We start from the raw sequence: 144,179 nt of genomic DNA, 5'->3' as shown, positions 1-144,179 counted from the left end.
AGAGGAGAGGAGAGACCACTATTAACCCAGTCAAACTGCTGGGCCTGGAGAGAGGAGAGACCACTATTAACCCAGTCAAACTGCTGAGCCTGGAGAGAGGAGAGACCACTATTAACCCAGTCAAACTGCTGAGCCTGGAGAGAGGAGAGGAGAGACCACTATTAACCCAGTCAAACTACTGAGCCTGGAGAGAGGAGAGACAAAGGTACAGTACCTGTGAACAGGTGAGTGTGTATTAAAGGTACAGTACCTGTGAACAGGTGAGTGTGTATTAAAGGTACAGTACCTGTGAACAGGTGAGTGTGTATTAAAGGTACAGTACCTGTGAACAGGTGAGTGTGTATTAAAGGTACAGTACCTGTGAACAGGTGAGTGTGTATTAAAGGTACAGTACCTGTGAACAGGTGAGTGTGTATTAAAGGTACAGTACCTGTGAACAGGTGAGTGTGTATTAAAGGTACAGTACCTGTGAACAGGTGAGTGTGTATTAAAGGTACAGTACCTGTGAACAGGTGAGTGTGTATTAAAGGTACAGTACCTGTGAACAGGTGAGTGTGTATTAAAGGTCAGTACCTGTGAACAGGTGAGTGTGTATTAAAGTACAGTACCTGAACAGGTGAGTGTGTATTAAAGGTACAGTACCTGTGAACAGGTGAGTCCTCATTTAAAGGGCCACAGCCAGGCCTGATAGAGACAGGGACAGAGTGTATTAAAGGTCAAGTACCTGTGAACAGGTGAGTGTGTATTAAAGGTACAGTAGGCTGATAGAGACAGGGAGTGTGTATTAAATGCAGTACCTGTGAACAGGTGAGTGTGTATTAAAGGTACAGTACCTGTGAACAGGGAGTGTGTATTAAAGGTACAGTCCTGTGAACAGGTGAGTGTGTATTAAAGGTACAGTACCTGTGAACAGGTGAGTGTGTATTAAAGGTACAGTACCTGCAGAACAGGTGAGAGCAGGATTAAAGGTACAGTACCTGTCAACAGGTGAGTGTGCAGCAGGTACAGTACACACACAGGTGAGTGTGTATTAAAGGTACAGTACCTGTGAACAGGTGAGTGTGGAGCAAAGGTACAGTACCTGTGAACAGGTGAGTGGAGCAAAGGTACAGTACCTGTGAACAGGTGAGAGTGTAGAAACCACACAGTAGCTGTGAACAGGTGAGTGTGTATTAAAGGTACAGTACCTGTGAACAGGTGAGTGTGTATTAAACCCAGGTGCAGTACCTGGAACAGGTGAGTGTGTATTAAAGGTACAGTACCTGTGAACAGGTGAGTGTGTATTAAAGGTACAGTACCTGTGAACAGGTGAGTGTGTATTAAAGGTGCAGTACCTGTGAACAGGTGAGTGTGTATTAAAGGTACAGTACCTGTGAACAGGTGAGTGTGTATTAAAGGTACAGTACCTGTGAACAGGTGAGTGTGTATTAAGGTACAGTACCTGTGAACAGGTGAGTGTGTATTAAAGGTACAGTACCTGTGAACAGGTGAGTGGAGCAAAGGTACAGTACCTGTGAACAGGTGAGTGACAAAGGTACAGTACCTGTGAACAGGTGAGTGTGTATTAAAGGTACAGTACCTGTGAACAGGTGAGTGTGTATTAAAGGTACAGTACCTGTGAACAGGTGAGTGTGTATTAAAGGTACAGTACCTGTGAACAGGTGAGTGTGTATTAAAGGTGCAGTACCTGTGAACAGGTGAGTGTGTATTAAAGGTACAGTACCTGTGAACAGGTGAGTGTGTATTAAAGGTACAGTACCTGTGAACAGGTGAAGACCATGTGAGGGTTCTTCTCCATCAGTCTGATCACAGTCACCCAGCTCCTGGCACACTTCCTGATGGTCTCCTCATAGGGCCACAGCCAGGCTAGATAGAGACAGGGACAGAGCAGGATATGAATCAATCAATCACATCCTGATGGTCTCCTCATAGGGCCACAGCCAGGCTAGATAGAGACAGGGACAGAGCAGGATATGAATCAATCAATCACATCCTGATGTGGAGCAGCAGAACACCACACACAGTGGAGCAGCAGAACACCACACACAGTGGAGCAGCAGAGGTGGACACACAGACAGTGGAGCAGCAGTAGACACAGTGGAGCAGCAGGACACCACACACAGTGGAGCAGCAGAACACCACACACAGTGGAGCAGCAGAACACCACACACAGTGGAGCAGCAGAACACCACACACAGTGGAGCAGCAGAACACCACACACAGTGGAGCAGCAGAACACCACACACAGTGGAGCAGCAGAACACCACACACAGTGGAGCAGCAGAACACCACACACAGTGGAGCAGCAGAACACCACACACAGTGGAGCAGCAGGACACCACACACAGTGGACCAGCAGCAGTAGACAGTGGAGCAGCGGTAGACAGTGGAGCAGCAGTAGACAGTGGAGCAGCAGTAAACAGTGAAGCAGCAGTAGACAGTGGAGCAGCAGTAGACAGTGGAGCAGCAGTAGACAGTGGAGCAGCAGTAGACAGTGGAGCAGCAGTAGACAGTGGAGCAGCGGTAGACAGTGGAGCAGCAGTAGACAGTGGAGCAGCAGTAGACAGTGGAGCAGCAGTAGACAGTGGAGCAGCAGTAGACAGTGGAGCAGCGTAGACAGTGGAGCAGCAGAAGACAGTGGAGCAGCAGTAGACAGTGGAGCAGCAGTAGACAGTGGAGCAGCACCTAGACAGTGGAGCAGCATAGACAGTGGAGCAGCAGTAGACAGTGGAGCAGCAGTAGACAGTGGAGCAGCAACTGGACACCAGTGGAGCAGCAGAAGACAGCAGCAGTAGACAGTGGAGCAGCAGTAGACAGTGGAGCAGCGGTAGACAGTGGAGCAGCAGCAGCGGTAGACAGTGGAGCAGCGGTAGACAGTGGAGCAGCGGTAGACAGTGGAGCAGCAGTAGACAGTGGAGCAGCAGTAGACAGTGGAGCAGCAGTAGACAGTGGAGCAGCAGTACACCACACACAGTGGAGCAGCAGAAGACAGTGGAGCAGCAGTAGACCACACACAGTGGAGCAGCAGTAGACAGTGGAGCAGCAGTAGACAGTGGAGCAGCAGAAGACAGTGGAGCAGCAGTAGACAGTGGAGCAGCGGTAGACAGTGGAGCAGCGGTAGACAGTGGAGCAGCAGTAGACAGTGGAGCAGCAGTAGACAGTGGAGCAGCAGTAGACAGTGGAGCAGCAGTAGACAGTGGAGCAGCAGTAAACAGTGGAGCAGCAGTAAACAGTGAACCAGCAGTAGACAGTGGAGCAGCGGTAGACAGTGAACCAGCAGTAGACAGTGGAGCAGCAGTAGACAGTGAACAGCAGTAAACAGTGGAGCAGCAGTAAACAGTGGAGCAGCAGTGACAGTGGAGCAGCAGTAGACAGTGGAGCAGCAGTAGACAGTGGAGCAGCAGTAGACAGTGGAGCAGCGGTAGACAGTGGAGCAGCGGTAGACAGTGGAGCAGCAGTAAACAGTGGAGCAGCAGTAGACAGTGGAGCAGCAGTAGACAGTGGAGCAGCAGTAGACAGTGGAGCAGCGGTAGACAGTGGAGCAGCAGTAGACAGTGGAGCAGCAGTAGACAGTGGAGCAGCAGTAGACAGTGGAGCAGCAGTAGACAGTGGAGCAGCAGTAGACAGCGGAGCATCATTACAGGAGAACTCAATACATGGACATAGACTAAACAAAATCAGTCATCTTGAAAGAGAGAGATGTTTACCTGAGTCAATGTGGCAGTGTCCCATAGCGTGGACAGTGTGCTGGCTCTCTCCATTCCTCTGGCTGAAGAACTTCTGAGCCAGACTCCGGGCCGCAGGAAATGAGCTGGGATTGGTCGGCTCACACAGGTTCACCATCTCATTGGCTGTGAACAGAGCCTGGTACCCACGCTGTTCCCCCTCACCCAGCAACTGAGAGGAGGCAGAAGAGAGAAGATCAACAGGCCAATGAGAAAGCAGGAACAGAACAGCAGACTGACTGAAGTTGACAGTTACACTTCATTCACAGTTAAATGTCACAATTCCATCTGCAGGTTCGGGTTTGGAGTCAATTCCATTTAGTTAGTTTACTACTCCTGGAATTGACCCCACCCTGCTCCAGACATGACCTCTTGACCTTGTACTCCTGGAATTGACCCCACCCTGCTCCAGACATGACCTCTTGACCTACTACTCCTGGAATTGACCCCACCCTGCTCCAGATATGACCTCTTGACCTACTACTCCTGGAATTGACCCCAGCCTACTCCAGACAGGACCTCTTGACCTACTTCACAACCCATTAGGTAGTACCTTGACATTATAGAATACTGATATCTCAACATACCTTGACCATGTCTACCAGCATCTCCAAATCAGTCAGCAGCTCCCTGACGTCCGACTTAAACACCACAAGCTCAGCCTTCTGGACAGAGTACTTCCTGTCTGGGTCAGGTGCTGCAATCATGGATCCCTGTCCCGCTCCGAAAAGACTGTTACACGCCAGCTCAACATACAGGGAGATGCTAAAAGAGACAGAAGACAGACTACAGTTTACAACACAGAACTAGAACACACTGAGGCGATCCTGACTCGCTGCAAACAGACCGTTACGCGCCAACTCAATGTAGAGCAGCGCTGTCCCCGATTAAACAAACTTAGTCAACCGAGAGCCTCCTGTCCTTTCAACCAATCGATTGAAATGTTTAAACTTATATTTTTCCATATCTTGACACATCCTATGTGTTTTAATCAAATCAAATACATTCACTGAGCTATATTTTATATTTAAGAGTCTTAAAAGTAGCCACCGTTTGCTGAACACAAAAGGATTTCCATGGCAGAAAAATCCCTGAAGAGCGTCTGTTAAATGACTAAAATGTCAAATGTAAATTGAATTCACCCCAAACAGGATGTAGAACCCACTAACCTGTGTGGATCATCATCCTCCAGTCAGTCAGGATGTAGAACCCACTAACCTGTGTGGATCATCATCCTCCAGACAGTCAGGATGGAGAACCCACTAACCTGTCATCATCCTCCAGACAGTCAGGATGTAGAACCCACTAACCTGTGTGGATCATCATCCTCCAGACAGTCAGGATGTAGAATCCACTAACCTGTGTGGCTCATCATCCTTCAGACACTCAGTCAAGATGTAGCTGGTCTTCTCCCCTTCTTTGGTCAACCCCTATCAATCAAATAACAACATGAAGATCAACCCCTGTCAATCAAATAACAAGATGAAGGTCAACCCCTGTCAATCAAATAACAACATCAAGGTCAACCCCTGTCAATCAAATAACAACATCAAGGTCAACCCCTGTCAATCAAATAACAACATCAAGGTCAACCCCTGTCAATCAAATAACAACATCAAGGTCAACCCCTGTCAATCAAATAACAACATCAAGGTCAACCCCTGAGAATGATGTGTTTGAACAACATCAAGGTCAACCCCTGAGAATGATGTGTTTGAACAACATCAAGGTCAACCCCTGAGAATGATGTGTTTGAACAACATCAAGGTCAACCCCTGAGAATGATGTGTTTGAACAACATCAAGGTCAACCCCTGAGAATGATGTGTTTGAACAACATCAAGGTCAACCCCTGAGAATGATGTGTTTGAACAACATCAAGGTCAACCCCTGAGAATGATGTGTTTGAACAACATGCAGTGAGGCTTGATTAGCGTACATAACATAGTTGACATATAACTAAAACAGATTGTTATTGTGACTTTGCCCCAAGGCAAGCTGAGAGAGCCCGGAGGATGAGACTAGTCTGTTGAGGTACTGTAGTGGTATGGTGGATGAGGTACTGTAGTGGTATGGTGGATGAGGTACTGTAGTGGTATGGTGGTTGAGGTATGGTGGATGAGGTACTGGTGGTGAGGTATGGTGGATGAGGTACTGTAGTGGTATGGTGGATGAGGTACTGTAGTGGTATGGTGGTTGAGGTACTGTGGAGTGGTGGTTGATGTGTGGATGAGGTATGGTGGATGAGGTACTGAGTGGTATGGTGGACTGTAGTGTATGGTGGATGAGATGAGGTACTGTAGTGGTATACTGGTACTGTAGTGTTAGGTTGAGGTATGGTGGATGAGGTGAGTGGTATGGTGGATGAGGTACTGTAGTGGTATGGTGGATGAGGTACTGTAGTGTTATGGTGGTTGAGGTATGGTGGATGAGGTACTGTAGTGGTATGGTGGATGAGGTACTGTAGTGTTATGGTGGTTGAGGTATGGTGGATGAGGTACTGTAGTGGTATGGTGGATGAGGTACTGTAGTGTTATGGTGGTTGAGGTATGGTGGATGAGGTACTGTAGTGGTATGGTGGATGAGGTACTGTAGTGGTATGGTGGATGAGGTACTGTAGTGGTATGGTGGATGAGGTACTGTAGTGTTATGGTGGTTGAGGTATGGTGGATGAGGTACTGTAGTGGTATGGTGGTTGAGGTACTGTAGTGGTATGGTGGATGAGGTACTGCAGTGTTATGGTGATTGAGGTACTGTAGTGTTATGGTGGTTGAGGTATGGTGGATGAGGTACTGTAGTGTTATGGTGGTTGGGGTATGGTGGATGAGGTACTGTAGTGTTATGGTGGTTGAGGTACTGTAGTGTTATGGTGGTTGAGGTATGGTGGATGAGGTACTGTAGTGTTATGGTGGATGAGGTACTGTAGTGGTATGGTGGATGAGGTACTGTAGTGTTATGGTGGATGAGGTACTGTGGTGTTATGGTGGATGAGAGTACTGTAGTGTTATGGTGGTTGAGGTATGGTGGATGAGGTACTGTAGTGGTATGGTGGTTGAGGTACTGTAGTGGTATGTTGGATGAGGTACTGTAGTGTTATGGTGGTTGAGGTACTGTAGTGTTATGGTGGTTGAGGTATGGTGGATGAGGTACTGTAGTGGTATGGTGGTTGAGGTACTGTAGTGGTATGGTGGATGAGGTACTGTAGTGTTATGGTGGTTGAGGTATGTTATGGTGGTTGAGTATGGTGGATGAGGTACTGTAGTGGTATGGTGGTTGAGGTACTGTAGTGGTATGGTGGTTGAGGTACTGGATGAGTGGTATGGTGGTTGAGGTACTGTAGTGGTATGGTGGATGAGGTACTGTAGTGTTATGTATGGTGGATGAGGTACTGTAGTGTTATGGTGGTTGAGGTATGGTGGATGAGGTACTGTAGTGTTATGGTGGTTGTAGGTATGGTGGATGAGGTACTGGATGAGTGTTATGGTGGTTGAGGTATGGTGGATGGATGTAGTGTTACTGGTTGAGTGTTATGGTGGTTGAGGTGTGGTGGATGAGGTACTGTAGTGTTATGGTGGTTGAGGTATGGTGGATGAGGTACTGTAGTGTTATGGTGGTTGAGGTATGGTGGATGAGATACTGTAGTGTTATGGTGGTTGAGGTATGGTGGATGAGGTACTGTAGTGTTATGGTGGATGAGGTACTGTAGTGTTATGGTGGTTGAGGTATGGTGGATGAGGTACTGTAGTGTTATGGTGGTTGAGGTGCTGTAGTGTTATGGTGGTTGAGGTATGGTGGATGAGGTACTTTCGTGTTATGGTGGTTGAGGTATGGTGGATGAGGTACTGTAGTGGTATGGTGGTTGAGGTGTGGTGGATGAGGTACTGTAGTGGTATGGTGGATGGGGTACTGTAGTGGTATGGTGGATGAGGTACTGTAGAGTTATGGTGGTTGAGGTGTGGTGGATGAGGTACTGTAGTGGTATGGTGGATGAGGTACTGTAGTGGTATGGTGGATGAGGTAAGGCTCATGTGGGTGTATATAATGTTGAACCTGTACAGGTTGCTCATCCCTCCAGACCATGGCCTCTCCATCACTCTCCCAGCTCAGATGGACCTGCTTCCCTCTCCAGGAGTCTGGTATCCTCAGAGATACTTTAAACCAGCATGTCCACCATCTGTAATAAAACATTACTCATACTAGTTTGTTGGTTCACTGGTTTGTTCGTTCTTTTGCACACTCATTCACCAACTCACTCCACTAATTCCCTCACTCAGTTACTCACTCAGTTACTCACTCAGTTACTCACTCAGTTACTCACTCAGTTACTCACTCAGTTACTCGTTCATTCATGGTATTTAACCAAACATGATGTTCGAAGAGAGCTACTAAATATTCCAGTCCTTACGTAGGTCCAAAGGTATCACCAACTTGATACGGCTCAAAGTTCTGTTTGACAGCCTCTAGGAAAGGGATCCGTTGCTGTGACAGAGACGAGGAGATGGACTCCAGGGGACAGGCGTCTCCATATAGTCTGGAAACAAGTCATGTTGTAAGAAACGTGTTTTTATATGACTCAGATCGCCACATAAAGTGCTGTCAGTGTCTCATAACCAGATCCAGAAGGGAGATTCATTACCCAGAAAACAATAGCTATTACAAGGAGCAGAGCAGTTTCTCTCTACACCCGCGGAGAATTCAAACATTTTGCACAATAAATAGAACTTCCATCTGCCCAACAAAACATTGCTACTTAGCTGGGCATATTGAGTGGGTAATGGGCATGCATTTTATTGCACTTGACCGCTAGCTAAGAAATACCATTTACCTTCCCCTAAGGTTGCAGTCGGTGAAATAAATCTCAGATATGAATTTCTCAGCTCGTTCCAGAAGAGTCCGTCGGTTCTTCAGTACCGGTTGATGATACATCACTTAATAATATCTCTGGTCAATGTTCGGAGAATCAATGAATTATCCACTGTTTCGTGAAGTTTAGAGAAACAACAAGGAAGGGACCATGTGTACCCGGAAGTACAATAGAAATACTATTGTCTTTGCGTTGATCAGCCGCTAGATGTCGCTGTTGTTAACATGTCACTAACGTTCTAAGGCCGTATGATTAGCCCTCCACTACCATACTATTTAGGGGGTAAGTAATCTTACTGCATAGTGCACTAATAATTGTATGATATGAGTATAATATGAGAAAGAATATCAAATGTCAACATTTATTTAAACCAAAGGGTTTGAAAAACCATACATATAGTTATGTTATTCATGTACAATGAGACAACTAGCACAGAGAGACTGAGTACACCATTCCCATTACCTTTATGGTCCTTCCAAAACCGGAAGTGCCTATGTAGATGGTACATGTTATAATCTGTAGATGGTACATGTTATAATCTGTAGTTGGTACATGTTATAATCTGTAGTTGGTACATGTTCTCATCACTGACTGGTACATCACTCATCACTGTCAAACGCTCCCTGAAACACTTCAGCGAGCAGGCCTTTCTAATCAACCTGTATCCTGGAAGGATATTGATCTCATCCCGTCAGTAGAGGATGCCTGGATATTTTTTTAAATGCCTTCCTAACCATCTTAAATAAACATGCCCCATTCAAGAAATTTAGAACCAGGAACAGATATAGCCCTTGGTTCTCCCCAGACCTGACTGCCCTTAACCAACACAAAAACATCCTATGGCGTTCTGCATTAGCATCGAACAGCCCCCGTGATATGCAGCTGTTCAGGGAAGCTAGAAACCATTATACACAGGCAGTTAGAAAAGCCAAGGCTAGCTTTTTCAAGCAGAAATTTGCTTCCTGCAACACTAACTCAAAAAAGTTCTGGGACACTGTAAAGTCCATGGAGAATAAGAACACCTCCTCCCAGCTGCCCACTGCACTGAAGATAGGAAACACTGTCACCACTGATAAATCCACCATAATTGAGAATTTCAATAAGCATTTTTCTACGGCTGGCCATGCTTTCCACCTGGCTACTCCTACCCCGGTCAACAGCACTGCACCCCCCACAGCAACTCGCCCAAGCCTTCCCTATTTCTCCTTCTCCCAAATCCGTTCAGCTGATGTTCTGAAAGAGCTGCAAAATCTGGACCCCTACAAATCAGCCGGGCTAGACAATCTGGACCCTTTCTTTCTAAAATTATCTGCCGAAATTGTAGCCACCCCTATTACTAGCCTGTTCAACCTCTCTTTTGTGTCGTCTGAGATTCCCAAAGATTGGAAAGCAGCTGCGGTCATCCCCCTCTTCAAAGGGGGGACACTCTTGACCCAAACTGCTACAGACCTATATCTATCCTACCATGCCTTTCTAAGGTCTTCGAAAGCCAAGTCAACAAACAGATTACCGACCATTTCGAATCTCACCATACCTTCTCTGCTATGCAATCTGGTTTCAGAGCTGGTCATGGGTGCACCTCAGCCACGCTCAAAGTCCTAAACGATATCTTAACCGCCATCGATAAGAAACATTACTGTGCAGCCCGATTCATTGATCTGGCCAAGGCATTGGACTCTGTCAATCACCACATCCTGGTGATTCTACACCTGCATTGCTTGCTGTTTGGGGTTTTAGGCTGGGTTTCTGTACAGCACTTTGAGATATCAGCTGATGTACGAAGGGCTATATAAATACATTTGATTTGATTTGATCCTCATCGGCAGACTCGACAGCCTTGGTTTCTCAAATGATTGCCTCGCCTGGTTCACCAACTACTTCTCTGATAGAGTTCAGTGTGTCAAATCGGAGGGTCTGCTGTCCGGACCTCTGGCAGTCTCTATGGGGGTGCCACAGGGTTCAATTCTTGGACCGACTCTCTTCTCTGTATACATCAATGATGTCGCTCTTGCTGCTGGTGAGTCTCTGATCCACCTCTACGCAGACGACACCATTCTGTATACTTCTGGCCCTTCTTTGGACACTGTGTTAACAACCCTCCAGGCAAGCTTCAATGCCATACAACTCTCCTTCCGTGGCCTCCAATTGCTCTTAAATACAAGTAAAACTAAATGCATGCTCTTCAACCGATCGCTACCTGCACCTGCACCTGTCCAACATCACTACTCTGGACGGCTCTGACTTAGAATAAGTGGACAACTACAAATACTTAGGTGTCTGGTTAGACTGTAAACTCTCCTTCCAGACCCATATCAAACATCTCCAATCCAAAGTGAAATCTAGAATTGGCTTCCTATTTCGCAACAAAGCATCCTTCACTCATGCTGCCAAACATACCCTTGTAAAACTGACCATCCTACCGATCCTCGACTTTGGCGATGTCATTTACAAAATAGCCTCCAATACCCTACTCAACAAATTGGATGCAGTCTATCACAGTGCAATCCGTTTTGTCACCAAAGCCCCATATACTACCCACCATTGTGACCTGTACGCTCTCGTTGGCTGGCCCTCGCTTCATACTCGTCGCCAAACCCACTGGCTCCATGTCATCTACAAGACCCTGCTAGGTAAAGTCCCCCCTTATCTCAGCTCGCTGGTCACCATAGCATCTCCCACCTGTAGCACACGCTCCAGCAGGTATATCTCTCTAGTCACCCCCAAAACCAATTCTTTCTTTGGCCGCCTTTCCTTCCAGTTCTCTGCTGCCAATGACTGGAACAAACTACAAAGATCTCTGAAACTGGAAACACTTATCTCCCTCACTAGCTTTAAGCACCAAATGTCAGAGCATCTCACAGATTACTGCACCTGTACATAGCCCACCTATAATTTAGCCCGAACAACTACCTCTTTCCCTACTGTATTTTATTTATTTATTTATTTTGCTCCTTTGCACCCCATTATTTTGATTTCTACTTTGCATATTCTTCCATTGCAAATCTACCATTCCAGTGTTTTACTTGCTATATTGTATTTACTTTGCCACCATGGCCTTTTTTTGCCTTTACCTCCCTTATCTCACCTCGTTTACTCACATCGTATATAGACTTGTTTATACTGTATTATTGACTGTATGTTTGTTTTACTCCATGTGTAACTCTGTGTCGTTGTATGTGTCGAACTGCTTTGCTTTATCTTGGCCAGGTCGCAATTGTAAATGAGAACTTGTTCTCAACTTGCCTACCTGGTTAAATAAAGGTGAAAAAAAATCAAAAATGTTATAATCTGTAGTTGGTACATGTTATAATCTGTAGTTGGTACATGTTAGAATCTGTAGTTGGTACATGTTAGAATCTGTAGTTGGTGCATGTTATAATCTGTAGTTGGTACATGTTATAATCTGTAGTTGGTACATGTTATAATCTGTAGTTGGTACATGTTATACTCTGTAGTTGGTACATGTTATAATCTGTAGTTGGTACATGTTAGAATCTGTAGTTGGTACATACCCAATACATTATCCCTGCATATTGGCTATACTCAGTAGGTTGTAGACCCAATACATTATCACTGCATATTGGCTATACTCAGTAGGTTATAGGCCCAATACATTATCACTGCATATTGGCTACACTCAGTAGGTTGTAGACCCAATACATTACATTATTACTGCATATTGGCTACACTCAGTAGGTTATAGACCCATTACATTATCCCTGCATTTTGGCTACGCTCAGTAGGCTATAGACCCAATACATTATACCTTGGCTACGCTCAGTAGGCTATAGGCCCAATACATTATCACTGCATATTGGCTACGCTCAGTAGGCTATAGGCCCAATACATTATCACTGCATATTGGCTATGCTCAGTAGGCTATAGGCCCAATACATTATACCTTGGCTATGCTCAGTGGGCTAGAGGCCCAATACATTATACCTTGGCTATGCTCAGTAGGCTAGAGGCCCAATACATTATCACTGCATATTGGCTACGCTCAGTAGGCTATAGGCCCAATACATTATCACTGCATATTGGCTATGCTCAGTAGGCGATAGACCCAATACATTATACCTTGGCTACGCTCAGTAGGCTATAGGCCCAATACATTATACCTTGGCTATGCTCAGTAGGCTATAGACCCAATACATTATACCTTGGCTATGCTCAGTAGGCTATAGGCCCAATACATTATACCTTGGCTATGCTCAGTAGGCTATAGGCCCAATACATTATACCTTGGCTATACTCAGTAGGCTATAGACCCAATACATTATACCTTGGCTATGCTCAGTAGGCTATAGGCCCAATACATTATCACTGCATATTCGCTATGCTCAGTAGGCTATAGGCCCAATACATTATACCTTGGCTATACTCAGTAGGCTATAGGCCCAATACATTATCACTGCATATTGGCTATGCTCAGTAGGCTATAGGCCCAATACATTATACCTTGGCTACGCTCAGTAGGCTATAGGCCCATTACATTATCCCTGCATATTGGCTACGCTCAGTAGGCTATAGACCCAATACATTATCACTGCATATTGGCTACGCTCAGTAGGCTATAGACCTAATACATTATCACTGCATATTGGCTACACTCAGTAGGTTATAGGGCCAATACATTATCACTGCATATTGGCTATACTCAGTAGGCTATAGGCCCAATACATTATCACTGCATATTGGCTACGCTCAGTAGGCTACAGACCCAATACATTATACCTTGGCTATGCTTGAATTGCCCTGCCAATGTTATTCTTCTCAGACCATTTCTAAATTATATTTAAAGACATTGGGTATATAAAGTAGAGGTGGGCTATGTACAGGTAATCTCACTAGCTTTAAGCACCAGCTGTCAGAGCAGCTCACAGATTACTGCACCTGTACATAGCCCACCTATAATTTAGCCCAAACAACTACCTCTCCCCCTACTATTTATTTATTTTGCTCCTTTGCACCCCATTATTTTTATTTCTACTTTGCACATTCTTCCACTGCAAATCTACCATTCCAGTGTTTGTCACACTATTATTTGCGTTGTTTGTTTCTATGTTTTGTTTGGTCAGGGTGTGATATGAGTGGGCATTCTATGTTGCATGTCTAGTTAGTCTGTTTCTATGTGTTTTGGCCTGATATGGTTCTCAATCAGTGGCAGGTGTTTGTCGTTGTCTCTGATTGGGAACCATATTTAGGTAGCATGTTTTGTAATGTGGTTGGTGGGTTATTCTCTATGTGATGTTGCATGTTAGCACTCAGTTTCTATAGCGGTCACGTTAGTTTGTTTAGTGTACTTCTTGGTTTTTTTCCGTCTATACTTAAAAGTATGTATTCACACCACGCTGTGCTTTGGTCTCCGCAATACGAAGATCGTGACAGTGTTTTACTTGGTATATTGTTATTTACTTTGCCACCATGGCCTTTTTTGCCTTTACCTCCCTTCTCACCTCATTTGCTCACATTGTATATAGACTTGTTTATACTGTATTATTGACTGTATGTTTGTTTTACTCCATGTGTAACTCTGTTGTTTGTGTCGAACTGCTTTGCTTTATCTTGGCCAGGTCACAATTGTAAATGAGAACTTGTTTTCAACTAGCCTACCTGGTTAAATAAAGGTGAAATAAAAATTATGATCACACTAGTAATAGATATTTTGTTGTATTACTTGTGAAGCAGCTAAGTGAGCATAATCATATATATTTACTGGACCAATGGCCTGCGTCTGATGGTCAGTCTGAGGGATGGTGCAGCGGTAAGGCTGCCTCTCACCCTCCCTCCGCCCTCCTTCCCTCCACTGAGAAAAGGGGACACAGTCTTCTAGCTGATGGTCAGTCTGAGGGGAGGGATGGTGCAGTGGTAAGGCTGCCTCTCACCCTCCCTCCCTCCGCCCTCCTTCCCTCTACTGAGAAAAGGGGACACAGTCTTCTAGCTGAGGGGAGGGATGTTGCAGTGGTAAGGCTGCCTCTCACCCTCCCTCCGCCCTCCTTCCCTCCACTGAGAAAAGGGGACACAGTCTTCTAGCTGATGGCGAAACTCAAGTCACACTGCATTACTTCTGCCTCATGTACCAACTCATGTTACTCATATGACCAGAGAAAGTGAAATATTCCTGTGCGTTGGAGGCATCTTTCTACGGCATGAGGAAATTGTGATCTGAACTGTCTGATTGGCCAGCAGTAGGCCTATAGGTGCACTTGATTTTCTCTCTGGGCCTGCGGTGTAGGCGGAGTTTAACGTTCAGACAAATGAAATGGTTCAAATGGAAAACCTCAGGGCTGCTGAATCAAGTGCACATTTTGCTAACAGCACGAAACAACTTTTTTTGTAAGTAACAAAAGGATTTATTGTTTATTTTTTTACAGAAATGTTTGGTGATCGACTGGGAATGCCTTGGAGATTGACCAGTTGATTGCGATTGATGACCACAGATGTAAAGTGTTGGGCCCATTTTTCATGAGCTGAAATAAATGATCCCGGAATTGTTCCATACGCACCGAAAGGTTATTTCTCTATAATCTTGTACACAAATTTGATTATATCCCCATTAGTGAGCATTTCTCCTTTTCCAAGACAATCGATCTACCTGACAGTTGTGGCATATCAACAAGCTGATTAAGCATGATCATTTCACAGGTGCACCTTGTGCTGGGGACAATAAAAGCCCACTCTAAAATGTGCAGTTTTGCAACACTACATAATGCCACAGATGTCTCAAGGTTTGAGGGAGCGTGTAATTAGCATGCTGACTGCAAGAATGTCAACCAGAGCTGTTGCCAGATAATTTAATGTTAATTTCTCTACCATAGGCCGCCTCCAACGTTGTTTTAGAGAATTTGGCAGTACATTCAACTGGCCTCACAATCGTAGACCACTTGTATTTCGTCACGTGGGCAAGTGGTTAGATGTCAACGTTGTGAACAGAGTGCCCCATGATGGCGATGGGGTTATGGTATGGGGAGGCATTTTTATTTAATTTATTATTTCACCCTTATTTAACCAGGTAGGCCAGTTGAGAACAAGTTCTCATTTACAACTGCGACCTGGCCAAGATAAAGCAAAGCAGTCCGACACAAACAACAACACAGAGTTACACATGGAATAAACAAACGTATAGTCAATAACACAGTAGAAAAGTCTATATACAATGTAGTAAGATTAGGGAGGTAAGGCAATAAATAGCAATACATAGGCCATAGTGGCAAAATAATTAGAATTTAGCAATAAACACTGGAGTGAAAGATGTGTAGAAGATGAATGTGCAAGTAGAGATACTGGGGTGCAAAGGAGCAAAAAAATATATCACAATATGGGGATGAGGTAGTTAGGTGGGCCATTTACTGATGGGCTATGTACAGGTGCAATGATCGGTAAGCTGCTCTGACAGCTGATGCTTAAAGTTAGTGAGGGAGATATAAGTGTCACGCCCTGACCATAGTTCCTTTTTTTATGTCTCTATTTTGGTTTGGTCGGGGCGTGAGTTGGGGTAGGCATTCTATGTTGTTTTTCTATGTTTTCTTTTCTATGTGTTTGGCCTGGTATGGTTCCCAATCAGAGGCAGCTGTCTATAGTTGTCTCTGATTGAGAACCATACTTAGGTAGCCTTTTCCCACCTGGTGTTTGTGGGTAGTTGTTTCCTGTTTTGTGTTTTCACCTTTCAGGACTGTTTTGATTTTCATTTCTTACATTCACTTTGTTATTTTCGTGTTCTGTTATAATAAATAATCATGGACACATACCACGCTGCATTTTGGTCCGATCCTTCCTACTCCTCATCCGATGAAGACGAAGATCGTTACAATAAGTCTCCAGCTTCAGTGATTTATTATTATTATTTTTTGCAATTTGTTCCAGTCATTGGCAGCAAAGATCTGGAAGGAAAGGCGGCCAAAGGAGGAGTTGGCTTTGGGGGTGACCAGTGAGCTATACCTACTGGAGTGCGTGCTACAGGTTGGTGTTATCGTAACCAGTGAGCTGAGATAAGTTTGGTGACGAATATGAAGAGCGGGCCAGCCAACAAGAGCATACAAGGCGCAGTGGTGGGTAGTATATGGGGCTTTGGTGACAAAACGAATGGCACTGTGATACACTAGATCCAATTTGCTGAGTAGAGAGTTGGAGGCTATTTTGTAAATTACATCGCCGAAGTCAAGGATCGGTAGGATGGTCAGTTTTACAAGGGTATGTTTGGCAGCATGAGTGAAGGATGCTTTGTTGCGAAATATGAAGACGATTTAATTTTGGATTGGAGATGCTTAATGTGAGTCTGGAAGGAGAGTTTACAGTCTAACCAGACACCTAGGTATTTGTAGTTGTCCACATATTCTAAGTCAGAACCGTCCAGAGTAGTGATGTTGGACTGGCGGGTAGGTGCAGGTAGCGATCGGTTGAAGAGCATGCATTTAGTTTTGCTTGTATTTAATAGCAGTTGGAGGCCACAGAAGGAGAGTTGTATGGCATTGAAGATCGTCTGGAGGTTAGTTAGCACAGTGTCCAAAGAAGAGCTAGAAGTATACAGAATGGTGTCGTCTGCGTAAGAGGTGGATCAGAGAATCACCCGCAGCAAGAGCGACACCATAAGCTACGAACACAATTGCATTTTATCGATGGCAATTTGAATGCACAGAGATACCGTGATGAGATCCTGAGGGCCATTGTCGGGCCATTCATCCAACACCATGTTTCAGCATGATAATGCACGGCCCCATGTCCTGGAAGCTGAAAATGTCCCAGTTCTTCCATGGCCTGAATACTCACCAGACATTTCACCCATTGAGCACGTTTGGGATGCTCTGGATCAACGTGTACGACAGCTTGTTCCAGTTAGGGCCAATATCCAGCCACTTCACACAGCCATTGAAGAGGAGTGGGACAACATTCCACAGGCCACAATCGGCAACCTGAATAACTCTATGTGAAGGAGGTGTGTTGTGCTGCATGAGGCAAATGGTGGTCACACCAGATACTGACTGGTTTTCTGATCCACATCCCTACCTAGGTATCTGTGACCAACAGATGCATATCTGTATTCCCAGTCCTCTGAAATCCATAGATTAGTGCCTAATACATTTATTTAAATGGACTGAATTCCTTCTCTGAACTGGAACTCGGTAAAACCTTTTTGAAGTTGTTGCGTTAAAAGTTTTGTTCAGTATAGTTTTAATAATCAGATTCTTTTTAAAAATAATCACTCAAATGTTAACAAAAATATAACGCAAAGTAACAAGGACCCAATATGGTCCCGCTTGAAATGACATGCATCTCATTAAGGCTTCAGAAAGCCTTCATAAACACTAAATCAATGTGTCACAAAGCATCTATAACTGTATGTCCTGCTCTATAAAGGCTTCATAAATGTGGCATAACTGTGGGACATAACCATTCATGTCAAATGTGACATAACCCATTAGGTCAAATATGACATAACCCTGTGCTTTATAAAGGGTGGCATAAGCAACGTTTAATGAAGGCCTTGTAAATTATATTAAATTGAGGGTTCACAAAGCATTCGTAACCCTGTCATGCATCTAGGTAGAGCATTTCAACACCAGGATAGTGGGTTCAATTCCCGGGACCACACATACGTACCAATGTATTCACGCGTGACTGTAGGTCGCTTTGGCTCCAAGTGTCTGCAAAATAGCATATATTATATTACTTTAAAGCATTTCTAGCATGGTCCAGCTTCAATCCCTCCTGGGTGCAGAGTCAATATTGGACCTGACCTCAACTTTACCCAAAATGCTGTGCTGCAGGATGACACTCCAAAGTTGGAAGGCCTTTTAGGTTCAGGTTTCTGATTTTCCCAAATGTTTTGTGGTTCCACCCGTTTTTCACACTTAAAGACCTGACTGGGTTCAGCACCATGGATAGTTATATTGTTCTGTTAAAGACCTGACTGGGCCCAGCACCATGGATAGTTATATTGTTCTGTTAAAGACCTGACTGGGCCCAGCACCATGGATAGTTATATTGTTCTGTTAAAGACCTGACTGGGTTCAGCACCATGGATAGTTATATTGTTCTGTTAAAGACCTGACTGGGCCCAGTATCATGGATAGTTATATTGTTCTGTTAAAGACCTGACTGGGCCCAGTACCATGGATAGTTATATTGTTCTGTTAAAGACCTGACTGGGTTCAGCACCATGGATAGTTATATTGTTCTGTTAAAGACCTGACTGGGTTCAGCACCATGGATAGTTATATTGTTCTGTTAAAGACCTGACTGGGCCCAGCACCATGGATAGTTATATTGTTATGTTAAAGACCTGACTGGGCCCAGTACCATGGATAGTTATATTGTTCTGTTAAAGACCTGACTGGGCCCAGTACCATGGATAGTTATATTGTTCTGTTAAAGACCTGACTGGGCCCAGCACCATGGATAGTTATATTGTTCTGTTAAAGACCTGACTGGGCCCAGTACCATGGATAGTTATATTGTTCTGTTAAAGACCTGACTGGGCCCAGTACCATGAGGTATGGATCGTTTTTGTTGTGTTTGTGGAGGAACATGTAACTTGGTTCGAGACCAATTAAATACTTTAATTTCTGGTACAGTACCTGGACAGGATACTTCAGTGGTACAGAAGACTACAGTGGTACAGTAGACAACAGAAGACATAAGTGGTACAGAAGACTACAGTAGACTATAGTGGTACAGAACACTACAGTAGACTATAGTGGTACAGTAGACAACAGAAGACTACAGTAGACAACAGAAGACTACAGTAGACAACAGAAGACTACAGTGGTACAGAAGACTACAGTGGTACAGTAGACTACAGTAGACTACAGTGGTACAGAAGACTACAGTTGTACAGTAGACTACAGTAGACTACAGTAGACTACAGTGGTACAGTAGACTATAGTAGACAACAGAACACTAGTGGTACAGTAGACTACAGTAGACTACAGTGGTACAGTAGATTACAGTGGTACAGTAGACAACAGAACACTACAGTGGTACAGTAGACAACAGAACACTACAGTGGTACAGTAGACTACAGTGGTACATTAGACTACAGTGGTACAGTAGACTACAGTAGACTACAGTGGACTACAGTAGACTACAGTAGACTACAGTGGTACAGTAGACTACAGAACACTACAGTGGTACAGTAGACAACAGAACACTACAGTGGTACAGTAGACTACAGTGGTACAGTAGACTACAGTAGACTACAGTGGTACAGTAGACTACAGTGGACTACAGTGGTACAGTAGATTACAGTGGACTACAGTGGTACAGTAGATTACAGTGGACTACAGTGGTACAGTAGATTACAGTGGACTACAGTGGTACAGTAGATTACAATGGAACATTAGACTGGTGTCTCAGTGTATAGCATCCTACAGTGATGTATAGCATCCTACAGTGATGTATAGCATCCTACAGTGATGTATAGCATCCTACAGTGATGTATAGCATCCTACAGTGATGTATAGCATCCTACAGTGATGTATAGCATCCTACAATGGTGTCTCAGTGATGTATAGCATCCTACAGTGATGTATAGCATCCTACAGTGATGTATAGCATCCTACAGTGGTGTCCCAGTGTATAGCATCCTACGGTGGTGTCTCAGTGATGCATTGCATCCTACAGTGGTGTCTCAGTGATGTATAGCATCCTACAGTGGTGTCTCAGTGTATAGCATCCTACAGTGGTGTCTCAGTGATGTATTGCATCCTACAGTGATGTATAGCATCCTACAGTGGTGTCCCAGTGTATAGCATCCTACAGTGGTGTCTCAGTGATGTATTGCATCCTACAGTGGTGTCTCAGTGATGTATAGCATCCTACAGTGGTGTCTCAGTGTATAGCATCCTACAGTGGTGTCTCAGTGATGTATTGCATCCTACAGTGGTGTCTCAGTGACGTATAGCATCCTACAGTGGTGTCTCAGTGACGTATAGCATCCTACAGTGGTGTCTCAGTGTATAGCATCCTACAGTGGTGTCTCAGTGATGTATAGCATCCTACAGTGGTGTCTCAGTGATGTATAGCATCCTACAGTGGTGTCTCAGTGTATAGCATCCTACAGTGGTGTCCCAGTGATGTATAGCATCCTACAATGGTGTCCCAGTGATGTATAGCATCCTACAATGGTGTCTCAGTGTAGAGCATCCTACAATGGTGTCTCAGTGATGTATAGCATCCTACAATGGTGTCCCAGTGATGTATAGCATCCTACAGTGGTGTCTCAGTGTATAGCATCCTACAGTGGTGTCTCAGTGATGTATAGCATCCTACAGTGGTGTCTCAGTGATGTATAGCATCCTACAGTGGTGTCTCAGTGATGTATAGCATCCTACAGTGGTGTCCCAGTGATGTATAGCATCCTACAATGGTGTCTCAGTGTATAGCATCCTACAGTGGTGTCTCAGTGTATAGCATCCTACAGTGATGTATAGCATCCTACAGTGATGTATAGCATCCTACAGTGATGTATAGCATCCTACAGTGATGTATAGCATCCTACAGTGATGTATAGCATCCTACAGTGATGTATAGCATCCTACAGTGGTGTCTCAGTGTATAGCATCCTACATGGATGTATAGCATCCTACAGTGATGTATAGCATCCTACAGTGGTGTCTCAGTGTATAGCATCCTACAGTGGTGTCTCAGTGTATAGCATCCTACAGTGATGTATAGCATCCTACAGTGATGTATAGCATCCTACAGTGATGTATAGCATCCTACAGTGGTGTCTCAGTGTGTATAGCATCCTACAGTGGTGTCTCAGTGTATAGCATCCTACAGTGGTGTCTCAGTGATTTATAGCATCCTACAGTGATGTATAGCATCCTACAGTGGTGTCTCAGTGATGTATAGCATCCTACAGTGGTGTCTCAGTGATGTATAGCATCCTACAGTGGTGTCTCAGTGTGAATAGCATCCTACATGGTGTCTGCATCCTACAGTGGTGTCCAGTGATGTATAGCATCCTACAGTGGTGTCTCAGTGATGTATAGCATCCTACAGTGGTGTCTCAGTGATGTATAGCATCCTACAGTGGTGTCTCAGTGATGTATAGCATCCTACAGTGGTGTCTCAGTGTATAGCATCCTACAGTGGTGTATAGCATCCTACAGTGGTGTCTCAGTGTATAGCATCCTACAGTGGTGTCTCAGTGATGTATAGCATCCTACAGTGGTGTCTCAGTGTATAGCATCCTACAGTGGTGTCTCAGTGGTGTATAGCATCCTACAGTGGTGTCCCAGTGTATATCATCCTACAGTGGTGTCTCAGTGTATAGCATCCTACAGTGGTGTCCCAGTGTATATCATCCTACAGTGGTGTCCCAGTGTATATCATCCTACAGTGGTGTATAGCATCCTACAGTGGTGTATAGCATCCTACAGTGGTGTCTCAGTGTATAGCATCCTACAGTGGTGTCTCAGTGATGTATAGCATCCTACAGTGGTGTCTCAGTGTATAGCATCCTACAGTGGTGTCTCAGTGGTGTATAGCATCCTACAGTGGTGTCTCAGTGTGTAGCATCCTACAGTGGTGTCCCAGTGATGTATAGCATCCTACAGTGGTGTCTCAGTGATGTATAGCATCCTACAGTGGTGTCTCAGTGATTTATTGCATCCTACTGTGGTGTCTCAGTGATTTATTGCATCCTACCGTGGTGTATCAGTGATGTCACAATGAGGTCACAGTAAGGGGAGGTTTCATGACCTGAGAAATGCCGACCATCAGTCCATCTCACCATCCTACAGAATTCGTATAATTACATTTGTATTTAACCTTTATTTAACTAGGAAAGCCAGTTAAGAACTAACTCGACAATGACGGCCTAGGAACAGTGGATTAACTGCCTTGTTCAGGGGCAGAACGACAGATTTCTACCTTGTCATTTTGGGGATTCGATCTAGCAACCTTTCGGTTGCTGGCCCAACGCTCTACAATCTAGGCTACCTGCCGCAGTGTTGCTATGCTACAGTAGACTACAGTGGATTACAGCGGTACAGTAGATTACAGTGGTACAGTAGGCTTCAGTGGTACAGTAGACTACAGTAGATTATTGTAGATTACAGTTGACTACAGTAGGCTTCAGTGGTACAGTATATTGCAGTAACACAGACTACAGTAGACTAAAGTGGTGCAGTAGGCTTCAGTGCTACAGTAGACTACAGTAGATTACAGTGGTACAGTAGACTACAGTAGATTACAGTAACACAGACTACAGTGGTGCAGTAGACTACAGTAGACTACAGTGGTAAAGTAGACTACAGTGGTACAGAAGACTACAGTAGATTATTGTAGATTACAGTGCTACAGTAGACTACAGTGGTACAGAAGACTACAGTAGATTATTGTAGATTACAGTGCTACAGTAGACTACAGTAACACAGACTACAGTAGATTAGTGGTACATTAGACTACAGTGCTACAGTGGTACATTAGATTACAGTGGTACAGTAGACTACAGTAGATTACAGTGGTACAGTAGATTACAGTGGTACAGTAGATTACAGTGGTACAGTAGACTACAGTAGATTACAGTGGTACAGTAGATTACAGTGATACAGCAGACTACAGTGGACTACAGTAGATTACAGTGGTACAGTAGACTAGTGGTACAGTAGATTAGTGGTACAGTAGACTACAGTAGATTAGTGGTACAGCAGACTACAGTAGATTACAGTAGACTACAGTGGTACAGTAGACTACAGTGGTACAGTAGACTACAGTAGATTACAGTGATACAGTAGACTAGTGGTACAGTAGATTACAGTGGTACAGTAGACTACAGTAGATTAGTGGTACAGCAGACTACAGTAGATTACAGTGATACAGTAGACTAGTGGTACAGTAGATTACAGTGGTACAGTAGACTACAGTAGATTAGTGGTACAGCAGACTACAGTAGATTACAGTGGTACAGGAGACTATAGTGGTACAGTAGATTGCAGTAGACTAGTGGTACAGTAGATTACAGTGGTACGGTAGACTACAGTAGACTACAGTGGTACGGTAGACTACAGTGGTACGGTAGACTAAAGTGGTACAGTAGACTACAGTAGACTACAGTGGTCCAGTAGACTACAGTGGTACAGTAGACTACAGTGCTACAGTGGACAAGGTACAGTCTGTCTGACAGAAGGTCCCTGTAAGGCTGGGGAGGGAGGGTGTTGACCAGAGTCTCATGACCAAGCGAGTCTCATGACCAAGGTCAGCCCACATACAGCATCGTGCTGGGGAACAAAGGCCTTTCTCAATCTGGACAGTATTATATAGTTCTCAGTATGGACAGTATTATATAGTTCTCAGTCTGGACAGTATTACATAGTTCTCAGTCTGGACAGTGTTATATAGGTCTCAGTCTGGACAGTGTTATATAGGTCTCAGTCTGGACAGTGTTATATAGTTCTCAGTCTGGACAGTGTTATATAGTTCTCAGTCTGGACAGTGTTATATAGTTCTCAGTCTGGACAGTGTTATATAGTTCTCAGTCTGGACAGTGTTATATAGTTCTCAGTCTGGACATAGTTCTCAGGCTGGACAGTGTTATATAGTTCTCAGGCTGGACAGTGTTATATAGTTCTCAGGCTGGACAGTGTTATATAGGTCTCAGTCTGGACAGTGTTACATAGTTCTCAGTCTGGACAGTGTTACATAGTTCTCAGTCTGGACAGTGTTACATAGTTCTCAGTCTGGACAGTGTTTTAAAGTTCTCAGTCTGGACAGTGTTTTATAGTTCTCAGTCTGGACAGTTTTATAGTTCTCTGTCTGGACAGTATTATATAGTTCTCAGTCTGGACAGTGTTTTATAGTTCTCTGTCTGGACAGTGTTATATAGTTCTCTGTCTGGACAGTGTTATATAGTTCTCAGTCTGGACAGTGTTTTATAGTTCTCAGTCTGGACAGTGTTATATAGTTCTCTGTCTGGACAGTGTTATATAGTTCTCAGTCTGGACAGTGTTTTATAGTTCTCAGTCTGGACAGTGTTACATAGTTCTCTGTCTGGACAGTGTTTTATAGTTCTCTGTCTGGACAGTGTTTTATAGTTCTCAGTCTGGACAGTGTTACATAGTTCCCAGTCTGGACAGTGTTATATAGTACTCAGTCTGGACAGTGTTATATAGTATTCAGTCTGGACAGTGTTATATAGTACTCAGTCTGTACATAGTTCTCAGTCTGGACAGTGTTTTATAGTACTCAGTCTGGACAGTGTTATATAGTATTCAGTCTGGACAGTGTTATATCAGTATTCAGTCTGGACAGTGTTATATAGTACTCAGTCTGTACATAGTTCTCAGTCTGGACAGTGTTACATAGTTCTCAGTCTGGACAGTGTTATATAGTTCTCAGGCTGGACAGTATTATATAGTTCTCAGGCTGGACAGTGTTATATAGTTCTCAGGCTGGACAGTGTTATATAGTTCTCAGGCTGGACAGTGTTATATAGTTCTCAGGCTGGACAGTGTTATATAGTTCTCAGGCTGGACAGTGTTATATAGTTCTCAGGCTGGACAGTGTTTTATAGTTCTCAGTCTGGACAGTGTTTTATAGTTCTCAGGCTGGACAGTGTTTTATAGTTCTCAGGCTGGACAGTGTTATATAGTTCTCAGTCTGGACAGTGTTTTATAGTTCTCAGTCTGGACAGTGTTTTATAGTTCTCAGGCTGGACAGTGTTATATAGTTCTCAGGCTGGACAGTGTTATATAGTTCTCAGTCTGGACAGTGTTTTATAGTTCTCAGTCTGGACAGTGTTATATAGTTCTCAGTCTGGACAGTGTTTTATAGTTCTCTGTCTGGACAGTGTTATATAGTTCTCAGTCTGGACAGTGTTATATAGTTCTCTGTCTGGACAGTGTTATATAGTTCTCTGTCTGGACAGTGTTATATAGTTCTCAGTCTGGACAGTGTTATATAGTTCTCAGTCTGGACAGTGTTATATAGTTCTCAGGCTGGACAGTGTTACATAGTTCTCAGTCTGGACAGTGTTATATAGTTCTCAGTCTGTACATAGTTCTCAGTCTGGACAGTGTTATATAGTTCTCAGTCTGGACATAGTTCTCAGTCTGGACATAGTTCTCAGTCTGGACATAGTTCTCAGTCTGGACAGTGTTATATAGTTCTCAGTCTGGACAGTGTTATATAGTTCTCAGTCTGGACATAGTTCTCAGTCTGGACAGTATTATATAGTTCTCAGTGTGGACATAGTTCTCAGTCTGGACAGTGTTATATAGTTCTCAGTCTGGACATAGTTCTCAGGCTGGACAGTGTTATATAGTTCTCAGGCTGGACAGTATTACATAGTTCTCAGTATGGACAGTGTTATATAGTTCTCAGGCTGGACATAGTTCTCAGTCTGGACAGTATTATATAGTTCTCAGTCTGGACATAGTTCTCAGGCTGGACAGTGTTATATAGTTCTCAGGCTGGACAGTGTTATATAGTTCTCAGGCTGGACAGTGTTATATAGTTCTCAGGCTGGACATAGTTCTCAGTCTGGACAGTATTATATAGTTCTCAGGCTGGACATAGTTCTCAGTCTGGACAGTGTTATATAGTTCTCAGTCTGGACATAGTTCTCAGTTTGGACATAGTTCTCAGTCTGGACAGTGTTATATAGTTCTCAGTCTGGACAGTGTTATATAGTTCTCAGGCTGGACAGTGTTATATAGTTCTCAGGCTGGACAGTGTTATATAGTTCTCAGGCTGGACAGTGTTATATAGTTCTCAGTCTGGACAGTATTATATAGTTCTCAGTCTGGACAGTATTATATAGTTCTCAGTCTGGACAGTATTATATAGTTCTCAGTATGGACAGTATTATATAGTTCTCAGTATGGACAGTATTATATAGTTCTCAGTCTGGACAGTATTATATAGTTCTCAGTCTGGACAGTATTATATAGTTCTCAGTATGGACAGTGTTATATAGTTCTCAGGCTGGACAGTGTTATATAGTTCTCAGGCTGGACAGTGTTATATAGTTCTCAGGCTGGACAGTGTTATATAGTTCTCAGGCTGGACATAGTTCTCAGTCTGGACAGTATTATATAGTTCTCAGTCTGGACAGTATTATATAGTTCTCAGTCTGGACAGTATTATATAGTTCTCAGTCTGGACAGTGTTATATAGTTCTCAGTCTGGACAGTATTATATAGTTCTCAGTCTGGACATAGTTCTCAGGCTGGACATAGTTCTCAGTCTGGACAGTATTATATAGTTCTCAGTCTGGACATAGTTCTCAGTCTGGACAGTGTTATATAGTTCTCAGTCTGGACAGTGTTATATAGTTCTCAGTCTGGACATAGTTCTCAGGCTGGACAGTGTTATATAGTTCTCAGTCTGGACAGTGTTATATAGTTCTCAGTCTGGACAGTGTTATATAGTTCTCAGTCTGGACAGTATTATATAGTACTCAGTCTGGACATAGTTCTCAGGCTGGACATAGTTCTCAGTCTGGACAGTATTATATAGTTCTCAGTCTGGACATAGTTCTCAGTCTGGACAGTGTTATATAGTTCTCAGGCTGGACATAGTTCTCAGTCTGGACAGTGTTATATAGTTCTCAGGCTGGACATAGTTCTCAGGCTGGACAGTGTTATATAGTTCTCAGGCTGGACATAGTTCTCAGGCTGGACAGTGTTATATAGTTCTCAGTCTGGACATAGTTCTCAGTCTGGACAGTATTATATAGTTCTCAGTCTGGACATAGTTCTCAGGCTGGACAGTGTTATATAGTTCTCAGTCTGGACAGTGTTATATAGTTCTCAGGCTGGACAGTGTTATATAGTTCTCAGTCTGGACAGTGTTATATAGTTCTCAGTCTGGACATAGTTCTCAGGCTGGACAGTGTTATATAGTTCTCAGTCTGGACATAGTTCTCAGTCTGGACAGTGTTATATAGTTCTCAGGCTGGACAGTGTTATATAGTTCTCAGTCTGGACATAGTTCTCAGTCGGGACAGTGTTATATAGTTCTCAGGCTGGACAGTGTTATATAGTTCTCAGGCTGGACATAGTTCTCAGTCTGGACAGTATTATATAGTTCTCAGTGTGGACATAGTTCTCAGGCTGGACAGTATTATATAGTTCTCAGGCTGGACAGTATTATATAGTTCTCAGTCTGGACAGTGTTATATAGTTCTCAGTCTGGACAGTATTATATAGTACTCAGTCTGGACATAGTTCTCAGGCTGGACATAGTTCTCAGTCTGGACAGTATTATATAGTTCTCAGTCTGGACATAGTTCTCAGTCTGGACAGTGTTATATAGTTCTCAGGCTGGACAGTGTTATATAGTTCTCAGGCTGGACATAGTTCTCAGGCTGGACAGTATTATATAGTTCTCAGTCTGGACAGTGTATATAGTTCTCAGTCTGGACAGTATTATATAGTTCTCAGTCTGGACATAGTTCTCAGGCTGGACATAGTTCTCAGTCTGGACAGTATTATATAGTTCTCAGTCTGGACATAGTTCTCAGTCGGGACAGTGTTATATAGTTCTCAGGCTGGACAGTGTTATATAGTTCTCAGGCTGGACATAGTTCTCAGGCTGGACAGTGTTATATAGTTCTCAGGCTGGACATAGTTCTCAGTCTGGACAGTATTATATAGTTCTCAGTGTGGACATAGTTCTCAGTCTGGACAGTATTATATAGTTCTCAGTCTGGACATAGTTCTCAGGCTGGACAGTGTTATATAGTTCTCAGTCTGGACAGTGTTATATAGTTCTCAGGCTGGACAGTGTTATATAGTTCTCAGGCTGGACAGTGTTATATAGTTCTCAGTCTGGACAGTATTATATAGTTCTCAGTCTGGACATAGTTCTCAGTCTGGACAGTATTATATAGTTCTCAGTCTGGACATAGTTCTCAGGCTGGACAGTGTTATATAGTTCTCAGGCTGGACAGTGTTATATAGTTCTCAGGCTGGACAGTGTTATATAGTTCTCAGGCTGGACAGTGTTATATAGTTCTCAGGCTGGACATAGTTCTCAGGCTGGACATAGTTCTCAGGCTGGACAGTGTTATATAGTTCTCAGGCTGGACAGTGTTATATAGTTCTCAGGCTGGACAGTGTTATATAGTTCTCAGGCTGGACAGTGTTATATAGTTCTCAGGCTGGACAGTGTTTTATAGTTCTCAGGCTGGACAGTGTTTTATAGTTCTCAGTCTGGACAGTGTTATATAGTTCTCAGTCTGGACAGTGTTATATAGTTCTCAGGCTGGACAGTGTTATATAGTTCTCAGGCTGGACAGTGTTACATAGTTCTCAGTCTGGACAGTATTACATTGTTCTCAGTCTGGACAGTATTATATAGTTCTCAGTCTGTACATAGTTCTCAGTCTGGACAGTGTTATATAGTTCTCAGTCTGGACAGTGTTATATAGTTCTCAGTCTGGACATAGTTCTCAGTCTGGACAGTGTTATATAGTTCTCAGTCTGGACAGTGTTATATAGTTCTCAGTCTGGACATAGTTCTCAGGCTGGACAGTGTTATATAGTTCTCAGGCTGGACAGTATTACATAGTTCTCAGTATGGACAGTGTTATATAGTTCTCAGGCTGGACATAGTTCTCAGTCTGGACAGTGTTATATAGTTCTCAGGCTGGACATAGTTCTCAGTCTGGACATAGTTCTCAGGCTGGACATAGTTCTCAGGCTGGACATAGTTCTCAGTCTGGACAGTATTATATAGTTCTCAGGCTGGACATAGTTCTCAGTCTGGACAGTGTTATATAGTTCTCAGTCTGGACATAGTTCTCAGTTTGGACATAGTTCTCAGTCTGGACAGTGTTATATAGTTCTCAGGCTGGACAGTGTTATATAGTTCTCAGTCTGGACAGTGTTATATAGTTCTCAGTCTGGACAGTATTATATAGTTCTCAGTCTGGACAGTATTATATAGTTCTCAGTCTGGACAGTATTATATAGTTCTCAGTATGGACAGTATTATATAGTTCTCAGTATGGACAGTGTTATATAGTTCTCAGTCTGGACAGTATAATATAGTTCTCAGTCTGGACAGTATTATATAGTTCTCAGTATGGACAGTGTTATATAGTTCTCAGGCTGGACAGTGTTATATAGTTCTCAGGCTGGACAGTGTTATATAGTTCTCAGGCTGGACAGTGTTATATAGTTCTCAGGCTGGACATAGTTCTCAGTCTGGACAGTATTATATAGTTCTCAGTCTGGACAGTATTATATAGTTCTCAGTCTGGACAGTATTATATAGTTCTCAGTCTGGATATAGTCCTCAGGCTGGACATAGTTCTCAGTCTGGACAGTATTATATAGTTCTCAGTCTGGACATAGTTCTCAGGCTGGACAGTGTTATATAGTTCTCAGTCTGGACAGTGTTATATAGTTCTCAGTCTGGACAGTATTATATAGTTCTCAGGCTGGACAGTATTATATAGTTCTCAGTCTGGACAGTGTTATATAGTTCTCAGTCTGGACAGTGTTATATAGTTCTCAGTCTGGACATAGTTCTCAGGCTGGACATAGTTCTATAGTTCTCAGTCTGGACAGTATTATATAGTTCTCAGTCTGGACATAGTTCTCAGGCTGGACAGTGTTATATAGTTCTCAGGCTGGACATAGTTCTCAGTCTGGACAGTGTTATATAGTTCTCAGGCTGGACATAGTTCTCAGGCTGGACAGTGTTATATAGTTCTCAGGCTGGACATAGTTCTCAGTCTGGACAGTGTTATATAGTTCTCAGGCTGGACATAGTTCTCAGTCTGGACAGTGTTATATAGTTCTCAGTCTGGACATAGTTCTCAGGCTGGACAGTGTTATATAGTTCTCAGTCTGGACAGTGTTATATAGTTCTCAGGCTGGACAGTGTTATATAGTTCTCAGGCTGGACAGTGTTATATAGTTCTCAGGCTGGACAGTGTTATATAGTTCTCAGGCTGGACATAGTTCTCAGGCTGGACATAGTTCTCAGTCTGGACAGTATTATATAGTTCTCAGGCTGGACAGTATTACATAGTTCTCAGTCTGGACAGTGTTATATAGTTCTCAGGCTGGACAGTGTTATATAGTTCTCAGTCTGGACAGTGTTATATAGTTCTCAGTCTGGACAGTGTTATATAGTTCTCAGTCTGGACAGTGTTATATAGTTCTCAGTCTGGACAGTGTTACATAGTTCTCAGGCTGGACAGTATTATATAGTTCTCAGGCTGGACAGTGTTATATAGTTCTCAGGCTGGACAGTGTTACATAGTTCTCAGTCTGGACAGTATTATATAGTTCTCAGTCTGGACAGTATTATATAGTTCTCAGGCTGGACAGTGTTATATAGTTCTCAGGCTGGACAGTGTTATATAGTTCTCAGGCTGGACAGTGTTATATAGTTCTCAGGCTGGACAGTGTTATATAGTTCTCAGGCTGGACAGTGTTATATAGTTCTCAGGCTGGACAGTGTTATATAGTTCTCAGGCTGGACAGTGTTATATAGTTCTCAGGCTGGACAGTGTTATATAGTTCTCAGGCTGGACAGTGTTATATAGTTCTCAGGCTGGACAGTGTTATATAGTTCTCAGTCTGGACAGTGTTATATAGTTCTCAGGCTGGACAGTGTTATATAGTTCTCAGGCTGGACAGTATTATATAGTTCTCAGGCTGGACAGTGTTATATAGTTCTCAGGCTGGACAGTGTTACATAGTTCTCAGTCTGGACAGTGTTATATAGTTCTCAGTCTGGACAGTATTATATAGTTCTCAGGCTGGACAGTATTATATAGTTCTCAGGCTGGACAGTGTTATATAGTTCTCAGGCTGGACATAGTTCTCAGGCTGGACATAGTTCTCAGGGTGGACATAGTTCTCAGGCTGGACATAGTTCTCAGGCTGGACATAGTTCTCAGGCTGGACATAGTTCTCAGGCTGGACATAGTTCTCAGGCTGGACATAGTTCTCAGGCTGGACATAGTTCTCAGGCTGGACATAGTTCTCAGTCTGGACAGTATTATATAGTTCTCAGTCTGGACATAGTTCTCAGTGGACAGTGTTATATAGTTCTCAGGCTGGACATAGTTCTCAGTCTGGACAGTATTATATAGTTCTCAGTGTGGACATAGTTCTCAGTCTGGACAGTGTTATATAGTTCTCAGTCTGGACAGTTCTCAGTTGGACATAGTTCTCAGTCTGGACAGTGTTATATAGTTCTCAGTCTGGACATAGTTCTCAGTCTGGACATAGTTCTCAGGCTGGATATAGTTCTCAGGCTGGACATAGTTCTCAGGCTGGACATAGTTCTCAGTCGGGACAGTGTTATATAGTTCTCAGGCTGGACAGTGTTATATAGTTCTCAGGCTGGACATAGTTCTCAGTCTGGACAGTGTTATATAGTTCTCAGGCTGGACAGTGTTATATAGTTCTCAGTCTGGACATAGTTCTCAGTCGGGACAGTGTTATATAGTTCTCAGGCTGGACAGTGTTACATAGTTCTCAGGCTGGACAGTATTACATAGTTCTCAGGCTGGACATAGTTCTCAGGCTGGACAGTGTTACATAGTTCTCAGGCTGGACAGTATTACATAGTTCTCAGTCTGGACAGTGTTATATAGTTCTCAGGCTGGACATAGTTCTCAGTCTGGACAGTGTTACATAGTTCTCAGGCTGGACAGTATTATATAGTTCTCAGGCTGGACATAGTTCTCAGTCTGGACAGTGTTATATAGTTCTCAGTCTGGACATAGTTCTCAGTTTGGACATAGTTCTCAGTCTGGACAGTATTATATAGTTCTCAGTCTGGACAGTATTATATAGTTCTCAGGCTGGACAGTGTTATATAGTTCTCAGTCTGGACAGTGTTATATAGTTCTCAGTCTGGACAGTGTTATATAGTTCTCAGTCTGGACAGTATAATATAGTTCTCAGTCTGGACAGTATTATATAGTTCTCAGTATGGACAGTATTATATAGTTCTCAGTATGGACAGTATTATATAGTTCTCAGTCTGGACAGTATTATATAGTTCTCAGTCTGGACAGTATTATATAGTTCTCAGTATGGACAGTGTTATATAGTTCTCAGGCTGGACAGTGTTATATAGTTCTCAGGCTGGACAGTGTTATATAGTTCTCAGGCTGGACAGTGTTATATAGTTCTCAGGCTGGACATAGTTCTCAGTCTGGACAGTATTATATAGTTCTCAGTCTGGACAGTATTATATAGTTCTCAGGCTGGACAGTATTATATAGTTCTCAGTCTGGACAGTGTTATATAGTTCTCAGTCTGGACAGTATTATATAGTTCTCAGTCTGGACATAGTTCTCAGGCTGGACATAGTTCTCAGTCTGGACAGTATTATATAGTTCTCAGTCTGGACATAGTTCTCAGGCTGGACAGTGTTATATAGTTCTCAGTCTGGACAGTGTTATATAGTTCTCAGTCTGGACAGTATTATATAGTTCTCAGGCTGGACAGTAGTTCTCAGTCTGGACAGTGTTATATAGTTCTCAGTCTGGACAGTGTTATATAGTTCTCAGTCTGGACAGTATTATATAGTTCTCAGTCTGGACATAGTTCTCAGGCTGGACATAGTTCTCAGTCTGGACAGTATTATATAGTTCTCAGTCTGGACATAGTTCTCAGGCTGGACAGTGTTATATAGTTCTCAGGCTGGACATAGTTCTCAGTCTGGACAGTGTTATATAGTTCTCAGGCTGGACATAGTTCTCAGGCTGGACAGTGTTATATAGTTCTCAGGCTGGACATAGTTCTCAGGCTGGACAGTGTTATATAGTTCTCAGTCTGGACATAGTTCTCAGTCTGGACAGTATTATATAGTTCTCAGTCTGGACATAGTTCTCAGTCTGGACAGTGTTATATAGTTCTCAGTCTGGACAGTGTTATATAGTTCTCAGTCTGGACATAGTTCTCAGGCTGGACAGTGTTATATAGTTCTCAGTCTGGACATAGTTCTCAGGCTGGACAGTGTTATATAGTTCTCAGTCTGGACAGTGTTATATAGTTCTCAGGCTGGACATAGTTCTCAGTCTGGACAGTATTATATAGTTCTCAGGCTGGACAGTGTTATATAGTTCTCAGGCTGGACAGTGTTATATAGTTCTCAGTCTGGACAGTGTTATATAGTTCTCAGGCTGGACATAGTTCTCAGTCTGGACAGTATTATATAGTTCTCAGTCTGGACAGTATTATATAGTTCTCAGGCTGGACAGTGTTATATAGTTCTCAGGCTGGACAGTATTATATAGTTCTCAGTCTGGACAGTGTTATATAGTTCTCAGTCTGGACAGTATTATATAGTTCTCAGTCTGGACATAGTTCTCAGGCTGGACATAGTTCTCAGTCTGGACAGTATTATATAGTTCTCAGTCTGGACATAGTTCTCAGGCTGGACAGTGTTATATAGTTCTCAGGCTGGACAGTGTTATATAGTTCTCAGGCTGGACAGTGTTATATAGTTCTCAGTCTGGACAGTATTATATAGTTCTCACATAGTTCTCAGGCTGGACATAGTTCTCAGTCTGGACAGTAGTTCTCAGTCTGGATATAGTTCTCAGGCTGGACAGTGTTATATAGTTCTCAGTCTGGACATAGTTCTCAGTCGGGACAGTGTTATATAGTTCTCAGGCTGGACAGTGTTATATAGTTCTCAGGCTGGACATAGTTCTCAGTCTGGACAGTATTATATAGTTCTCAGTGTGGACATAGTTCTCAGTCTGGACAGTATTATATAGTTCTCAGTGTGGACATAGTTCTCAGTCTGGACAGTGTTATATAGTTCTCAGTCTGGACATAGTTCTCAGTCTGGACATAGTTCTCAGGCTGGACATAGTTCTCAGTCTGGACAGTATTATATAGTTCTCAGTCTGGACATAGTTCTCAGTCTGGACAGTATTATATAGTTCTCAGTCTGGACATAGTTCTCAGTCGGGACAGTGTTATATAGTTCTCAGGCTGGACAGTGTTATATAGTTCTCAGGCTGGACATAGTTCTCAGGCTGGACAGTGTTATATAGTTCTCAGGCTGGACAGTGTTATATAGTTCTCAGGCTGGACAGTGTTATATAGTTCTCAGGCTGGACAGTGTTATATAGTTCTCAGGCTGGACATAGTTCTCAGGCTGGACAGTGTTATATAGTTCTCAGGCTGGACAGTGTTATATAGTTCTCAGGCTGGACAGTGTTTTATAGTTCTCAGGCTGGACAGTGTTTTATAGTTCCCAGTCTGGACAGTGTTATATAGTTCTCAGTCTGGACAGTGTTATATAGTTCTCAGGCTGGACAGTGTTATATAGTTCTCAGGCTGGACAGTGTTACATAGTTCTCAGTCTGGACAGTATTACATTGTTCTCAGTCTGGACAGTATTATATAGTTCTCAGTCTGTACATAGTTCTCAGTCTGGACAGTGTTATATAGTTCTCAGTCTGGACAGTGTTATATAGTTCTCAGTCTGGACAGTATTATATAGTTCTCAGTCTGGACAGTGTTATATAGTTCTCAGTCTGGACATAGTTCTCAGTCTGGACAGTGTTATATAGTTCTCAGTCTGGACATAGTTCTCAGGCTGGACAGTGTTATATAGTTCTCAGGCTGGACAGTATTACATAGTTCTCAGTATGGACAGTGTTATATAGTTCTCAGGCTGGACATAGTTCTCAGTCTGGACAGTATTATATAGTTCTCAGGCTGGACATAGTTCTCAGTCTGGACAGTGTTATATAGTTCTCAGGCTGGACAGTATTACATAGTTCTCAGGCTGGACAGTATTACATAGTTCTCAGGCTGGACATAGTTCTCAGTCTGGACAGTATTATATAGTTCTCAGGCTGGACATAGTTCTCAGTCTGGACAGTGTTATATAGTTCTCAGTCTGGACATAGTTCTCAGTTTGGACATAGTTCTCAGTCTGGACAGTATTATATAGTTCTCAGTCTGGACAGTATTATATAGTTCTCAGGCTGGACAGTGTTATATAGTTCTCAGTCTGGACAGTATTATATAGTTCTCAGTCTGGACAGTATTATATAGTTCTCAGTCTGGACAGTATTATATAGTTCTCAGTATGGACAGTATTATATAGTTCTCAGTATGGACAGTATTATATAGTTCTCAGTCTGGACAGTATAATATAGTTCTCAGTCTGGACAGTATTATATAGTTCTCAGTATGGACAGTGTTATATAGTTCTCAGGCTGGACAGTGTTATATAGTTCTCAGGCTGGACAGTGTTATATAGTTCTCAGGCTGGACAGTGTTATATAGTTCTCAGGCTGGACATAGTTCTCAGTCTGGACAGTATTATATAGTTCTCAGTCTGGACAGTATTATATAGTTCTCAGTCTGGACAGTATTATATAGTTCTCAGTCTGGATATAGTCCTCAGGCTGGACATAGTTCTCAGTCTGGACAGTATTATATAGTTCTCAGTCTGGACATAGTTCTCAGGCTGGACAGTGTTATATAGTTCTCAGTCTGGACAGTGTTATATAGTTCTCAGTCTGGACAGTATTATATAGTTCTCAGGCTGGACAGTATTATATAGTTCTCAGTCTGGACAGTGTTATATAGTTCTCAGTCTGGACAGTATTATATAGTTCTCAGTCTGGACATAGTTCTCAGGCTGGACATAGTTCTCAGTCTGGACAGTATTATATAGTTCTCAGTCTGGACATAGTTCTCAGGCTGGACAGTGTTATATAGTTCTCAGTCTGGACATAGTTCTCAGTCTGGACAGTGTTATATAGTTCTCAGGCTGGACATAGTTCTCAGGCTGGACAGTGTTATATAGTTCTCAGGCTGGACATAGTTCTCAGTCTGGACAGTGTTATATAGTTCTCAGGCTGGACATAGTTCTCAGTCTGGACAGTGTTATATAGTTCTCAGTCTGGACATAGTTCTCAGTCTGGACAGTGTTATATAGTTCTCAGTCTGGACAGTGTTATATAGTTCTCAGGCTGGACAGTGTTATATAGTTCTCAGGCTGGACAGTGTTATATAGTTCTCAGGCTGGACAGTGTTATATAGTTCTCAGGCTGGACAGTGTTATATAGTTCTCAGGCTGGACAGTGTTATATAGTTCTCAGGCTGGACAGTGTTATATAGTTCTCAGTCTGGACAGTGTTATATAGTTCTCAGGCTGGACAGTGTTATATAGTTCTCAGGCTGGACAGTGTTATATAGTTCTCAGTCTGGACAGTGTTATATAGTTCTCAGTCTGGACAGTGTTATATAGTTCTCAGTCTGGACAGTGTTATATAGTTCTCAGGCTGGACAGTGTTATATAGTTCTCAGGCTGGACAGTATTATATAGTTCTCAGGCTGGACAGTGTTATATAGTTCTCAGGCTGGACAGTGTTACATAGTTCTCAGTCTGGACAGTATTATATAGTTCTCAGTCTGGACAGTATTATATAGTTCTCAGGCTGGACAGTGTTATATAGTTCTCAGGCTGGACAGTGTTATATAGTTCTCAGGCTGGACAGTGTTATATAGTTCTCAGGCTGGACAGTGTTATATAGTTCTCAGGCTGGACAGTGTTATATAGTTCTCAGGCTGGACAGTGTTATATAGTTCTCAGGCTGGACAGTGTTATATAGTTCTCAGGCTGGACAGTGTTATATAGTTCTCAGGCTGGACAGTGTTATATAGTTCTCAGTCTGGACAGTGTTATATAGTTCTCAGGCTGGACAGTATTATATAGTTCTCAGGCTGGACAGTATTATATAGTTCTCAGGCTGGACAGTGTTATATAGTTCTCAGGCTGGACAGTGTTATATAGTTCTCAGTCTGGACAGTGTTACATAGTTCTCAGTCTGGACAGTGTTATATAGTTCTCAGTCTGGACAGTATTATATAGTTCTCAGGCTGGACAGTATTATATAGTTCTCAGGCTGGACAGTGTTATATAGTTCTCAGGCTGGACATAGTTCTCAGGCTGGACATAGTTCTCAGGGTGGACATAGTTCTCAGGCTGGACATAGTTCTCAGTCTGGACATAGTTCTCAGGCTGGACATAGTTCTCAGGCTGGACATAGTTCTCAGGCTGGACATAGTTCTCAGGCTGGACATAGTTCTCAGTCTGGACAGTATTATATAGTTCTCAGTCTGGACATAGTTCTCAGGCTGGACAGTGTTATATAGTTCTCAGGCTGGACATAGTTCTCAGTCTGGACAGTGTTATATAGTTCTCAGGCTGGACATAGTTCTCAGTCTGGACAGTATTATATAGTTCTCAGTGTGGACATAGTTCTCAGTCTGGACAGTGTTATATAGTTCTCAGTCTGGACATAGTTCTCAGTCTGGACATAGTTCTCAGTCTGGACAGTGTTATATAGTTCTCAGTCTGGACATAGTTCTCAGTCTGGACATAGTTCTCAGGCTGGACATAGTTCTCAGTCTGGACAGTATTATATAGTTCTCAGGCTGGACATAGTTCTCAGTATGGACAGTGTTACATAGTTCTCAGTCTGGACAGTGTTATATAGTTCTCAGTCTGGACAGTATTATATAGTTCTCAGTCTGGACAGTATTATATAGTTCTCAGGCTGGACAGTATTACATAGTTCTCAGGCTGGACAGTATTACATAGTTCTCAGGCTGGACAGTATTACATAGTTCTCAGGCTGGACAGTGTTATATAGTTCTCAGGCTGGACAGTGTTACATAGTTCTCAGGCTGGACAGTATTACATAGTTCTCAGGCTGGACAGTATTACATAGTTCTCAGGCTGGACAGTGTTACATAGTTCTCAGGCTGGACAGTGTTACATAGTTCTCAGTCTGGACAGTGTTATATAGTTCTCAGGCTGGACATAGTTCTCAGTCTGGACAGTGTTACATAGTTCTCAGGCTGGACAGTATTATATAGTTCTCAGGATGGACAGTGTTATATAGTTCTCAGGCTGGACAGTATTATATAGTTCTCAGGATGGACAGTGTTATATAGTTCTCAGGCTGGACAGTATTATATAGTTCTCAGGATGGACAGTATTATATAGTTCTCAGTCTGGACAGTGTTATATAGTTCTCAGGCTGGACAGTATTACATAGTTCTCAGTCTGGACAGTGTTATATAGTTCTCAGGCTGGACAGTGTTATATAGTTCTCAGGCTGGACAGTGTTATATAGTTCTCAGTCTGGACAGTGTTATATAGTTCTCAGTCTGGACAGTGTTATATAGTTCTCAGTCTGGACAGTGTTATATAGTTCTCAGTCTGGACAGTGTTACATAGTTCTCAGGCTGGACAGTATTATATAGTTCTCAGGATGGACAGGGACACTGTTATACCGTCTTCAGCCTGGAAACTATTTTTCACAGGGACGGGAAGTGACTGTTACTGTGCTGTTCTGTCTATCTGTCTGTCTGTCTGGAGCTGCTCAGCCTCTTATTAAGAGCTCTATGGCCCAGCTGTAAGTACAGGGTGGCTATGATGTGACCATAATGTGGTGATGCCCTTCTCTCTCCAGACCAGCAGACTTCCCTACAGTAGGCCACCCGGACATCAGTGGCCATCAGCCCGATCCTAACCCCTAGTAGTGCTCAGCCCTGCGCCCGCTCTTTATCCCCCTATTGTTTGAACTGTGGTTTTTCCTTCCACAACGTTTGGAGTGGATGGCTGGGAAGGTCGGTCAAAGAGAACAGATCTGGTCTGGAGCGGATGGTCCGAGAGAACACAATTATAACGTTCTTAGCCTGGACACCATCATTAAGAGGGATGGAGAGGGAAAGGACTGTGACCAGAGAAACACCCAAACTGGTTAGAGGGACAGCCAAAGGGGACAAAACAGATGTCATGGTCACTGGTCAGATCTGACCTGAGAATCTGGCCATCACGGCTCTCAGCTCCAGCCCTTGCCCTCTCAGCCTGTCCCCTTGCCTTCTCAGCCTGTCCCCTTGCCTTCTAGCAGCACTGCTGCTGGGCATGCTGAATCATAGAGATGCATGACGTTACTGTTTAATATTAGGGGACAGTGGGGTAGGTTGAGACACTTTTTATTCAGTGTCACTCCATCAAGGGTAAGGATATGGAGTACAGGGTAAGGATATGGAGTACAGGGTAAGGATATGGTGCGCAGGGTAAGGATATGGTGCGCAGGGTAAGGATATGGTGCGCAGGGTAAGGATATGGTGCGCAGGGTAAGGATATGGTGCGCAGGGTAAGGATATGGTGCGCAGGGTAAGGATATGGTGCGCAGGGTAAGGATATGGAGCAGTTGAGCTGATGGACAGGGTAAGGATATGGAGCGCAGGGTAAGGATATGGAGCGCAGGGTAAGGATATGGAGTACGTTGAGCTGATGGACAGGGTAAGGATATGGAGCGCAGGGTAAGGATATGGAGCGCAGGGTAAGGATATGGAGTACGTTGAGCTGGTGGACAGGGTAAGGATATGGAGAACAGGGTAAGGATATGGAGCACAGGGTAAGGATATGGAGCGTTGGGCTGGTGGACAGGGTAAGGATATGGTGAACAGGGTAAGGATATGGAGTACGTTGAGCTGGTGGACAGGGTAAGGATATGGAGCGCAGGGTAAGGATATGGAGCGCAGGGTAAGGATATGGTGCGCAGGGTAAGGATATGGAGTACGTTGAGCTGGTGGACAGGGTAAGGATATGGAGTACGTTGAGCTGGTGGACAGGGTAAGTATATGGAGTGCAGGGTAAGTATATGGAGCGCAGGGTAAGTATATGGAGCGCAGGGTAAGTATATGGAGCGCAGGGTAAGTATATGGAGCGCAGGGTAAGGATATGGAGCGCAGGGTAAGGATATGGAGCGCAGGGTAAGGAGTACGTTGAGCTGGTGGACAGGGTAAGGATTTGGAGTACAGGGTAAGGATTTGGAGTACAGGGTAAGGATTTGGAGTACAAGGTAAGGATAGGGAGTACAGGGTAAGGATATGGAGTACGTTGAGCCACAGGTCAGTGTAAGTTAAGCCACCTACATATTTCTGTACTGAATAAAATATTACCACTCTCTTTTTAAAACCATGTCTATCTTTATTTTGCAAACACAATCCCCAATTGCTTTTTGTCTTTTAATTATTATAAGCAGCTATTAACACAGGCTTAACAAACACTTTTTAAAACCTTTTTAACTTAGGCCAGGCCCTGTTGTTACCTCATATCCCAGAGATAATGCCTTTCAATTTGCTCAACTTGCCATTGGCTCAACTGTTGGCTCAACATACCCCATGGCCATTGGCTGAAATGTTTGACTATATTAGCCCACATTTAGATTATATTAGCCCACACAGCTACAAGGATAAACGTTCATGCTAGGATTAGGACCTCATAGTGAAGCTTATGGAGACCCTAACTGGTTTAGGACCTCCTAGTGAAGCTTATGGAGACCCTAACTGGTTTAGGACCTCATAGTGAAGCTTAAGGAGACCCTAACTGGTTTAGGACCTCATATTGAAGCTTAAGGAGACCCTAACTGGTTTAGGACCTCATATTGAAGCTTAAGGAGACCCTAACTGGTTTAGGACCTCATAGTGAAGCTTAAGGAGACCCTAACTGGTTTAGGACCTCATATTGAAGCTTAAGGAGACCCTAACTGGTTTAGGACCTCATAGTGAAGCTTATGGAGTCCCTAACTGGTGTGTAGAACCATCTTAAAAGTGTCTACTTTGGTTTAGATACAAGCATCATGAAACCTCTAACAAGCATTTCGCTACACCTGCAATAACATCTGCTAAATATGTGTATGTGACCAATACAATTAGATTTGAACACAATCAAATCATTTGACTTGGGGAAAATATATACTATATATATATATATATATACAATAGTATGTGGACACTTCAAATGAGTGGATTCGGCTATTTCAGCCACACCCTTTGCTGACAGGTGTATACAATCGAGCACACCACCATGCAATCTCCATAGACAAACATTGGTAGTAGAATGACTTTACTGAAGAGCTCAGTGACTTTCAACATGGCATTGTCATAGGAATGCCACCTTTCCAACAAGTCAGTCTGTCCTGCTAGAGCTGCCCAGTTCAACTGTAAGTGCTGTTATTGTGAAGTGGAAACGTTCTAGGAGCAACAACGGCTCAGCCATGAAGTGGTAAACCACACAAGCTCATAGAACGGGACTGCCGAGTACTGAAGCGCAGAGCGTGTAAAAATACAACACTCACTATCTAAGTTCCAAACTGCCTCTGTATGCAACGTCAGCACATTAACTGTTTGTTGGGAGTTTCGAGAAATGGGTTTCCATTTCCGAGCAATGGCACACAAGCCTAAGATCATGATGCGCAATGCCAAGCATCGGCTGGAGTGGTGTAAAGCTCGCCGCCATTGGACTCTGGAGCAGTGGAAACACGTTCTCTGACAGTCTGACAGATGAATCTGGGTTTGGCAGATGCCAGGAGACCACTGCCTGCCCCAATGCATAGTGCCAACTGTAAAGTTTGGTGGAGGATAAATAATGGTCTGGGACTGTTTTTCATGGTTCAGGCCCCTTAGTTCCGGTGAAGGGGAATCTTAACGCTAAAGCATACAATGACATTCTAGATGATTCAGTGCTTCCAACTTTGTGGCAACAGTTTGGGGAAGGCCCTTTCCTGTTTCAGCATGACAATTCCCCCGTGCACAAAGTGCACTGTCCATACAGAAATGGTTTGTCGAGATAGATATGGGAGAACTTGACTGGACTGAATAGATCTCTGATCTCAACCCTATCGAACACCTTTGGTATGAATTGGAACGCCGACTGTGAGCCAGGCCTTATCGCCCAACATCAGAGCATGACCTCAAGTTCCTGCCTTTCTAGGGAGTTTTTCCTAGCCACCGTGCTTCTAAATCTGCATTGCTTGCTGTTTGGGGTTTTAGGCTGGGTTTCTGTACAGCACTTTGAGATATCGGTTGATGTAAAAGGGGCTTAATAAATACATTTGATTGAAATTTGTTCATTTAAATTTTATTGAAAGGAGGGACCAACTCCAATTTAATGCCCGTGATTTTGGAATGAGATGTTCGACGAGCAGTTGTCCACATATGTTTGGTCCTGTAGTGTTTTTTGGGGACCTAACTTGCTTACCACTTTTTCCATGTGGTTTCTTCCTTCCCGGACTCCATGAAATTATGACATCTTCCTAAATATTCAAATAATACATTTTGTGTATGATATCCTAGAAACGAGGGTTGCTCATCTCCCCCTTTTGGCCCAACCTCCCCCCTTTGGCTCAACCTTCCCCCTTTGGCTCAACTCCCCCCTTTGGCTCAACTTACCCCACTCTCCCCTGTTGTTTTATTGGAAGCACTGGCTGCCTAGAAGCTTCACATGGCATTGTTACTCTGTGAGAGAATCTCAGAGCCATGGTCTGGTTAGTTGACCTTAGAATCTCAGCTCTCAGCTCAACACCCTGGCCTCCACAGCTAGCCTAGCTTGGCCTCTGTCTGCTGAGAACCTCTAGCCCTAGAACTAGACCGCTTCACATGGCACTGTCACTGTCTCAGAATCTCGACACGCTATGTGTCGGGCGGGTGAACTATGACGGGGACTGTACCCTCAGCTGTACCCTCTCTGCCTGCCCCGGTGTAATAAAACACCCCATGCCTTCCTGTCCCCTTCTTCACTCGGAACTCAAAGGATTCTCAAGTTCCAAAGTTCTGTCAGCCTTGGTCTGTCAACAACAAATGAAAAAGGGAGTTTAACTGGCAGAGAAATACTGAAGGCGGATGTCCAAAGCGTGAGAGCTGCTGCATGCACCCTTCTTGACATTCCAAATGACACCCTATCCCCTATGGGCCCTGGTCAAAATAAGTGCACTATAAAGGGAACAGGGTGCTATTTGAGACACAAACTCCTTCATCCTCTGATCTAAATATACCCATCATGCAATGTGCTTATAATGTTCCCTTTCATACAACCAGTAATATATTCTATGTCAGAGGGTCAAAACCAGGAAGTGAATGATTTACACTGTAAATTCTGAGTCGTGTAGTGTAGTCAGCCTTGGTGGGATGAGAAGGTGAACTGAGGGTTCATTTTCATTTTCTGTGCTGGTTCCTCAGGTTTCTTCACATGTTGAGGACAGGAGGTCTGTACGATATGAGGACGCGGTCTGTACGATGTGGGGACGGTCTGTACGATGTGGGGACGGTCTGTACGATGTGAGGACGGTCTGTATGATGTGAGGACGGTCTGTACGATGTGAAGACGGCCTGTACGATGTGGGGATGGTCTGTACGATGTGGTATCATCAGCTATACTCTGGACACTTTCTGACCCTCTTTCTCTCCATAGTTGAACACAGCAGCTTCCTTCCTCTTGTCCTGGTCCGATCCAGATCTGAAGACAAATGGCAAAATGTTATAATGTACACCTGCTATTTATAGTTATGCTGTTCTGGCAAATGTTCTAATGTACAAACACCATTTACTGGCAAAACAAAGACATCTGGGACAGAGCTAGGTGCTCTGTGATGATCAGCCAGCCTTTCTCTGCTTTCCCACTGACTTCACATGGTGTGGGTGGTGGCGTGGGTAGTGTTTGAAGTGGCTTGGGTAGTGGTGTGGGTAGTGTTGTGGGTAGTAGTGTGGGTAGTGGTTTGGGTGGCGTGGGTAGTGGTGTGGGTAGTGGCGTGGGTAGTGAGTTGGGTAGTGTTTGTGAAGTGGTGTGGGTGGTGGTGTTGGTAGTGTTTGAAGTGGCTTGGGTAGTGGTGTGGGTAGTGGCGTGGTTAGTGGCTTGGGTAGTCAGTGTCCTAAAGGTGACCTGTATGATAACACTGACCTGACTGTGCTTCAACAGTTCCTCAGTAAACACAGCATTGGGTAGTGTGGGTGGTGGTGTGGGTAGTGGCGTGGGTAGTCGGTGTCCTAAAGGTGACCTGTATGATAACACTGACCTGACTGTGCTTCAACAGTTCCTCAGTAAACACAGCATTGGGTAGTGTGGGTGTATTGGCGTGGGTAGTGGCGTGGGTAGTGGCTTGGGTAGTGGTGTGGGTAGTGGCGTGGGTAGTCAGTGTCCTAAAGGTGACCTGTATGATAACACTGACCTGACTGTGCTTCAACAGTTCCTCAGTAAACACAGCATTGCTACAGGTCAAACTAGACTAATCCAAACCCCAGGATGAATGCTATCTGTTCAGGAGTAATTATTGCTCCCAGTTTACAGCAGCATAACTGAGCACCACAAACTAAAGCCCCAGTTTACAGCAGCATAACTGAGCACCACAAACTAAAGCTCCCAGTTTACAGCAGCATAACTGAGCACCACAAACTAAAGCTCCCATCTTACAGCAGCATAACTGAGCACCACAAATAAAGCTCCCAGCTTACAGCAGCATAACTGAGCACCACAAACTAAAGCTCCCAGCTTACAGCAGCATAACTGAGCACCACAAACTAAAGCTCCCAGTTTACAGCAGCATAACTGAGCACCACAAACTAAAGCTCCCAGTTTACAGCAGCATAACTGAGCACCACAAACTAAAGCTCCCAGTCTTACAGCAGCATAACTGAGCACCACAAACTAAAGCTAACCCATCTTACAGCAGCATAACTGAGCACCACAAACTAAAGCTCCCAGTTTACAGCAGCATAACTGAGCACCACAAACTAAAGCTCCCATCTTACAGCAGCATAACTGAGCACCACAAACTAAAGCTCCCAGTTTACAGCAGCATAACTGAGCACCACAAACTAAAGCTCCCATCTTACAGCAGCATAACTGAGCACCACAAACTAAAGCTCCCACCTTACAGCAGCATAACTGAGCACCACAAACTAAAGCTCCCATCTTACAGCAGCATAACTGAGCACCACAAACTAAAGCTCCCATCTTACAGCAGCATAACTGAGCACCACAAACTAAAGCTCCCAGTTTACAGCAGCATAACAAACTAAGGAGTCCATGTCTACATCCCCTTCGTGCTTCAAAAGTCAGGACACTATATTTACTGTATAAGTGATTCTGGTTTTGTTAAAAATATATTATTTTTTAATTCAATTCAATAGAATTGTATCAATCCCAGAGGGGTATTTAGAGATGCATCTGTGTGTGGTGATAACAATTCAAATATTATCTAGTTTAACAAAACTGCCCCAATACAATTGTATCCAATAATCTAGTCCACTAAAGAACAGAAGATGCCCGGGTTACATAACCATCCTAAAATGAGTCACAGAACTCTAGTGTGCTGGAAGCAGAGAGCCCTTCTAGTTTGGACTTTTGGTGGGGTTGTCCGTTGCTGTGAATCTCAGTGAGATGGACTTTTGTACAGCTGGGCCTTAGAGGGAACCCGAAACACACCACCAGGGAAGTTTCAAAAGCTGACAAGGGTTTGCGTAGACTAGGGGTGTCTAACCCCATTGCGTAGACTAGGGGTGTCTAACCCCATTGCGTAGACTAGGGGTGTCTAACCCCATTGCGTAGACTAGGGGTGTCTAACCCCATTGCGTAGACTAGGGGTGTCTAACCCCATTGCGTAGACTAGGGGTGTCTAACCCCATTGAGTAGACTAGGGGTGTCTAACCCCATTGAGTAGACTAGTGGTGTCTAACCCCATTGAGTAGACTAGGGGTGTCTAACCCCATTGTGTATGATGGGGGTGTCTAACCCCATTGAGTAGACTAGGGGTGTCTAACCCCATTGTGTAGACTAGGGGTGTCTAACCCCATTGAGTAGACTAGTGGTGTCTAACCCCATTGTGTAGACTAGGGGTGTCTAACCCCATTGTGTATGATGGGGGTGTCTAACCCCATTGTGTATGATAGACCCCATAGGGTGTCTAACCCCATTGTGTATGATGGGGTGTCTAACCCCATTGTGTAGACTAGGGTGTATGATGGGGGTGTCTAACCCCATTGTGTAGACTAGGGGTGTCTAACCCCATTGTGTATGATGGGGGTGTCTAACCCCATTGCGTAGACTGATGGGTGTCTAACCCCATTGCGTAGACTAGGGGTGTCTAACCCCATTGCGTAGACTAGGGGTGTCTAACCCCATTGCGTAGACTAGGGGTGTCTAACCCCATTGTGTAGACTAGGGGTGTCTAACCCCATTGAGTAGACTAGGGGTGTCTAACCCCATTGAGTAGACTAGTGGTGTCTAACCCCATTGTGTAGACTAGGGGTGTCTAACCCCATTGTGTATGATGGGGGTGTCTAACCCCATTGTGTATGATGGGCGTGTCTAACCCCATTGCGTAGACTAGGGGTGTCTAACCCCATTGCGTAGACTAGGGGTGTCTAACCCCATTGTGTAGACTAGGGGTGTCTAACCCCATTGCGTAGACTAGTGGTGTCTAACCCCATTGCGTAGACTAGGGGTGTCTAACCCCATTGCGTAGACTAGTGGTGTCTAACCCCATTGTGTAGACTAGGGGTGTCTAACCCCATTGTGTATGATGGGGGTGTCTAACCCCATTGTGTAGACTAGGGGTGTCTAACCCCATTGCGTAGACTAGGGGTGTCTAACCCCATTGAGTAGACTAGGGGTGTCTAACCCCATTGCGTATGATGGGCGTGTCTAACCCCATTGCGTAGACTAGGGGTGTCTAACCCCATTGCGTAGACTAGGGGTGTCTAACCCCATTGAGTAGACTAGTGGTGTCTAACCCCATTGTGTATGATGGGGGTGTCTAACCCCATTGCGTAGACTAGGGGTGTCTAACCCCATTGCGTAGACTAGGGGTGTCTAACCCCATTGTGTAGACTAGGGGTGTCTAACCCCATTGCGTAGACTAGGGGTGTCTAACCCCATTGCGTAGACTAGGGGTGTCTAACCCCATTGCGTAGACTAGTGGTGTCTAACCCCATTGCGTAGACTAGTGGTGTCTAACCCCATTGCGTAGACTAGGGTGTCTAACCCCATTGCGTAGACTAGGGGTGTCTAACCCCATTGTGTATGATGGGGGTGTCTAACCCCATTGTGTAGACTAGTGGTGTCTAACCCCATTGCGTAGACTAGTGGTGTCTAACCCCATTGAGTAGACTAGGGGTGTCTAACCCCATTGCGTAGACTAGTGGTGTCTAACCCCATTGTGTATGATGGGGGTGTCTAACCCCATTGTGTAGACTAGTGGTGTCTAACCCCATTGTGTATGATGGGGGTGTCTAACCCCATTGTGTAGACTAGGGGTGTCTAACCCCATTGCGTAGACTAGGGGTGTCTAACCCCATTGTGTAGACTAGTGGTGTCTAACCCCATTGTGTATGATGGCGTGTCTAACCCCATTGCGTAGACTAGGGGTGTCTAACCCCATTGAGTAGACTAGGGGTGTCTAACCCCATTGCGTATGATGGGCGTGTCTAACCCCATTGTGTAGACTAGGGGTGTCTAACCCCATTGCGTATGATGGGCGTGTCTAACCCCATTGCGTAGACTAGGGGTGTCTAACCCCATTGAGTAGACTAGTGGTGTCTAACCCCATTGAGTAGACTAGTGGTGTCTAACCCCATTGAGTAGACCAGTGGTGTCTAACCCCATTGTGTAGACTAGGGGTGTCTAACCCCATTGAGTAAACTAGGGGTGTCTAACCCCATTGGGTAGACTAGGGGTGTCTAACCCCATTGTGTATGATGATGGGGGTGTCTAACCCCATTGTAGACTAGAACCCCATTGTGTAGACTAGGGGTGTCTAACCCCATTGTGTAGACTAGGGGTGTCTAACCCCATTGTGTAGACTAGGGGTGTCTAACCCCATTGTGTAGACTAGGGTGTCTAACCCCATTGTGTAGACTAGGGGTGTCTAACCCATTGAGTAGACTAGGGGTGTCTAACCCCATTGAGTAGACTAGGGTGTCTAACCCCATTGTGTCTAACCCCATTGAGTAGACTAGGGGTGTCTAACCCCATTGAGTAGACTAGACTGGGTGTCTAACCCCATTGTGTAGACTAGGGGGGTGTCTAACCCCATTGTGTATGATGGGCGTGTCTAACCCCATTGTGTATGATGGGCGTGTCTAACCCCATTGTGTATGATGGGCGTGTCTAACCCCATTGCGTAGACTAGGGTCTAACCCCATTGTCTAACCCCCATTGAGTAGACTAGGGGTGTCTAACCCCATTGCGTATGATGGGCGTGTCTAACCCCATTGTGTAGACTAACCCCATTGGGTGGTGTCTAACCCCATTGCGTGAACTAGTGGTGTCGTATGATGGGCGTGTCTAACCCCATTGTGTAGACTAGGGGTGTCTAACCTCATTGCGTATGATGGGCGTGTCTAACCCCATTGCGTAGACTAGGGGTGTCTAACCCCATTGAGTAGACTAGGGTGTCTAACCCCATTGCGTAGACTAGGGGTGTCTAACCCCATTGCGTAGACTGGGGGTGTCTAACCCCATTGTGTAGACTGGGGTGCTAACCCCATTGTGTAGACTGGGGGTGTCTAACCCCATTGTGTAGACTAGGGTGTCTAACCCCATTGTGTAGACTAGTGGTGTCTAACCCCATTGTGTATGATGGGGGTGTCTAACCCCATTGAGTAGACTAGTGGTGTCTAACCCCATTGTGTAGACTAGGGGTGTGTAACCCCATTGCGTATGATGGGGGTGTCTAACCCCATTGAGTAGACTAGGGGTGTCTAAATTCAGCCACTGAGGACACAGCATTCGATATTGTATTATTAATAAATATTACTTCCTGACCACATACCTGGTTCTAAATCATGGTGATACAGTGAGTTACAGCAGCAACAGGACCAGCCGTGTTCCTCAACTCACCTTTTCCTTTAATGACTAATTAGTAACATACATAATTAGCCTACACTTTACATGTGTATTTGAGTCATTTAGTAAGATGCTCTTATCCAAAGCGACTTAGTGTATTTTAATCTTATAGTGATGCTCTGGAAATGTTGTATAATGACAGTTTAGAAAGTGGTGCTCAGGATCCATCCAACAGTGTACGAAGCCATCCAATAGTGTACGAAGCCATCCAATAGTGTACGAAGCCATCCAATAGTGTACTAAGCCATCCAATAGTGTACTAAGCCATCCAATAGTGTACTAAGCCATCCAATAGTGTACTAAGCCATCCAATAGTGTACTAAGCCATCCAATAGTGTACTAAGCCATCCAATAGTGTACTAAGCTCATCCAATAGTGTACTAAGCCATCCAATAGTGTACTAAGCCATCCAATAGTGTACTAAGCCATCCAATAGTGTACTACCTCATCCAATAGTGTACTAAGCCATCCAATAGTGTACTAAGCCATCCAATAGTGTACTAAGCCATCCATTAGTGTACTAAGCCATCCATTAGTGTACTCAGCCATCCAATAGTGTACTCAGCCATCCAATAGTGTACTAAGCCATCCAATAGTGTACTAAGCCATCCAATAGTGTACTAAGCCATCCATTTTGTTTGATACGTTATGAACACAATTCGTCTAATATGTTACAAATTTGTTGTGCTTAAGATCCCAGACTGCCTCTTTAAAATAGTAGGTGAGACAACCACATCTCACAGTTATAGTAATAAGAGTTGTCCTCTTCAATAGAGGTTATCAGTAAAGTCAGTAGGAAATGTGTAAAACAATTTAAATGTTATGTCTACTTCCTCAACTCACTTTTGACATCTTAACAGACAGCAGAGTAGAGACAGGATGGCAACCAGCCCCAGTCCTGACGCCATCAGGATGGACAGCAGCACACCTACAGGGAGAAAACACCAGCACCACAGCATACACACAACGTGGCCAGTTAGACCATTACATTGGAGAGAGGGTGCTTGACAACCCACCAGTTAGCTAATGTCACATCCTGACCATAGAAAGCCTGTATTTTCTATGGTAGAGTAGGTCAGGGCGTGACTAAGGGGGTTAGTCTAGTTTATATTTTCTATGTGGGGTTCTAGGTTTAATTTTCTATGTTGGTGATTTGTATGATTCCCAATTAGAGGCAGCTGGTTATCGTTGTCTCTAATTGGGGATCATCCTTAAGTAGCATTTTTTTCACATCTCAGTAGTCACGGTTTGTTCGTTTATTGTTTTGTTAAGTTTAGTTTCACTACTAATTAAGTGTGTGGAACTCATATCGCGCTGCGTCTTGGTCCGACCATTATTACGAACATTGCGACAGCTAAACAGAAGCATGGCATGGTTACTTGTATGTTTTGTTTACTCCATGTGTAACTCTGTGTTGTTGTTTGTGTCAAACTGCTTTGCTTTATCTTGGCCAGGTCGCAGTTGTAAATGAGAACTTGTTCTCAACTAGCCTACCTGGTTAAATAAAGGTGAAATAAAAAAATAATTAGCTTATGCCAAAATAATGACATCTCTAAGTACAGAGCTTTCATCACATAAAACACGGTGTTGTTTAACGTAGCCTAGTTCCAGATCTGTTTGTGCTGTTTTGTCAACTCCTCATTGTCACGCCAAACAGATCTGGAACCAGGCTATGTCTTAATGACATAGTGGCTTGGCCTGAGCGACGTGCCTGAGAGACGGGTCAGAGAGACGTGCATCTCATGCATCATCTATGTGTTAGTTACTCATTAGTTAGAATGAGAATGTCAGACGTCAGCATGAGAAAACACACAATAGAGAGAAACATACACACTCACTCATGCAGACACACACACAAATAACATACCGAGGCTCATCCAAGCAAGGTCATCTTCTAGGTAATGGTGGAGAAAGGAAAGAGAAGAACAGAAATAACCTTTAGATCCAGAAGAGCAGTATGAAAGCAGACAGAAATAACCTTTAGACCCAGAAGAGCAGTATGAAAACAGACAGAAATAACCTTTAGACCCAGAAGAGCAGTATGAAAACAGACAGAAAGAACCTGTCTATATAAGGTCCACAGTTGACAGTGCATGTTAGAGCAAAAACCAAGCCATGAGGTCAAAGGAATTGTTCGTAGAGCTCCAAGACAGGATTGTGTTGAGGCACGAATCTGGGGAGGGTTACCAAAAAATACCTGCAGCATTGAAGGTCCCCAAGAACACCGTGGTCTCCATCATTCTTAAATGGAAGAAGTTTAGAACCACTAAGACTCTTCTTAGAGCTGGCCGCCCGGCAAAACAGAGCAAATGGGAGAGAAGGGCATTGGTCAGGGAGGTCACTCTGACTGAGCTCCAGAGTTCCACTGTGGAGATAGGAGAAACTTCTTGAAGGACAACCATCTCTTCAGCACTCCACCAATCAGGCCAAAGGCACCTAAACAACTCTCAGTCCATGAGAAACAAGATTCTTTGGTCTGATGAAACCAAGATTTAGCTCCTTGGCCTGTCTGAATGCCAAGCATCATGTCTGGAGGAAACCTGGCACCATCCCTACGGTGAAGCATGGTGGTGGCAGCATCACACCATGGGGGATGTTTCTCAGCGGCAAGGACTAGGAGACTGACTAGTCAGGATTGAGGGAAAGATCCTTGATGAAAACTTGTTCCAGAGCGCTCAGGACCTCAGACTGGGGCGAAGGTTCACCTTCCAACATTACAATGACCCTAAGCACACAGCCAAGACAATGCAGGAGTGTCTTCAGGATAAGTCTCTGAATGTCCTTGAGTGGCCCAGACAGACCCAGGACTTGAAATTGATCAAATATCTCTGGAGAGACCTGAAAGTAGCTGTGCAGCGACACTCCCCATTCATCCTGACAGAGCTTGAGAGGATCTGCAGAGAAGAATGGGAGAAACTCCCCAAATACAGACGTGCCAAGCTTGTAGCGTCATACCCAAGAAGTCTCAGACATAATCATGGAGATGGATGGATATAAATTCCTAGACACAATGAAACGACAGCACATACAGTGCCTTGCGAAAGTATTCAGCCCCCTTGAACTTTGCGACCTTTTGCCACATTTCAGGCTTCAAACATAAATATATAAAACTGTATTTTTTTGTGAAGAATCAACAACAAGTGGGACACAATCATGAAGTGGAACGACATTTATTTGATATTTCAAACTTTTTTAACAAATCAAAAACTGAAAAATTGGGCATGCAAAATTATTCAGCCCCTTTACTTTCAGTGCAGCAAACTCTCTCCAGAAGTTCAATGAGGATCTCTGAATGATCCAATGTTGACCTAAATGACTAATGACGATAAATACAATCAACCTGTGTGTAATCAAGTCTCCGTATAAATGCACCTGCACTGTGATAGTCTCAGAGGTCCGTTAAAAGCGCAGAGAGCATTATGAAGATCAAGGAACACACCAGGCAGGTCCGAGATACTGTTGTGAAGAAGTTTAAAGCCGGATTTGGATACAAAAAGATTTCCCAAGCTTTAAACATCCCAAGGAGCACTGTGCAAGCGATAATATTGAAATGGAAGGAGTATCAGACCACTGCAAATCTACCAAGACCTGGCCGTCCCTCTAAACTTTCAGCTCATACAAGGAGAAGACTGATCAGAGATGCAGCCAAGATGCCCATGATCACTCTGGATGAACTGCAGAGATCTACAGCTGAGGTGGGAGACTCTGTCCATAGGAAAACAATCAGTCGTATATTGCACAAATCTGGCCTTTATGGAAGAGTGGCAAGAAGAAAGCCATTTCTTAAAGATATCCATAAAAAGTGTTGTTTAAAGTTTGCCACAAGCCACCTGGGAGACACACCAAACATGTGGAAGAAGGTGCTCTGGTCAGATGAAACCAAAATTGAACTTTTTGGCAACAATGCAAAACGTTATGTTTGGCGTAAAAGCAACACAGCCCATCACCCTGAACACACCATCCCCACTATCAAACATGGTGGTGGCAGCATCATGGTTTGGGCCTGCTTTTCTTCAGCAGGGACAGGGAAGATGGTTAAAATTGATGGGAAGATGGATGGAGCCAAATACAGGACCATTCTGGAAGAAATCCTGATGGAGTCTGCAAAAGACCTGAGCCTGGGACGGAGATTTGTCTTCCAACAAGACAATGATCCAAAACATAAAGCAAAATCTACAATGGAATGGTTCAAAAATAAACATATCCAGGTGTTAGAATGGCCAAGTCAAAGTCCAGACCTGAATCCAATCGAGAATCTGTGGAAAGAACTGAAAACTGCTGTTCACAAATGCTCTCCATCCAACCTCACTGAGCTCGAGCTGTTTTGCAAGGAGGAATGGGAAAAAATGTGCAAAACTGATAGAGACATACCCCAAGCGACTTACAGCTGTAATCACAGCAAAAGGTGGCGCTACAAAGTATTAACTTAAGGGGGCTGAATAATTTTGCATGCCCAATTTTTCAGTTTTTGATTTGTTAAAAAAGTTTGAAATATCCAATAAATGTCGTACCACTTCATGATTGTGTCCCACTTGTTGTTGATTCTTCACAAAAAAATACAGTTTTATATCTTTATGTTTGAAGCCTGAAATGTGGCAAAAGGTCGCAAAGTTCAAGGGGGCCGAATACTTTCGCAAGGCACTGTACATTATCCCAACATGGTGTCAGCTTGTCACATGACCACAGCATATGTAATGGGCTTCTTTTGTGTTTTTTCTGTATCTCCAACAGAGATGACACATTTCTGTCAGCATTACATACATTCTGGCAGGACTGTAGTAAATCGTATGGATTATTTTGAATTGCAGTAGTTTATGTTTAAAGTTGTAGGAGCAGGTATGAACATTTCTACATATCTGTGGTTCTCCTCAATTTCTTCTTTTATATTTGTTTCCCCTTTTTCCTTATTGGTTCTGAACTATCGAGTTGAGTTTCAAATTAACCCTTGATATAATTTAGCAATCATTTATTTGGTGTTGCAGCTACTTTCAGTATGTTTTCAGTGCTAGATGCTTTAGATTCATCCAGATTCTGTTGAAGCGATTTAATAAGATTTCTTAGAATGTAAAGAAATGGGTATTGGATAACAGTCGTGAGCCATCACAATGTGTGTGCTGAACATTCATGATGCCACGTTGGAACCAGGACTTAAAGGTGATGTCATTAAACACTGGAGGTAATGCGGGGTTGTTCTAAGTAGGGGTGCCACGTTGGAACCAGGACTTAAAGGTGATGTCATTAAACACTGGAGGTAATTTGGTGTTGTTCTAAGTAGGGGTGCCACATTAGGTAGTCCAAGACCTCCAGCTTTATAGGGGAAGTGTGAAACAGTCAGCTTTATAGAGGAAGTGTGAAACAGTCAGCTTTATAGGGGAAGTGTAAAACAGTCAGCTTTATAGGGGAAGTGTGAAACAGTCAGCTTTATAGGGGAAATGTGAAACAGTCAGCTTTATAGGGGAAGTGTGAAACAGTCAGCTTTATAGGGAAGTGTGAAACAGTCAGCTTTATAGGGGAAGTGTGAAACAGTCAGCTTTATAGGGGAAATGTGAAACAGTCAGCTTTATAGGGGAAATGTGAAACAGTCAGCTTTATAGGGAAATGAAACAGTCAGCTTTATAGGGGAAATGTGAAACAGTCAGCTTTATAGGGGAAGTGTGAAACAGTCAGCTTTATAGGGGAAATGTGAAACAGTCAGCTTTATAGGGAAGTGTGAAACAGTCAGCTTTATAGGGGAAATGTGAAACAGTCAGCTTTATAGGGGAAATGTGAAACAGTCAGCTTTATAGGGGAAATGTGAAACAGTCAGCTTTATAGGGGAAGTGTGAAACAGTCAGCTTTATAGGGGAAGTGTGAAACAGTCAGCTTTATAGGGGAAGTGTGAAACAGTCAGCTTTATAGGGGAAGTGTGAAACAGTCAATTTGACTCTTTCCATTCCAAAAAAAGTTAGAGGCCATTTATTTGATAAAAAAGTTGAATGGAATTGAAACGGTCTTGTTATACAGTAAATACACCAACCTTGGTAATATATTCATTTTGATCATGTTGACCCTACCTAACATTGAAATAGGGAGAGTTCTCGTCTCTGAACATCGGGTTAATTCCTATCTATTAAAGGAGTTGATTTTATAGGCCGTCTCCAAATTGCATGGTATCAATATAGCCAGGTATTTCATATGTTTGTCTTTGTCCATTTCCACTGAAATCTGCTTTCCAAGCTTGAAAATTCCTAATTCTCCTAATTTACTGTGAATCCTGATATAGCACCATATGTGTCTAACAGTTACAAAATAAATGACAGAGAACGTTTTGGTTCCGATAAATGATTATTGATGCTAAGGGTTCTGAATACAATACCACATGTTGTTCTCCACCAATTTCTATTCCCCAGATTGAGCCACGAGTTCTGATTATTGATGCTAGGGGTTCTAAAGCAAATAAATAACTGGACAGAGGGCATCCATGTCTAGTCCCTCTTGTTAACTGAAATAGATCAGAGATTTGTTAATTTGGTTTTATAGCCACTTTGGGGGGATTTATACAATAGCTCAATCCAGGAAATAAATACAAGACCAAAACCAACCCTTTTTAAGACAGCCATCAAATATGCCTATTCCACCCTATGGAATTAAAAAATATATATCTAATGATACTGCCACTTTTGGAACGTTCCAGTTCCTGGTATGATGGATTATACAGTGCCTTGCGAAAGTATTTTGCACGCCCAATTTTTCAGTTTTTGGTTTGTTAAAAAAGTTTGAAATATCCAATAAATGTCGTTCCACTTCATGATTGTGTCCCACTTGTTGTTGATTCTTCATAAAAAAATACAGTTTTATATCTTTATGTTTGAAGCCTGAAATGTGGCAAAAGGTCGCAAAGTTCAAGGGGGCCGAATACTTTCGCAAGGCACTGTATCTTTAAAAAATTGGCGTAGATTGTCTGAAGACATCCTGTTCCATATAAAACCCTGTTTGATCTGAGTGGATCAACTTTTGTATTACTGTTCCTATGTGAAACGCCGAATACCTTAGCAATGATTTTGTAATCCACATTCAACAGTGATACTGGGAGGAAGGATCCTTGTCTTTCTTTTGAAGTAGAGTCGATTGTAGCCAAACATAGTGACTGGGGAAGTACATTTTTCTCTATAGCTGCTGTGAGTATAAGTAACATGGGCTTTAATCATATAGGACGAAACTGTCAATAACAGGTTCCCAAACTGTGGATCGCGCGATGCCGTTGGGGGTATGCCAGATAAAAATGTGATTCACATTTAAAAACATATATCTATATATTTTTATTTTGCATTTTTTGTTTACAAAAATATTTCTTCACATTTACAAACAGTCCATTTATATTTTCCAGCGGGGATATATATCTGGGTGAGTTTTTTTCCCTCGCCTGAGTAGCCTCGTTTCACTGCCAAAAATACAATGAAACCATCTAGTGTTCAGTGAAATAACAACACAATGCCAAATACAGGAAGCCTAGTCAAATAATTAACATCCAATCACATTAACCATTACTCTCTCGCGGGAATTCCACTCACAGCCAAACGTAGCTGCTGTTCATGTTGGTATCTGTACTGATGGGGGAAAAAGCCATGACAGGGAGACATAGTGGAGTGGTAACGTGTGTGCAAGCAGTTGCTCCCGATGCCAGTTGGGTACACTGCAACAACCATCGAGAGGCTCTTGCTGCCAAGGGAATGCCTGACAGCTTGAAAGACATTTTGAACACTACAGTGAAAATGGTTAACTTTGTTAAAGCAAGGCCCTTGAACTCTCATGTATTTTCTGCACTATGCACTGATATGGGCAGCGACCATGTAATGCTTTTACAAGGGGCAAAGTATTGACACGTTTTTTTAAATTGAGAGACGAGCTTAAAGTTTTCTTTGCTGAACATCATTTTCACTTGTCTGACCGCTTGCATGACGACGAGTTTCTCACAGGACTGGCCTATCTGGGCAATCACCTGAATGATCTGAATCTAGGATTACAGGGACTCTCCGCAACTATATTCAATGTGCGGGACAAAATTGAGGCTATGATTAAGAAGTTGGAGCTCTTCTCTGTCTGCATTAACAAGGACAACACATGTCTTTCCATCATTGTATGATTTTTTGTGTGCAAATCAACTCAAGCTAAGACAATGTCCAATGTGATATAGTGAAGCACCTGAGTTGGGTGCACAATTACGCAGGTACTTACCCAAAACGGATGACACAAACTTTATTCGTAATCCCTTTCCCGCCCTGCCTCCAGTACACTTGCCGATATCTGAACAAGAGAACCTCATCAAAATTGCAACAAGTGGTTCTGTGAAAATTGTATTTAATCAGAAGCCACTGCCAGATTTCTGGATTGGGCTGCGCTCAGAGTATCCTGCCTTGGTAAATCGCACTGTTAAGACACTGATGCCCTTTGCAACCATGTACCTACTGTATGTGAGAGTGGATTCTCGGGCCCTCACTAGCATAAAAACTAAATACAGTCACAGACTGTGTGTGGAAAATGATTTAACCTGTCTGGGAACGGGGTTCCGCTAAAATTCTCGTTAATCCAGCCACTGTCTGATTTCAGAAAGGCTTTACAGCGAAAGCACCACAAACGCTTGTGAGGTCACCACAAAGTCACAGAAAAACAGAGCCATTTTTCCAGCCAAAGAGAGGAGTCACAAAAAGCAGAAATATAGATAAAATAAATCACTAACCTTTGATGATCTTCATCAGATGACACTCATAGGACTTCAAGTTACACAATACATGTATGTTTTGTTCGATAAAGTGCATATTTATATCCAAAAATCTTATTTTACAATGTTATGTTCAGTAGTTCCAAAACATGCAGTGATTTTGCAGAGAGACCCATCAATTTACAGAAATACTCATAATAAACATTGATAATGGATACAACTATTATACATGGAACTTTAGATAAAATTCTCCTTAATGCAACCGCTGTGTCAGATTTTTTTAAAACTTTACGGAAAAAGCATACCATGCAATAATCTGAGTACGGCGCTCAGAGCCCAAACCAGCCAAAGAGATATCTGCCATGTTGTTGAGTCAACACAAGTCAGAAATAGCATTGTAAATATTCACTTACCTTTGATGATCTTTATCAGAATGCACTCCCAGGAATCCCAGTTCCACAATAAATGTTTGATTTGTTCGATAAAGTTCATAATTTATGTCCATATACCTCCTTTTGTTAGGGCGTTTGGTGAACAAAAGTCAAAAAAGTTATATAACTGGTCGTAGAAACATCAAACGAAGTATAGAATCAATCTTTAGGATGTTTTTAACATAAATCTTCAATAATGTTCCAACCGGAGAATTCCTTTGTCTTCAGAAATGCAATGGAACGTGTGCTAACTCTCACGTGAACGAGTGTCACGAGCGCAGGGCACTCTGCCAGACACCTGGCTCAATCCCCTCTCATTCCACCCCCCTTCACAGTAGAAGCCTGAAACAACGTTCTAAAGACTATTGACATCTAGTGGAAGCCTTAGGAAGTGCAAGATGATCAATATCCCACTGTATCTTCAATAGGGGCTGAGTTGAAAATCGACCAACCTCAGATTTCTCACTTCCTGATTGGATTTTTTCTCAGGTTTTTGCCTGCCATATGAGCTCTGTTATACTCACAGACATCATTCAAACAGTTTTAGAAACGTCAGAGTGTTTTCTATCCGATACTACTAATAATATGCATATATTAGCATCTGGGACTGAGTAGCAGGCAGGTTACGCTGGGCACGCTTTTCATCCAAAATTTATTTGCAAATTATGGTGGAAAATAAGTATTTGGTCACCCACAAACAAGCAAGATTTCTGGCTCTCACAGACCTGTAACTTCTTCTTTAAGAGGCTCCTCTGTCCTCCACTCGTTACCTGTATTAATGTCACCTGTTTGAACTTGTTATCAGTATAAAAGACACCTGTCCACAACCTCAAACAGTCACACTCCAAACTCCACTATGGCCAAGACGAAAGAGCTGTCAAAGGACATCAGAAACAAAATTGTAGACCTGCACCAGGCTGGGAAGACTGAATCTGCAATAGGTAAGCAGCTTGGTTTGAAGAAATCAACTGTGGGAGCAATTATTAGGAAATGGAAGACATACAAGACCACTGATAATCTCCCTCGATCTGGGGCTCCACGCAAGATCTAACCCTGTGGGGTCAAAATGATCACAAGAACGGTGAGCAAAAATCCCAGAACCACACGGGGGGACCTAGTGAATGACCTGCAGAGAGCTGGGACCAAAGTAACAAAGCCTACCATCAGTAACACACTACGCCGCCAGGGACTCAAATCCTGCAGTGCCAGACATGTCCCCCTGCTTAAGCAAGTCCAGGCCCGTCTGAAGTTTGCTAGAGAGCATTTGGATGATACAGAAGAAGATTGGGAGAATGTCATATTGTCAGATCAAACCAAAATATAACTTTTTGGTAAAAACTCAACTCGTTGTGTTTGGAGGACGAATGCTGAGTTGCATCCAAAGAACATCATACCTACTGTGAAGCATTGGGGTGGAAGCTTCATGCTTTGGGGCTGTTTTTTGCAAAGGGACCAGGACGACTGATCCGTGTAAAGGAAAGAATGAATGGGGCCATGTATGAGAGATTTTGAGTGAAAACCTCCCATCAGCAAGGGCATTGAAGATGAAACGTGGCTGGGTCTTTTAGCATGACAATGATCCAAAACACACTGCCTGGGCAATGAAGGAGTGGCTTCGTAAGAAGCATTTTAAGGTCCTGCCTGGAGTGGCCTAGCCAGTCTCCAGATCTCAACCTCAAAGAAAATCTTTGGAGGGAGTTGAAAGTCCGTGTTTCCCAGCAACAGCCCCAAAACATCACTGCTCTAGAGGAGATCTGCATGGAGGAATGGGCCAAAATACCAGCAACAGTGTGTGAAAACCTTGTGAAGACTTACAGAAAACGTTTGACCTCTGTCATTGCCAACAAAGGGTATATAACAAAGTATTGAGAGAAACTTTTGTTATTTACCAAATACTTATTTTCCACCATCTATTGCAAATAAATTCATTAAATCCAACAATGTGATTTTCTGGATTTTTTTTCTAATTTTGTCTGTCATAGTTGAAGTGTACCTATGATGAAAATTACAGGCCTCGTCTTTTTAAGTGGGAGAACTTGCACAATTGGTGGCTGACTAAATACTTTTTTGCCCCACTGTATGTGCATCCTTTCAAGCACACCCTTTTCATTAACCTGTGGTGAGTTATTCACAATTTTCGATGAACAAATAAGGATTTATATGTAAGATGGATAAATAAAAAGCTAAATTATTGATTATTATTATTATTTGTGCCCTGGTCCTATAAGAGCTCTTTGTCACTTCCCACGAGCCGGGTTGTGACAAAAACTCACTCATTCTAATGTTTAATAAATCTACTGTATAGTGTGTGTGGCAGGCTTACAATGACGGCGAAAAACAACATTTGAGAGTGTGCTGACCCTGGTGCTAGAGGGGGGTACGCTGACCCTGGTGCTAGAGGGGGGGGCACGCTGACCCTGGTGCTAGAGGGGGGTACGCTGACCCTGGTGCTAGAGGGGGGGGTACGCTGACCCTGGTGCTAGAGGGGGGGTGCTAGGGGGGGGTATGCTGACCCTGGTGCTAGAGGGGGGTATGCTGACCCTGGTGCTAGAGGGGGGGTATGCTGACCCTGGTGCTAGAGGGGGATATGCTGACCCTGGTACTAGAGGGGGGGTATGCTGACCCTGGTACTAGAGGGGGGATATGCTGACCCTGGTACTAGAGGGGGGGTATGCTGACCCTGGTACTAGAGGGGGGTATGCTGACCCTGGTGCTAGAGGGGGGTATGCTGACCCTGGTGCTAGAGGGGGTATGCTGACCCTGGTGCTAGAGGGGGTAGACCCTGGGGCTAGAGGGGGGGTATGCTGACCCTGGTGCTAGAGGGGGGTATGCTGACCCTGGTGCTAGAGGGGGGTATGCTGACCCTGGTGCTAGTGCTGAGGGGGGGGATATGCTGACCCTGGTGCTAGAGGGGGATATGCTGACCCTGGTACTAGAGGGGGTATGCTGACCCTGGTACTAGAGGGGGATATGCTGACCCTGGTACTAGAGGGGGATATGCTGACCCTGGTACTAGAGGGGGATATGCTGACCCTGGTACTAGAGGGGGGGGTACGCTGACCCTGGTGCTAGAGGGGGATATGCTGACCCTGGTGCTGGAGGGGGGGGCCCGCTGACCCTGGTGCTAGAGGGGGGGGGGGATATGCTGATATGCTGACCCTGGTGCTAGAGGGGGGATATGCTGACCCTGGTGCTAGAGGGGGGGGGGTACGCTGACCCTGGTGCTAGAGGGGGGGGCGCTGACCCTGGTGCTAGAGGGGGTACGCTGACCCTGGTGCTAGAGGGGGGCTGACCCTGGTGCTATGCTGACCCTGGTGCTAGAGGGGGGGTATGCTGACCCTGGTGCTAGAGGGGGGGGTATGCTGACCCTGGTGCTAGAGGGGGGTATATGCTGACCCTGGTGCTAGAGGGGGGTACGCTGACCCTGGTACTAGAGGGGGTACGCTGAACCTGGTGCTAGAGGGGGAATGCCGCTGGAGGTTGAATGTTTGAAGGGGTACGGGACTCTAACACTGGTCTAGAACATTCCACTGGGAATTCATCATTACCAGGACATTTCCCAATTTGCAGATTATTGATGGCCTCCAACAATTAATTAAGTAAATTGTCTATATCCTCCTTTAAACTTTTTTTCTCTCTGGTTTATACAGTTTGTGATACATTTCAGAAGGATCCACCATTATGTCACCATCTGGGGGTTTAATAGTGTGGATGGTACGTTCCTCTTTCTTAAGCATTGCTTTCTAAGCATTTTCCCTGCTCTTTCACCCTGCTCTTTCACCCTGCTCTTTCACCCTGCTCTTTCACCCTGCTCAACATATTCTTGTTTGGATTTCAATGCAGCAATCTCTGCTGGGTCAGGTTGTCCGTCAGGGTGTCAACATTTCAATCTCTGCTGGGTCAGGTTGTCCGTCAGGGAGTCAACATTTCAATCTCTGCTGGGTCAGGTTGTCCGTCAGGGAGTCAACATTTCAATCTCTGCTGGGTCAGGTTGTCCGTCAGGGAGTCAACATTTCAATCTCTGCTGGGTCAGGTTGTCCGTCAGGGAGTCAACATTTCAATCTCTGCTGGGTCAGGTTGTCCGTCAGGGAGTCAACATTTCAATCTCTGCTGGGTCAGGTTGTCCATCAGGGTGTCAACATTTAAATCTCTGCTGGGTCAGGTTGTCCGTCAGGGAGTCAACATTTCAATCTCTGCTGGGTCAGGTTGTCCGTCAGGCAGTCAACATTGTGCCAACACACTGACACTGACTCAACTCCAGCCACTTTAATAATGGGAATTGATGGGAAATTATGTAAATATATCACTAGCCACTTTAAACAATGCTACCTTATATAATGTTACTTGCCCTACATTATTCATCCCATATGCATACGTATATACTGTACTCTATATCATCGACTGCATCCTTATGTAATACATGTATCACTAGCCACTTTAACTATGCCACTTGGTTTACATACTCATCTCATATGTATATACTGTACTCGATATCATCTACTGTATCTTGCCTATGCTGCTCTGTACCATCACTCATTCATATATCCTTATGTACATATTCTTTATCCCCTTACACTGTGTATAAGACAGTAGTTTTTTGGAATTGTTAGTTAGATTACTTGTTCGTTATTACTGCATTGTCGGAACTAGAAGCACAAGCATTTCGCTACACTCGCATTAACATCTGCTAACCATGTGTATGTGACAAATAACATTTGATTTGATTCGATTTGATTTTTGAACATTTCAATCTCTGCTGGGTCAGGTTGTTCATCAGGGAGTCAACATTTCAATCTCTGCTGGGTCAGGTTGTTCATCAGGGAGTCAACATTTCAATCTCAGCTGGGTCAGGTTGTTCATCAGGGAGTCAACATTTCAATCTCTGCTGGGTCAGGTTGTTCATCAGGGAGTCAACATTTCTATCTCTGCTGGGTCAGGTTGTTCATCAGGGTGTCAACATTTCTATCTCTGCTGGGTCAGGTTGTCCATCAGGGTGTCAACATTTCTATCTCTGCTGGGTCAGGTTGTTCATCAGGGTGTCAACATTTCAATCTCTGCTGGGTCAGGTTGTTCGTCAGGGTGTCAACATTTCAATCTCTGCTGGGTCAGGTTGTTCATCAGGGAGTCAACATTTCAATCTCTGCTGGGTCAGGTTGTTCATCAGGGTGTCAACATTTCAATCTCTGCTGGGTCAGGTTGTTCGTCAGGGTGTCAACATTTCAATCTCTGCTGGGTCAGGTTGTCCGTCAGGGAGTCAACATTTCAATCTCTGCTGGGTCAGGTTGTCCGTCAGGGAGTCAACATTTCAATCTCTGCTGGGTCAGGTTGTCCGTCAGGGAGTCAACATTTATATCTCTGCTGGGTCAGGTTGTCCGTCAGGGAGTCAACATTTCAATCTCTGCTGGGTCAGGTTGTCCGTCAGGGAGTCAACATTTCAATCTCTGCTGGGTCAGGTTGTCCATCAGGGTGTCAACATTTAAATCTCTGCTGGGTCAGGTTGTCCGTCAGGGAGTCAACATTTCAATCTCTGCTGGGTCAGGTTGTCCGTCAGGCAGTCAACATTGTGCCAACACACTGACACTGACTCAACTCCAGCCACTTTAATAATGGGAATTGATGGGAAATTATGTAAATATATCACTAGCCACTTTAAACAATGCTACCTTATATAATGTTACTTGCCCTACATTATTCATCCCATATGCATACGTATATACTGTACTCTATATCATCGACTGCATCCTTATGTAATACATGTATCACTAGCCACTTTAACTATGCCACTTGGTTTACATACTCATCTCATATGTATATACTGTACTCGATATCATCTACTGTATCTTGCCTATGCTGCTCTGTACCATCACTCATTCATATATCCTTATGTACATATTCTTTATCCCCTTACACTGTGTATAAGACAGTAGTTTTTTGAATTGTTAGTTAGATTACTTGTTCGTTATTACTGCATTGTCGGAACTAGAAGCACAAGCATTTCGCTACACTCGCATTAACATCTGCTAACCATGTGTATGTGACAAATAACATTTGATTTGATTCGATTTGATTTTTTGAACATTTCAATCTCTGCTGGGTCAGGTTGTTCATCAGGGAGTCAACATTTCAATCTCAGCTGGGTCAGGTTGTTCATCAGGGAGTCAACATTTCAATCTCTGCTGGGTCAGGTTGTTCATCAGGGAGTCAACATTTCTATCTCTGCTGGGTCAGGTTGTTCATCAGGGTGTCAACATTTCTATCTCTGCTGGGTCAGGTTGTCCATCAGGGTGTCAACATTTCTATCTCTGCTGGGTCAGGTTGTTCATCAGGGTGTCAACATTTCAATCTCTGCTGGGTCAGGTTGTTCGTCAGGGTGTCAACATTTCAATCTCTGCTGGGTCAGGTTGTTCATCAGGGAGTCAACATTTCAATCTCTGCTGGGTCAGGTTGTCCGTCAGGGAGTCAACATTTAAATCTCTGCTGGGTCAGGTTGTCCATCAGGGAGTCAACATTTCAATCTCTGCTGGGTCAGGTTGTCCGTCAGGGAGTCAACATTTCAATCTCTGCTGGGTCAGGTTGTCCGTCAGGGAGTCAACATTTCAATCTCTGCTGGGTCAGGTTGTCCGTCAGGGAGTCAACATTTCAATCTCTGCTGGGTCAGGTTGTCCGTCAGCGAGTCAACATTTCTATCTCTGCTGGGTCAGGTTGTCCATCAGGGAGTCAACATTTCTATCTCTGCTGGGTCAGGTTGTTCATCAGGAGTCAACATTTCTATCTCTGCTGGGTCAGGTTGTCCATCAGGGAGTCAACATTTCAATCTCTGCTGGGTCAGGTTGTCCATCAGGGTGTCAACATTTAAATCTCTGCTGGGTCAGGTTGTCCATCAGGGAGTCAACATTTAAATCTCTGCTGGGTCAGGTTGTCCATCAGGGAGTCAACATTTAAATCTCTGCTGGGTCAGGTTGTTCATCAGGGAGTCAACATTTCAATCTCTGCTGGGTCAGGTTGTCCATCAGGGTGTCAACATTTAAATCTCTGCTGGGTCAGGTTGTCCATCAGGGAGTCAACATTTCTATCTCTGCTGGGTCGGGTTGTCCATCAGGGAGTCAACATTTCAATCTCTGCTGGGTCAGGTTGTCCATCAGGGTGTCAACATTTAAATCTCTGCTGGGTCAGGTTGTCCATCAGGGAGTCAACATTTCAATCTCTGCTGGGTCAGGTTGTTCATCAGGGAGTCAACATTTCAATCTCTGCTGGGTCAGGTTGTTCATCAGGGAGTCAACATTTCAATCTCTGCTGGGTCAGGTTGTCCGTCAGGGAGTCAACATTTCAATCTCTGCTGGGTCAGGTTGTCCGTCAGGGAGTCAACATTTCAATCTCTGCTGGGTCAGGTTGTCCATCAGGGAGTCGACATTTCAATCTCTGCTGGGTCAGGTTGTCCGTCAGGGAGTCAACATTTAAATCTCTGCTGGGTCAGGTTTCTCTCTAAACTGTGTTTTCTTTCTACATCATGGATTTTCTGTTCTCTAATTCCTTCAACTACAACGTATCCTTACAACTGGCTTGTCTACAGTTCAACGTATCCTTACAACTGGCTTGTCTACAGTTCAACGTATCCCTACAACTGGCTTGTCTACAGTTCAACGTATCCTTACAACTGGCTTGTCTACAGTTCAACGTATCCTTACAACTGGCTTGTCTACAGTTCAACGTATCCCTACAACTGGCTTGTCTACAGTTCAACGTATCCCTACAACTGGCTTGTCTACAGTTCAACATCCTTACAACTGGCTTGTCTACAGTTCAACGTATCCTTACAACTGGCTTGTCTACAGTTCAACGTATCCTTACAACTGGCTTGTCTACAGTTCAACGTATCCTTACAACTGGCTTGTCTACAGTTCAACGTATTTACAACTGGCTTGTCTGTTCAACGTATCCTTACAACTGGCTTGTCTACAGTTCAACGTATCCTGGCTTGTCTACAGTTCAACGTATCCTTACAACTGGCTTGTCTACAGTTCAACGTATCCTTACAACTGGCTTGTCTACAGTTCAACGTTCAACTGGCTTGTCTACAGTTCTTACAACTGGCTTGTCTACAGTTCAACGTATCCTGGCTTGTCTACAACTGGCTTGTCTTGTCTACAGTTCAACGTATCCTTACAACTGGCTTGTCTACAGTTCAACGTATCCTTAAACTGGCTTGTCTATTCAACGTATCCCTACAACTGGCTTGTCTGTTCAACGTGGCTTGTCTACAGTTCAACGTATCCTTACAACTGGCTTGTCTACAGTTCAACGTATCCTTACAACTGGCTTGTCTACAGTTCAACGTATCCTTACAACTGGCTTGTCTACAGTTCAACGTATCCCTACAACTGGCTTGTCTACAGTTCAACGTCACAACTGGCTTGTCTACAGTTCAACGTATCCTTACAACTGGCTTGTCTAGTTCAACGTATCCCTACAACTGGCTTGTCTACAGTTCAACGTATCCCTACAACTGGCTTGTCTACAGTTCAACGTATCCTTACAACTGGCTTGTCTACAGTTCAACGTATCCCTACAACTGGCTTGTCTACAGTTCAACGTATCCCTACAACTGGCTTGTCTACAGTTCAACGTATCCTTACAACTGGCTTGTCTACAGTTCAACGTATCCCTACAACTGGCTTGTCTACAGTTCAACGTATCCTTACAACTGGCTTGTCTACAGTTCAACGTATCCTTACAACTGGCTTGTCTACAGTTCAACGTATCCTCAACTGGCTTGTCTACAGTTCAACGTATCCTTACAACTGGCTTGTCTACAGTTCAACGTATTTACAACTGGCTTGTCTACAGTTCAACGCTGGCTTGTCTACAGTTCAACGTATCCTTACAACTGGCTTGTCTACAGTTCAACGTGGCTTGTCTGCATCCCTTCAACAACTGGCTTGTCTACAGTTCAACGTATCCTTACAACTGGCTTGTCTACAGTTCAACGTATCTGCAACTGGCTTGTCTACAGTTCAACGTATCCTTACAACTGGCTTGTCTACAGTTCAACGTATCCTTACAACTGGCTTGTCTACAGTTCAACGTATCCTTACAACTGGCTTGTCTACAGTTCAACGTATCCTTACAACTGGCTTGTCTACAGTTCAACGTATCCTTACAACTGGCTTGTCTACAGTTCAACGTATCCTTACAACTGGCTTGTCTACAGTTCAACGTATCCCTACAACTGGCTTGTCTACAGTTCAACGTATCCTACAACTGGCTTGTCTACAGTTCAACGTATCCCTACAACTGGCTTGTCTACAGTTCAACGTATCCTTACAACTGGCTTGTCTACAGTTCAACGTATCCTACAACTGGCTTGTCTACAGTTCAACGTATCCTTACAACTGGCTTGTCTACAGTTCAACGTATCCCTACAACTGGCTTGTCTACAGTTCAACGTATCCCTACAACTGGCTTGTCTACAGTTCAACGTATCCTTACAACTGGCTTGTCTACAGTTCAACGTATCCTTACAACTGGCTTGTCTACAGTTCAACGTATCCTTACAACTGGCTTGTCTACAGTTCAACGTATCCTACAACTGGCTTGTCTACAGTTCAACGTTCCCTACATCTGGCTTGTCCAGTTCAACGTATCCTTACAACTGGCTTGTCTACAGTTCAACGTATCCTTACAACTGGCTTGTCTACAGTTCAACGTATCCCTACAACTGGCTTGTCTACAGTTCAACGTATCCCTACAACTGGCTTGTCTACAGTTCAACGTATCCCTACAACTGGCTTGTCTACAGTTCAACGTATCCCTACAACTGGCTTGTCTACAGTTCAACGTATCCCTACAACTGGCTTGTCTACAGTTCAACGTATCCTTACAACTGGCTTGTCTACAGTTCAACGTATCCTTAACGTATCCTTACAACTGGCTTGTCTACAGTTCAACGTATCCTTACAACTGGCTTGTCTACAGTTCAACGTATCCCTACAACTGGCTTGTCTACAGTTCAACGTATCCCTACAACTGGCTTGTCTACAGTTCAACGTATCCCTACAACTGGCTTGTCTACAGTTCAACGTATCCTAACAACTGGCTTGTCTACAGTTCAACGTATCCCTACAACTTCTTCAAGACTTCCTGTGTACTCTATTAACTTCCCCTAAAGAGAGATGACAAAATCTCCACCCGGTCATAACTTCCCCCCTCATAGAACAGTGTCATCGTCATAATAAAAATTAAACTCTGAAAATATGTGTATTTATTTAACCTTTATTTAACGAGGCAAGTCAGTTAAGAACAAATTCTTATTTACAATGACAACCTACCTCGGCCAAACCTGGACAACGCAAGACTAATTGTGCACCGCCCTATGGGACTCCTGATCATGGCCAGTTGTGATACAGCCCAGGATTGAACTCAGGTCTGTAGTGACACCTCTAGCACTGCAATGCAGTGCCTTAGACCGCTGTGCCACTCAAAGGACCATAATCATCAGGAAATGTCTCTGGTTTTTAATGTGTTGAGATTCCACTCTGTTGCTTGTGTTTAGCCTCTAAGTCTGGTATCAGAGATTAGCTATCAACACTTAGAAAAAAGGGTTCCAAAAGGGTTCTTCGACTGTCTCCTAGGAAAACCGTTTTTTTTTTTGGTTCCAGGTAGAACTCTTTTGAGTTCCATGTAGAACCCTCTGTTATCCTACGGGGACAGCTGAAGAACTCTTTTAGGTTCTCTTATGTTCACATTTGGCTTCCTTTAAAAATGACATCTAAAAATGGATTACATTAGATTCCCCCCCCCCTACAGATCTACACAACCTTCTCCATATTTTCATAGTTAAAGAAAGTTATAGAACATTTTTCAAGTTACATTTTTTTTTTTTTTGTCTTGATTGCATGTCTTCACTCCCAGAGTTAATACATGGTTTAAGCATTGGCAGCCATTACAGCTGGGAATAATTTGGAATAACATACTACCAACTTTGCACAGCTCAAGGCAACATACAGTCTTCAGAGTATTCACACCCCTTGATTTATTCCACATGTTGTTGTGTTACAGCCTGAATTCACAATGGATTATATAGATTTTTTTAGTCTCAAAATTGATTGTAAATGAAATACAGAAATATCGAATTTATTTAAATACTCACGCCACTGAGTCAATCATTTGTAGAAGCACCTTTAGCAGTGATTACAGCTGTGAGTCTTTCTGGGTAAGTCTCTAAGAGTGATTACAGCTGTGAGTCTTTCTGGGTAAGTCTCTGAGAGTGATTACAGCTGTGAGTCTTTCTGGGTGAGTCTCTGAGAGTGATTACAGCTGTGAGTCTTTCTGGGTAAGTCTCTAAGAGTGATTACAGCTGTGAGTCTTTCTGGGTAAGTCTCTATGAGCTTTGCACACCTGGATTGTACAATATTTGCACATTATTCTTTTAAAAATTATTCAAGCTCTGTCAAGTTGGTTGGTGATCATTGCTAGACAGCCATTTTCAAGTCTTGCCATAGATTTTCAAGCCGATTTTAAATCAAAACTGTAACTAGGTCACTCAGGAACATTCAATGTTTTCTTGGTAAGCAACCAGTGTAGATTTTGCCTTGATTTGTAGGTTGTTGTCCTGCTGAAAGGTGTATTTGTCTCCCAGTGTCTATTGGAAAGCAGACTGAACCAGGTTTTACTCTAAGATTTTGGCTGTGCTTATAGCTGTATTCCCTTTACTTTTATCCTAAGAAAAGCTCTAGTCCTTGCTGATGACAAGCATACCCATAACATGATGCAGCCACCACCATCTCAAAAAGATGAAGAGTGGAACTCAGTGATGTGCTGGATTTGCCCCAAACATAACCCTTTGTATTCAGGACAAAAAGTTAATTTCTTTGCCACATTTTTAGCTGTATTACTTAAGTGCCTTGTTGCAAAGTCACTTTAACTCGACCTCCATGTACATATTACCTCAATTACCTCGACTAACCGGTACCCCCGCACATTGACTCTGTACCGGTACCCCCAGTATATACCCCCGCACATTGACTCTGTTCCGGTACCCCCTGTATATAGCCTCCACATTGACTCTGTACCGGTACCCCCTGTATATAGCCTCCACATTGACTCTGTACCGGTACCCCCTGTATATAGCCTCCACATTGACTCTGTACCGGTACCCCCTGTATATAGCCTCCACATTGACTCTGTACCGTAACACCCCTTTTCACTCTAGGTTAATATTGTGGAGTAACCTCAATGTTGTTGATCCATCCTTTTTCTCCTATCACAGCCATTCAACTGCGTACCTGTTTTAAAATCAACATTGGTCTCATTGAGAAATCCTTCAGCTCCGGCAACTGAGTTAAATAAACATTTTATTTGTTTTATTTATTTTATTTCACTTTTATTTAACCAGCTGGGCTAGTTGAGAACAAGTTCCCTTTATTTAACCAGGGAGGCTAGTTGAGAACAAGTTCCCTTTATTTAACCAGGGAGGCTAGTTGAGAACAAGTTCCCTTTATTTAACCAGGGAGGCTAGTTGAGAACAAGTTCCCTTTATTTAACCAGGGAGGCCAGTTGAGAACAAGTTCTCCAAGATAAATGCGCCAAATACAACAGGTATACAACCTTATCGTGAAATGTGAAATGCTTACTTACAAGCTCTTAACCAACAATGCAGTTCAAAAAATAGAGTTAAGAAAATATTTACTAAATAAAATAAAGTTTAAAAAAATAATCTAAAGTAACACAATAAAATAACAATAATGAGGCATTATACATGGGGTACCAGTACAGAGTGAATGTGCGGGGATACAGGTTATTCGAGGTCATTTGTACATGTAGGTAGGGGTGAAGTGAATATGCATAGATGGTAGACGGCGAGTAGCAGCAGTGTAAAAACAAGGAGGGGATCATTTTATTATAGTCCGGTGGCCATTTTATTAATTGTTCAGCAGTCTTATGGCTTGGGGGTAGAAGCTGTTAAGGAGCCTCTTGGTCCTAGACTTGGCGCTCCGGTACTGCTTGATGTGCGGTAGTCTATGACTTGGGTAACCGGAGTCTTTGACAATTTGTTGGGCCTTCCTCTGACACCAGCTAGTATATACAGTACCAGTCAAAAGTTTGGACACACCTACTCATTATAGGGATTTTCTTTATTTTTACTATTTTCTACATTGTAGAATAATAGTGAAGACAACAAAATTATAAAATAAGACTAAGAATAATTTTAGATTCTTCAAAGTAGCCACCCTTTGCCTTGATGACAGCTTTGCACACTCTTGGCATTCTCTCAACCAGCTTCATGAGGTAGTCATTCAAAAATCATGTTAACCACTATTATTGAACACAGAGTGAATCCATGCAATTTCGACCCCATCTCTTGCCAGCAGCATACCACCCTGCAGTCTTGCTTCTTGAAGCTAAGCAGGGTTGGTCCTGGTCAGTCCCTGGATGGGAGACCAGATGCTGCTGGATGTGGTGTAGGAGGGCCAGTAGGAGGCACTCTTTCCTCTGGTCTAAAAAAAATATATCCCAATTCCCCTGGGAAGTGATTGCCCTGTGTAGGGTGCTGTCTTTTGGATGGGACGTTAAACGGGGTGTCCTGACTCTCTGTGGTCACTATAGATCCCATGGCACTTATTGTATGAGTAGGGGTGTTAACCCCTGTGTCCTAGCTAAATTCACAATCTGACCATCATGGTCACCTAATTATCTCCGGCTCATTTATCCCTGTAACTATTCCCTAGGTTGTTGCTGCACATTATGCAATTTGTTAAGCACATCTTTCCTCCTGAACTTATTTAGGCCATAACAACAGGGGTTGAATACTTATTGACTCAAGACATTTCAGCTTAAAAAAATGTGGGATACAAAAATTATAATTACAAACAAAATTCCACTTTGCCATTATGTGGTATTGTGTGTAGATCGGTAAAACAAAACATCAATGTAATACATTTTAAATGCAGGCTGTAACACAACAAAATGTGGAAAAACTAAAGGGGTGTGAATATATTCTTAGAGGTTTGACATGCTGCCCAAACAGTTGTGCAAGGTTGGTAGAATCATATTAAAATGTATTCACACCTGTGATTTCTGCCAAATGTGTCTCCACCAAGTATGGGGTGTGAAGACATACACAATCAATACGTCCTCATTTTGTATTTCTTAGTCATTTTGAACATTTTCTATCATTTTTATTTCACTTTCAAAAATGTGGAGTAGGTTGTGTAGATCGATAGGTGAAAAAAATCACTTTAATCCCGTTTTAGATTTTAAGGAAACATTTTTTTTGAAGACAGCACAAAGGTTGTGTCAATTTTCACTCACGACTGTAGATTGAGCTGAGGGTGAGGCTGATGGTGGTTACACTCGTTATAGATTCAGGGTCTAAAGGTTACACATCAGGCTGGACTCTAGTCCTCCCACTCCATAGGCTGGAGCCATGGGATTGGCTGATTGGGTTTCTTCGGCACGGCAGCAGGGGCAGGAGCGAAGCCTGTTTGGTGCTTGGAGAGAGTTTTGGTCTGCTGCTGTGCTGTGGAGCCTCTCTGCCCCGTCCCCCCCAAGGCCTTGACAATGGCCTGGTCCAGCTCCAGGGCCTCATCTGTGGCTGATCTCCCCCGGAGGAGCTGTCTGATGGTGAACAGAGCCAGGTCAGACTTACAGCCCAGGTAGCTGCGCAGGTTGAGCTCTGGGAACAGAGTTTCTCTGAGAGCCTGGACCAGCTGGGTGTCTGTATGGGTAGGGGATCTCCCTCTGCTCAGCTGGCGAGACACATCCTGCTCCAAGGAGACGTAACACAGCATGTCCTCGCTCAGACCTAACTTCCACACAGGTTGCCTGTTCTGTTGGTTCTTCCAGGGAGATGGGACTAATCTGGCAGCTCCTGTCCCCCCGGATGGCACCTTATTGGGCTTCGACCGCTGCTGCTGGAGGCTGTTCTGGGTCTGAGACCCGGTGTTCTGGTAGTGCTTGGACCCAATATGGCTCTGGGTCCAGCCTTTCTTGCCCGGTGCTCTGGGCTTCTTGGGCAACAGCTTGTTAAGCCCATCCTGGTCTACCAGGTCTGCCAGATCTCCATCTAACAGCTGGTTGAGCCCATCCTGGTCTGCCAGATCTCCATCTAACAGCTGGTTGAGCCCATCCTGGTCTGCCAGGTCTGCCAGGTCTCCATCTAACAGCTGGTTGATGACCTGCCTCCTCAGGAACGGAGAGGTGACCGTCTGAGTAGCACCCTGTAGTCCTCTGCCTGAATCAGATGCAGAGCCAAGTACAATTGAGTTTAAGTCCCAGAGGGACATGTCCTATACGTTGTGGCATTGGCTTGGTGCATGCAGCGGCATGGCCAATTGGGAGACATCGAAAGTAAGATTCAGATTCCCCTTCTGAAGGCAGACGGGGCCCCCCCCCAGGCAAGCTAGAGGACATGCAGCACTGCCATGCCAAAGAGGAGCCGTACTCAAGAGAGTCCCGCTATTATAAAGAACTGTACAGCCCTTGGAAATAGAAAGTGAATTTGAGGAGATGAGAACAACATGCAGATTCCTGTCATACTGTCAAGACCACAGAGCAGAGCATGGCATGTCATACAGACTGTATTATGGTATGTGGATCTATAGTGTGTGGTGAACCGCCACTGAAGAGAGGGCTGGCAAGTCACATTTATGAGCTAAGGGAGAGCATCTCATTTCATCCCATTCTGATACGGTAGCATTTACTTTCTACAGACATGAAGCCCCGTCTTTTAAAAGCTTGTTGATGACGATCACGTCAGAGAGAACGTCAGGAATAAAGTGGAGAATAATATAGGATCAACTTGAAAAGTGAAAGTCGGGAAAAGCATCCAAGAGGACAGAGAAGCAACAAGCAGACACCCAGAAACCATAACCAGGTGATAGCAGACGAGCTACAGACAGTTTGACAGCCCTGGTCTCTACCCCACAGATCTCATCCACCCACACCGACCCTAATCTAACACCAACCCTAGTTCATCCCTCCCTAATCTAACAGCAACCCTAGTTCATCCCTCCATAATCTAACACCGACCCCAGTTCATAACCACCCTAATCCAGCACCAACGCCAGTTCATCCCTCCCTAATCCAGCACCAACCCCAGTTCATCCCTCCCTAATCTAACACCAACCCCAGTTCATCCCTCCCTAATCTAACACCAACCCCAGTTCATCCCTCCCTAATCCAGCACCAACGCCAGTTCATCCCTCCCTAATCCAGCACCAACGCCAGTTCATCCCTCCCTAATCCAGCACCAACCCCAGTTCATCCCTCCCTAATCTAACACCAACCCCAGGTCATCCCTCCCTAATCTAACACCAACCCCAGTTCACACCAACCCCAATCTCAAGCCCCCAGCCACAGGGCCCACCCCAATCTCAAGCCCCCAGCCACAGGGCCCACCCCAGTCGACCCCAGCCACAGGGCCCACCCCAGTCCCCCAGCCACAGGGCCCACCCCAGTCGACCCCAGCCACAGGGCCCACCCCAGTCGACCCCAGCCACAGGGCCCACCCCAGTCGACCCCAGCCACAGGGCCCACCCCAGTCGACCCCAGCCACAGGGCCCACCCCAGTCGACCCCAGCCACAGGGCTGCAGAAAAAGAAGCTTTGCCATTCATCATTCAAGCTGACTTTAATCATCATGCTCCAATAATAGATCTAACCCATTGGGCCAGTTTCCCGGACACAGATTAAGCCTAGCCCTGGACCAAAAACACTTTTCAATAGAGATTCTTAAGTCCATCGAGAATGCTTATTAGTCCAGGACTAGGCTCAATCTGTGTCCTGGAAACCAGCCCATAGAGTATTAATAGTATTGTGGTAGTACTGTAGTGGTAATGTGGTAGTACAATAGTATCACTGTGGTAGTAGTACGGTAGTAGTACTGTGGTAGTGCTGTGGAGGTACTGTAGTAGTAATACTCTAATACTGTAGCAGTACTGTGGTAGTACTGTATTAGTACTGTGGTAGTGCTGTGGTAGTATTGTGATAGTACTGTACTAGTACTGTGGTAGTACTGTAGTAGGACTGTGGTAGTACTGTAGTAGCACTGTGGTAGTACAGTGGTAGGACTGTACTAGTACTGTGGTAGTACTGTTCTAGTACTGTAGTAGTACTGTTCTAGTACTGCAGTAGTACTGTGATTGTGCTAGTAATGTGGTAGTGCTGTTGTAGTACTGTACCAGCACTGTGGTAGTACCGTTCTAGTACTGTAGTAGTACTGTTCTAGTGCTGTGGTAGTGCTGTGGTAGTACTGTGGTAGTGCTGTGGTAGTACTGTGGTATGACTGTAGTAGTACTGTGGTATGACTGTAGTAGTACTGTGGTAGCACTGTGGTAGTACTGTGGGGTAGTACTGTAGTAGTACTGTGGTAATAATGTGGTAGGAGTGTAGCACCATACTCACCCCCCTGGAAAGAGCAGAGCACAACTCTGTTGTCCGTGTACTGTGGTTTCCTGTAGTTGCTGTTCATGGCCACTGGGGCCGACTCCTGTTGGTGGGAGGAGTAGATGGCCGTTGCTAGGGCCAGAAACTAAGGGTACAACAAAACAAAACATCTCAGTCACACAGCGATGTTTCAGACAGAGACAGGGACAGAAACTAAGGGTGACTAAGAGACATTTGGTTTATTGTGGTTTCAGATACAGTTATAAATCCATATATGTAATTGTTTCATGTTGCAGGGATAGTTGAGGAAATGAACAAGCATGACTGACATCAAACCAAGGCCCTTACTAGCAGAAATCTTCAGTAAGGGCATTAAGATGCTTTTGATGTAACTCTGACCCTGATGTTAAAACCCTCAGTGGAGGAGACTAGATAGGCCGGCTCCAGTGTGAAACTAAACCGGTCTGATTGAGATGGACTAACCTGTTTGAGTGAGATGGACTAACTGTTTGATTGAGATGGCCTAACCTGTTTGAGTGAGATGGCCTAACCTGTCTGAGTGAGATGGCCTAACCTGTCTGAGTGAGATGGCCTAACCTGTTTGAGTGAGATGGACTAACCTGTTTGAGTGAGATGGACTAACCTGTTTGAGTGAGATGGACTAACCTGTTTGAGTGAGATGGCCTAACCTGTCTGAGTGAGATGGACTAACCTGTTTGAGTGAGATGGCCTAACCTGTCTGAGTGAGATGGACTAACCTGTTTGAGTGAGATGGCCTAACCTGTCTGAGTGAGATGGCCTAACCTGTCTGAGTGAGATGGACTAACCTGTTTGAGTGAGATGGACTAACCTGTTTGAGTGAGATGGACTAACCTGTTTGAGTGAGATGGACTAACCTGTTTGAGTGAGATGGCCTAACCTGTTTGAGTGAGATGGACTAACCTGTTTGAGTGAGATGGCCTAACCTGTTTGAGTGAGATGGACTAACCTGTTTGAGTGAGATGGACTAACTGTTTGAGTGAGATGGACTAACCTGTTTGAGTGAGATGGTGACAGGGTTTTTGAACACAGTCCAAAGCACGCTGGGATAGCAGGGGGGAGTGGTCAACGAGCCATCATAACGGTAGTATTCATCCAAGAGTACAGGCAGCAGACTGCGGATGTTGAAGGCTGGGACCTGCACCCTCTGATCTACATGTTCCAATAGAAAGGAATTAAATGGAATATAATGGAATGGAATAGGATGGAATGGAATAGGGTGGAATGGAATGGAATAGGGTGGAATAGGGTGGAATGGAATGGAATAGGATGGAATGGAATGGGATGGAACGGAATAGGATGGAGTAGAATGGAATAGGATGGAATGGAATAGGATGGAATAGGAGGGAATGGAATAGGATGGAATAGGATGGAATAGAATGGAATAGGATGGAATGGAATAGGATGGAATGGAATAGGATGGAATGGAATATGATGGAATAGGAGGGAATGGAATAGGATGGAATAGGGGGGAATGGAATAGGATGGAATGGAACGGAATAGGATGGAATAGAATGGAATAGGATGGAATGGAATAGGATGGAATGGAATAGGATGGAATAGGCTGGAATATGATGGAATGGAATAGAATGGAATGGAATAGGGTGGAATGGAATATGATGGAATAGGAGGGAATGGAATATGATGGAATAGGAAGGAATGGAACAGGATGGAATAGGGGGGAATGGAATGGAATAGGGGGGAATGGAATAGGATGGAATAGAATTGAATAGGATGAATAGAATGGGATGGAATAGAATGGAATAGGATGGAATAGAATTGAATAGGATGGAATAGAATTGAATAGGATGGAATAGGAGGGAATGGAATAGGATGGAATAGGATGGAATGGAACGGAATAGGATGGAACGGAATAGGATGGAATAGAATGGAATAGGATGGAATGGAATAGGATGGAATGGAATATGATGGAATAGGAGGGAATGGAATAGGATGGAATAGGAGGGAATGGAATATGATGGAATAGGGGGGAATGGGATGGAATAGGATGGAATGGAACGGAATAGGATGGAATAGAATGGAATAGGATGAATAGAATGGAATAGGATGGAATAGGATGGAATGGAATAGGATGGAATAGGAGGGAATGGAATAGGTTGGAATTGGGGGGAATTGGATGGAATAGGAGGGAATGGAACGGAATAGGGTGGAATGGAATGGAATAGGATGGAATGGAATGGAATAGGATGGAATAGAATTGAATAGGATGAATAGAATTGAATAGGATGGAATGGAATGGAATAGGATGGAATAGGATGGGATGGAATAGGGGGAATATAATTGAATGGGATGGAATAGAATTGAATAGGATGGAATAGGATGGAATAGGATGGGATGGAATAGGATGGAATAGAATTGAATAGGATGGAATAGAATTGAATAGGATGGAATGGAATAGGATGGAATATGATGGGATGGAATGGAATAGGATAGAATATAATTGAATTGAATGGAAAAGGATGGAATGGAATATAATGGAATGGAATAGGATGGAATGGAATATAATGGAATGGAATGGAATAGGATGGAATGGAATAGGATGGAATAGGAGGGAATGGAATAGGAGGAATAGGGGGGAATGGAATGGAATAGGATGGGATGGAATGGAATAGGATGGAATATGATGGAATGGAATAGAATGGAATGGAATAGGATGGAATGGAATATGATGGAATAGGAGGGAATGGAATAGGATGGAATAGGAGGGAATGGAATAGGATGGAATAGGAGGGGATGGAATAGGGGGGAATGGGATGGAATAGGATGGAATGGAACGAATGGAAATAGAATGGAATGGAAATGGAATAGGATGGAATAGGATGGAATATGATGGAATGGAATAGAATGGAATAGGAGGGAATGGAATAGGATGGAATAGGGGGAATGGAATGGAATAGGATGGGATGGAATGGAATAGGATGGAATATGATGGAATGGAATAGAATGGAATGGAATAGGATGGAATGGAATATGATGGAATAGGAGGGAATGGAATATGATGGAATAGGAGGGAATGGAACAGGATGGAATAGGGGGGAATGGAATGGAATAGGGGGGAATGGAATGGAATAGGATGGAATAGAATTGAATAGGATGGAATGGAATGGAATAGGATGGAATAGGATGGGATGGAATAGGGGGAATAGAATTGAATGGGATGGAATAGAATTGAATAGGATGGAATAGGATGGAATAGGATGGGATGGAATAGGATGGAATAGAATTGAATAGGATGGAATAGAATTGAATAGGATGGAATGGAATAGGATGGAATATGATGGGATGGAATGGAATAGGATAGAATATAATTGAATGGAATGGAAAAGGATGGAATGGAATATAATGGAATGGAATAGGATGGAATGGAATGGAATGGAATGGAATAGGATGGAATGGAATAGGATGGAATAGGAGGGAATGGGATAAGATGGAATAGGGGGGAATGGAATGGAATAGGATGGGATGGAATGGAATAGGATGGAATGGAATAGGATGGAATGGAATAGGGTGGAATGGAATAGGATGGAATATAATTGAATAGGATGGAATGGAATAGGATGGAATATAATTGAATGGAATGGAATAGGGTGGAATGGAATAGGATGGAATGGAATAGGATGGAATAGGATGGAATGGAATAGAATGGAATAGAATATAATGGAATGGAATAGAATGGAATAGGATGGAATGGAATGGGATGGAATAGGGGGGAATGGAATGGAATCGGATGGGATGGAATGGAATAGGATGGAATGGAATAGAATTGAATGGAATAGGATGGAATGGAATATAATGGAATGGAATAGAATGGAATGGAAAAGGATGGAATATAATATAATTGAATAGAATAGAACAGAACAGAACAGAATGGAAGATAATATAATATAATATAATGGAATGGAATAGGATGGAATATAATTTAATGGAATGGAAAAGGATGGAATATAATATAATTGAATGGAATAAAACAGAATGGAATAGAATATAATGGAACTAATGTAGTCTAAAACGCACCTTTGTATTTAATACCATCGATGTACTTGAGGAACTGGGCGAACGCTGGGTTGAATTCCCCGACCTGCAGCAGAGGCACAGTTAGTTAGTGATGCCCCAAATCACTCCCTGCCCCTCCAACTGGCACTATCCCCTTGATGTTTGCAAACTTGTAAGGTGTAAGAATACAAGAATTATGACCAAGGGGAAAGGGTAAGGAGCAATTTTGGGACTGTCTGAGAGTCTGTAGTGAGCCTCTCCTCTCCTCTCCTCTCCTCTCCATCTCTCCTCTCCTCTCCATCTCATCTCCTCACAATCTCCACTTTTCTCTTCTCCTCTCTTCTTCTCTCCTCTCCTCTTCGCTCCTCTCCTCTCCTCTCTTCTCCCCTCCTCTCATCCTGCTACTCTCCTCTCTCCTCCTCATCTTCTCTTCTCCTTTCGTCCCTCCTCTCCTCCACTTACCTCCCCTCTCCTTGATGCCCCTACCTCTACCTCTACCCTACTCACCTCTATCAGAACTCCCAGTACAGCCAGGCCGTCTGACTTGTCTGCTGCCACAGAGATGTTGGGGTACTTGTCTGAGTTGAAGAGCACCATATGCATCTGAGGAGAGACATTGGGAGAGATAAGTCAGGATACCCTGTAGCTACAAACACTTATGTTACCATCAGTCACAGGGTAATGTAATTATATATACCCTAACTCTATCTAGTCTAGTTTATCAGGGTAATGTCAGTAGGTATATAACCCTAACTCTATCTAGTCTAGTTTATCAGGGTAATGTAATAATATATACCCCTAACTCTATCTAGTCTAGTTTATCAGGGTAATGTCAGTGGGTATATAACCCTAACTCTATCTAGTCTAGTTTATCAGGGTAATGTCAATAATATATAACCCTAACTCTATCTAGTCTAGTTCATCAGGGTAATGTCAGTGGGTATATAACCCTAACTCTATCTAGTCTAGTTTATCAGGGTAATGTAATAATATATAACCCTAACTCTATCTAGTCTAGTTCATCAGGGTAATGTCAGTGGGTATATAACCCTAACTCTATCTAGTCTAGTTTATCAGGGTAATGTAATAATATATAACCCTAACTCTATCTAGTCTAGTTTATCAGGGTAATGTCAGTAGGTATAAATCGGCACTATATACGGTGCATTCAGAAAGCATTCAGACCCCTTGACTTTTTCCACATTTTGATACATTGCAGCCTTATTCTAAAATGTATTAAATTGTTAGTTTCCCTTATAAATCTACACACAAAACCCCATCATTAAAAAAAAAAAAAAAAAAAAAAAAAAATGTATATAAAAAATCATAAAAATTAAATATCACATTTACATATGTTTTCAGACCCTTTACTCAGTACTTTGTTGAAGCACATTTGGCAGTGATTACAGCCTTCTTGGGTATGACGCTACAAGCTGGCACTCCTGTATTTGGGGAGTTTCTCCCATTCTTCGCTGCAGATCCTCTTCAACTCTGTGCGTCGCTGCACAGCTTTTTTTGGGTCTCTCCAGAGATATTCGATCTGGTTCAAGTCTGGGCTCAGGCTGGGACACTCAAGGACATTCAGAGTCCTGAAGCCACTCAAGGACATTCAGAGACTTGTCCTGAAGCCACTCCTGCATTGTCTTGGCTGTGTGCTTAGGGTTGTTGTGCTGTTGGAAGGTGAACCTTCGCCCCAGTCTGAGGTCTTGAGCGCTCTGTAGCAGGTTTTCATCAAGGATCTCTCTGTACTTTGCTCTGTTCATCGTTCCCTCGATCTTGACTAGTCTCCCAGTCCCGGCCGCTGAGAAACATCCCCCACGGTGTGATGCTGCCATCACCATGCTTCACCGTAGGGATGGTGCCAGGTTTCCTCCAGATGTGACACTTGGCATTCAGGCCAAAGAGTTCAAACTTGGTTTCATCAAACCAGAGAATCTTGTTTCTCATGGTCTGAGAATCTTTAGGAGATTTTTGGCAAACTCCAAGCGGGCTGTCACGTGCCTTTTACTGAGGAATGGCTTCCGTCTGGCCACTCTACCATAAAGGCCTGATTGGTGGAGTGCTGCAGAGATGGTTATCCTTCTGGAAGGTTCTCCCACTTCCACAGAGAAACTCTGGAGCTCTGTCAGAGTGACCATCGGGTTCTTGGTCACCTCGCTGGCCAAGGCCTTTGTCCCCTGATTGCTCAGTGTGGCCGGGCGGCCAGCTCTAGGAAGAGTCTTGGTGGTTCCAAACACTGTGTTCTTGGGGACCTTCAATGCTGCATAAATGCATTGGAAATGCAACTGCTTCTGGATGCAACGTCAGCACAAGAACTGTTCGTAGGGAGTTCATGAAATGGGTTTCCATGGCCGAGCAGCCGCACACAAGCCTAAGATCACTATGTGCAATGCCAAGCGTCAGCTGGAGTGGTGTACATTTTGCCGCCATTGGTTTCTGGAGCAGTGGAAAGCCTTCCCAGAAGAGTAGGGGATGTTATAGCAGCAAAGGGGGGACCAACTCCATATTAATGCCCTTGATTTTAGAATGAGATGTTTAACGAGCAGGTGTCCACATACTGTTGGTCATGTAGTGAATCTTCTCCTTCCTCACTATAAATAGTCTTGGAGAGAACTATCCATCCATCTTCTCCTTCTCAACTAGTACCTCTTCCCTGCAGACCATCATCATAGTCTTGGAGAGGACTATCCATCCATCTTCTCCTTCTCAACTAGTACCTCTTCCCTGCAGACCATCATCATAGTCTTGGAGAGGACTATCCATCCATCTTCTCCTTCTCAACTAGTACCTCTTCCCTGCAGACCATCATCATAGTCTTGGAGAGGAACCGTGAGGTTCAGGTTAAGGTTAGGGACAGTTTGGTTCAGGTTAGGGACAGTGAGGTTAAGGTTCAGGTTGGAGCATCAGCATTTGTAGGTTTGATTACAGGCTCAATATGGCCAGAAACAAAACAAAACAATTCTGAAACACGTCAGTCTATTCTTGTTCTGAAAAATGAAGGCTATTCCATGAAAGAAACTACCAATAAACGGAAGATCTCGTACTACTCTCTTCACAGAGCAGAGCAAACTGTCTCTAACCAGAATAGAAAGAGGAGTGGGAGGCCCCGGTGCACAACTGCGCAAGAGGGCAAGTACATTAGAGTGTCTAGTTTGAGAAACAGATGCATCACAAGTCCTCAACTGGCAGATATTCCATTCAAAACCAGCCGTTTCCAGCTAGAATAGTCATTTACAACATTCACAATGTCCACACTGTTATTTTAATTCACGCAAAATGTTATTTTCTTTCAAAAACAAGGACATTTCTAAGTGACCCCAAACTTTTGAATGGTAGTGTAGGTAGGGGTAAAGTGATAGTCAATCAGGACAGATAATAAACAGTGTAGCAGCAACGTGTGTGTGTGTGTGTGTGTGTGTGTGTGTGTGTGTGGGTAGAGTCCAGTCAGTGTGTGTGGGTAGAGTCCAGTCAGTGTGTGTGGGTAGAGTCCAGTCAGTGTGTGTGGGTAGAGTCCAGTCAGTGTGTGTGGGTAGATTCATCTGATTCACATTTGGAGGTCCTACCTCCATTCCCTTATTTCTAAGTACATTGCATTTAGACATGACAATGAAAAGCAAACATTTCAAAAATACTTCACAGTGAACCCGCCCATTGCAGTCTCTCATTTTCCACCAAAGATTAACTGAATCATAAAAGAGTTCTACATTCTCTCATTCATGGTTCTCATCTACAGACATACTGTCATTCATGGTTCTCATCTACAGACATACTGTCATTCATGGTTCTCATCTATAGACTGGAAAGAATGGATGAAGGTTCTCTGTCTTGTATCGTCTAGCTCTGTGGATCATCTTCTAATGGTTCTCTGTCTTGATCCACAGAGCTAGACGATACACCTTCTAATGGTTCTCTGTCATGATCCACAGAGCTAGACGATACATCTTCTAATGGTTCTCTGTCATGATCCACAGAGCTAGACGATACACCTTCTAATGGTTCTCTGTCTTGAACCACAGAGCTAGACGATACACCTTCTAATGGTTCTCTGTCTTAAACCACAGAGCTAGATGATACATCTTCTAATGCATATTGTTTCTCCCTGTTTACTGTTTATTTAAATTGTAATGTTCTGAGTCGAAAACCAGAACGGAGCACAGATTCCTTCACTGGAATCTAGATATAGATAGTGATGTCATCCAAACCACACAGACCAGACTCTAACTGAGTGTTCAATTATACTATAAAATGGAAGATGCACAATAAGCTGGTTTTCTAGCTGTTGAATGGGGAAAGGGTGTGTTCCTCAAAATGCACAGCTGACTACCACTTGGGCCACTTGATGTTGAGAGAAATAGGACAGAGATTTACAGACAGACAGGCGGTCAGCTCTCTGAAACTCCCTCAGCTGTAGTCTGGACAGAAGGCCAGCGTGAGTGTGTGTGTGTGTGTGTGTGTGTGTGTTGTGAGGGTGTGTGTGTGTGTGTTGACCCTGTGTTAAGTATATTATGGGAGGACTTCAAAGGGCTGTCCTGTGTGTGTGTGTGTGTGTGTGTGTGTGTGTGTGTGTGTGTGTTAAGTATATTATGGGAAGACTTCAAAGGGCTGACCAGGGTTTGTCCTGTGTGTGTGTGTGTGTGTTGTGAGTGGTGGTGTTAATGGCTCCAGTCTCTGTACCAATTAAATGTCAGCAGCTGAAGTCACTGGCTTTCACATAATTAGTCTGAGCCATCAAACTTCTATAACTTATCCAGAACGCTGAAGGCCACCTGCTGGTCAACTTTCCAAAGGTCCCCCGTGTCACCCCGCTCCTCTGCAAACTCCACTGGCTTCCAGTCGAAGCCCACATCCACTTCCAGACCATGGTACATGCCTACGGAGCAGCAAGAGGCGCGGCCCTTCCCTACCTGCAGGCTATGCTCAAACCCCCCCCCCAACCAGAGGTGGCTCCCTCTCAGCCCAGTCCAAGCTCTCATCTATCCTGCCCCCAGTGGTTCCACCATCTTCCCCCTGAAGCTAGGACAGTAGAGTCCCTTCCCATCTACTGAAAGCATCTGAAACCTCTGCCCCCAGTGGTGGAACCATCTTCCCCCTGAAGCTAGGACAGCAGAGTCCCTTCCCATCTACTGAAAGCATCTGAAACCCCTTCACCCCAGTGGTGGAACCATCTTCCCCCTGAAGCTAGGACAGCAGAGTCCCTTCCCATCTACTGAAAGCATCTGAAACCTCTGCCCCCCAGTGGTGGAACCATCTTCCCCCTGAAGCTAGGACAGCAGAGTCCCTTCCCATCTACTGAAAGCATCTGAAACCTCTGCCCCCCAGTGGTGGAACCATCTTCCCCCTGAAGCTAGGACAGCACAGTCCCTTCCCATCTACTGAAAGCATCTGAACACCTCTTCACCCCAGTGGTGGAACCATCTTCCCCCTGAAGCTAGGACAGCAGAGTCCCTTCCCATCTACTGAAAGCATCTGAACACCTCTTCAACGTGTATCTTAAATAAGATCTCAGTCAGTCTTATCCCCTGTAGGTCACTAAACCAACTGGACATCTACCCCAGCTGTAGGTCACTAAACCAACTGGACATCTACCCCAGCTGTAGGTCACTAAACCAACTGGACATCTACCCCAGCTGTAGGTCACTAAACCAACTGGACATCTACCCCAGCTGTAGGTCTGTCCCAGCTGTAGGTCTCTACCCCAGCTGTAGGTCACTAAACCAACTGGACATCTACCCCAGCTGTAGGTCTGTCCCAGTTGTAGGTCTCTACCCCAGCTGTAGGTCTCTACCCCAGCTGTAGGTCTGTCCCAGTTGTAGGTCTCTACCCCAGCTGTAGGTCTGTCCCAGCTGTAGGTCTCTACCCCAGCTGTAGGTCTGTCCCAGTTGTAGGTCTCTACCCCAGCTGTAGGTCTCTACCCCAGCTGTAGGTCTCTACCCCAGCTGTAGGTCTGTCCCAGCTGTAGGTCTCTACCCCAGCTGTAGGTCTGTCCCAGCTGTAGGTCTCTACCCCAGCTGTAGGTCTCTACCCCAGTTGTAGGTCTCTACCCCAGCTGTAGGTCTCTACCCCAGCTGTAGGTCTGTCCCAGCTGTAGGTCTCTACCCCAGCTGTAGGTCTGTCCCAGCTGTAGGTCTCTACCCCAGCTGTAGGTCACTAAACCAACTGGACATCTACCCCAGCTGTAGGTCTGTCCCAGCTGTAGGTCACTAAACCAACTGGACATCTACCCCAGCTGTAGGTCACTAAACCAACTGGACATCTACCCCAGCTGTAGGTCTGTCCCAGCTGTAGGTCTCTACCCCAGCTGTAGGTCTGTCCCAGCTGTAGGTCTCTACCCCAGCTGTAGGTCACTAAACCAACTGGACATCTACCCCAGCTGTAGGTCTGTCCCAGCTGTAGGTCTCTACCCCAGCTGTAGGTCTGTCCCAGCTGTAGGTCTCTACCCCAGCTGTAGGTCTGTCCCAGCTGTAGGTCTCTACCCCAGCTGTAGGTCTGTCCCAGCTGTAGGTCTCTACCCCAGCTGTAGGTCTGTCCCAGCTGTAGGTCTCTACCCCAGCTGTAGGTCTGTCCCAGCTGTAGGTCTCTACCCCAGTTGTAGGTCTCTACCCCAGCTGTAGGTCTGTCCCAGCTGTAGGTCTCTACCCCAGCTGTAGGTCTCTACCCCAGCTGTAGGTCTCTACCCCAGCTGTAGGTCTCTACCCCAGCTGTAGGTCTCTACCCCAGCTGTAGGTCTGTCCCAGCTGTAGGTCTGTCCCAGTTGTAGGTCTCTACCCCAGCTGTAGGTCTCTACCCCAGCTGTAGGTCTGTCCCAGCTGTAGGTCTGTCCCAGCTGTAGGTCTGTCCCAGCTGTAGGTCTGTCCCAGCTGTAGGTCTCTACCCCAGCTGTAGGTCTGTCCCAGCTGTAGGTCTGTCCCAGTTGTAGGTCTCTACCCCAGCTGTAGGTCTGTCCCAGCTGTAGGTCTGTCCCAGTTGTAGGTCTCTACCCCAGCTGTAGGTCTGTCCCAGCTGTAGGTCACTAAACCAACTGGACATCTACCCCAGCTGTAGGTCTGTCCCAGCTGTAGGTCTCTACCCCAGCTGTAGGTCTGTCCCAGTTGTAGGTCTCTACCCCAGCTGTAGGTCTGTCCCAGCTGTAGGTCTCTACCCCAGCTGTAGGTCTGTCCCAGTTGTAGGTCTCTACCCCAGCTGTAGGTCTGTCCCAGCTGTAGGTCACTAAACCAACTGGACATCTACCCCAGCTGTAGGTCTGTCCCAGCTGTAGGTCTCTACCCAAGCTGTAGGTCTGTCCCAGCTGTAGGTCTCTACCCCAGCTGTAGGTCTGTCCCAGCTGTAGGTCTCTACCCCAGCTGTAGGTCTGTCCCAGCTGTAGGTCTCTACCCAAGCTGTAGGTCTGTCCCAGTTGTAGGTCTCTACCCCAGCTGTAGGTCTGTCCCAGTTGTAGGTCTCTACCCCAGCTGTAGGTCTGTCCCAGCTGTAGGTCTGTCCCAGCTGTAGGTCTGTCCCAGCTGTAGGTCTCTACCCCAGCTGTAGGTCTGTCCCAGCTGTAGGTCTCTACCCCAGCTGTAGGTCTGTCCCAAGCTGTAGGTCTGTCCCAGCTGTAGGTCTGTCCCAGCTGTAGGTCTCTACCCCAGCTGTAGGTCTGTCCCAGCTGTAGGTCTCTACCCCAGCTGTAGGTCTGTCCCAGCTGTAGGTCTGTCCCAGCTGTAGGTCTGTCCCAGCTGTAGGTCTCTACCCCAGCTGTAGGTCTGTCCCAGCTGTAGGTCTCTACCCAAGCTGTAGGTCTGTCCCAGCTGTAGGTCTCTACCCCAGCTGTAGGTCTGTCCCAGCTGTAGGTCTCTACCCCAGCTGTAGGTCTGTCCCAGCTGTAGGTCTCTACCCAAGCTGTAGGTCTGTCCCAGTTGTAGGTCTCTACCCCAGCTGTAGGTCTGTCCCAGTTGTAGGTCTCTACCCCAGCTGTAGGTCTGTCCCAGCTGTAGGTCTGTCCCAGCTGTAGGTCTGTCCCAGCTGTAGGTCTCTACCCCAGCTGTAGGTCTGTCCCAGCTGTAGGTTTCTACCCCAGCTGTAGGTCTCTACCCCAGCTGTAGGTCTGTCCCAGCTGTAGGTCTCTACCCCAGCTGTAGGTCTGTCCCAGTTGTAGGTCTCTACCCAAGCTGTAGGTCTGTCCCAGTTGTAGGTCTGTCCCAGTTGTAGGTCTGTCCCAGTTGTAGGTCTCTACCCCAGCTGTAGGTCTGTCCCAGTTGTGGGTCTCTACCCCAGCTGTAGGTCTGTCCCAGTTGTGGGTCTCTACCCCAGCTGTAGGTCTCTACCCCAGCTGTAGGTCTGTCCCAGCTGTAGGTCTCTACCCCAGCTGTAGGTCTGTCCCAGCTGTAGGTCTGTCCCAGTTGTAGGTCTGTCCCAGTTGTAGGTCTCTACCCCAGCTGTAGGTCTGTCCCAGTTGTAGGTCTCTACCCCAGCTGTAGGTCTCTACCCCAGCTGTAGGTCTGTCCCAGCTGTAGGTCTCTACCCCAGCTGTAGGTCTGTCCCAGCTGTAGGTCTCTACCCCAGCTGTAGGTCTCTACCCCAGTTGTAGGTCTCTACCCCAGCTGTAGGTCTCTACCCCAGCTGTAGGTCTGTCCCAGCTGTAGGTCTCTACCCCAGCTGTAGGTCTGTCCCAGTTGTAGGTCTCTACCCCAGTTGTAGGTCTCTACCCCAGCTGTAGGTCTGTCCCAGCTGTAGGTCTCTACCCAAGCTGTAGGTCTGTCCCAGTTGTAGGTCTCTACCCCAGTTGTAGGTCTCTACCCCAGCTGTAGGTCTGTCCCAGCTGTAGGTCTCTACCCAAGCTGTAGGTCTGTCCCAGTTGTAGGTCTCTACCCCAGCTGTAGGTCTCTACCCCAGCTGTAGGTCTGTCCCAGCTGTAGGTCTCTACCCAAGCTGTAGGTCTGTCCCAGTTGTAGGTCTCTACCCCAGCTGTAGGTCTCTACCCCAGCTGTAGGTCTGTCCCAGTTGTAGGTCTCTACCCCAGCTGTAGGTCTGTCCCAGTTGTAGGTCTCTACCCCAGCTGTAGGTCTCTACCCCAGTTGTAGGTCTCTACCCCAGCTGTAGGTCTGTCCCAGCTGTAGGTCTCTACCCAAGCTGTAGGTCTGTCCCAGTTGTAGGTCTCTACCCCAGCTGTAGGTCTCTACCCCAGCTGTAGGTCTGTCCCAGCTGTAGGTCTCTACCCCAGTTGTAGGTCTGTCCCAGCTGTAGGTCTCTACCCCAGTTGTAGGTCTCTACCCCAGCTGTAGGTCTGTCCCAGTTGTAGGTCTCTACCCCAGCTGTAGGTCTCTACCCCAGCTGTAGGTCTCTACCCAAGCTGTAGGTCTGTCCCAGTTGTAGGTCTCTACCCCAGCTGTAGGTCTCTACCCCAGCTGTAGGTCTGTCCCAGCTGTAGGTCTCTACCCCAGTTGTAGGTCTCTACCCCAGCTGTAGGTCTGTCCCAGTTGTAGGTCTCTACCCCAGCTGTAGGTCTCTACCCCAGCTGTAGGTCTGTCCCAGCTGTCTGTCCCAGCTGTAGGTCTCTACCCCAGTTGTAGGTCTCTACCCCAGTTGTAGGTCTGTCCCAGTTGTAGGTCTGTCCCAGTTGTAGGTCTCTACCCCAGTTGTAGGTCTCTGTCCCAGCTGTAGGTCTCTGTCCCAGCTGTAGGTCTCTGTCCCAGCTGTAGGTCTCTGTCCCAGCTGTAGGTCTGTACCCCGGTTGTAGGTCTCTACCCCAGCTGTAGGTCTCTACCCCAGCTGTCGGTCTCTACCCCAGCTGTAGGTCTCTGTGTAACAGTGTGTTAGTGTGTAACAGTGAGTAACAGTGTGTTAGTGTGTAACAGTGAGTTATAGTGTGTAACAGCGTGTAACAGTGTGTTAGTGTGTAACAGCGTGTAACAGTGTGTTAGTGTGCAACAGTGTGTTAGTGTGCAACAGTGTGTTAGTGTGCTAGTGTGTAACAGTGTGTTAGTGTGTAACAGTGTGTTAGTGTGTAACAGTGTGTTAGTGTGTAACAGTGTGCAACAGTGTGTTAGTGTGTAACAGTGTGTTAGTGTGTAACAGTGTGTTAGTGTGTAACAGTGTGTTAGTGTGTAACAGTGTGTTAGTGTGTAACAGTGTGTAACAGTGTGTTAGTGTGTAACAGTGTGTTAGGTTACCTCGGCAGCAAACTGTCTGCCGTTGACGGTGTGTTCTGATCCGACAGGCAGGTGTTCTGAGCCCCAGTGGAAGTGGAGTTGAGCAGCAGTGTAACGGTGAGGCAGGCTGGACAAATACATCCTCCTGGGTAGGGACAGCTGAACTGGAGAGAGAGAGAGAAATTACATCTCTTTAGACTCTCTAGAGACAGCTGAACTGGAGAGAGAGAGAGAGAGAGATTAACTCTCTTTAGAGATGTACTCTAGAGACAGCTGAACTGGAGAGAGAGAGAAATTACATCTCTTTAGACTCTCTAGAGACAGCTGAACTGGAGAGAGAGAGATTACATCTCTTTAGACTCTCTAGAGACAGCTGAACTGGAGAGAGAGAGAGAAATTAACTCTTTAGACTCTCTAGAGACAGCTGAACTGGAGAGAGAGAGAGAGATTAACTCTCTTTAGAGAAGTACTCTAGAGACAGCTGAACTGGAGAGAGAGAGAGAAAAATTAACTCTCTTTAGACTCTCTAGAGACAGCTGAACTGGAGAGAGAGAGAGAAATTAACTCTTTAGACTCTCTAGAGACAGCTGAACTGGAGAGAGAGAGAAAATTAACTCTTTAGACTCTCTAGAGACAGCTGAACTGGAGAGAGAGAGAAAATTAACTCTCTTTAGACTCTCTAGAGACAGCTGAACTGGAGAGAGAGAGAGAAATTAACTCTTTAGACTCTCTAGAGACAGCTGAACTGGAGAGAGAGAGAGAGAGAAATTACATCTCTTTAGACTCTCTAGAGACAGCTGAACTGGAGAGAGAGAGAGAAATTAACTCTCTTTAGACTCTCTAGAGACAGCTGAACTGGAGAGAGAGAGAGAAATTAACTCTCTTTAGACTCTCTAGAGACAGCTATACATTCACGCCTTTAGACCATTCAATCCCAACCTTTTCCTTTACAGGGAGCTTTTGAGAACCACAATCTGTACATTGCACCATAAACCTGAGGCAGCTACGCCAGAGGCAGAGATGTAAACATGCCGAGAACAATAACACATTTTTCAGCAGCATATCTCATCCAAGTTTAAGTGACTTTTTAAAAGTCAGAGTCAGCTGGAGATGTCTGAATCCCTGACTAAAGATGCAGAGCAACCTGTTCTCTGCTGTCAAACGTTCGTCTGATAATTCGCTTGGTGAAGGATGATGATGATGATGATGATGTAACAATGTCTCCGGCTGTGTTGGTCGTCAGGACAACAAGACATCACATTACACTGACCGTCAGTGACATCGGAGTAGTTTAAAGGCTAATCGGCCTAATCCTAAATGCCACCCTATTTACTATGCAGGCATGGAACAGCACTATGCAGGCATGGAATGGCACTATGTAGGTATGTAATGGCACTATGTAAGCATGGAATGGCACTATGTAGGCATGGAATGGCACTATGTAGGCATGGAATAGGACTATGTAGGCATGGAACGGCACTATGTAGGCATGGAATAGGACTATGTAGGCATGGAACGGCACTATGTAGGCATGGAGCGGCACTATGTAGGCATGGAACGGCACTATGTAGGCATCCAACGGCACTATGTAGGCATGGAACGGCACTATGTAGGCATGTAACGGCACTATGTAGGCATGTAACGGCACTATGTAGGCATGTAACGGCACTATGTAGGCATGGAATGGCACTATGTAGGCATGGAATGGCACTATGTAGGCATGGAACGGCACTATGTAGGTATGTAATGGCACTATGTAGGCATGGAATGGCACTATGTAGGCATGGAATGGCACTATGTAGGCATGGAATGGCACTATGTAGGCATGGAATGGCACTATGTAGGCATGTAATGGCACTATGCAGGCATGTAATGGCACTATGTAGGCATGGAATGGCACTATGCAGGCATGTAATGGCACTATGAGGCATGGAACGGCACTATGTAGGCATGGAACGGCACTATGTAGGCATGGAATGGCACTATGAGGCATGGAACGGCACTATGTAGGCATGGAACGGCACTATGCAGGCATGGAACGGCACTATGCAGGCATGGAACGGCACTATGTAGGCATGGAATGGCACTATGTATGCATGGAATGGCACTATGTACGCATGGAATAGGACTATGTAGGCATGGAATAGGACTATGTAGGCATGGAATAGGACTATGTAGGCATGTAATGGCACTATGTAGGCATGTAATGGCACTATGTAGGCATGTAATGGCACTATGTAGGCATGTAATGGCACTATGTAGGCATGGAATGGCACTATGTAGGCATGGAATGGCACTATGTAGGCATGGAAGGGCACTATGTAGCCATGGAATGGCACTATGTAGACATGGAATGGCACTATGTAGGCATGGAATGGCACTATGTAGGCATGGAATGGCACTATGTAGACATGGAACAACACTATGTAGGCATGGGATGGCACTATGTAGGAGGTAGGGTGTCATTAGAGATTTATCGCCTACCTCCTCATGCCTTTTGCACACACTGTATATAGACTTTCTTTTTTCCACTGTGTCATTGACTTGTTTATTGTGTTATTGGCTTGTTTATTGTTTACTCCATGTGTAACTCTGTGTTGTTGTTTGTGTCACACTGCTTTGCTTTATCTTGGCCAGTTTGCAGTTGTAAATGACAACTTGTTATCAACTGGCCTACCTGGTTAAATAAAGGTGAAATAAAATCAAATTTAAATAAATAGCTCCACTATATAGGAGATAGGGTGTCATTAGAGATACAGCTCCACTATATAGGAGATAGGGTGTCATTAGAGATATATAGGGTGTCATTAGAGATACAGCTCCTCTATATAGGAGATAGGGTGTCATTAGAGATATATAGGAGATAGGGTGTCATTAGAGATATATAGGAGATAGGGTGTCATTAGAGATACAGCTCCTCTATATAGGAGATAGGGTGTCATTAGAGATATATAGGAGATAGGGTGTCATTAGAGATACATCTCCACTATATAGGAGATATGGTGTTATTAGAGATATATAGGAGATAGGGTGTTATTAGAGATATATAGGAGATTGGGTGTTATTAGAGATACAGCTCCACTATATAGGAGATAGGGTGTCATTAGAGATATATAGGAGATGGGTTGTTATTAGAGATACAGCTCCACTATATAGGATATAGGGTGTCTTTCGAGATATATAGGAGATAGGGTGTCATTAGAGATATATAGGAGATAGGGTGTCATTAGAGATACAGCTCCTCTATATAGGAGATAGGGTGTCATTAGAGATATATAGGAGATAGGGTGTCATTAGAGATACATCTCCACTATATAGGAGATATGGTGTTATTAGAGATATATAGGAGATAGGGTGTTATTAGAGATAGGGTGTTATTAGAGATACAGCTCCACTATATAGGAGATAGGGTGTCATTAGAGATATATAGGAGATAGGGTGCCATTAGAGATATATAGGAGATAGGGTGCCATTAGAGATATATAGGAGATAGGGTGCCATTAGAGATATATAGGAGATTGGGTGCCGTTAGAGATACAGCTCCACTATATAGGAGATAGGGTGTCATTAGAGATATATAGGAGATAGGGTGTCATTAGAGATACAGCTCCACTATATAGGACATAGGGCGTTATTAGAGATACAGCTCCACTATATAGGAGATAGGGTGTCATTAGAGATATATAGGAGATAGGGTGTCATTAGAGATACAGCTCCACTCTATAGGAGATAGGGTGTCATTAGAGATATATAGGAGATAGGGTGTCATTAGAGATACAGCTCCACTATATAGGATATAGGGTGTCATTAGAGATATATAGGAGATAGGGTGCCGTTAGAGATATATAGGAGATAGGGTGTCATTAGAGATATATAGGAGATAGGGTGTCATTAGAGATACAGCTCCACTCTATAGGAGATAGGGTGTCATTAGAGATACAGCTCCACTCTATAGGAGATAGGGTGTCATTAGAGATACAGCTCCACTCTATAGGAGATAGGGTGTCATTAGATATACAGCTCCACTCTGTAGGAGATAGGGTGTCATTAGAGATATATAGGAGATAGGGTGCCATTAGAGATATATAGGAGATAGGGTGCCATTAGAGATATATAGGAGATAGGGTGTCATTAGAGATACAGCTCTATTCTGCACTCATCATCATTTGGCTGCAGAACGCTGGACCAGCCTTAGGCCACTGTTTCACCACCTATCATCTAGCCTCTGTAAAATAAAGAATTGTGTTATATTTTCAGAAGGCTGTTTTAAGACAAGAGTTATTCTATCTAAGAGCATGTTTACAAAGATTTCAAAAATAACACTGGGGATTGTTGTCATGTGATTATGTTAGATTACTGTGGCCGATCCAGTCAGAGGATAATCCATAATTTTCCTCAAACTGACCCAGGTCACTAAGAAGAAGAGTGTTTTATACTACCAATGTCAGGTATGCTCGTTCAATGTCATATGTGTGCTACGTTGTGGGTATGGCACACATATGACATGGTTCTGGCACCAGGATCAGCCAGCTCAGTCGCAGCAGGACCCACAGCAGGACCCACCCGCAGCAGGACCCACAGCAGGACCCACCCGCAGCAGGACCCACAGCAGGACCCACCCGCAGCAGGACCCACAGCAGGACCCACCCGCAGGACCCACAGCAGGACCCACCCGCAGGACCCACAGCAGGACCCACCCGCAGGACCCACAGCAGGACCCACCCGCAGGACCCACAACAGGACCCCACAGCAGGACCCACCCGCAGGACCCACAGCAGGACCCACCCGCAGGACCCACAGCAGGACCCACCCGCAGGACCCACAGCAGGACCCACCCGCAGCAGGACCCACAGCAGGACCCACCCGCAGCAGGACCCACAGCAGGACCCACCCGCAGGACCCACAGCAGGACCCACCCGCAGCAGGACCCACAACATGCAAGACATCTAAAGCCTGTAAAGATGAGATCATCTTCCACGCTTTACTCACTGGAGTGTCCATTGTTCCCGAGGGTCAGCTGCTCATTGGCTGAGAGGTTGTAGTTCTGGAGCTCGATTGGACGTAGTGTGGGGTCAAACCTCAGCAGCTGGGTCTGGATGTCTATGGGTGACTGGAATGTTCCGCCACAGAATGGGTAGTGCTTGGACCAGTGGTGCTCACCGTCGGGACCTAAATAAAATAATACTATAGTATATAATACGATATAACACAGTGAAACAATAGAAAACAGAACCCCACAGAATGAGTAGTGCTTGGACCAGTGGTGCTCCCCATCTTGTCCTAGAGAAGGTAACAGTTTAATCAATTCAATTTGACCAATTTAAATCAATACAACTTCATTTGTCCCTTAAGGCAATTCCATCCCTACATGATGCAAACTGTTTCATCAGATGACATCACAACCCAGGAGGTCTCTCTGGAAACATCACAACCCAGGAGGTCTCTCTGGTGACATCACAGCCCAAGAGGTACCAAGAGGTATAGTGGTATAGTGATTTAGTGGTATAGTGATTTAGTGGTATAGTGGTATAGTGATATAGTGGTATAGTGATATAGTGGTATAGTGTTGTTATATAGTGGTATAGTGATATAGTGGTATAGTGGTATAGTGTTGTTATATAGTGGTATAGTGGTATAGTGATATAGTGGTATAGTGGGATAGTGTTGTTATATAGTGATATAGTGGTATAGCGGTATAATGGTATAGTGATATAGTGGTATAGTGGTATAGTGGTATAGTGATATAGTGGTATACTGGTATAGTGATATAGTAGTATAGTGGTATAGTATTGGTATATAGTGGTATAGTGATATAGTGGTATAGTGGTATAGTGTTGTTATATAGTGATATAGTGGTATAGCGGTATAATGGTATAGTGGTATAGTGGTATAGTGATATAGTGGTATACTGGTATAGTGATATAGTAGTATAGTGGTATAGTATTGGTATATAGTGGTATAGTGATATAGTGGTATAGTGGTATAGTGTTGTTATATAGTGATATAGTGGTATAGCGGTATAATGGTATAGTGATATAGTGGTATAGTGGTATAGTGATATAGTGATATAGTGGTATACTGGTATACTGGTATAGTGATATAGTAGTATAGTGGTATAGTATTGGTATATAGTGGTATAGTGATATAGTGATATAGTGGTGTAGCAATATTGTAATATAGTGTTGTTAGAGTGGTATAGTGATATAGTGGTATAGTGGTATAGCGGTATAGTGATATAGTGTTGTTATATAGTGGTATAGTGATAGTGGTACAGTGATCTGGTGATATAGTGATATAGTGGTATAGTGATATAGTGTTGTTATATAGTGGTATAGTGATATAGTGTTGTTATATAGTGGTATAGTGATATTTAGTGATATAGTGGTATAGTGATATAGTGGTATAGTGATAGTGGTATAGTGTTACAGTGATATAGTGATATGGTGTTGTTATATAGTGGTATAGTGATATAGTGATATAGTGGTACAGTGATATAGTGATATGGTGTTGTATAGTGGCATAGTGGTATAGATAGTGGTATTTTGATGATATAGTATTGTTATATAGTGGTACAGTGATATAGTGATATAGTGGTATAGTGATATAGTGGTGTAGTGGTATAGTGGTATAGATAGTGGTATTTTGATATAGTGATATGGTATAGTGTTATAGTGGTATAGTGATGTAGTGGTATAGTGGTATAGTGATATAGTGGTGTAGTGGTACAGTGATATAGTGGTATAGTGATGTAGTGGTATAATGTTGTTATATAGTGGTATAGTGGGACAGTGATATAGTGATATAGTGTTGTTATATAGTGGTATATTGGTATAGTGATATAGTGATATAATGATATAGTGGTATAGTGGTATAGTGTTATAGTGGTATAGTGATATAGTGGTATAGTGGTATAGTGATATAGTGATATAGTGGTACAGTGATATAGTGGTACAGTGATATCGTGGTATAGTGGTATAGTGGTACAGTGATATAGTGGTATAATGGTGTTATATAGTGGTATAGTGATATAGTGGTATAGTGATATAGTGATATAGTGGTATAGTGGTATAGTGATATAGTGATATAGTGATATAGTGGTATAGTGATATAGTGATATAGTGGTATAGTGGTATAGTGGTACAGTGATATAGTGGTATAGTGATATAGTGATATAGTGGTATAGTGGTATAGTGATATAGTGATATAGTGGTATAGTGATATAGTGATATAGTGATATAGTGATATAGTGATATAGTGATATAGTGATATATTTATAAAGTGATACATTGATACAGTGATATATCGATATAGTGATTTAGTGATTTAGTGATAGCTACTTTTACCCTATTCCCTATGTAGTGGGCTACTTTTACCCTATTCCCTATGTAGTGAGCTACTTTTACCCTATGCCCTATGTAGTGAGCTACTTTTACCCTATTCCCTATGTAGTGGGCTACTTTTACCCTATTCCCTATGTAGTGAGCTACTTTTACCCTATTCCCTATGTAGTGAGCTACTTTTACCCTATTCCCTATGTAGTGAGCTACTTTTACCCTATTCCCTATGTAGTGAGCTACTTTTACCCTATTCCCTATGTAGTGCACTCACTTTATAGGAAATAGGTTGCCCATTTGAGACACAACCCGGGGGTTCATTGGCACTACCCAGCCACTTGTAATCTACCAACTCCCTTGGCACTCCAGGGTGTAACAGACAGCAGAAGTCCTCTAGATTTCTCAACACACTATACTAAAGAGACTAAAATATCTTGTACTGTAATAACCCTTCTTGGAGGCACATGATGACATAACAGAACCGAACTGAGTCAAGCAGCAAACACTATATATACATACATACAATACATACATACATACATACATACATACATACATACATACATACATACATACATACATACATACAATACATACATACATACATACATACATACATACATACATACATACATACATACATACATACATACATACATACATACATACATACATACATACATACATACATACATACATACATACATACATACATACATACATACATACATACAAACAAACAAACAAACAAACAAACAAACAAACAAACTGGCCCTGTCACAAATACTGATGTCAGAGGTAACATGGTTGCTTATGTTTCCACTTGCCACTGCAGAAATATGTATTCAATGTTTATATATTCCGATTGGTTGGTTCAATTAAGATAGCAATAAGGTGTATTGCCATTGGCTACGCTTGCAGATAAGGGGAGATGGCAAATATCAATTCTCCCCAGTTTGATCATTTATGCAAGAGGTAGATCACATTCTGAAATACTGTATTCTATTCATATAGTTCACAATGTACATGTCCTGGTGTATATATGAAAGGGAAAGGGGGAGACCTAGATCTCATACTGACAACTAAACCTGATAAACAAGCTCCAATGAAGAGATTACGAAGGAAAGATAAAGCCAACCCATGGTTCACGCCGGAACATCCTGAGTTATTTCAGCTAAGGAACGAAAGATAGAGTAGTGGTGTGGGGGCTGTGCTTTGGCAAAGTGGGTGGGGTATTATCCTTCCTGTTTGGCCCTGTCTGGGGGTGTCCTCGGATGGGGCCACAGTGTCTCCTGAACCCTCCTGTCTCAGCCTCCAGTATTTATGCTGCAGTAGTTTATGTGTCGGGGGGCTAGGGTCAGTCTGTTATATCTGGAGTACTTCTCCTGTCCAATTCGGTGTCCTGTGTGAATCTAAGTGTGCGTTCTCTAATTCTCTCTAATTCTCTCTTTCTTTCTCTCTCTCGGAGGACCTGAGCCCTAGGACCATGCCCCAGGACTACCTGACATGATGACTCCTTGCTTTCCCCAGTCCACCTGACTGTGCTGCTGCTCCAGTTTCAACTGTTCTGCCTTATTATTATTTGACCATGCTGGTCATTTATGAACATTTGAACATCTTGGCCATGTTCTGTTATAATCTCCACCCGGCACAGCCAGAAGAGGACTGGCCACCCCACATAGCCTGGTTCCTCTCTAGGTTTCTTCCTAGGTTTTGGCCTTTCTAGGGAGTTTTTCCTAGCCACCGTGCTTCTACACCTGCATTGCTTGCTGTTTGGGGTTTTAGGCTGGGTTTCTGTACAGCACTTTGAGATATCAGCTGATGTACGAAGGGCTATATAAATAAATTTGATTTGATTTTGATTTGATAGAGTCAACCCATGGTTCACGCCTGAACATCCTAAGTTATTTCAGCTAAGGAAAGAAAGCTTGATTTGAAGCCAGACAGACTGGTAGACTGGTAGTTCTGCTGACTGACTCACCTTCAGACAAATTAGAAACAAATGCTTCCATAAAAAGGTCTAATCATTTAATTAATTCCGTGTCTGACCCTCGTAGCGATCCAGCTACACTATGGAAGGCTATTAAATCACTACAAAGAAGCAGCCAAACAAACCAAATCATTTTTGAGGGGGGATGCATACCAGCAAAGCCACTACACAACGCAACACTAAATAATACATTCATTGGACTATAACGTTAACAAACGGTGCCCACAAACTGTTAGGGCCTACATAAAGCTGTCCCAACAGCAGAGCTTTCTTTTCAGCACCATGGAGGGGATCCTTACCACCGCTACACCTGGTTATCAGCGGAGCCTTGTCTGGCAGCGACACAGTTCATTCAGCCTCATTTTACTGCCTTTATTAAATAACATAGCTGATATGGCTGACTTGCTTAAACAAATGTGGTCTCTACTGACAATTGATATGTACAAACTATGGCATAAGGGAACGGCGAGCGGATAAGAGGCAATCTGTCATTTCGATTAAGACATTAATGAGCGAGCGAGGATGGACATAGCCAATATCACTATTTGTTCACCACTTTTGAAATGTACAGCGACATAATTCAGAACATGGGCCGTTCTTATAGTATTCTCCCTGTACACCAAGTCAGAACCGTATGATAAATAAAGGGGGCAAATAAGCAGACAATGAAAGCTCTTACAATATTCAATGATTGCATTTCTCTAAAACAGGCTAAACTGTGCACCATCAGGTCAGAACAGTAGGCTAAGTTATGAGGGAGGAAAGGGACCAAATTATTAGGGTGAGGCACATGGGCGACTAACAGCTTACTACACAACATACACTTAGTGTACGTGTGGTGCCAGGACAACAACCTCTCTCTCAACGTGATCAAGACAAAGGAGATGATTGTGGACTACAGGAAAAAGAGGACTGAGCACGCCCCCATTCTCATCAACGGGGCTGTAGTGGAACAGGTTGAGAGCTTCAAGTTCCTTGGTGTCCACATCACTAACATGGTCCAGGCACACTAAAACAGTCGTCATAGACCAAAACAGTAGTCATAGACTTCTCTCTGCTATCGCACGGCAAGCGGTACCGGAGCACCAAGTCTAGGTTCAAGAGGCTTCTCAACAGCTTCTACCCCCAAGCCATAAGACTCTAGTCAAATGGCTACCCAGACTACTCAGATTGCGCCCCCCTCCACACCACTGCCCCTCTCTGTCACTTTAATGAACTCTACCTACATGTACATACTACCTCAACTAACCGTTGCCTCCGCACATTGACTCTGTACCGGTACCCCCTGTATATAGCCTCCACATTGACTCTGTACCGGTACCCCCTGTATATAGCCTCCACATTGACTCGGTACCGGTACCCCCTGTATATAGCCTCCACATTGACTCGGTATGCCATCACAGCAGCAAGATTTGTGACCTGTTGCCAACCAGTGAAGAACAAACACCATTGTAAATACAACCCATATTTATGCTTATTTATTTAAATAACCATTTGTACATCGTTACAACACTGTATGTATATATGTATAATATGACATTTGTAATGTCTTTATTGTTTTGAAACTTCTGTATGTGTAATGTTTACTGTTAATTTTTATTGTTTATTTCACTTTTGTATATTATCTACCTCACTTGCTTTGGCAATGTTAACACATGTTTCCCATGCCAATAAAGCCCCTTGAATTGAATTGCAGAGAGAGATACACAGAGAGAGAGAGAGAGATACACAGAGAGAGAGAGATACACAGAGAGAGAGAGAGAGATACACAGAGAGAGAGAGAGAGAGAGAGATACACAGAGAGAGAGAGATACACAAAGAGAGAGAGAGATACACAGAGAGAGAGAGATACACAGAGAGAGAGAGAGAGATACACAGAGAGAGAGAGACACACACAGAGAGAGAGATACAGAGAGAGAGAGACAGAGAGAGAACGAGAGAGACAGAGAGAGAGCGAGAGAGACAGAGAGATAGAGAGAGAGAGACAGAGAGCGAGACAGAGAGAGAGCGAGAGAGAGATACAGAGAGAGAGCAGGAGAGAGATACAGAGACACAGAGAGAGAGAGAGAGAGAGAGAGAGAGATGACCCCAGGACAGTGAAATCTCTTATGTCATCATCATGTTATCCTTATATATTCAATGGTCACCAATCACCATCACATTGGCCTGGATGAGTAGTCAAAACCCCTATGTCACCATCCCAAATTGCCGGGAGGGGCAGTGTTGTCAGTATGACTAAGCAGCTGTAACAGTCAGCAGATGATGCTTCTAGCCCTGCAGGTATTCAGCAACTGAGAGCAGGGAGCTGGGAGAGGGGACTACAGAGAGACATGAGGAGCAGGGAGCTGGGAGAGGGGACTACAGAGGGAACAGGCAGCTGCGAGAGGGGACTACATAGGGACATGGGGAGCAGGCAGCTGGGAGAGGGGACTACATAGGGACATGGGGAGCAGGCAGCTGGGAGAGGGGACTACATAGGGACATGGGGAGCAGGCAGCTGGGAGAGGGGACTACAGAGGGACATGGGGAGCAGGCAGCTGGGAGAGGGGACTACATAGGGACATGGGGAGCAGGCAGCTGGGAGAGGGGACTACATAGGGACATGGGGAGCAGGCAGCTGGGAGAGGGGACTACATAGGGACATGGGGAGCAGGCAGCTGGGAGAGGGGACTACAGAGGGACATGGGGAGCAGGCAGCTGGAAGAGGGGACTACAGAGGGACATGAGGAGCAGGCAGCTGGGAGAGGGGACTACAGAGGGACATGGGGAGTAGGCAGCTGGGAGAGGGGACTATAGAGGGAACAGGGAGCTGGGAGAGGGGACTACAGAGGGACATGGGGAGCAGGCAGCTGGAAGAGGGGACTACAGAGGGACATTAGGAGCAGGCAGCTGGAAGAGGGGACTACAGAGGGACATGAGGAGCAGGCAGCTGGGAGAGGGGACTACAGAGGGACATGGGGAGTAGGCAGCTGGGAGAGGGGACTATAGAGGGAACAGGGAGCTGGGAGAGGGGACTACAGAGGGACATGAGGAGCATGGAGCTGGGAGAGGGGACTACAGAGGGACATTAGGAGCAGGGAGCTGGGAGAGGGGACTATAGAGGGACATGGGGAGCAGGGAGCTGGGAGCTGGGAGAGGGGACCACAGAGGGACATGAGGTGGAAGGATTCATCACGGTTTGACTGTAAGTAAAGATGAAATCCACCACGTTGCATTAAAGACCCCATTGTCTGGGTTAACCACCAGGCTGCATTAAAGACCCCATCGTCTGGGTTAACCACAACGTGTCACGCCCTAATCTGTTTCACCTGTTCCTGTTATCATCAGGTGTCGCTTTGTCACGCCCTGGTCAAAGTATTTTGTGTTTATCTTTATGTATTTGGTCAGGCCAGGGTGTGGCATGGGGTTTTTGTAATTGTGGTGTGTTTGTCTTGGGGTTTTGGTGGTGGTATTGGGATTGTAGCTTAGTGGGTTGTCTAGCAAAGTCTATGGCTGTCTGGAGTGGTTCTCAATCAGAGGCAGGTGCTTATCGTTGTCTCTGATTGGGAACCATATTTAGGCAGCCATATTCTTTGAGTTTGTCGTGGGTGATTGTCCTTAGTGTCTTACTTGTACTCTCTGTTAGTTTGCACTAGATAGGCTGTTTTCGGTTTTCATTACGTTTATTGTTTTGTAGTGTTTAGTGTTTAGTCGTGTTTAGTGTTTAGTCGTGTTTACGTTTTGTTTAATAAATATGGATCGCAATCGACACGCTGCAGTTTGGTCCGACTCTCCTTCATCACCACTAGAAAACCGTTACAGAATCACCCACCACCAACGGACCAAGCAGCGTGTTAACAGGCAGGAACCACAGGAGAGGCAACAGAGGCAGCAGCAGCAGGAGCAGCAGCAGCTGCAGTGGGAGAGGCTGCACCACCTGGAGAAATGGACATGGGAGGAAGAACTGGACGGTAAAGGACCCTGGGCTCAGCCTGGAGAATATCGCCGCCCCAAGGAAGAACTGGAGGCGGCGAAAGCTGAGAGGCGCAGATATGAGGAGGCAGCACGGCGTAGCGGATGGAAGCCTGAGAATCAGCCCCAAAAATTTCTTGGGGGCTCAGGGAGAGTGTGGCAGAGTCAGGAGTCAGACCTGAGCCAACTCTCCCTGTTTATCGTGAGGAGCCAAGGAGGAGACCAGAACCAGAGACTGTGAAGGAGTTAATGGGGAAATTGGAGGAGAGAGAAATGAGGGAGTTGCTGTGTTGGTGCTTTTTGCATGGAATTCGCCCGACGGAACGTGTTGGGGATTTGATGGCACCTGGGTTAGCGCTCCATACTCGTCCTGAGGTGCGTGTTAGTCGGCTGGTGAAGTTGGTGCCAGCCTCACGCACCAGGCCTCCTGTGCACATCCCTAGCCTTGCACATCCTGTGCCAACACTGCTCTCAAGATCTCCAGTACGCCTTCACGGTCTAGCCCATCCTGTGCCACCTCCACACTCCAGTCCTCCGGTAGCAGCTCCCCGCTCCAGGCTTCCTGTGCGTGTCCTCGATCCAGTACCACCAGTTCCAGCACCATGCACCAGGCCTTCAGTGTGCCTCGCCTGTTCAGCGCAGCCAGCGCTTTTCTCCTCTCCTGCGCTGCTGGAGTCTCCCGCCTGTTTAGCGCAGCCAGAGCCTTTCTCCTCTACAGCGCTGCCGGATCCTCCCGCCTGTTCAGCGCAGCCAGAGCCTTCCTCCTCTACAGCGCTGCCGGAGCCTCCCGCCTGTTTAGCGCAGCCAGAGCCTTTCTCCTCTCCTACGCTGCCGGAGTCTCCCGCCTGTTCAGCGCAGCCAGAGCTGCCAGCCTGCATGGAGAAGCCAGAGCTGCCAGCCTGCATGGAGCAGCCAGAGCTGTCAGTCCGCATAGAGCAGCCAGAGCTGTCAGTCTGCATGGAGCAGCCAGAGCTGTCAGTCTGCATGGAGCAGCCAGAGCTGTCAGTCTGCATGGAGCAGCCAGATATGTCAGTCTGCATGGAGCAGCCAGAGCTGTCAGTCTGCATGGAGCAGCCAGAGCTGCCAGTCTGCAAGGAGCAGCCAGAGCTGTCAGTCTGCATGGAGCAGCCAGAGCTGTCAGTCTGCATGGAGCAGCCAGAGCTGCCAGTCTGCATGAAGCAGCCAGTCTGCATGGAGCAGCCAGAGCTGTCAGTCTGCAGGGAGCAGCCAGAGCTGCCAGTCTGCATGGAGCAGCCAGAGCTGCCAGTCTGCATGAAGCAGCCAGAGCTGTCAGTCTGCATGGAGCAGCCAGAGCTGCCAGTCTGCATGGAGCTGCCAGTCTGCAAGGAGCAGCCAGAGCTGTCAGTCTACATGAAGCAGCCCGAGCTGCCAGTCTGCATGAAGCAGCCAGTCTACATGGAGCAGCCAGAGCTGCCAGTCTGCATGAAGCAGCCAGAGCTGTCAGTCTGCATGGAACAGTCAGAGCTGTCAGTCTGCATGGAGCAGCCAGAGCTGTCAGTCTACATGAAGCAGCCCGAGCTGCCAGTCTGCATGAAGCAGTCAGTCTACATGGAGCAGCCAGAGCTGTCAGTCCGCATGGAGCAGCCAGAGCTGTCAGTCTACATGAAGCAGCCCGAGCTGCCAGTCTGCATGAAGCAGCCAGTCTACATGGAGCAGCCAGAGATGTCAGTCTGCATGAAGCAGCCAGAGCTGTCAGTCTGCATAGAGCAGCCAGTCTGCATGGAGCTGCCAGTCTGCATGGAGCTGCCAGTCTGCAAGGAGCTGTCAGTCTGCACGGAGCTGTCAGTCTGCACGGAGCTGTCAGTCTGTAAGGAGCTGCCAGTCTGCAAGGAGCTGCCAGTCAGCACGGAGCCGCCAGAGCGGTCAGTCTGTAAGAAGCCGCCAGAGCTGTCAGCCTATATGGAGCAGCTAGTGCCGCCAGTCTGCCCAGCGCCGCCAGTGCCCCCAGTCTGCCCAGCGTCGCCAGTCTGCCCAGCGCCGTCAGTCTGCCCAGCATCGCCAGTCTGCCCAGCATCGCCAGTCTGCCCAGCGTCGTCAGTCTGCCCAGCGTCGTCAGTCTGCCCAGCACCGCCAGTCTGCCCAGCACCGCCAGTATGCCCAGCGCCGCCAGTCTGCCCAGCGCCGCCAGTCTGCCCAGCATCGCCAGTCTGCCCAGCGCCGCCAGTCTGCCCAGCGCCGCCAGTCTGCCCAGCGCCGCCAGTCTGCCCAGCGCCGCCAGATCTGCCAGTCAGCCAGACTCTTCCAGATCTGCCAGTCAGCCAGACTCTTCCAGATCTGCCAGTCAGCCAGACTCTTCCAGATCTGCCAGTCAACCAGACTCTTCCAGATCTGCCAGTCAACCAGACTCTTCCAGATCTGCCAGTCAACCAGACTCTTCCAGATCTGCCAGTCAACCAGACTCTTCCAGATCTGCCAGGCAACCAGACTCTTCCAGATCTGCCAGTCAACCAGACTCTTCCAGATCTGCCAGTCAGCCAGGATCTGCCAGTCAGCCAGGATCTGCCAGTCAGCCAGGATCTGCTGAAACCACCAGCCAGCCAGGAGCTGGTAGATCTATCTACCTGCCTGAGCTTCCTCTCACTCCTGAGCTTCCTCTCACTCCTGAGCTTCCTCTCACTCCTGAGCTTCCTCTCACTCCTGAGCTTCCTCTCACTCCTGAGCTTCCCCTCAGTCCCGAGCTGCCTCGGTCCCGAGCTGTCCTTCAGTCCCGATCTGCTCCTCAGTCCAGTGGGGTTCTGGGTGGGGACTACTAGGCCATGGTCGGCGGCGAGGGTGGACTATCCAGGGACGAAGGGAGAGGGGACTAAGACATTAAAGGAGTGGGGTCCACGTCCCGCGCCGGAGCCGCCACCATGGACAGACGCCCACCCGGACCCTCCCTATTGTTTTGAGGTGCGTTCGGGAGTCCGCACCTTAGGGGGGTTCTGTCACGCCCTGGTCAAAGTATTTTGTGTTTATCTTTATGTATTTGGTCAGGCCAGGGTGTGGCATGGGGTTTTTGTAATTGTGGTGTGTTTGTCTTGGGGTTTTGGTGGTGGTATTGGGATTGTAGCTTAGTGGGTTGTCTAGCAAGGTCTATGGCTGTCTGGAGTGGTTCTCAATCAGAGGCAGGTGCTTATCGTTGTCTCTGATTGGGAACCATATTTAGGCAGCCATATTCTTTGAGTTTGTCGTGGGTGATTGTCCTTAGTGTCTTACTTGTACTCTCTGTTAGTTTGCACTAGATAGGCTGTTTTCGGTTTTCATTACGTTTATTGTTTTGTAGTGTTTAGTGTTTAGTCGTGTTTAGTGTTTAGTCGTGTTTACGTTTTGTTTAATAAATATGGATCGCAATCGACACGCTGCAGTTTGGTCCGACTCTCCTTCATCACCACTAGAAAACCGTTACACGCTTATTTTCCACAGTGTAATTATCCCTGCGTTTCCTGTCCGTCTGTGCCAGTTCGTCTTGTATGTTTAGTTAAGTCAACCAGCATGTTTTTCCCGTTCTCCTCTTGCTATTCTCTTTTCGATAGTCTTCCCGGTTTTGACCCCTGCCTTACTCTGGACTACTTTCCCACCTGACTGACCATCCTGCCTGCCCTGACCTTGGTTCTGCCTGCCCTGACCTTGGTTCTGCCTGCCCTGACCTTGGTTCTGCCTGTCCTGACCTGGATTCTGCCTGCCCTGACCTTGGTTCTGCCTGCCTGCCCTGACCTTGGTTCTGCCTGCCTGCCGTGACCTTTTTGAGTCTCCGGTATCCGAGTTAAAGGCGGCCAGCAAACTGCTTGACTTACGTCAAAACTCCCGTCCCTTCCCCTGCCCCGTCCATATGACTGTGCCATTGATCTTCTCCCAGGCACTAGACCACCTCGGGGTCAGTTGTTTTCTCTGTCTGAACCAGAGACCAAAGCTATGGAGGAGTACATAGAGGAGACTCTGGCCACTGGGGCCGTCCGTCCGTCTGCATCTCCTGCCGGTTCAGGGTTTTGCTTTGTGGAGAAGGACAAGACCCTGCACCCGTGCATTGACTACCGGGAACTTAACGATATCACTGTCAAAAACCGTTACCCCCTACCTCTCCTCAGCGTTTGAACCTCTCCAAGGGGCAACCATATTTTCCAAGTTGGACCTTCAAAATGCCTAGCACCTGGTTCGGATACGCAAGGGGGATGAGTGGAAGACAGCCTTCAACACAGCCAGTGGAAATTATGAGTACCAGGTCATGCCATTTGGACTCGCCTACACCCCTACTGTCTTCCAGGCATCGGTCAATGATGTGCTTGCTAAACCAGTTTGTGTTCGTCTATCTGTCTATCTACATCCTGTTTTTTTCCCCAATCCGCCAGAGAACATCAATGTCAGACAGGTCCTTCAGCACCTCAGGTCCTTCAGCACCTCACGTCCTTCAGCACCTCCTGGAGAACTAACTGTTTGTGAAAGCTGAGAAGTGTGAGTTCCACCGCTCTACTAACACCTTTCTGGGATATGTCATTGCTGAGGGCAATGTTCAGATGGATCCTGGAAAGGTGAAAGCAGTGGTGGATTGGCCTCAACTAATGTCCATTGTGCAGTTGCAACGGTTTCTTGGTTTTGCAAACTTCTACCACCGTTTCATTCGGGATTACAGCACCCTGGCGTCCCCCCTCTCGGCACTCACCTTTCCCAAGGTACCGTTGAAATGGTCTCCAGCTGTCGACAAAGCCTTCATGGACCTGAAGCATCGGTTCACAACAGCACCCATCCTCATCCATCCGGACCCCTCATGTCAATTTGTGGTGGAAGTGGATGCTTCTGATGTTGGAGTGGGGGCCATCCTGTCCCAGCGATCTGCACAAGACCAAAAGCTTCATCCATGTGCCTTTCTATCCCATCGTCTCAATCTTGCTGAGAGGAACTACGATGTTGGCAACCGAGAACTCTTGGCAGTGAAGATGGCATTGGAGGAGTGGAGGCACTGGCTGGAAGGAGCAGAACAGCCATTCCTGGTCTGGACCGACCATAAAAACCTGGAACATCTCCGTTCAACCAAGCGCCACAACTCAAGGCAGGCCCGGTGGGCCCTCCTGTTTACCAGATTCAACTTAACCATTTCCTACCATCCTGGGTCCAAAAATGTGAAGCCTGATGCTCTCTCCCGCCTATACAGTTCCACTGCCTCTACCTCTGAAACCATTCTCCCTACCTCATGCTTTGCTGCCACTATGGATTAGGGTATTGAGAACCTGGTTCGCGAGGAGCAACGCTCCCAACCTGGACCTGAAGGGGGCCCGGCTAACCGGCTGTTTGTCTCTAACCCAGTCCAGCCCCGGGTCCTGGAATGGGCTCATTCCTCCAGGCTGACCTGTCATCCAGGGTCCCGACGTACACTAGCCTTCCTTTGACAATGTTTCTGGTGGCCCACAATGGTCCCTGACGTCTCTGCCTTCGTCACTGCATGCACTCTGTGTGCTCAAAACAAGACTCCATGACAAGCTCCTTCTGGCCTCATGCAGTCACTACCGTTTCCTCATCGTCACCTGGTCTCATATATCTCTGGACTCCCTCCGTCTGATGGCAACACTGTCATTCTGATGGTAGTCGACCGGTTCTCCAAGACTGCCCATTTCATCCCTCTCCCCAAACTACCTTCTGCCAAGGAGACGGCCCAGCTTATGGTGCAGCATGTCTTCCGGATCCATGGACACCCGGTAGACATGGTCTCTGATCGGGGTCCTCAGTTCTCGTCTCAGTTCTGGAAGGCATTCTGCACCCTTATTGGGTCGTTGGCCAGCCTGTCATCCGGATTCCATCCCCAAACTAATGGTCAGTCGGAGTGAGCCAACCAAGACCTGGAGCCAGGGAGGCTGTCGACGTACCTGGGGAAGAGCCAGGGAGGCTGTCGACGTACCTGGGGAAGAGCCAGGGAGGCTGTCGACGTACCTGGGGAAGAGCCAGGGAGGCTGTCGACGTACCTGGAAAAGAGCCAGGTCGGCTGTCGACGTACCTGGGGAAGAGCCAGGTCGGCTGTCGACGTACCTGGAGAAGAGCCAGGGAGGCTGTCGACGTACCTGGAGAAGAGCCAGGGAGGCTGTCGACGTACCTGGGGACGTACCTGGGGAAGAGCCAGGGAGGCTGTCGACGTGCCTGGGGAAGAGCCAGGGAGGCTGTCGGCGTACCTGGGGAAGAGCCAGGGAGGCTGTCGACGTACCTGGGGAAGAGCCAGGGAGGCTGTCGCCGTACCTGGGGAAGAGGCAGGGAGGCTGTCGACGTACCTGGAGAAGCGCCAGGTCGGCTGTCGACGTACCTGGAGAAGAGCCAGGGAGGCTGTCGACGTACCTGGGGAAGAGCCAGGGAGGCTGTCGACGTACCTGGGGAGAGCCAGGGAGGCTGTCGACGTACCTGGGGAAGAGCCAGGGAGGCTGTCGACGTACCTGGGGAAGAGCCAGGGAGGCTGTCGACGTACCTGGGGAAGAGCCAGGAGACTGTCGACGTATCTGGGGAAGAGCCAGGTCGGCTGTCGATGTACCTGGGGAAGAGCCAGGTCGGCTGTCGATGTACCTGGGGAAGAGCCAGGTACCTGGGGAAGAGCCAGGTCGGCTGTCGACGTACCTGGGGAAGAGCCAGGGAGGCTGTCGACGTACCTGGAGAAGAGCCAGGGAGGCTGTCGACGTACCTGGAGAAGAGCTCTATTCTCAAGACCAACTCCAGGTATCGTTGACAAGCGGACCGTCACCAGACCCCAGATCCCCGCTACGCATTGGGCAGATGGTATGGCTTTCCTTACTCTCTACTGATCTGCTCTACTTATTAAAGAACACAATGTCTCATCACAACCTGCTCTACTTGTTAAAGAACACAATGCCTCATCACAACCTGCTCCCCTTATTAAAAGACACAATGCCTCATCACAACCTGCTCTACTTATTAAAGAACACAATGCCTCATCACAACCTGCTCTACTTATTAAAGAACACAATGCCTCTGCATTGATTTACTTACCAAACATGATTTACAAGTTGAATTATGAACTTGCGGAGGTATCTAAATTATCTTAACCCTTGTTGACTAATGGGTACAAAATGACCTGCCATTATGCTTAACAGCAGAGAAAACCCCCTAAATGATATTTGTTCAACTTGAAATGTGATGACGTTTCCTAGAGTGACCCCAACATTAGAAAAAGTGAAACATCTCCTTTGTTATTAATATTTCCATGAAAGCTGTACACCACCAGGCTACAACGCTTGTCTGTACACCATCAGGGTACAACGCTTGTCTGTACACCACCAGGGTACAACGCTTGTCTGTACACCATCAGGCTACAACGCTTGTCTGTACACCACCAGGGTACAACGCTTGCCTGTACACCACCAGGCTACAACGCTTGTCTGGACACCACCAGGGTACAACGCTTGTCTGTACACCACCAGGGTACAAAGATTGTCTGTACACCACCAGGGTACAACGCTTGTCTGTACACCACCAGGGTACAACGCTTGTCTGTACACCACCAGGGTACAACGCTTGTCTGTACACCACCAGGGTACAACGCTTGTCTGTACACCACCAGGGTACAAAGATTGTCTGTACACCACCAGGGTACAAAGATTGTCTGTACACCACCAGGGTACAAAGATTGTCTGTACACCACCAGGGTACAAAGATTGTCTGTACACCACCAGGGTACAAAGATTGTCTGTACACCACCAGGGTACAAAGATTGTCTGTACACCACCAGGGTACAAAGATTGTCTGTACACCACCAGGGTACAAAGATTGTCTGTACACCACCATGGTACAAAGATTGTCTGTACACCACCAGGGTACAAAGATTGTCTGTACACCACCAGGGTACAAAGATTGTCTGTACACCACCATGGTACAAAGATTGTCTGTACACCACCAGGCTACAACGCTTGTCTGTACACCACCAGGGTACAAAGATTGTCTGTACACCACCAGGGTACAAAGATTGTCTGTACACCACCAGGCTACAACGATTGTCTGTACACCACCAGGGTACAAAGATTGTCTGTACACCACCAGGTTACAAAGATTGTCTGTACACCACCAGGGTACAAAGATTGTCTGTACACCACCATGGTACAAAGATTGTCTGTACACCACCAGGTTACAAAGATTGTCTGTACACCACCAGGCTACAACGATTGTCTGTACACCACCAGGGTACAAAGATTGTCTGTACACCACCAGGGTACAAAGATTGTCTGTACACCACCATGGTACAAAGATTGTCTGTACACCACCAGGTTACAAAGATTGTCTGTACACCACCAGGGTACAAAGATTGTCTGTACACCACCAGGGTACAAAGATTGTCTGTACACCACCATGGTACAAAGATTGTCTGTACACCACCAGGCTACAACGCTTGTCTGTACACCACCAGGGTACAAAGATTGTCTGTACACCACCAGGGTACAAAGATTGTCTGTACACCACCAGGCTACAACGATTGTCTGTACACCACCAGGGTACAAAGATTGTCTGTACACCACCAGGTTACAAAGATTGTCTGTACACCACCAGGGTACAAAGATTGTCTGTACACCACCATGGTACAAAGATTGTCTGTACACCACCAGGTTACAAAGATTGTCTGTACACCACCAGGCTACAACGATTGTCTGTACACCACCAGGGTACAACGATTGTCTGTACACCACCAGGGTACAAAGATTGTCTTAGGGTCATTTTTGACCCAGCAGTTATAAAATCATTTACACACACACACACACACACACACACACACACACACACACACACACATAAAATTCATGAAAGCATTTTATACTAATGGGGAATGCAGTCAGAGGCACGCTTCAGTGCCCAACAGGTCATAGATCTGATTTCTTCAGATGTCCAGGAGGAACAAGAGAACAATTATTTAGAAGAAGAGGAGGTATCTGAAGAAGAAGATGGGGAAGAATACAACCCAGAGCACGATGCATCATCTTCAGATGAAGAAGAGGACGGTGAAGAATACAACCCAGAGCATGATGCATCATCTTCAGATGAAGAAGAGGACGGTGAAGAATACAACCCAGAGCACGATGCATCATCTTCAGATGAAGAAGAGGACGGTGAAGAATACAACCCAGAGCATGATGCATCATCTTCAGATGAAGAAGAGGACGGTGAAGAATACAACCCAGAGCACAATGCATCATCTTCAGATGAAGAAGAGGACGGTGAAAGAGAGTGAAAGAGATGAAAGAGAGATAAATAACATGGTCCTTCTCACCATATGACAAGCAGGGCAGGATGGCAGCACAAAATGTCATAAGGATGACCCCAGGGCCCACAAGACATGCAGTTGCCCACGACATCGCCTCGACATTCTACATGTCCATCACACCAGCCATCGAAAAAATCATCCTGGAGATGACAAATTTGGAGGGTTTCTGTAAATATGGAGACAACTGGAAAAGGATGGATGAGATTGACCTGCCTGCCTACATAGGGCTGCTAATCTGAGCGGGTGTGTATTGGCCCCGAGGCGAGGCTACATAGGGCTGCTAATCTGAGCGGGTGTGTACTGGCCCCGAGGCGAGGCTACATAGGGCTGCTAATCTGAGCAGGTGTGTATAGGTCCGGAGACGAGGCTACATAGGGCTGCTAATCTGAGCGGGTGTGCATAGGTCCCGAGGCGAGGCTACATAGGGCTGTTAATCTGAGCGGGTGTGTATAGGTCCCGAGGCGAGGCTACATAGGGCTGCTAATCTGAGCGGGTGTGTATAGGTCCCAGGCGAGGCTACATAGGGCTGCTAATCTGAGCGGGTGTGTATTGGCCCCGAGGCGAGGCTACATAGGGCTGCTAATCTGAGCGGGTGTGTATAGGTCCCGATGCGAGGCTACATAGGGCTGCTAATCTTAGCGGATGTGCATAGGTCCCGATGCGAGGCTACATAGGGCTGTTAATCTGAGCGGGTGTGTATAGGTCCCGAGGCGAGGCTACATAGGGCTGCTAACCTGAGCGGGTGTGTATAGGTCCCGAGGCGAGGCTACATAGGGCTGTTAATCTTAGCGGGTGTGTGTAGGTCCCGATGCGAGGCTACATAGGGCTGCTAACCTGAGCGGGTGTGTATAGGTCCCGAGGCGAGGCTACATAGGGCTGCTAATCTGAGCGGGTGTGTATAGGTCACGAGACGAGGCTACATGTAGTCTCTGGGATGCAGAGAGTGGAAGGGCGATTTTCCACGATGCCACTGAAAGTCTTTCACACTTTTTGTATTTTGTAGTTGAATTCCTCATTGTATATATAGTTCAAGACTGTTATTGTTTCCATTCAATAAAATACATTCAAAACTACTTTCTGCACATTTCTACCACTTTCTTAGGCTATACAAGTGCTATCTCTTGCTAAAACAAAATATGTTTCCACCTATGCAGTACCTTTATCAATAATAATAATAATAATAATAAACCTCTACTTTAGTAAAGAAAACAACTATTGACAGGTGTGTTGTTGTAAAAACGAGTGGTGTCCACTGATTAAATGCAGTCTTTCTGCACTGTGAAGAGGGAAAACCCAGATATTCACAACGTTTGTGATGAATGACAGGTTGTTTCTTCAAGCAAAATACATTTGGGGGTTTATAATTAATTCATTAAATTATTTAAAACTCAATTAAGCTGCTTTATTTTAGGGGTTTAGTGAAGGCGGGTCATTTTTTTTTTTTACCCTAAGGACAAGTGGAGTATACAGAATGTTAAGACTACTCAATGTTCACTGCTAATCTAAATGATCTCCATATCCACTGCTAATCTAAATTATATCCATGTCCACTGCTAATCTGGAAGATGAGTTGAGTTATGAACTGCAGCAGAGGTATCTAAGTTATCTCCATGTCCACTGCTAATCTAAATGATCTCCATGTCCACTGCTAATCTGGAAGGGTCACCTGTGACTACAGGGTGGGGGACTAACACATTCCCACATTTCAGATATAATTTATCGAAATGAATTAGCATTACATTACAACACCACCCTGTTGCAAATGTTTCTCTCAGGAAGTTAGAATAGGAAGTGTTTTTCCTGGGTGCCACTGTCTGACAGTCAGCTGATTGTTGAATAGAGTTAACAGACAGACAGCAGACAGGTCTCTCATTTAAAATGAATTAAAAGAACCTCACTGCCTGCTGATCGGACATAGTGGTATAAACTTGGTTATAAAGATAGCTGCACCCTGTCGTTAATGTTTCTCTTGGGAAGTGGTTTTCCATGTTGGTTTTACAGGGTGTGATAACAGTCAGCAAAAAGAATCTGACAGACAGACAGAAAGACAGACAGGCGGTGTCTCTGTCATTAATGAGCTGTCACTGGGTGGGGGACAAACACATTTCATACCAAACCCATCTAAATATAAATCAGGCGTAAGTCATGAATTAACAGGATGGTCCAGCTACCCACAGACCTTCATAAAACCACAATCATTTCCTCCATTCACTATAAACATTAGACCTCAAAATACAGAACAGAAATATGAACTCATTGCCATAACAAATCTGGGTTTATTCCAGAGATATAAACTCATTGCCATAACAAATCTGGGTTTATTCCAGAAATATAAACTCATTGCCATAACAAATCTGGGTTTATTCCAGAGATATAAACTCATTGCCAATAACAAATCTGGGTTTATTCCAGAGATATAAACTCATTGCCATAACAAATCTGGGTTTATTCCAGAGATATAAACTCATTGCCAATACAAATCTGGGTTTATTCCGGAAATATGAACTCATTGCCATAACAAATCTGTGTTTATTCCAGAGAATAATGACAAAGTACTGTCGTAACATGTATATGTAACAAAACAGCTGTAAGTACTGTGGTAAAATGTATATGTATGAAACGTAGATCAGCAGATATATTAATAATGATATGTAGATCAGTAGATATATTAATAATGATATGTAGATCAGTAGATATATTAATAATGATATGTAGATCAGTAGATATATTAATAATGATATGTAGATCAGTAGATATATTAATAATGATATGTAGATCAGTAGATATATTAATAATGATATGTAGATCAGTAGATATATTAATAATGATATGTAGATCAGTAGATATATTAATAATGATATGTAGATCAGCAGATATATTAATAATGATATGTAGATCAGCAGATATATTAATAATGATATGTAGATCAGTAGATATATTAATAATGATATGCCGATCAGTAGATATATTAATAATGATATGTAGATCAGCAGATATATTAATAATGATATGTAGATCAGTAGCTATATTAATAATGTAGATCAGTAGATATATTAATAATGATATGTAGATCAGCAGATATATTAATAATGATATGTAGATCAGCAGATATATTAATAATGATATGTAGATCAGTAGATATATTAATAATGATATGTAGATCAGTAGATATATTAATAATGATATGTAGATCAGTAGATATATTAATAATGATATGTAGATCAGCAGATATATTAATAATGATATGTAGATCAGCAGATATATTAATAATGATATGTAGATCAGCAGATATATTAATAATGATATGTAGATCAGCAGATATATGAATAATGATATGTAGATCAGTAGATATATTAATAATGATATGTAGATCAGTAGATATATTAATAATGAAACGTAGATCAGCAGATATATTAATAATGATATGTCGATCAGCAGATATATTAATAATGATATGTAGATCAGCAGATATATGAATAATGATATGTAGATCAGTAGATATATTAATAATGATATGTAGATCAGTAGATATATTAATAATGAAACGTAGATCAGCAGATATATTAATAATGATATGTCGATCAGCAGATATATTAATAATGATATGTAGATCAGCAGATATATTAATAATGATATGTAGATCAGCAGATATATTAATAATGTAGATCAGTAGGTATATCAGAGTGATCTCAATAATCCAGAAAATAAACTATAGTTAAGAAGTGGAAATCTACCAGTCCTCCGTCGTTAACACAACCTTAGTCCACGTCATCAGCGCTCGGGGAGCAGTTCCTGGGGTTAACTGCCTTGATCAAGGGTGAGAACATGTGGGTCTCAGTAGGTGTGATGTAGTTGATGTAATGTACTTTTAGTGTAGTGTATTTTTAGGCAGGGAGGCACCCAATAATCGACAACTCCATCAGGCTATGTCACCAGGACCACAGTCTGAGACAGGTCCATTAGGCTATGTCACCAGGACCACAGTCTGAGACAGGTCCATTAGGCTATGTCACCAGGACCACAGTCTGAGACAGGTCCATTAGGCTATGTCACCAGAACCACAGTCTGAGACAGGTCCATCAGGCTATGTCACCAGGACCACAGTCTGAGACAGGTCCATTAGGCTATGTCACCAGGACCACAGTCTGAGACAGGTCCATTAGGCTATGTCACCAGGACCACAGTCTGAGACAGGTCCATTAGGCTATGTCACCAGGACCACAGTCTGAGACAGGTCCATTAGGCTATGTCACCAGGACCACAGTCTGAGACAGGTCCATTAGGCTATGTCACCAGAACCACAGTCTGAGACAGGTCCATTAGGCTATGTCACCAGGACCACAGTCTGAGACAGGTCCATTAGGCTATGTCAAGAACAATAGTCTGAGACAGGTCCATTAGGCTATGTCACTTGCAGGGTCCATTAGCCATCAGACCAGTCTGAGACAGGTCCATTAGGCTATGTCACCAGGACCACAGTCTGAGACAGGTCCATTAGGCTATGTCACCAGGACCACAGTCTGAGACAGGTCCATTAGGCTATGTCACCAGGACCACAGTCTGAGACAGGTCCATTAGGCTATGTCACCAGGACCACAGTCTGAGACAGGTCCATTAGGCTATGTCACTCAGGACCACAGTCTGAGACAGGTCCATTAGGCTATGTCACCAGGACCACAGTCTGAGACAGGTCCATTAGGCTATGTCACCAGGACCACAGTCTGAGACAGGTCCATTAGGCTATGTCACCAGGACCACAGTCTGAGACAGGTCCATTAGGCTATGTCACCAGGACCACAGTCTGAGACAGGTCCATTAGGCTATGTCACCAGGACCAGGACCACAGTCTGAGACAGGTCCATTAGGCTATGTCACCAGGACCACAGTCTGAGACAGGTCCATTAGGCTATGTCACCAGGACCACAGTCTGAGACAGGTCCATTAGGCTATGTCACCAGGACCACAGTCTGAGACAGGTCCATTAGGCTATGTCACCAGAACCACAGTCTGAGACAGGTCCATTAGGCTATGTCACCAGGACCACAGTCTGAGACAGGTCCATTAGGCTATGTCACCAGAACCACAGTCTGAGACAGGTCCATTAGGCTATGTCACCAGGACCACAGTCTGAGACAGGTCCATTAGGCTATGTCACCAGGACCACAGTCTGAGACAGGTCCATTAGGCTATGTCACCAGGACCACAGTCTGAGACAGGTCCATTAGGCTATGTCACCAGGACCACAGTCTGAGACAGGTCCATTAGGCTATGTCACCAGAACCACAGTCTGAGACAGGTCCATTAGGCTATGTCACCAGGACCACAGTCTGAGACAGGTCCATTAGGCTATGTCACCAGGACCACAGTCTGAGACAGGTCCATTAGGCTATGTCACCAGAACCACAGTCTGAGACAGGTCCATTAGGCTATGTCACCAGGACCACAGTCTGAGACAGGTCCATTAGGCTATGTCACCAGGACCACAGTCTGAGACAGGTCCATTAGGCTATGTCACCAGGACCACAGTCTGAGACAGGGGAAGCAGACCGTCAAAACAATAATCTAGTCTAGTACACTGTAAAAAACAACATCACAATCATCTTGCAGCTGGTTGCCTTTCAATTGCGTAAATACTTTCGCTCCTCTAATAGAGGGACAACATACAAAAAGTACTGTAATTTATAAACCGTTCACCTGTTATGGATAAAAATAGGCAACATGAAAAGCAAAATGAATTAGTAATTTTACTCAACAAGCTTTTTCAAATTCAGCTCACTTCGAGCTAACTTTGTTGAGAGAACAAACATTTACTCATTAGCTCAATTTCTTGTCCTTCTGAAGTCTACCCAACTCACAGGATAACGCTTATTAATCAATGGTTAAGGTGGCTTTTTTACAGTGAAGGCAAATATAAATGTGTATTTTGACTCGTGTTTTTATGCATTCAGCTCACTAACCACATTTACATCCAAAGTTTGTGATGGAAACTTTCGGTACAATTTTATAAACGCCGACAGATAATGCATTTTTCTTCATAATGGTTGTCAAGGTTGTGCGCTACTGGTAAGGAGTCGGGCGCAGGAGAGCAGAGAGTTGTGATCAGGCGCACTTTATTTGGCAGAAGCACAAAAGACAGACGCAACTGCGTCAAAAAAATCCCCAGCCAATGGCAAAAGTGAATAAGCACGAAAACACTCACAATAATGCAAATGTATGACAATAAACATACTCCGGGTCAAAACACGATACCCGGGGAACCAACCATTCTGGCGCGTAACACTAAACACAATACCCGGGGAAACAACCAGTCTGGCGCGTAACACTAAACACAATACCCGGGGAAACAACCAGTCTGGCGCGTAACACTAAACACGATACCCGAGGAACCAACCAGTCTGGCGCGTAACACTAAACACGATACCCGAGGAACCAACCAGTCTGGCGCGTAACACTAAACACAATAACCGGGGAACCAACCAGTCTGGCGCGTAACACTAAACACATTACAAAACAATTCCACACAAAGACATGGGGGGGGGGGAACAGAGGAATATATATACATGCAGTGTGATTAGGGAATGTTAACCAGGTGTGTGGGGAACAAGACAAAACAAATGGAACAATGAAAAATGGAACAGTGATGGCTAGAAGGCCGGCGACGTCGACCGAAGTCGTGACAATGGTGATGGTAAAATTAATTATGTAAGACATGGAGGTGGAAACAAAGATTGATATAATAACCATCATATTGAAGTAAACTTGGAGTCAGGAGAAGATATGTTGTGTGGTCCTCCCAATACGACTCGGGAAACTATATAGTTTATTAGGCCACAGATGAAATAAGTGATGATGAACTTCACAGGATGGTGAAAGTGCCTGGTGATGAGCTTGATGCTGCTCCCCAATAAATATTGAGGGTTTTATTCTGGTGACATGATGATCGATGCTTGACTGCTGTTTGACAAATACAAATAATGTTGCTCTTATCCATAATACATCTTCATTTAGACTGACACATCTCTCATAAACTATACATTATAATGTGGATTATATTTAATAAACTATACATTATAATGTGGATTATATCTCATAAACTATACATTATAATGTGGATTATATCTCATAAACTATACATTATAATGTGGATTATATCTCATAAACTATACATTATAATGTGGATTATATCTCATAAACTATACATTATAATGTGGATTATATCTCATAAACTATACATTATAATGTGGATTATATCTCATAAACTATACATTATAATGTTGCTCTTATCCATAATACATCTTCATTTAGACTGACACATCTCTCATAAACTATACATTATAATGTGGATTATATCTCATAAACTATACATTATAATGTGGATTATATCTCATAAACTATACATTTATGTATAGCCCTCCAGGCAAGCTTCAATGCCATACAACTCTCCTTCCGTGGCCTCCAATTGCTCTTAAATACAAGTAAAACTAAATGCATGCTCTTCAACCGATCGCTACCTGCACCTACCCGCCTGTCCAACATCACTACTCTGGACGGCTCTGACTTAGAATACGTGGACAACTACAAATACTTAGGTGTCTGGTTAGACTGTAAACTCTCCTTCCAGACCCATATCAAACATCTCCAATCCAAAGTTAAATCTAGAATTGGCTTCCTATTTCGCAAGAAAGCATCCTTCACTCATGCTGCCAAACATACCCTTGTAAAACTGACCATCCTACCAATCTGAAGGCTTTGACGATGTCATTTACAAAATAGCCTCCAATACCCTACTCAACAAATTGGATGCAGTCTATCACAGTGCAATCTGTTTTGTCACCAAAGCCCCATATACTACCCACCATTGCTGAACCTGTACGCTCTGTTGGCTGGCCCTCGCTGAATACTGCTGAAGCTGAAAACCCACTGGCTCCATGTCATCTACAAGACCCTGCTAGGTAAAGTCCCCCTTATCTCAGCTCGCTGGGATCACCATAGCATCTCCCACCTGTAGCACACGCTCCAGCAGGTATATCTGAACTGCTGAGTCACCCCCAAAACCAAAGGCTTTCTTTGGCCGCTACTGAAGGATCCTTACAGTTCTCTGCTGCCAATGACTGGAACGAACTACAAAAATCTCTGAAACTGGAAACCCTTATCTCCTCACTAGCTTTAAGCACCAACTGTCAGAGCAGCTCACAGATTACTGCACCTGTACATAGCCCACCTATAATTTAGCCCAAACAACTACCTCTTTCCCTACTGTATTTCATTTATTTATTTATTTTGCTCCTTTGCACCCCATTATTTTTATTTCTACTTTGCACATTCTTCCATTGCAAAACTACCATTCCAGTGTTTTACTTGCTATATTGTATTTACTTTGCCACCATGGCCTTTTTTGCCTTTACCTCCCTTCTCACCTCATTTGCTCTCATTGTATATAGACTTGTTTATACTGTATTATTGACTGTATGTTTGTTTTACTCCATGTGTAACTCTGTGTCGTTGTATCTGTCGAACTGCTTTGCTTTATCTTGGCCAGGTCGCAATTGTAAATGAGAACTTGTTCTCAACTTGCCTACCTGGTTAAATAAAGGTGTTCTCAACTTGCCTACCTGGTTAAATAAAGGTTAAATAAATAAATAAAATAAAACATTATAATGTGGATTATATCTCATAAACTATATATTATAATGTTGATTATATTTCATAAACTATACATTATAATGTTGATTATATTTCATAAACTATACATTATAATGTGGATTATATTTAATAAACTATACATTATAATGTGGATTATATTTCATAAACTATACATTATAATGTGGATTATATTTAATAAACTATACATTATAATGTGGATTATATCTCATAAACTATACATTATAATGTGGATTATATCTCATAAACTATACATTATAATGTGGATTATATCTCATAAACTATACATTATAATGTGGATTATATCTCATAAACTATACATTATAATGTTGCTCTTATCCATAATACATCTTCATTTAGACTGACACATCTCTCATAAACTATACATTATAATGTTAATTATATCTCATAAACTATACATTATAATGTGGATTATATCTCATAAACTATACATTATAATGTTGCTCTTATCCATAATACATCTTCATTTAGACTGACACATCTCTCATAAACTATACATTATAATGTGGATTATATCTCATAAACTATACATTATAATGTGGATTATATCTCATAAACTATACATTATAATGTTGATTATATTTAATAAACTATACATTATAATGTGGATTATATCTCATAAACTATACATTATAATGGCTAGAGACCACATGTCAAGACCAGAGTAGGTGCATTTGGCTAGAGACCACATGTCAAGACCAGAGTAGGTGCATTTGGCTAGAGACCACATGTCAAGACCAGAGTAGGTACATTTGGCTAGAGACCACATGTCAAGACCTGAAGGAGAGTAGGTACATTTGGCTAGAGACCACATGTCAAGACCAGAGTAGGTACATTTGGCTAGAGACCACATGTCAAGACCAGAGTAGGTACATTTGGCTAGAGACCACATGTCAAGACCAGAGTAGGTGCATTTGGCTAGAGACCACATGTCAAGACCAGAGTAGGTACATTTGGCTAGAGACCACATGTCAAGACCAGAGTAGGTACATTTCCTACTTAACACAACAGTTTTTGTGACAAAACTATCGATAGAGTTGAAAATGCAAGTAAAATACTTTAACCTTTACATTTTTATTTGGTACATGAAAACGTGATAAAGTAAGATTTGGGTGCATTACATCATCACGCACTGATTTTTATCTGCATTAAGTCAGTTTGGTGGAAAATCAGCGTGGGGGGGAAATGTGCCTATTTTATTTATGCAGATTTTAGAATATTTGCATGAAAATCTGTCGCCATGGAAACCTCGCTACTGAGGGCAAAGTTTGTTGAGTGAAGAAACATTCACATATTAGCTCAATTTATTACGTCAAATGTTATCTTCAGGCCCCTCTACACCAACATGTTATCTCTACATCCCCATGTTATCTCTACATCTCCATGTTATCTCTACCACCACCATGTTATCTCTACATCCCCATGTTATCTCTACATCTCCATGTTATCTCTACCACCAACATGTTATCTCTACAACTCCATGTTATCTCTACCACCACCATGTTATCTCTACATCTCCATGTTATCTCTACCACCACCATGTTATCTCTACATCCCCATGTTATCTCTACCACCACCATGTTATCTCTACCACCACCATGTTATCTCTACATCACCATGTTATCTCTACATTCCCATGTTATCTTCAGACCTCTCTACATCGCACAGTTATTAGCCATAAATAAATAATCCACTTACCAGTGTATGCCCATTTAGCACCTGAAACAGAAACAGAAAAATGAACATAATTATAATATTTATTCCTTCATCGTTATATGATGAGATATTCGTCTGATCTGATGTAACTGCCAAAATAATGGAAACACTTGAGTAAATGACTGTTCTGGCGGCTCTGTTATGGTGTAGGGTGCATTTTTCTGACATGGTTTAGGTCTACTCAACCCCTTAGAGGGCAAGGTAAACAGCCATTCTGAGGGATCAACTCCTATGGTGAATCATTTATATCCTGATGGGAGAGGCAATCTTCCAGGATGACAAGGCCCCCATCCACAGCACGTGACTGGTCACTGAATGCTTTGATGAGCATGAGAACTATGTAAACCAACCCAATTGAATACTTATGGGAGATTCTGGAGCGGCGCCTGGGAAAGCATTTTCCACCAACATCAACAAAACACCAAATTATGGATTTTCTTGTGGAAAAATGGAGTCGCAATTCTCCAATACATCAAAGTCAACATCAAAAAACGTCATGAAGGTTCAATTACTGAAGGCTACTGCAGATGCTGAAAGCTACTGAAAAAACTACTATGAAGGACTGAAGGCTGCTGACTGAAGGCTACTGAAGGCTGACTGAAGACTGAAGGATACGTAAGAATACTGAAGGCTATTAAAGGATGTTGAAAGCTTCTGAAAAATACTGAAGGCTACTGAAGGCTGCTGAAGGCTACTGAAGACTGCTGAAGGAGACTGAAGGCTGCTGAAGGCTACTGAAGGCTACTGAAGGATGCTGAAGGCTGCTGACGGCTACTGAAGCTACTGACGGCTGTTGCAGGCTACTGAATGCTAGTGAAGGCTGCTGAAGCAGGCTGAAGGATACTGAAGGATGCTGAAGGATGCTGAAGGCTACTGAAGGAGGCTGAAGGCTACTGAAGGAGGCTGAAGGCTGCTGAAGGCTACTGAAGGCTGCTGAAGGCTACTGACGGCTGCTGCAGGCTACTGAAGGATACTGAAGGCTGCTGAAGCAGGCTGAAGGATACTGAAGGCTACTGAAGGCTGAAGGCTACTGAAGGCTACTGAAGGAGGCTGCAGGCTACTGAAGGATGCTGAAGGCTGCTGAAGGAGGCTGAAGGCTGCTGAAGGATACTGAAGGATGCTGAAGGATGCTGAAGGCTACTGAAGGCTGCTGAAGCAGACTGAAGGATACTGAAGGATGCTGAAGGATGCTGAAGGCTACTGGAGGCTACTGAATGCTACTGAATGCTACTGGAGGCTACTGAAGGATGCTGATGGCTACTGGAGGCTACTGAAGGATGCTGAAGGATGCTGAAGGCTACTGAATGATGCTGAAGGCTACTGAAGGATGCTGAAGGCTACTGAAGGATGCTGAAGGCTACTGAAGGAGGCTGAAGGCTGCTGAAGGCTACTGAAGGATGCTGAAGGATACTGAAGGCTACTGAAGGATACTGAAGGATGCTGAAGGCTGAAGGATACTGAAGGCTACTGAAGGATGCTGAAGGCTACTGAATGCTACTGGAGGCTACTGAAGGATGCTGAAGGATGCTGAAGGCTACTGAAGGATGCTGAAGGATACTGAAGGCTGCTGAAGGATACTGAAGGCTACTGAAGGATGCTGAAGGCTACTGGAGGCTACTGAAGGATGCTGAAGGATGCTGAAGGCTACTGAAGGCTGCTGAAGGATGCTGAAGGCTACTGAAGGATGCTGAAGGCTACTGAATGCTACTGGAGGCTACTGAAGGATGCTGAAGGCTACTGAAGGATGCTGAAGGATACTGAAGGCTACTGAAGGATGCTGAAGGCTACTGAAGGCTACTGAATGCTACTGAAGGCTACTGAAGGATGCTGAAGGATACTGAAGGCTACTGAAGGATGCTGAAGGATACTGATGGCTACTGAAGGCTACTGAAGGCTGGCTAAAGGATGCTGAAGGATAAGGATACTGAAGGCTACTGAAGGCTACTGAGGCTACTGAAGGAAGGCTGCTGAAGGCTGAAGGCTACTGAAGGATGCTGAAGGAGGCTAAGGTTACTGAAGGCTGAAGGCTGCTGCTAAGGCTACTGAAGGAGGCTGAAGGCTACTGAAGGATGCTGAAGGATGCTGAAGGCTACTGAAGGATACTGAAGGATGCTGAAGGATGCTGAAGGCTACTGAATGATGCTGAAGGATGCTGAAGGATACTGAAGGCTACTGAAGGATGCTGAAGGCTACTGAAGGATGCTGAAGGATACTGATGGCTACTGAAGGCTACTGAATGCTACTGGAGGCTACTGAAGGATGCTGAAGGCTACTGAAGGATGCTGAAGGATGCTGAAGGCTACTGAAGGATGCTGAAGGATGCTGAAGGATACTGAAGGATACTGAAGGCTACTGAATGATGCTGAAGGCTACTGAAGGCTACTGAAGGATGCTGAAGGCTACTGAAGGAGGCTGAATGATGCTGAAGGCTACATGATGCTGAAGGAGGCTGAAGGCTACTGAAGGATGCTGAAGGCTACTGAAGGATGCTGAAGGATGCTGAAGGCTACTGAAGGCTACTGAAGGCTGCTGAAGGCTACTGAATGATGCTGAAGGCTACTGAAGGCTGCTGAAGCAGGCTGAAGGCTTCTGAAGGATGCTGAAGGCTACCGGAGGATGCTGAAGGTTTCTGAATGCTACTGGAGGATGCTAAATGATGCTGAATGATGCTGAAGGCTACTGAAGGATACTGGAGGCTACTGTTGTTTTGATAAAAGTGTCTGCCTGCTGAATTATTCCAAGACAACGTTCTTTCCATTGGATAAAACCTGGGTCTTCCCATTGGCTAAAACGTACTGCCCCTATCTTCCCATTTGCTAAAACCTATTGCTCTGGTCTTCCCATTGGCTAAAACCTGCTGCTCTGGTCTTCCCATTGGCTAAAACCTGCTGCTCTGGTCTTCCCATTGGCTAAAACCTGCTGCTCTGGTCTTCCCATTGGCTAAAACCTACTGCTCTGGTCTTCCCATTGGCTAAAACCTGCTGCTCTGGTCTTCCCATTTGCTAAAACCTGCTGCTCTGGTCTTCCCATTGGCTAAAACCTACTGCTCTGGTCTTCCCATTGGCTAAAACCTGCTGCTCTGGTCTTCCCATTGGCTAAAACCTGCTGCTCTGGTCTTCCCATTGGCTAAAACCTGCTGCTCTGGTCTTCCCATTGGCTAAAACCTGCTGCTCTGGTCTTCCCATTGGCTAAAACCTGCTGCTCTGGTCTTCCCATTGGCTAAAACCTGCTGCTCTGGTCTTCCCATTGGCTAAAACCTGCTGCTCTGGGCCGTACCGGTCAGTTTCAGTACCAAGCAGACCAACTGACTCAAACACTAGCCTATTATCATCTGAAATGACGGACCCAAACAGAGTAACTACTGTATCATCAGCTGAACAGGATTCAACATGCTCAAAGATTAAATGATAGGACTTACACCTGCCTTCAGGCACCTCAGCTCACCTACATCTCTCACCATCTGTTTCCATCAGTACTGTGCCATGCGAATAAGGGAGTGAAAGACAATGCCACATAACTGCTATTGATTATTCATAGTTTATCAATATCTCAATTTAAGATAAATACTTTCTGATTATTCCCACTCAAACCGAAGTTCATAGTGTTTTTTAGATGAAGGTACAATCTGACATCATGAAACATTGATATATTTCTTGTGATCCTATAGGTTAACAGAGTCAATCAGGTACATCTTTCCTATTTGTTTTAAACATGAATGCATATGATAACAACAACAATACTACAGCCGTAGCCGTGTTACACTGCATATGAGCTGCATAAAAGTTCCTCATCAGAGTTGGACCAATTTAATCAAGTCTACAACATCCTAAAAACGTTAAGCCAAGTTCAGGTTTATCATCTTTTTATTTTTACCATGCAGTCCGGACAACAGAGTCCCCACAGCAATCAGAAGAGACGAGAGGTTATTCTTACCATGCAGTCCGGACAACAGAGTCCCCACAGCAATCAGAAGAGACGAGAGGTTATTCTTACCATGCAGTCCGGACAACAGAGTCCCCACAGCAATCAGAAGAGACGAGAGGTTATGTGTATGGGTCTGCATCGTTGTGTCTCTACACAGGTGCACTTCAGAAGAACACCACAGGAACAATCGTGGAGCAGACGCTTGAGATGCACCGACTTTTATGGAAGTCCGTCGGCTTCGTTATAGCGCCCCGCCATGACGTCAGAGCCACAGCAACATCGTCGTCGTGCCCCCGTCCCTCGTCCCCTGTGACAGGTCAGAATCAGCAACGACCGCAACTGGTAATCATGCACACTCAACACTTTGCGCAATGTGGAAAACGTCAGCAAAATCTGAAGACACACTAGCCATTACAGGACGTCAGAATCATAGCGCAGATGCATTGAGATTTCTCCAACGTGCAGCGGACACGTCTACGGGTGGAATTATGGAGATGTGGGGCTCTCCAAGTTGTCACGAGAATTCCAGCGCTTCAGAATTCCAGAAACTCCCACAGCATACAGAACAGTGGCATGACATACAGGCTATGCACCTCTCTCAAACTATGATGCACTTCAGTATTGTATTGTAATACTATTTGTTGAATAGCCTACCAGATACACTCAAATTAAGATTTCATTATGGATAATTCTGTTTAAATATATTAAATTAATTATTGTACAAATATATATTTTTTTTAAATAATATAATATAAGAAATCTATACTTTATTGGCCACTTTGTTAGAAGAGATTTGTGTGCCTTTTCCCCAATGCCAACAGATACACACATATGCTGCAATGGTGCCTTGGTCCTCAAGGGCACAACAGAGTTATTGAACCTGGGATCAAAGCATCATGGTCTGGGACGATAGTCTCCACTCACAGTACGTCCCTGGTCTGGGACGATAGTCTCCACTTACAGTACGTCCCTGGTCTGTGACGATAGTCTCCACTCACAGTACGTCCCTGGTCTGGGACAATAGTCTCCACTTACAGTACGTCCCTGGTCTGGGACGATAGTCTCCACTTACAGTACGTCCCTGTTTGACTCTGTCTTGGTACCCCGTCTGATGACCAGAATCATGTAGCCTAACACACTAACAGCTGGGCTCTACTGACATGTCTGAAGGGATTCTCCGTCACTATGGCCTGATGACCAGAATCATGTAACCTAACACACTAACAGCTGGGCTCAAACTATCTGACCCCAACCAGATCGGACCCCAACCATATTGGACCCCAACGAGATCGGACCCCAACCAGATCGGCCCCCAACCAGCTCTGACCCCAACCACCTCTGACTCAAACCTTCTCTGACCCCAACCTGAACTGACCCCAACCATATCTGACCCCAACCACCTCTGACCCCAACCACCTCTGGCCCCAACCACCTCTGGCACCAAAAATCTCTGACCCCAACCTTCTCTGACCCCAACCACTTCTGACCCCAGCCATATCTGCCCCCAATCAACTCTGACCCCAACCTACTCTGACCCCAACCATATCTGACCCCAACCACCTCTGGCCCCAACCATCTCTGACCCCAATCATCTCTGACCCCAACCATATCTGACCCCAACCATATCTGACCCCAACCATATCTGACCCCAACCACCTCTGGCCCCAACCATCTCTGACCCCAATCACCTCTGACCCCAACCTACTCTGACCCCAACCATATCTGACCCCAACCATCTCTGACCCCAACTACATCTGACCCCAACCATATCTGACCCCAATCATATCTGACCCCAACCATATCTGCCCCCAATCATCTCTGACCCCAACCACATCTGACCCCAACCACCTCTGACCCCAACCCTATCTGACCCCAACCATATCTGCCCCCAACCATCTCTGACCCCAACCATCTCTGACCCCAACCACTTCTGACCCCAACCCTCTCTGACCCCAACCACCTCTGACCCCAATCAAATCTGACCCCAACCAGCTCTTTAAAAAATATATATATTTTTTTATTTCACCTTTATTTAACCAGGTAGGCTAGTTGAGAACAAGTTCTCATTTACAACTGCGACCTGGCCAAGATAAAGCAAAGCAGTGCGACACAAACAACAACACAGAGTTACACATGGAATAAACAAACGTACAGTCAATAACACAATAGAAAAAGTCTAGATACAATGTGAGCAAATGAGGTAAGATATGGGAGGGAGGTAAGGCAATAAATAGGCCATAGTGGCGAAATAATTACAGTATAGCAATTAAACACTGGAGTGATAGATGTGCAGAAGATGAATGTGCAAGTAGAGATACTGGGGTGCAAAGGAGCAAAATAAATAAAATAAATAACGGTATGGGGATGAGGTAGTTGGGTGGGCTATTTACAGATGAGCTGCTCGGAAAGCTGCTCTGACAGCTGGTGCTTAAAGCTAGTGAGGGAGATATGAGTCTCCAACTTCAATGACTTTGCAGTTCGTTCCAGTCATTGGCAGCAGACAACTGGAAGGAAAGGCGACCAAAGAGGAGTTGGCTTTGGGGGTGACCAGCGAAATATACCTGCTGGAGCGCGTGCTACAGGTGGGTGTTGCTATGGTGACCCACTACGGGTGGGTGCTGCTCTTACCCCAACCATCTCTGACCCCAACCATCTCTGACCCCAAATGTATCTGACCCCAACCATCTCTGACCCCAACCAACTCTGACCCCAAATGTATCTGACCCCAACCATATCTGCCCCCAATCATATCTGACCCCAACCATCTCTGACCCCAACCAACTCTGACCCCAACCATATCTAACCCCAACCATATCTGACCCCAACCATATCTGACCCCAACCATATCTGCCCCCAATCACTCTGACCCCAACCAACTCTGACCCCAACCACATCTGACCCCAACCAACTCTAACCCCAACCCATATTTTACCCCAACCACATCTGACCCCAACCAACTCTGACCCCAACCACCTGTGATCACAAACCATTAATACTATACTCTATTGACATTTGTTTCCAGTTATACTTCTGCCCAACAATAGGGTTAAATTAAGGATATGATGTCATTTGTATGAAATTCGGGTAACACTTTAATGGAAGTGTACACACACAAGGAATTCTTAATTTAACACATTAATAACCCCTACTAGCACATGAGAATTTAATCATTCTTATGTCAACAACTACAAGTCTAGGTAGTTTGAGAGTGTTGATTCATCAACTCTAGGTCGTTTATAAGAGTGTTGATTCATCAACTCTAGGTCGTTTATGAGAGTGTTGATTCATCAACTCTAGGTCGTTTATGAGAGGGTTGATTCATCAACTCTAGGTCGTTTATGAGAGTGTTGATTCATCAACTCTAGGTCGTTTATGAGAGTGTTGATTCATCAACTCTAGGTCGTTTATGAGAGTGTTGATTCATCAACTCTAGGTCGTTTATGAGAGTGTTGATTCATCAACTCTAGGTCGTTTATGAGAGTGTTGATTCATCAACTCTAGGTTGTTTATAAAAGTGTTGATTCATCAACTCTAGGTCGTTTATGAGAGAGTTGCAGGTTCATTGCATAGCGTATGTCCAGTGTCCTGGATAAGAGGAGACTTATTCCAATTTGGTCCTGAAGGCATTATTATGGTGTCTTCCTGACAGTCTGTAGGCATTATTATGGTGTCTTCCTGACAGTCTGAAGGCATTATTATGGTGTCTTCCTGACAGTCTGAAGGCATTATTATGGTGTCTTCCTGACAGTCTGAAGGCATTATTATGCTGTCTTCCTGACAGTCTGAAGGCATTATTATGGTGTCTTCCTGACAGTCTGTTTGTAGCCTGTTTCCAGATCTTGTTTGTAGCCTGTTCCCAGATCCTGTTTGTAGCCTGTTCCCAGATCTGTTTGTAGCCTGTTCCCAGATCCTGTTTGTAGCCTGTTCCCAGAACGGTTTGTAGCCTGTTCCCAGATCCTGTTTGTAGCCTGTTCCCAGAACTGTAGCCAACTCCTATGGCTGTCACTCCCCTCCTCAAGAAACCAACACTCGACTCATCTGACATCTAAAACTGTAATCCGGTATCCTTCTTTCTTTTCTTTCCAAAACATTTGAGCATTCTGTCTCTGACTAACTCTCTTGCTATCTCTCTCATAACAATCTTCTGGACCTTAACCAGTCAGGCTTCAAGACGGGTCACTCAACCGAGACTGCTCTCCTCTGTGTCACAGAGGCTCTCCGCACTGCCAAAGCTGAGTCTCTCTGCTCTGTTCTCATCCTCCTAGATCTATCCACTGCCTTCAACACTGTGAACTGTCAGATCCTCCTGTCCACCCTCTCAGGGCTGGGTCTCAGACTCCATCAGATCCTCCTGTCCACCCTCTCAGGGCTGGGTCTCAGGCTCCATCAGATCCTCCTGTCCACCCTCTCAGGGCTGGGTCTCAGACTCCATCAGATCCTCCTGTCCACCCTCTCAGGGCTGGGTCTCAGGCTCCATCAGATCCTCCTGTCCACCCTCTCAGGGCTGGGTCTCAGGCTCCATCAGATGTTTCGTATTGCGTCAGACAACAACATTGACGAATACGCTGATACGGTGTGCGAGTTCATTAGAACGTGCGTTGAAGATGTCGTTCCCATAGCAACGATTAAAACATTCCCTAACCAGAAACCGTGGATTGATGGCAGCATTCGTGTGAAACTGAAGGCACGAACCACTGCTTTTAATCAGGGCAAGGTGTCTGGTAACATGGCTGAATACAAACAGTGCAGCTATTCCCTCCGCAAGGCTATCAAACAAGCTAAGCGCCAGTACAGAGACAAAGTAGAATCTCAATTCAACGGCTCAGACACAAGAGGTATGTGGCAGGGTCTACAGTCAATCACGGACTACAGGAAGAAACCCAGCCCAGTCACGGACCAGGATGTCTTGCTCCCAGGCAGACTAAATAACTTTTTGCCCGCTTTGAGGACAATACAGTGCCACTGACACGGCCTGCAACGGAAACATGCGGTCTCTCCTTCACTGCAGCCGAAGTGAGTAAGACATTTAAACGTGTTAACCCTCGCAAGGCTGCAGGCCCAGACGGCATCCCCAGCCGCGCCTCAGAGCATGCGCAGACCAGCTGGCCGGTGTGTTTACGGACATATTCAATCAATACCTATACCAGTCTGCTGTTCCCACATGCTTCAAGAGGGCCACCATTGTTCCTGTTCCCAAGAAAGCTAAGGTAACTGAGCTAAACGACTACCGCCCCGTAGCACTCACATCCGTCATCATGAAGTGCTTTGAGAGACTAGTCAAGGACCATATCACCTCCACCCTACCTGACACCCTTGACCCACTCCAATTTGCTTACCGCCCAAATAGGTCCACAGACGATGCAATCTCAACCACACTGCACACTGCCCTAACCCATCTGGACAAGAGGAGTACCTATGTGAGAATGCTGTTCATCGACTACAGCTCGGCATTCAACACCATAGTACCCTCCAAGCTCGTCATCAAGCTCGAGACCCTGGGTCTCGACCCCGCCCCTGTGCAACTGGGTACTGGACTTCCTGACGGGCCGCCCCCAGGTGGTGAGGGTAGGCAACAACATCTCCTCCCCGCTGATCCTCAACACTGGGGCCCCACAAGGGTGCGTTCTGAGCCCTCTCCTGTACTCCCTGTTCACCCACGACTGCGTGGCCATGCACGCCTCCAACTCAATCATCAAGTTTGCGGACGACACAACAGTGGTAGGCTTGATTACCAACAACGACGAGACGGCCTACAGGGAGGAGGTGAGGGCCCCTCGGAGTGTGGTGTCAGGAAAATAACCTCACACTCAACGTCAACAAAACTAAGGAGATGATTGTGGACTTCAGGAAACAGCAGAGGGAACACCCCCCATCCACATCGATGGAACAGTAGTGGAGAGGGTAGCAAGTTTTAAGTTCCTCGGCATACACATCACAGACAAACTGAATTGGTCCACTCACACAGACAGCATCGTGAGGAAGGCGCAGCAGCGCCTCTTCAACCTCAGGAGGCTGAAGAAATTCGGCTTGTCACCAAAAGCACTCACAAACTTCTACAGATGCACAATCGAGAGCATCCTGGCGGGCTGTATCACCGCCTGGTATGGCAACTGCACCGCCCTCAACCGTAAGGCTCTCCAGAGGGTAGTGAGGTCTGCACAACGCATCACCGGGGCAAACTACCTGCCCTCCAGGACACCTACACCACCCGATGCTACAGGAAGGCCATAAAGATCATCAAGGACATCAACCACCCGAGCCACTGCCTGTTCACCCCGCTGCCATCCAGAAGGCGAGGTCAGTACAGGTGCATCAAAGCTGGGACCGAGAGACTGAAAAACAGCTTCTATCTCAAGGCCATCAGACTGTTAAACAGCCACCACTAACATTGAGTGGCTACTGCCAACACACTGTCAATGACACTGACTCTACTCCAGCCACTTTAATCATGGGAATCGATGGGAAATGATGTAAATATATCACTAGCCACTTTAAACAATGCTACCTTATATAATGTTACTTACCCTACATTGTTCATCTCATATGCATACGTTGATACTGTACTCTATATCATCGACTGCATCCTTATGTAATACATGTATCACTAGCCACTTTAACTATGCCACTTGGTTTACATACTTATCTCATATGTATATACTGTACTCGATATCATCTACTGTATCTTGCCTATGCTGCTCTGTACCATCACTCATTCATATATCCTTATGTACATATTCTTTATCCCCTTACACTGTGTATGACAGTAGTTTTTTTTGGAATTGTTAGTTAGATTACTTGCTCGTTATTACTGCATTGTCGGAACTAGAAGCACAAGCATTTCGCTACACTCGCATTAACATCTGCTAACCATGTGTATGTGACAAATAAAATTTGATTTTGATTTGATTTGAGATCCTCCTGTCCACCCTCTCAGGGCTGGGTCTCAGGCTCCATCAGATCCTCCTGTCCACCCTCTCAGGGCTGGGTCTCAGACTCCATCAGATCCTCCTGTCCACCCTCTCAGGGCTGGGTCTCAGACTCCATCAGATCCTCCTGTCCACCCTCTCAGGGCTGGGTCTCAGACTCCATCAGATCCTCCTGTCCACCCTCTCAGGGCTGGGTCTCAGGCTCCATCAGATCCTCCTGTCCACCCTCTCAGGGCTGGGTCTCAGACTCCATCAGATCCTCCTGTCCACCCTCTCAGGGCTGGGTCTCAGGCTCCATCAGATCCTCCTGTCCACCCTCTCAGGGCTGGGTCTCAGACTCCATCAGATCCTCCTGTCCACCCTCTCAGGGCTGGGTCTCAGACTCCATCAGATCCTCCTGTCCACCCTCTCAGGGCTGGGTCTCAGGCTCCATCAGATCCTCCTGTCCACCCTCTCAGGGCTGGGTCTCAGGCTCCATCAGATCCTCCTGTCCACCCTCTCAGGGCTGGGTCTCAGACTCCATCAGATCCTCCTGTCCACCCTCTCAGGGCTGGGTCTCAGACTTCATCAGATCCTCCTGTCCACCCTCTCAGGGCTGGGTCTCAGACTCCATCAGATCCTCCTGTCCACCCTCTCAGGGCTGGGTCTCAGACTCCATCAGATCCTCCTGTCCACCCTCTCAGGGCTGGGTCTCAGACTCCATCAGATCCTCCTGTCCACCCTCTCAGGGCTGGGTCTCAGGCCCTGCACACTCTTGGATTGCATCCTCCCTAGCATGACACTCCTACCAGGTGATTTGTGTCTGCACCACGTACTCTCACTACTGGTGTCCCCCACTTTTTTATTTTTTTATTTTATTTCACCTTTATTTAACCAGGTAGGCCAGTTGAGAACAGGTTCTCATTTGCAACTGCGACCTGGCCAAGATAAAGCATAGCAGTGTGAGCAGACAACACAGAGTTACACATGGAATAAACAATTAACAAGTCAATAACACAGTAGAAAACAAAGGGGGGAGTCTATATACAATGTGTGCAAAAGGCATGAGGAGGTAGGCGAATAATTACAATTTTGCAGATTAACACTGGAGTGATAAATGATCAGATGGTCATGTACAGGTAGAGATATTGGTGTGCAAAAGAGTAAGTAAATAAATAAAAACAGTATGGGGATGAGGTAGGTGAAAATGGGTGGGCTATTTACCAATAGACTATGTACAGCAGCAGCGATCGGTTAGCTGCTCAGATAGCTGATGTTTGAAGTTGGTGAGGGAGATAAAAGTCTCCAACTTCAGCGATTTTGCAATTCGTTCCAGTCACAGGCAGCAGAGTACTGGAACGAAAGGCGCCCAAATGAGGTGTTGGCTTTAGGGATGATCAGTGAGATACACCTGCTGGAGCGCGTGCTACGGATGGGTGTTGCCATCGTGACCAGTGAACTGAGATAAGGCGGAGCTTTACCTAGCATGGACTTGTAGATGACCTGGAGCCAGTGGGTCTGGCGACGAATATGTAACGAGGGCCAGCCGACCAGAGCATACAGGTCGCAGTGGTGGGTGGTATAAGGTGCTTTAGTGACAAAACGGATGGCACTGTGATAGACTGCATCCAGTTTGCTGAGTAGAGTGTTGGAAGCCATTTTGTAGATGACATCGCCGAAGTCGAGGATCGGTAGGATAGTCAGTTTTACTAGGGTAAGCTTGGCGGCGTGAGTGAAGGAGGCTTTGTTGCGGAATAGAAAGCCGACTCTTGATTTGATTTTCGATTGGAGATGTTTGATATGAGTCTGGAAGGAGAGTTTGCAGTCTAGCCAGACACCTAGGTACTTATAGATGTCCACATATTCAAGGTCGGAACCATCCAGGGTGGTGATGCTAGTCGGGCATGCGGGTGCAGGCAGCGATCGGTTGAAAAGCATGCATTTGGTTTTACTAGCGTTTAAGAGCAGTTGGAGGCCACGGAAGGAGTGTTGTATGGCATTGAAGCTTGTTTGGAGGTTAGATAGCACAGTGTCCAATGACGGGCCGAAAGTATATAGAATGGTGTCGTCTGCGTAGAGGTGGATCAGGGAATCGCCCGCAGCAAGAGCAACGTCATTGATATATACAGAGAAAAGAGTCGGCCCGAGAATTGAACCCTGTGGCACCCCCATAGAGACTGCCAGAGGACTGGACAGCATGCCCTCCGATTTGACACACTGAACTCTGTCTGCAAACCACGGCTTGGTTCTAGTCCCTCTCCTCTATTCTCTATAGACCAAGTCACTGGTCATATCCTCACATGGTCTCTCCTATCACTGCTATGCGGATGACACTCAACTACTTTTCTCCTTCCCCCCTTCTGACACCCAGGTGGCGACACGCATCTCTGCGTGCCTGGCAGATATCTCAGCTTGGATGTCGGCCCACCACCTCAACAACACTGAGCTGCTCTTCCTCCCGGGGAAGGCCTGTCCACTCCAAGACCTCTCCATCATGGTTTACACGGTGTCCCCCTCCCAGAGTGAAAAGAACCTAACCCTGGACAACTTCTTGTTGTTCTCTACAAACATCAAAGCAGTGACCCGCTCCTGCAGGTTCATGCTCTACAACATCCGTAGAGTACGACCCTACCTCATACAGGAAGTGGCACAGGTCCTAACCCAGGCACTTGTCATCTATCGTCTGGACTACTGCAACTCTCTCTCGTCTGGGCTCCCTGCTTGTGCCATCAAACCCCTGCAACTTATCCAGAACTCTGTAGCCCACCTGGTGTTCAACCTTCCCATGTTCTCCCATGTCACCCCGCTCTTCCAGACACTCCACGAGCTTCTAGTTTAACCTCGCATCCACTACACAGTGGTGGAAAAATAACCCAAGTAAAAGTCACCCAGTAAAATACGACTTGGGCAAATTCAAAAAGTGTTAGGTTTTAAATATACCAAAGTATCAAAAGTAAATGTAATTGCTAAAATATAAGTAAGTATCAAAAGTTAAAGTATAAATCGTTCCACATCATTTACAAACGAAGCCTTTGTGTTTTGTGAGTCTGCCAGATCCGAGGCAGTATGGATGACCAGTTCTGTTGATGTGTGTGAATTGGACCGTTTTCCGGTCCTGCTAAGAATTCAAAATTTAACGAGTACTTTTATGTGCCAGAGAAAATGTTATCAGTAAAAAGTACATTATTTTCTTTAGGAATGTAGTGATGTAAAAGTAAAAGTTGTCAAAAATATAAATAGTAAAGTAAATTACAGATACCCCAAAACACTACTTAAGTAGTACTTTAAAGTATTTTTACTTAAGTGCTTTACAACTTCCCAAGTTCTCCCATATTACCCCGCTCTTCAACACACTCCACTGGCTTCCAGCTCGTATCTTCTACAAGACCATGGTACTTACCTACAGAACAGCAAGAGGAACTGCCCCTCCCTACCTTCAGGCTGTGCTCCAACCCTACACCCCAACCTGAGCACTTTGTTCTGGCACCTCTGGTCTCTTGGCCCTCCCACCCCTACGGGAGGCAGCTCCCACTCAGCCCAGTCCAAGCTCTTCTCTGTCCTGGCACCTCAACGGTGGAACCAGCTTCTCCCTGATGCTAGGAGGGCAGAGTCCCTGTCCAGCTTCCCCCTGAAGCTAGGACAGCAGAGACCCTGTCCAGCTTCCCCCTGACACTAGGACAGCAGAGTCCCTGTCCATCTTCCCCCTGACGTTAGGACAGCAGAGTCCTTGTCCAGCTTCCCCCTGACGCTAGGACAGTAGAGTCCCTGTCCAGCTTTCCCCTGAAGCTAGGACAGTAGAGTCCCTGTCCATCTTCCCCCTGAAACTAGGACAGCAGAGTCCCTGTCCATCTTCCCCCTGAAGCTAGGACAGCAGAGTCCCTGTCCATCTTCCCCCTGAAACTAGGACAGCAGATTCCATCTTCCCCCTGAAGCTAGGACAGTAGAGTCCCTGTCCATCTCCCCCTGAAACTAGGACAGCAGAGTCCCCATCTTCCCCCTGAAACTAGGACAGTAGAGTCCCTGTCCATCTTCCCCTGAAACTAGGACAGCAGAGTCCATCTTCCCCCTGATGCTAGGACAGCAGAGTCCCTGTCCATCTTCCCCTGAAACTAGGACAGCAGAGTCCATCTTCCCCTGATGCTAGGACAGCAGAGTCCCTGTCCATCTTCCCCCTGAAACTAGGACAGCAGAGTCCATCTTCCCCCTGATGCTAGGACAGCAGAGTCCATCTTCCCCCTGATGCTAGGACAGTAGAGTCCCCGTCCATCTTGCAAAAACATCTGAAACCCTACCTCTTCAAAGAGTATCTTAAATAATCCCACAGCCCCCCACCCCTCTTTTCCCCTTACTAACTCTGGCTTTGCTGATAGCTACTTTGAGGAAAAATGTACTGACTATGACTGTGATATGAGGTTGTCCCACCTAGCTATCTGGAGATGAATGTACTGACTATGACTGGTCCACCTAGCTATCTGGAGATGAATGTACTGACTATGACTGGTCCACCTAGCTATCTGGAGATGAATGTACTGACTATGACTGGTCCACCTAGCTATCTGGAGATGAATGTACTGACTATGACTGGTCCACCTAGCTATCTGGAGATGAATGTACTGACTATGACTGGTCCACCTAGCTATCTGGAGATTAATGTACTGACTATGACTGGTCCACCTAGCTATCTGGAGATGAATGTACTGACTATGACTGGTCCACTATCTGGAGATTAATAGCTATCTGGAGATGAATGTACTGACTATGACTGGTCCACCTAGCTATCTGGAGATTAATGTACTGACTATGACTGGTCCACCTAGCTATCTGGAGAGATGAATGCACTGACTATGACTGGTCCACCTAGCTATCTAAAGATGAATGTACTGACTATGACTGATCCACCTAGCTATCTGAAGATGAATGTACTATGACTGTGATATGTGGTTGTCCCACCTAGCTATCTGAAGATGAATGTACTATGGCTGTGATATGTGGTTGTCCCACCTAGCTATCTGAAGATGAATGTACTATGACTGTGATATGTGGTTGTCCCACCTAGCTATCTGAAGATGAATGTACTATGACTGTGATATGTGGTTGTTTCATCTAGCTATCTGAAGATGAATGAACTGACTATGACTGTGATATGTGGTTGTTTCATCTAGCTATCTGGAGGTGAATGTCCTGACTATGACTGGTCCACCTAGCTATCTGGAGAGATGAATGCACTGACTATGACTGGTCCACCTAGCTATCTGAAGATGAGTGTACTGACTATGACTGGTCCACCTAGCTATCTGAAGATGAATGTACTGACTATGACTGGTCCACCTAGCTATCTGGAGATGAATGAACTAACTGTAAGTCTCTCTGGATAATACTGTCTGATAACATATTACTGCAACCTAAACAGCACCAACAGATCTGGGACCAGGCTACATATCCTTATTGCACTTCCTGTTGGGGCGCAGCCCTGGTATCAGTGATGAGTACGAAGGTCAGCGGAGATGATGTGTAAACATCCCCCTCCCATGGCAGTTTCCAACCGTCACTCATTCTGCTGGAGACTGGAGAGAACACACACAGACAGCACCATGAAACAACTGGTCATATTTGGGGCTTTAGTTTTTGCTACATTCTACATGGTTCACAGTGAAGTACCAGGTAAGTTCAATCATTTAGTATGTCTGTGTGCATATACCTCAGTCACCGTCTTGTCAGTATCAGGTAGGTTCTGTTCTGTTTGTACATCTAAAATAGAGTTTGATTTTAAGACTTTAATAAATCAGTTGTCTGCTAAAGGGGTCTTAAAACTGTTCTCTTACCACTTCGCTGTAGCATCAACAGTTAGTTTGACTTTTACTCCTCTTCCATTTGAAATAAGGGAGGCTTGTCTTTGCCTCCCTTCACGTCTAGTTGAGTTTGGGCGGGAGAGCAATTTGATTCAATATAAAACAAACATTCAATACTTTACACATTATTCATGAATTTAATCAATGAATTAAGTTACTCATGTGCTATTTTCAATATGTTACCCATTGTAATATTCTGCAGTTAGGGGAACACTGTATGGAACTGAGAGTACAAAGGTTCTCATTCAAATCGTTTATGATCCCTGAGAGTATCACTCTGACAACATGGCGGTTTCACTGACAGGCGAAGGTTTCACCTTAGATCAAGACCTAATAAGACAGACCTTTTGGGCCCTCACCAGTTGGACTCCCACCAGTTGGGCCCTCACCAGTTGGACTCCCACCAGTTGGGCCCTCACCAGTTGGGCCCTCACCAGTTGGCTCTCACCAGTTGGGCCTTCACCAGTTGGTCTCTCACCAGTTTGTCTCTCACCAGTTGGTCTCTCACCAGTTGGTCTCTCCCCACTGGGCAGTTGGTCCCTCACCAGTTGGTCTCTCCCCAGCTGGGCCCTCACCAGTTGGTCTCTCACCAGTTGGTCTCTCACCAGTTGGTCCCTCACCAGTTGGTCTCTCATCAGTTGGGCCCTCACCAGTTGGGCCCTCACCAGTTGGGCCCTCACCAGTTGGGCCCTCACCAGTTGGTCTCTCACCAGTTGGTCTCTCACCAGTTGGTCTCTCACCAGTTGGGCCCTCACCAGTTGGGCCCTCACCAGTTGGGCTCTCACCCGCTGGGCCCTCACCAGCTGGGCCCTCACCAGTTTGCATCCCTGAATAATACAGACAGACTAGCTTGTCTTAGACATACAGTATAGCCACAATGTTTGTTGTGTATAAGACAAGCTATACAACATTAGTCCTGATCTGTTTTTAGGAGAAGCTTTTCCAGTCGTAGTAGTAGCATGGGGATCAGGAACTGCAACACCACTGCAGTGCTGCTCTGGTCCTAAACCTAGTGTTATGGTGTCTGTAACCTAGTGCCACGGTGTACATCTGAGAGTCTGCGATGAAAGGTGGTGGCTCTGATGAAAGGAGGTGGTTTGTTTTGGAAGTCGTTGTCCTGCAGTTAAGGAGTGAGTGTTTACAGAAAATGCTACTTCCTGTATTTGAGACGTTTTATGACCCTATAAGGCTTCTGTTGTGGTGCCTGGCAGATCCAAACACTGCACATTTTGTATGGAAGGCATGCAACAATTACATCAGTACAGGAAATCACTGTCAAACAGATACTATAAGAACAATCATTGTAATAATAGCGATATATTGAGCAATAGGAGTATATTCCAAGAATGGCCTCAAAAACCCCAATCTAGCCCAGCCTGGGAACCCAGCTAATTGTTACAGACCTCAAAGGACAACTCCGCCATTTTGAACATTTGAGTTGTTATTATGACGTATTTAGTGATATCATGTTGTTCTATTTACAGTTCTGTTGACCGGTTGGAAAACGCTTCTCTGTGACGTTTTCAAGTAGGCTCCCAGAGATGACTAATGCAAGTAGGCTCCCAGAGATTACTAATGCAAGTAGGAGCCCAGACATGACTAATGCCAGTAGGATCCCAGAGATGACTAATGCAAGTAGGATCCCAGAGATGACTAATGCAAGTAGGATCCCAGAGGTGACTAATGCAAGTAGAAGCCCAGAGATGACTAATGCATGTAGGATCCAGAGATGACTAATAGCTAGTGGATGACGAGGGGAGGGTTGGACTGTGGCTAGTGGATGAGGAGGGGAGGGTTGTGGCTAGTGGATGAGGAGGGAGGGTTGGACTGTGACTAGTGGATGAGGAGGGAGGGTTGGACTGTGGCTAGTGGATGAGGAGGGGGGTGGACTGTGGCTAGTGGATGAGGAGGGGAGGGTTGGACTGTGGCTAGTGGATGAGGAGGGGAGGGTTGGACTGTGGCTAGTGGATGAGGAGGGGAGGGTTGAACTGTGGCTAGTGGATGGGAAGGGGAGGGTTTGGACTGTGGCTAGTGGATGAGGAGGGGAGGGTTGGACTATGGCTAGTGGATGAGGAGGGGGTGGACTGTGGCTAGTGGATGAGGAGGGTTGGACTGTGGCTAGTGGATGAGGAGGGGAGGGTTGGACTGTGGCTAGTGGATGGGGAGGGTTGGACTGTGGCTAGTGGATGAGGAGGGGAGGGTTGGACTCTGGCTAGTGGATGAGGAGGGGGGGTTGGACTGTGGCTAGTGGATAAGGAGGGGAGGGTTGTGGGTAGTGGATGAGGAGGGGAGGGTTGGACTGTGGCTAGTGGATGGGGAGGGTTGGACTGTGGCTAGTGGATGAGGAGGGGAGGGTTGGACTCTGGCTAGTGGATGAGGAGGGGAGGGTTGGACTGTGGCTAGTGGATGGGGAGGGTTGGACTGTGGCTAGTGAATGAGGATGGGAGGGTTGGACTGTGGCTAGTGGATGAGGAGGGGAGGGTTGGACTATGGCTAGTGGATGAGGAGGGGGTGGACTGTGGCTAGTGGATGAGGAGGGGAGGGTTGGACTGTGGCTAGTGGATGAGGAGGGGAGGGTTGGACTGTGGCTAGTGGATGAGGAGGGGAAGTGTTGGACTGTGGCTAGTAAATGAGGAGGGGAGGGTTGGACTGTGGCTAGTGGATGGGGAGGGTTGGACTGTGGCTAGTGGATGAGGAGGGGAGGGTTGGACTATGGCTAGTGGATGAGGAGGGGGGTGGACTGTGGCTAGTGGATGAGGAGGGGGGTGGACTGTGGCTAGTGGATCTGGAGGGGAGGGTTGGACTGTGGCTAGTGGATGAGGAGGGGAGGGTTGGACTGTGGCTAGTGGATGAGGAGGGGAGGGTTGGACTGTGTCTAGTGGATGAGGAGGGGAGGGTTGGACTGTGGCTAGTAAATGAGGAGGGGAGGGTTGGACTGTGGCTAGTGGATAAGGAGGGGAGGGTTGTGGGTAATGGATGAGGAGGGGAGGGTTGGACTGTGGCTAGTGGATGGGGAGGGTTGGACTGTGGCTAGTGGATGAGGAGGGGAGGGTTGGACTCTGGCTAGTGGATGAGGAGGGGAGGGTTGGACTGTGGCTAGTGGATAAGGAGGGGAGGGTTGTGGGTAGTGGATGAGGAGGGGAGGGTTGGACTGTGGCTAGTGGATGGGGAGGGTTGGACTGTGGCTAGTGGATGAGGAGGGGAGGGTTGGACTCTGGCTAGTGGATGAGGAGGGGAGGGTTGGACTGTGGCTAGTGAATGAGGATGGGAGGGTTGGACTGTGGCTAGTGGATGAGGAGGGGAGGGTTGGACTATGGCTAGTGGATGAGGAGGGGGTGGACTGTGGCTAGTGGATGAGAGGGGTGGACTGTGGCTAGTGGATGAGGAGGGGAGGGTTGGACTGTGGCTAGTGGATGAGGAGGGGAGGGTTGGACTGTGGCTAGTGGATGAGGAGGGAGGGTTGGACTGTGGCTAGTGGATGAGGAGGGAGGGTTGGACTGTGGCTTAGTGGATGAGGAGGGGAAGGGTTGTGGGTAGTGGATGAGGAGGGGAGGGTTGGACTGTGACTAGTAAATGAGGAGGGGAAGTGTTGGACTGTGGCTAGTAAATGAGGAGGGGAGGGTTGGACTGTGGCTAGTGGATGGGGAGGGTTGGACTGTGGCTAGTGGATGAGGAGGGGAGGGTTGGACTCTGGCTAGTGGATGAGGAGGGGAGGGTTGGACTGTGGCTAGTGGATGAAGAGGGGAGGGTTGACTGTGGCTAGTGGATGAGGAGGGGAGGGTGGACTGTGGCTAGTGGATGAGGAGGGGAGGGTTGGACTGTGGCTAGTGGATGAGGAGGGGAGTTGGACTGTGGCTAGTGGATGAGGAGGGGAAGGGTTGTGGCTAGTGGATGAGGAGGGGAGGGTTGGACTGTGGCTAGTGGATAAGGAGGAGAGGGTTGGACTGTGGCTAGTGGATGAGGAGGGGAGGGCTGGACTGTGGCAGTGGATGAGGAGGGGAGGGTTGGACTGTGGCTAGTGGATGAAGAGGGGAGGGTTGGACTGTGGCTAGTGGATGGGAAGGGGAGGGTTGGACTGTGGCTAGTGGATGAGGATGGGAGGGATGGACTGTGACTAGTGGATGAAGAGGGGAGGGTTGACTCTGGCTAGTGGATGAAGAGGGGAGGGTTGACTGTGGCTAGTGGATGAGGAGGGAGGGTTGGACTGTGGCTAGTGGATGAGGAGGGGAGGGTTGGACTGTGGCTAGTGGATGAGGAGGGTAGGGTTGGACTGTGACTAGTAAATGAGGAGGGGAAGGGTTGTGGGAAGTGGATGAGGAGGGGAGGGTTGGACTGTGGCTAGTGAATGAGGAGGGGAGGGTTGGACTGTGGCTAGTGGATGAGGAGGGAGGGTTGGACTGTGGCTAGTGGATGAGGAGGGAAGGGTTGGACTGTGGCTAGTGAATAAGGAGGGAGGGTTGTGGGTAATGGATGAGGAGGGGAGGGTTGGACTGTGGCTAGTGGATGAGGAGGGGAGGGTTGGACTCTGGCTAGTGGATGAGGAGGGGAGGGTTGGACTGTGGCTAGTGGATAAGGAGGGAGGGTTGTGGGTAGTGGATGAGGAGGGGAGGGTTGGACTGTGGCTAGTGGATGGGGAGGGTTGGACTGTGGCTAGTG

The 144,179-nt window shown here is 45.2% G+C and overlaps 3 protein-coding genes across 3 annotated transcripts in view; 1 reads left to right on the top strand and 2 right to left on the bottom strand.

The window, feature by feature from the left end:
- The window catches only part of man2c1 (mannosidase, alpha, class 2C, member 1), a 43,606-nt gene extending 34,831 nt beyond the window's left edge, over window positions 1-8,775 (bottom strand). Inside the window, exons 1-7 of the mRNA XM_042327597.1 lie at window positions 8,550-8,775; window positions 8,130-8,255; window positions 7,775-7,898; window positions 5,085-5,155; window positions 4,313-4,490; window positions 3,708-3,897; window positions 1,760-1,866 (exon numbers count right to left, since the gene is read on the bottom strand). Of these exons, the coding sequence (XP_042183531.1) occupies window positions 1,760-1,866; window positions 3,708-3,897; window positions 4,313-4,490; window positions 5,085-5,155; window positions 7,775-7,898; window positions 8,130-8,255; window positions 8,550-8,650 (897 nt within the window). The 5' untranslated portion in view covers window positions 8,651-8,775. The remainder of the gene's footprint in view (window positions 1-1,759; window positions 1,867-3,707; window positions 3,898-4,312; window positions 4,491-5,084; window positions 5,156-7,774; window positions 7,899-8,129; window positions 8,256-8,549) is intronic.
- Window positions 8,776-71,942: 63,167 nt separating this feature from the next.
- ca12 (carbonic anhydrase XII) lies at window positions 71,943-127,196 on the bottom strand. The gene is made up of 9 exons (XM_042326731.1): window positions 126,839-127,196; window positions 122,828-122,848; window positions 94,921-95,100; window positions 89,953-90,095; window positions 80,315-80,410; window positions 79,829-79,892; window positions 76,788-76,945; window positions 75,773-75,899; window positions 71,943-73,602 (listed from the first exon to the last, which is right to left on the bottom strand). Exons 1-9 carry the CDS (start codon window positions 126,906-126,908, stop codon window positions 72,767-72,769), a joined length of 1,695 nt encoding a protein of 564 aa, XP_042182665.1. The 5' UTR covers window positions 126,909-127,196; the 3' UTR covers window positions 71,943-72,766.
- A 12,010-nt stretch (window positions 127,197-139,206) lies between these two features.
- Window positions 139,207-144,179, top strand: part of si:dkeyp-73b11.8 (BPTI/Kunitz domain-containing protein) — a 21,751-nt gene continuing 16,778 nt past the window's right edge. The window contains exon 1 of the mRNA XM_042326279.1: window positions 139,207-139,335. Coding sequence (XP_042182213.1) covers window positions 139,266-139,335 — 70 coding nt within the window. The 5' untranslated portion in view covers window positions 139,207-139,265. The remainder of the gene's footprint in view (window positions 139,336-144,179) is intronic.

This window comes from Oncorhynchus tshawytscha, linkage group LG01, assembly GCF_018296145.1.
Source record: "Oncorhynchus tshawytscha isolate Ot180627B linkage group LG01, Otsh_v2.0, whole genome shotgun sequence".
Classification (NCBI taxonomy): Eukaryota; Metazoa; Chordata; class Actinopteri; order Salmoniformes; family Salmonidae; genus Oncorhynchus; species Oncorhynchus tshawytscha.
Note: the sequence above shows the minus strand (reverse complement) of the source record. Positions and strands in the feature narration are given on the sequence as shown.

What these genes read in the sequence shown, in the direction of transcription:
- ca12 (XM_042326731.1), bottom strand. Translation starts at nt 126,908, where the DNA reads ATGCAGACCCATACACATAACCTCTCGTCTCTTCTGATTGCTGTGGGG. An exon ending in TGCTAAATGGGCATACACTG is followed by an intron (nt 95,101 to 122,827) that starts GTAAGTGGATTA and finishes TATTTTATTTAG; the next exon opens with GTCCCGACGGTGAGCACCAC. An exon ending in TCACCATCTCACTCAAACAG is followed by an intron (nt 75,900 to 76,787) that starts GTTAGTCCATCT and finishes TTGTACCCTTAG; the next exon opens with TTTCTGGCCCTAGCAACGGC.